This window comes from Vicia villosa, unplaced genomic scaffold (genome assembly GCF_029867415.1).
Source record: "Vicia villosa cultivar HV-30 ecotype Madison, WI unplaced genomic scaffold, Vvil1.0 ctg.000133F_1_1, whole genome shotgun sequence".
Lineage (NCBI taxonomy): Eukaryota > Viridiplantae > Streptophyta > Magnoliopsida > Fabales > Fabaceae > Vicia > Vicia villosa.
Genome location: NW_026705027.1, coordinates 712,303 through 856,481, shown reverse-complemented (window position 1 = coordinate 856,481; position 144,179 = coordinate 712,303). Strand labels below are relative to the sequence as shown.

General features: G+C 36.0%; 2 long non-coding RNA genes and 2 pseudogenes across 2 annotated transcripts; 2 read left to right on the top strand and 2 right to left on the bottom strand.

Moving 5' to 3' along the window:
• Positions 1 to 23,157: 23,157 nt before the first annotated feature.
• LOC131624508 (uncharacterized) lies at positions 23,158 to 84,914 on the bottom strand. The gene is made up of 3 exons (XR_009290612.1): positions 84,858 to 84,914; positions 84,111 to 84,166; positions 23,158 to 23,464 (listed from the first exon to the last, which is right to left on the bottom strand). It is a non-coding gene; the product is annotated as an uncharacterized LOC131624508 (long non-coding RNA).
• A 5,301-nt stretch (positions 84,915 to 90,215) lies between these two features.
• Positions 90,216 to 91,880, top strand: LOC131624507 (mitogen-activated protein kinase kinase kinase 18-like; annotated as a pseudogene).
• A 26,681-nt stretch (positions 91,881 to 118,561) lies between these two features.
• LOC131624506 (uncharacterized) lies at positions 118,562 to 119,944 on the top strand. The gene is made up of 3 exons (XR_009290611.1): positions 118,562 to 118,779; positions 118,876 to 119,136; positions 119,343 to 119,944. It is a non-coding gene; the product is annotated as an uncharacterized LOC131624506 (long non-coding RNA).
• A 16,978-nt stretch (positions 119,945 to 136,922) lies between these two features.
• On the bottom strand, positions 136,923 to 139,402 carry LOC131624505 (uncharacterized; annotated as a pseudogene).
• Between the last annotated feature and the right edge of the window lie 4,777 nt (positions 139,403 to 144,179).

Sequence of the window (144,179 nt, the reverse complement as noted above, 5' to 3'; positions counted from 1 at the left end):
AAAATGAAATAATAAATAAAAAAAAAAACTTTTTCAAAAAAAATCTGCATACACTCCTGCATTCATAAATTTTCTGAAATAGATATAAATCACATGTGCAGATTTACTATTGATAAACCCATTGAATGCAATAACCCTATGCCCTCTCCCAACTTTGAGTTTCCTGTGTTCGAAGCCGAAGAAGAGGAAGAAGAGGAGATCCCGGACGAGATCTCTCGATTACTTAAGCACGAGGAAAGAGCCATTCTGCCTCACAAAGAGCCTTTAGAAAAGATCAACTTGGGTTCTGAAGAAGACAAAAAAGAAGTGACCATTGGATCGCTGCTTGATACTGATATCAAGAGTAAATTGACAGACCTTCTCAAAGAATATGTTGACGTGTTTGCCTGGTCTTACCAAGACATGCCTGGGTTGGATACCAATATTGTTCAGCATTACTTGCCATTGAAGCCAGAATGTCCGCCAGTTAAGCAGAAATTGCGAAGGACTCACCCTGATATGGCTAACAAGATCAAAACAGAAGTTCAAAAGCAACTCGACGCAGGTTTTCTTGTCACTTCTGAGTATCCTCAATGGTTGGCTAACATAGAGCCAGTTCCGAAGAAAGATGGAAAGGTCAGAATGTGTGTTGACTACCGTGACTTGAACAAGGCCAGTCCAAAAGATGACTTTCCATTACCACATATCGACATGTTGGTTGATAACACCGCTAAGTTCAACGTCTTTTCCTTCATGGACGGGTTCTCCGGTTATAATCAGATCAAGATGGCTCCCGAAGACATGGAGAAGACATCTTTCATCACCCCATGGGGTACCTTTTGCTACAAAGTGATGCCGTTTGGATTAAAGAATGCAGGCACAACTTACCAAAGGGCAATGACTACTCTCTTTCATGACATGATGCATAAAGAAATTGAAGTTTATGTGGACGACATGATAGCCAAGTCCAGCACAGAAAAAGAACATATCGAATACCTTTTGAAGTTGTTTCAACGACTAAGGAAATATCAGCTTCGCTTGAATCCTAACAAATGTACTTTTGGGGTTAGATCTGGAAAACTCTTGGGTTTCATTGTCAGCCAAAGAGGTATTGAAGTAGATCCCGACAAAGTCAGAGCTATTCAAGAGATGCCTGCACCAAAGACTGAAAAGCAAGTAAGAGGATTTCTCGGACGATTAAACTATATCTCCAGATTCATCTCTCAAATGACTGCTACTTGTGGGCCAATTTTCAAGCTTCTCCGCAAAGATCAAGGGGTTGTATGGACTGAAGATTGCCAGAAAGCGTTCGACAGTATCAAGGAATACCTGTTAGAACCACCAATATTGATTCCTCCAGTTGAAGGAAGACCGCTAATCATGTACCTTACCGTGTTGGAAGAATCCATGGGTTGTATGCTTGGACAACAAGATGAAACCGGTAAGAAGGAGCATGCCATCTATTACCTGAGTAAGAAATTCACAGACTGTGAGTCTCGTTACTCCATGCTCGAAAAAACATGTTGTGCTTTGGCTTGGGCTTCAAAACGTCTCCGCCAATACATGATCAACAATACTACTTGGTTAATCTCCAAAATGGATCCGATCAAGTATGTCTTTGAAAAGCCTGCATTAACAGGAAGGATTGCCCGATGGCAGATGCTGTTATCCGAATATGACATTGAATACCGTGCTCAAAAAGCCGTCAAAGGAAGCATTCTCGCCGATCATTTGGCGCATCAACCAATTAATGAATATCAATCTCTCAAGTTTGACTTTCCTGATGAAGATGTCTTGTACTTAAAGATGAAAGATTGTGACGAACCGTTACCAGAAGAAGGTCCTGAGCCTGGATCAAGATGGGGCCTAATTTTTGATGGAGCAGTAAACGCTTTTGGCAATGGAATTGGGGCAATCATCATCACTCCCAAGGGTACTCATATCCCGTTCTCCGCCAGATTGCTATTTGATTGTACCAACAACATCGCAGAATATGAAGCTTGTATCATGGGTCTCGAAGAAGCCATTGACTTAAGGATCAAGATCCTCGACATATATGGAGATTCAGCCCTCGTGATCAACCAAATCAAAGACAAGTGGGAAACTTACCACCCTGGCTTGATTCCTTACAGAGATTATGCAAGACGCCTGTTGACTTTCTTCAACAACTCGAGATCAGAATCGAATGGCAGACGCTTTGGCTACTCTATCTTCCATGTTCAAAGTCAATCATTGGAACGATATGCCTACAGTCAGAATTACGCGCCTTGAAAGGCCCGCCTATGTGTTTGCAACTGAAGCAGTCATCGATGATAAACCGTGGTTCCACGACATCAAGCGCTTCCTTCAAACTCAAGAGTACCCGCTTGGGGCATCAAACAAAGATAAGAAAACTCTAAGGAGACTTTCTGGCAGTTTCTTCCTGAACGGAGATGTGCTATACAAAAGAAACTTCGACATGGTTTTGCTCAGATGCGTGGACAGACACGAAGCAGACATGTTAATGCATGAAGTGCATGAAGGATCCTTTGGAACTCATTCAAACGGGCATGCAATGTCCAAGAAAATGTTAAGAGCAGGATACTATTGGTTGACAATGGAATCTGACTGTTATAAACACGTGAAGAGATGTCACAAGTGCCAGATCTACGCAGATAAGATCCATGTGCCACCGACTCTACTCAACGTTCTCTCATCTCCATGGCCTTTTTCCATGTGGGGTATCGACATGATTGGAATGATCGAACCGAAAGCTTCAAACGGTCATCGTTTCATCCTGGTAGCCATTGATTACTTCACCAAATGGGTCGAAGCAGCATCTTACGCCAATGTTACAAGACAAGTGGTTGTGAGGTTTATCAAGAATAACATCATTTGCCGATATGGTGTTCCCAGCAAGATCATTACTGACAATGGTTCAAACTTGAACAACAAAATGATGAAAGAACTGTGTGAGGAATTCAAGATTGAGCATCATAACTCTTCTCCTTACAGACCAAAAATGAACGGCGCCGTTGAAGCTGCTAACAAGAACATTAAGAAGATCATCCAGAAAATGGTCGTCACTTACAAAGACTGGCATGAAATGCTGCCATTTGCTTTACATGGGTACCGTACTTCAGTGCGTACTTCAACAGGGGCAACTCCCTTTTCTCTAGTATACGGCATGGAAGCTGTGCTCCCCGTAGAAGTTGAAATCCCATCAATGAGAGTCCTCATGGAGACTAAGTTATCAGAGGCTGAATGGTGTCAAAGCAGATACGATCAGTTGAACTTAATCGAAGAGAAACGTATGACTGCTCTATGCCATGGACAGTTATACCAAGCAAGGATGAAACAAGCCTTCAACAAAAAGGTTCGACCTCGTGAATTTCAAGAAGGCGACCTCGTGCTTAAAAAGATCTTGTCTTTTCAAACAGATTCTAGGGGCAAATGGTCTCCTAATTACGAAGGCCCGTATGTTGTCAAAAGAACATTTTCTGGCGGCGCCATGATTCTTACAACCATGGATGGTGACGAACTCCCATATCCTGTGAATGCTGATGCAATCAAGAAATACTTTGTCTAAAAAAATACAAAAGAACAGCTCGGTAAGTCGAAAACCCGCAAAGGGCGACTTAGGCAAAAATGAGCGTCTCGGTGGACTGAAAACCCGAAAGGGCGGTCCAGGCAAAAATTAGAGACAATAAACAGAAAAATTCATCCTGGTAGATTGAAAACCTGAAAAGGCAATCTAAGCAAAAATTAAGGATTAATGACAAAGTAACTGCATCAGTCCATACTTCGTCACCTGAAAAGTCTGTACTTCATCGAAGAATCTACGAACAAACCATCGCCAATCTGAAGCGACAAGCATAGTTGGAACTCAAAGTTGTTAAGGGAATAGTGGTTATTGCTTTCAATATAGCCTTTTCCGCATAATTACCATTTCCAACTTTTGTAAATACTCCATGGAATCACGCCTTTAGCTGATTTCCATCCTATTAAATAAATTTGAGCCTTGTGCCCTTTTGTTTGCAATCTTTGATTTCTTTCAGCTTGCAAAATGACGCTTTAATTGTGTTATTCACTTTTGAAACAAAAAAGAAAAAAATAAGTTTTAAATGAATTTAATTCACTTTTCTTTTTCAAAATAAAAGCGAAATTTTCCTTTGAGTTGTGAACAACGGAAGGAACATCAGCAGTCGTCTCCATAGGATGAACAAAAGGATTCTCCCTGAAAAATTGTTGAGACAACGGTATTCTTGTCCCAGAAAAGAATTCTTGAAGCAATTATCCCTCGAGGTAAAGAAGCTCTTCTATCCCCATTGAAGAAGGTCTTTTATCCCCGGTAACGAAGATTTTCTATCTCCAGTGAAAAGGTTCATCCATCTCAATAAGGAAAAATGCTTATCTTCCCCAGAGAAGCTAAAAGCACGCAACACCATTCATCACCTGTGTTATCTACACCGTGTTGAAGAACATTTGCCAAGTATCTGGTTGTATTGCGACGTCGGTCCCTCTCCAGTATACTTCTTTGTCTGTCAGTATTGTTAGCATGCATGCGACATTCATGACATTCATCATTCATACATATTTGCATCATTTATGCATTCTTGCATTTTTCAATAATTGCTTCGAAATCACTTGTTCAGGATATATCTATCCCAAATAAATAAATAAAAAAAAAAGAAAAAAAAAAAAAAGAAACGGGTATGGGCGTGTCATCTCTCCAATAGGTTGTCACCCATAAGCAGAAATAAAATTTTCTTTCTCCAGTTCCCCACTGAGATCATTCCTCGTGGAAGAAGGTTTCTTTAGTTTTTCCTCTCAAAACAAAGGAGAAAATTCCCATTCGAGTTCATTCCACATGGGTACAAAGTCTTGTTTGACTGTCTCTTTCCAATTCATTCTTGGTTAGAACCTTGTCTTTACCAAAGATTCAAATTCCGATTCCTCAAACAGAGTCGTGAAAAAACAGACCATAAACAATAGCCTCATCATCTGAGCAGTTTATGTTTCTTTCAAAAGATTTTTCCTCTTAAGGAAATCAATCATGAAGACCATTTGACAATCAGGGCCTTATTACAGTTCATAAGGCTGAATAACCAGTAATTTCCCTAGCAAAGTCTCCAGAATCATTTTATCACTCGGCTGATAATTGATCATGTCTTCAAAACCACTATCACGAGGCTGGTAGTCGGTAACTTTTTGTTCTGGTTATATTATTAAACATGTCTATCACAAGGCTGATAGTCGGTAATATTAACCGAACCTTTGAAACTCTTTTTACCTTGTCAAGTCTATCACAACGCTGGTAGTCGGTAACACAGTTTCATACCTTTCACCTTCGCATTATTAAACAAGTCTATCCCCATGCTGATAGTCGATAATGTCGATAGGTAAGCTTTTCTTACAAAGCTATCATTCCCCGGTGAAGCATACACTTGTTTTCCCGATAAAACGGATTCTCTTCCTAAAACGGATTGAGGTATCCTTCCCGATCTCTTCTCCCCAGTGGAGTCATTTTTTGATATCCCTCGGTAAAGATATCCTTGCATCATTCGCAATTTTGGTATCTTAGGTCCAAAATTCGCGTCTTCTGATAATTAAGTCTCTTCCACCCTATCAAAATAAAGATTTTCAATCTTCATGTCTCAGGTTGAAGAAACTTAAATAGGGGCATCTGTCATACCCCAATTTTTGACCTAAGATACCACCTCATATCATTTGCATATGCATCATTTGCATCTCTAACAAATTGCATAGTTTGTGTTTGCTACTTGTGACTCAGCAGGGTTTAATCTGGAAATCACTCATCAGTACAAGTAACAAATCAATTAGGGTTTTGTTCTCCCTTCATCTCAAATGAATCATCTTCATCAACAATCAACATTTGGTCCTCAGAGATTCATTTCAACAAGCTCAACAGCTTTGAATCGACTGAATTAGGGTTTTTGACTGAAGACAGCACACTCCTGACTTTTGCTCAGAATTTGACCTAATGGCTTGGGACATGATATCAAGACCTCAAGTGCATTATTTTGACCTAATCCATTGACTCAGAACATCTCCTACACAAAGATTGATCAGACAAATCCTCAGATCAGGGTTTTTGAACTATCAGGGACTGAAATCAGGGACCACATTTGGGAAACCCTAAAAATCCCCAGGAAGTCAATCAAAGGTTTCAATTATCCTCAAATAATCCCTATGACAATATCCAATGGAAATTGCATCTCAATTCAAGACCTACAATCATCAATTTCATCTGGTCGACAATTAGGGTTTTTGACCTAATTCACTGAACAACTGACTTTTTAATCAGGACATGGTGCCACAACTCAAAACTATGATTCAATATCCTCTAATGCCTCAATATGATCCATTCATACCATTCATATGGTGAGGATAGCCTGTTTCATTTGAAATCTCCAGAAATGCGATTCGTCTGAAAAAGTTAACTGTACAAGAACACCATTGACTTTTAGGGAATTTTGGTCAACCATGACTTTTGAAGTTTTGAATCATCAATATATGATATATGAAGTCATTTGATCAAGAAAAATCAAGAAAATCAATCAAGAATCAAAAAGTCAAAAGTTTGACTTTCCATACTTAGAAAAATTTCTAAGTGTTTTTCATGGTTTTTTCCAAACTTTGAAAAGGAATTTCTCAAATTTCACCTACAAACTGAAAAAAAACTTCCAACATGAAAGTTGTAGATTTTGATCCAATAAACAACTTTGACACATATAAATTTTTTCCATAAGATCAACCATTTAAGAGATATGGAGCTTCAAAGTTGGTACTTTTGGAAAACTTCACTTAAAACTTCATTTTCTTCAAAGTTCATGGAACTTTTTCACCCATTTCCTTAAGAGACTTGAGGAAACTTTCAACTAGGCTTTTGAAGTGTGTAATATGAGCTTTCCAAAATGTCAAAGAGCATGAAAAAATATGGAGTGTAGGTATGGTTTTGAATTATGCATTTAGTGATCATTTTCACTTGAATTTTCACCATTTTTCACTAAGTTTCAAGACTACATGACCTATAATCCAAGCAATGATGCAAAGAGGCAATAATTGAAGAGATATTTTCTGATATGAGATCAGAATGGAAGAGGATAAGAAGCTTGGGATTTAACCATGGTTTAGTAACTTTTAACCATGTGCATTAAATGTAAAGATTCCATTTTATCTTCAAATGCCAAATCACCAATTCTTGATCAACTTGCAAAGCTTTGTATTCAGAAACCTTGGCCTATAAATAGAGGTCCAAACTTCATTACAAATGACACCAAAACCTCACAATTATAGGTTTTCTCTCTTCTTTCTTGAATTACAAGTCATGTGTTTCAAAGTGAGGTAGAAAACTCAACCTCCATCTCTTGCAAGTTCTGACCAAAGTGATGCTTCCCACAAACCACAAACATCATACGGGATGTGTTTGATCCATCCATACACCCCAAATCACCCTAAATCTCAGAATCACTCTTCAACCACCATATTTGCATAAAATGAGCCTTAACATATCAATTCTCATACCAGGCCATATCTGTCCAAGTTAATCATCTAAACACACTCCATATACTTCACATGAACTGTTCCAACCATCATACATGATCTGAAACATCAAAATCAACTAGCTTGATCCTCACTTGAGCTAAACTGCAGTTCGGATACCACAAGGTGATCAAGAGGTTTCCAGTTCATTCCAGGCATTCAAACACATCACATAAGGTCCATTGAAGCTATCCAGATCATCACAAAGCATCTGTAACACCTCCAGGCACGATTTCAATTTCCAGTTTGGCCGTTTTTGAGGTTTTCTTTAAATCTTCCCAAAAATATCATGGGCCTCCATGTAGGTATAAGTCCCAAGCCCCTTTGTAAATACCTGTTTACATAACTTTGAATAAACTCAAAGGGCCTCTCCCCGAGTATGAGTCCCGAGCCCCCGTGTATACAAATGGAGCATGCTTACAGGTATATTTCCTTCATAAACTCCATTATACACACACACTTTGCCATATATAACTGTTCATATAACTGTTCATATTTGTTCATGTACTTGTGCATATTTGTTTGTACTTGTCCATATTTGTGATTGTTATATATATGCTTTTTCAACTTAGTACAAACACTAGGTTCCCCATAGCCTCCTATTGGGCTTCGTGCAAAGAATCTCCCTAGTTTAGGTTAGGACATAGAGTATGGTTTCCCGGTGAAATCGCTCTAAGAGCTCAAACCAACTATACCACGCCTCCCCTTGGGCTTTGTACAAACGAGCGACCCTCCCATAGCCTCCTCTTGGGCTTACAATGCAAGGACCCTGGATTGTCCCTCCCATAGCCTCCTCTTGGGCTTACAATGCAAGGACCCTCGGATAGCCTCCTCTTGGGCTTCGTACAAGGACCCACGGGCTTCTTATAAGCATCCCCCAATATCCAAAACAAATACCCTAGGAGATTAGACATTTTTCATCTCTATGCTAGGAGTATCTCTTCTATATCATCACAAACAATCAATCAATCAAACTTTTTGCCACAAGGCTGGCTAATCAATCAAACTTCTTTTTGCCACAAGTCTGGCTAATCAAATCAAACTGTTTTACCACCGTACTGGATGATTAATCAAAGTTTTTGTCACAAGGCTGACTTCATTGAAACTTTTGCCACGAGGCTGGCTGATTAATCAAAACTTTTTGTCACAAGGCTGACTTCATTGAAAGTTTTTGCCACAAGGCTGGTTAAACAAACAAAAATCAAACAGATGTATGTGATGATATAGATTAGATACATCTAGCATTTAGACGACATTTGTCTATTTTCCTTTGCTTCCACTAGCATAAGTGGGAACTACGATTGCTCTGACTTTCTCAACATCCCTTTGAGAATACGTAGGCACAAGGTCGATCCTTGGCGAGCAAAACAAAACACAAAAAAACATTCAAACCTTAGCACCCGTAGACCCCGAGCTACAGATGCTCTGATTCCCTCTAAGGGATATGTATGCAGAGGATCGCGATGATCTTTGCGAGCATAATCAAACAAACACCTTAGGTCCCACCTATTTCACAATAGAACCTCTCAACAACATGGAATGAAAAACAAAGCAAAGAAACCTATAGAGTACTATAGATACGTTGGGTGCTAATACCTTCCCTTCGTATAACCAACCCTCTTACCCAAGATCTCTCCCCCCACTTTTAGGTTATTGCAGCTTTTTTCCTTTTCCTCCTTTGGAAATAATAAAAAGTTTGGTCGGTACAAAAGAAAAATCATTTTTTATGAGCACTCGAGCCCAAAGACGGCATCAGGTGTCTCATCCCACAAAAAAGAGGAACAAAACGGTTTTTCGCCCGCGACACACAGCTTAGTTATTGCGCTTCTTACTTTTTCTGGCAGAATAGAACGTATACCTATTGGTAAAAAATGTTCCATTATAACATGACAATCATGCGTCTTCAAACTCTTTAACTTGAGGTCTTTCATGGACACAAGTCTTCTAATATCTGAAGAGTAGCCTTCTGGAACTTTAACTTCACTGAGGAACTTACACAATGTTTTCTTCTCCTTTCTAGATAGAGTGTAAACAGCAGGTGGCAGATATGTTCGTCTTCCTTTCGTCACGGGTCTCAATTCAGTTCTCATCCCCATGTTTGCCATGTCATTCCTTATGTTAACGCCATCCTTAGACTTTCCTGGTATATTGAGTAACGTACCTATAACACTGTCAAATACATTTTTTTCAATATGCATAACATCCAGGAAATGTCTTACGTACAACGACTTCCAATATGGAAGTTCAAAAAAAATGGACTTCTTCTTCCACCCACCCTTGACAAGTGAATGTGCAAAAGGCTTGCCAAACTGAGTGCTCACATCTTTCACCTTTTCAAAAATTTGATCACCTGACAAAAAAGGCGGGGCTGTACCATGTTCGGCCTTTCCGTTGAATGCTTTTCTCCACCCACGGTAGTGATGATTAGAATTTAAGAATCTACGATGACCGAGAAAGCCATTCTTCTGACAAAGATCCAATCGTGTCGTATCGGTTTCATCTTCACAAACGGGACACGCCTTTTGACCTTTATTGCTGTACCCGGATAGATTTTCGTATGCTGGAAAATCATTAATTGTTCCAAACAACATCGCCCTCAAGTTGAAACTTTCCTTCCTATACCCATCGTAAACCTCCACACCGTTGTCCCACAAAAACTTTAAATCTTCGATTAACGGTGCCAAGTATACGTCTATGTCATTCCCTGGTTGTTTAGGCCCAGAAATTAGCATTGATAACATCATGTACTTACGCTTCATACATAGCCACGGAGGTAGGTTATAGATCATAAGAATCACAGGCCATGTGCTATGCGAGATACTTTGAATACCATGCGGGTTCATTCCATCAGTAGACAATGACAACCGAAGGTTTCTTGCTTCTTTTGCAAATTCAGGATAATCAGTATCAACTTTCATCCATTGTGGTGAGTCTGCCGGATGTCGCAACTTTCCATCAATAATTCTTTCATCTGCATGCCAAGTCAAGTGTCTTGAATCGGTCTCACTACGATACATGCGTCTAAATCTCGGAATTATAGGAAAATACCATAAGACTTTAGCAGGAGACAACTTTTTCTTATATCGAGGGGCACCACATTTAGGACACTCATTCAACGCTGCATACTCGTTTCGAAACAAAACGCAATCGTTTGGACATGCATGTATCTTATCATAGCTCATGCCAATAGAGGACAACATCTTTTTGGCTTCATACGTTCGATTGGGAAGAACATTATCCTCTGGTAGCATATCTTTCATAAGGGCTAATAACTCTGTGAAACTTTTATCCGACCATCCATTGTCCGCCTTTAAGTTGTACAACTTTAACACCGCAGACAATCTTGTGAATTTTGAACAACCATCATACAACGGTTTCTCTGCATCGCTTACCAACCTCTCAAACATTTTGGGACAATCCGCAAGATCTTCTTCAAGCGCTTCTGCAATCTCTTCGACTCGATCGCAATCGTATGTGTCTGTGCAATCGTCGTTTGAAGCATACTTCCTATTACAACTCGACCCAGCATTCCCGTTACTTTTCTCACCATGCATTGTCCAACATGTATAACTTCTATCAATTCCAAACCGTAGTAAATGGGATCCCAACTTTTTCCCGTCAACCTTATCCCCATAACAGCAACCCAAGCAAGGACACGGCATTCGAAGCGGGTCTTCGGAGTGCGCAACCGCAAACTCAACGAATTTCCATACCCCTTTCTCGTACTCTTTCGACAATCGGTTTGATCTCATCCATGTCTTATCCATGACTTAATTAAGCTAAACAAAAACGGTCAAACTTTCACTCTTCACAAGTAACCCCTATGGCGAATTCAATTCACAAAGTTAGTAAGTACATCACTTAACGATTAACGAAATTGATATCATGTCGGAATAATGAGTATTACTTAATATAATCTAAAAGTTACAAAGTTAGTAAGTTCATCACTTCAAAATCAGAGAATATTCCACATGTCGGAATAATGAGTATTACACTCATGTCTTAATTAATTAAGCTAAACAAAAACAACTAATTATTTAGGAACAGAACGGTATAATGCGTTTCTGTCAATAAAACGCAATGAATCAGAAGCAATAAAACGCAACATATTACGGAATGAATCAGAAGCAATAAAACTCAACATATTAATTTGGCGAGAGAGAACAATATATTACCTGTATAGTAGTAAGCAACTTGTAGACCCACACAATGTAAGATTCTTGAATGAGATCAAACTTTCACTCTTCACAAGTAACCCCTATCAATACAAAAAGAATAAGTCACAAATCTATAACATTGACAACACTAGAAATTGTGTCAATGGAAAGCAATTAATTACCTGTATAGTAGAAAGCAACTTCTTGAATGAGATCAAACTTTCACTCTTCACAAGTAACCCCTATCTAGCAAAGATATTCCTAAAAAATATAAAATAAAAAACTTAATTGAAGAATATAAAAATTAGGTCATAATCCATAGCTTAAAAAAATCAGCATTGTATCATTATGTCAAATTCATTCAAATTCAAGTAAACTCACAAACAAACACAATTTTCAAACCAAAAATGAAACAAGATGCAAGAAGTCACATTGTACCATGAGAAATTGGGTTCAAAACAAGTTCTAAATCCCTAAACCAACATCCCGGACAGCCATGATATACGTATAAATTGGCTCTCAAAATTCACTTCAAACAAGTTCAAGATGAAATAATGTAAAATTTGAAAGAGAATAATGTGAATGTTTCCCATCTCATTTCATTTCAGAAATAAATATAGATATTTCCTTCTTATCTCTTAAAGTCAATTTAATATATGAGCATGTTTTAATATAGTTCAATCCATTTCAAAACTTGTAGAATTCCATAAACCAAGTTGCAATAAAGTAGAGACATCAATATGAACTCATACATTAAATCCAAAACCAAACTAAGACACCTTTTTCAATTTACAAAATAGCAAGAGGAAGAGTTGAAATGTTTGTATTACATTCAAACATGCTCATAGTGCACAACGATCATGTTTTAGAATAAAGATAGCATTTTCATTCTCAATCCCACAAATAAGTAAATATATAAATATACTTCACGAAATAGTATGCCAAAGTTTTCATGTAATCAAAATAACAGTAGAACTTCAAAACTTATACTTTTATATAAAACCTCACGAAACATTGTTCCAATAAGTCAACAAAACCTGAAGCATAACAACCTAACTTAAGTATACTTAAGTATAGTTAAGAGCACAAACCTAAACTAAGGAGAAAGAAGAGTGGTGATATATTGGGAACAAGGTTAAGCAATTTTCTTTTAGAGATTCAGATTCTGCAGATACAAAGAGACAATAAAACAAGATTATAAAAATTGTCTCACCAAATCACCATCTCAAGTAAGAAAATATCATAAAAGTAAGAAAATATTCAATGAAAATTAAACACTCTAAAGACATTTAATCAAACATGTAATATGCTTCATTCTCAAATTGCAGTGCAACCCTTAGTTGAAACCCTTAAAACTAAACCCATAAATCATATTACCTTGCACAGTCAGACGGAGGAGAGAACGACGGTGGTGGCTGGCGACGGAGGGACGAACGTGGTGGCTGGCGACGGAGGGACGAACGGTGGTGGCTGGCGACGGAGGGACGAACGGTGGTGGCTGTGGCTGGCGACGACGGAGGGTTTTTCGGTTGCAGAGAAAGTGAGAAACAGTAATAAAAAGAAAACGAAAGAGAGAAAGTGAGAAAGTGAAAGCGTGTTTTTGTTTTTAATTTTTACTAATAAAGGCTACTAAAGCGCTTCTGAAAAGCGCTCTCATAGCCTGGTCTATACCAGCGCTTTTTAGCAAAAAGCGCTCTCATTAAACCCCCCTATAGCAGCGCTTTGAAAAGCGCTCTCATACCCCCCCCCCCTTACCAAAGCGCTTTTCAAAAGCGCTCTCATACCCCCCCTTACCAAAGCGCTTTTCAAAAGCGCTCTCATACACCCCCCTACCACAGCGCTTTTCAGAAGCGCTCTCATACCCCCCCCCCCCTTTAAGAGCGCTTTTTTAGCGTGTTTTTTTATTTTGTTTTTAGTGCAACCTATAAGAGCGCTTTTTACTAGAAGCGCTTTAGTAGGGGTGCTGTTAAAAATTAAATTTGGCGTAGTGATTATAGTATGTAATATTTGTACTGTCAGTATTAAATGTCGTACTATTTGTCATATTGTTGCTTAATTATCCAGATAATATTTTGTGTGTTTTCTGCCAGTTAAATATTTATTTTTCTGTGCATTAAATGATTTTCAGGGTTATTATCGGTAATTTTGCTCGCATACAGTACATATTATTTATTTATTACGTCTGTGTTTTTCTAACAAGTCATGTAAATAAATTTTCATCATTAACACAAAACCAAACCAAAAAACAAAAACAACAAAAATATTAACTTTGACTGTTGAATTTTCACTTTAACTGCTACATGCCTGAACAGTCAGTTGACAGTCAAACCGCTGACAGTGCAATTCTACGTGTTTTGTACCATCAATCAAATCAAACTTTTGCATTTCAAAATTCCAAGATTTTTTTCCTAGAAGTCTTCTGAATATCACATGATTAGCAGAGACTTAGCACTGCACAAAAATCAGGTACGCTTAACTGTCTCCTACACAAACAGTCCCTAACTAGGATTTCAAATGGATTTCATGGACCTCCATATATCTCAAAGTACCATCATACAAATTTTCAAACTTCAATTCGCTCAGACGCACAGTCAGCAGCTCAAACAGTCAACAGACGACCCGTTTGACCAAAAAGTCAACAGACAATCAAAAATGAAATTTTTTGTCAAATTCCATACTTTGTCAAAGGATTCATCATTTGATCATTGGTTGATCATAATTCATCAAGGAAAGATCAAAAATCAACAAAACCCTAAGTTTCAAAATTAGGGTTTTCTCCTAAAAAGCCAACTGAAGTTTGACGGGTCATAACTCTCTCATCCTTCATCCAAAAAATTCAAACCAAAGCTCATGTTGAAGGAAATTCAATTATATTTCAAATGCAATTGGTCCCATGGTCAATAGATTCACCATTTGAAAAATATGGACAAAGACATTACAGGTCATTTTCAAAGTCAACAAAAAGTCACTTTTTTCAAAAGGACACACAAGGAGCATGGAAAATCATTTTGATATGAGACCAAAGACATTGGTTAGAGGACTCTTTGAGGTTTCCAAAAAGTGCAAGAACTCCTTCATATGATAAAAATTGAGGGATTTACACCTTGTTGAAGTTGGCTAAATTTTGGGAAAATGCATGAAATCAACATTGATCAAAAATGTTTTTCTTCCAAATGAAACCCAATTTCCATGGTCCAAACATGTTTCCCATGATGTAATGGGCCTCCCACGACCAACCTAATGCCCATAACTATTTCATTTTTGGTTTAATTTTATCACATTTGAAATTAAATTGAAAAAGAAATGGTAAAGGATAATGATGTAGCTTTAATCTTAAGCTAAAGCCTCCACAATTGACTCAATTCTGCAGCAAGATGCAAGTACAATAGGCTAGGGCAAGAGGTGTGGAAAAATCAAGCTATGGTTGCTTGAAATCAAATCTACATGTATTAAAGAAGTCAAAAATTCAACAACAACAATCAATGCTTCCTAGCTTAGTTCTTAAGCACTTCTATGTCTATAAATGAAGGAGCATACTTCAGTAATGAAAGAGACACGAATTGAGAGCCATTCATATGCTTGTAACATACTTGTATCAACTTGAATTTTTCAAAGAAATTTAAAATTCGAATTTTAATTTCTAGCTTGTTTCAATACAAACTGAATACTCAAACATATTCCCTAACCCTCACTAAACATAACCAGATCAATTGCAAGCCTTGAAACTCACTGAATCGAGCTACACAGGTCACGATTTGTCCAAACAAAAATCAATTCGTATTTGATCATACACGCATGCTTAGCAAGATGTAGACATATATTTGAGTTTAGTTTGATGTGTTGATCATTTCTGGAAGTTTAATTGAGTTTTGGATGCTTGTATACGAGGTTACCATTTTTTAGGGTTCTTAGATCCTATTTAGGGATTTTCGTTACAAGCAAAATTAGAAGAAACTAAGGCCATATTCGAATTCAGGGGAGAAAACCCAGTCAAAAGAGCATATCGCGAAAAATTTATATTGTGGTTTACCCCTATTCGCTATTTTGCAGATTTAGGGTTCATCAATTACACCGCTTTTTGCATAAAACCGCTGTTAAAAGTGGTGTCTGGAGGTTGAAGACAAAGACGTGTCCTCACCCCATTGGCTTGCACGCGCGCTTTTTTAAAATTCAAATTCTTCTAATTCAGTGTGTTGCAGGTGTCTTGTGTGTCATGCGCCTTCAGGCTTCCCACCACCTGATCAATCTGACAGCTCATCCAACGTTCCAAAACACGCAGCTACACCATGTTCCCTCATAAATCACCACACCAGATCATTAATATTTATATTTTCTATTTTATTTAATTTTCTTTGCAAAATTATTTTAAAATAGTTTTAAAAATCCAAAAAATACACAAAAAATATTTTTAGGTTTCTAAAATAATATATTATTTTTTGATATAAAAATATTTTATTTTTCTTCATAACTTAAATATTTTGCATAATTAATTAGTATATATGTTATATATTTGCTTTTTAATTATTTCAACCAATCAAAAAAAATCAAAAAAATTGTTCTTTATATTAAATTAGGTTATATATATTATAGACTAATTTTGTACATATGTAGAATAATTTTCTCTTTAAGTTTTAATTATTTGTGTAATTATTTATATAATTATATGATTATTTAACTTAATAATTTCAAAATCAATTTCAAAAATTCCAAAAAAAATTAGTTTTGTTTTAAAATTAATTAATAAGCATTGTGAACATATTTTAAACTTAATTTTTAGGTTTAAATTTTATTTCCATCTTTTTCTCATTTTAATTAAATTAATCATGCATTAATTCTAATTAAAATCAATCATCAAAAAATCCAAAACGACAAGATGTTTTCAAAATGACAAGATGTTTTGAAAGTTGAACCATAAATGATTATGACGTTAGTCAGTTGTCTTGGAACTCTCAGAAGTGAGTAAAACGAAATCTCATTATAACAAGAAACGCCTATTTCTCTTGTTTTTCGAAACAGGCATTTATTGGGGGCAATTTGTTGGCTGGGGATTTCGTTTGGAAAGAATATCCTTTGAAGTGTTACAAATCGAAGGAAGATGGTTGTTGATGACCATCTCTGAGTTTAAAAATGGCTACTGATGGCCATGTTTCGAGGATGTTGGTTTGAGTTGGAGTAAAGATGGTTAGACTTGGAGCTAATTCGAAGAGGAATATCTTTAAAAGACTTAAACGTTTTTGCGAAATACGTAAAGTACTGAGGCTGAGCGTGTCTTCGCGACATTCTTGATTCTGGTTGCGTTGCCACGTGTCGAAAGAAGATTCAGGCGGGCTGATTTGAATTTCGAAGTAGTTTGTGTAACCGCACAAAGACAGATGGCATCCCAGGGTTTTCTTGTGGGCAACGTGGCGTTAGGTTAGTATAGGACCGTTAGGGTCGAAATTAATATAAATAAGGGTCTTAATGTTAGGATTCCGTGTGTTCATTTTGTACAAATCACTCACAAATCACTCAAGTATCAAGTGTTTAGAGAACGAGTTCGCTGAGAAATGTACGTATGACACCAACGTCAATTTAAATACATTTGTATTTTCCTTTATTCAAGTATCTTTTCATTATTATTGCTTTCGTTTACTTCCTGTTATTTATCTTCTTGCATTTCTTTCATTGTGTTCAAACTTTCCTTTCGAAACACTTTACATTCCTCCATTTTACATTATTGCATGTTATATTCCTGTACTTTACTTTTCTGCAATTTACATGCTTTTATTTATGTTTCTTCGAAAGTTATATTAACTTGTATAACCAGTATTGTTTCAAGTGAACATTCATAAGATCGAATCACAAAACAAGTTTTCTCGAAGTCAGAACAGGCAAACATGAATCAAATCTTTTCAAAAGACATTTGTTTGACTATGTCCTAGGATCAATCTAGTCGATCCTGCGAGTAACCAAAATATATTTTATAGTTTGGAGGACTAGCGGTTGTTTACCGGAAATCACCGTAAACAGCATGGCATAAGTTTCCATATACCAAAAACATGCATTTTCACTCCTTATGTTGAGGTAACCGGTTACCAACATTCATGTAACCGGTTACTGAAACTATGAAAAGTATTCTCACTGGTTTTTGTATGGGTAACCGATTACCCTTGTTTTAGTAATCGGATACTGAGTTAAAAATTTCAAAAATTGTGAACGTTGGGAGTGGGTAACCGATTACCCTTCTTTTGGTAACCGATTACCTACTGAACCAGTGCCTTGTTTCACTTTGCTTCATGTTCAAACGTGAATATCTTTTCAAACCTTAAACATTGCATTGTTTGATCATTTTATACTCTTTCTAAAGGGTGTAAATACCTATATAAATACCATAAACTTCATATTTAAATCTCACATCTTTCATTATAATTTACAACCCTTTTTGTCATACATTTTCATACAAGTGTTTCATACTTGAACTTTCATTGAAATACTTTCTACACATTGTTCCATACCAATTCAGAAAAGTTTCTCATTCATACATAAATACTTGAGCACTATTATATCATTGTAAATTGTCTTGCTTGAAAGATAAGATCAATCCTAGTGATTGATATATGTTCATCAACATTACTATTCAAATATATCTGGTTATTATTGACTTGCTATCCAGGATTGTTGGAAGCAAGGGTTGTTGATTAGTGAGAGGATTGTTCTCATAATCAAGTTAGTAAATCCAAGAGGATTGTTCCTTGTGGTTGAAATCTTGTTGTCCAGGATTGTTGAAAACAAGTTAGGCGCTTTGAGAGGATTGTTCTCATAAGTGATCTAAGTGAAAAATCCAAGAGGATTGTTCTTGGTCCAAGAGGATTGTTCTAGGTGTTTAGTGTGTCTTCTGTAAGTCATAAACAATAGTAAAATCTCTTTCATGTTGAAAGGGGACGGGAGTACTCTCGGATTGTGAGGGGAACCAGTATACATCATTGTGTTCTTTACTTTTCCGCATTTACTGCTTTCACAAATCATAACCAGAAAAGAAAGTAACACATTTCTAAACTCTTGTACCAAACCAGAAAAATAAGAACAACAAGTATTCAAAAACCGGATAAGTCTTCAAAGTCCTAATTCACCCCCCCCCCCCCCTCTTAGGCGTACTCTTGATCTTACAGGCACAAATCGGTTACTATGCCTCAAATGTTTGTGTCCGACCCAAGATATTTGATCGATTCACGCACACGAGCTACATCGTCATCGAATATACAATAACATTACCAACAAACATACACCCCTATAACAAACCCAACACACTTCCACTACTAGAAAATTCGCTTTTAGTGATCGAATTAGAGACCGAAAAAGCTTAAAAATCGGTCACTAAAACGTTTAGAGACCGATTTAGTGACCATTACTTTTCGGTAGAAAAAGTGCTAGTTGCTAAGCTTTTGCGACGAATTTAGTGACTGAAATTTAGAGACCGAATTCAGTGACCGATTTTAGAGACCGATTTTAGTGTTCTTTTTCATAAAATAAAATTAAAAGTTGTGAAACCTAAGAATCGTACTTGTGACCTCCGTGTATTTTAATAACAACTTGCCACTACACCACTTAACAACTACTGTTATATTTTATATTTAAAAATTTATACATATAGTTTTTTATAAGTATATTATATGTTAAAACAATAAAAATATGAAAATTTTAGTAAAAATTTAAATTTGAAAGAGAATTAAAATCTTTAAAAAGTTTGAAAGGAAATAGTAAAATAATAAAGAGGATTAAAAATAGAAAAAGAAAACAAAAAATATTAGTGACCGAAATTTCAGTCTCTAATTTATATATAAAAATTAAATTGTATAAAAAAATATTTTTTGTGACCGATTTAGTGACCACATAAAATTGGCTCATGAATATTAAATTTTGGTGGCTAATTTGGTCACTATAGTGACCAAAATTTCGGTCACAAAATATTGGTCTCTAAATCGGTGGCTAATTTATTTTAGTGACCAATTTAGTGACCTCTTCAATTTTTCTCATGAATATCAAATTTTGGTGGCTAATTCGGTCACTACAGTGACCAAAATTTTTCGGTCACTAAATTAGTCACTAAAAACAATTTTTTTAGTAGTGTTCACCACTCAGCCAACACAACGACGACATCAATCCACAAGCACCCAACCACATAACCATGACCAATACCAAGACAAAAAAAGTCACATGCTCAAACTCAATATGAAGAATATATACCATACAACCAACAACCCCATAAGGGTCCATCTACTACTCACCTTAGCCCCGACCTAGGCGAACATGCAAAATATTCTCCAACCAACCAAACATACACCAACACACATATGGCTACCAAATTCCACAAGACGAGCCCATACCCCCTACCAACACGATCAAACTTCGAGAACATGGGTAACCGACTTTTTGAAAGCGGGTCTTCTAGATGCTGACTTGAAGGTTTTAATGGACTCAGATTGCATTGACTTCGCAGGGTCCCCGACCCACCCACAACAAGAAATTCATATAGGGCGGGTTACTAGGCGAGGACGGGAATGAGTAAATTAGGTCTCGCTGTAATTTATATTCCCAATATTTAATCGTTTACCTAAATTAATATTATTAATTTTTTAGTTTTATTTTTAAATATTTTTTCTTATTAAAAAAAAGGCTTAATTGCAATTTTGGTCCCCCTATTATTATTATTTTTGAGTTTTTGTCACTCTATTTTAAAATCCTGAATTTTAGTCCCTTTATTTTAGATTTTGGAGGATTTTGATCCACTTGCAAATTCAAAGACAATTTTTAATGAAATGGAACTCACATGGATGACATGTTCAGCATAAATCTTAAATAAAATTAGATTTTTTTAACATTTCACCGTTGAACTAGCACTGACACATCATCAATATGAGCGTCAGTTCATTTAAAATTGTCTTCGAATTTGCAGGGGGACCAAAATCCTCAAAAAACTAAAATATAGGGACTAAAATTCAGAATTTTAAAATAGGGGGACAAAAACTCAAAAATAATAATAATAGGGGGACCAAAATTGTAATTAAATATTTTTTTCTTATTTAAAAAAAGACTTAATTACAATTTTGGTCCCTCTATTTTTAATTTTTTTAAATTTCAATCCTCTTATTTTAAATCCGTTTTAGTGGTCCCCATTTGAATTTTTGTCGAAATTTTGGTTCCCGTTCTATTTAAGTTACCTTTTTCTTTCACATGACAACTAAATTGAGATGACATTACAAATGTTATGTGGAATTATTGAAATTCCACTTCATTTATAATAATATTTAATATTTCAATAATAATAATAATATAAATTTTTTTATTAAAAAATAAATTTAAATCAAATTATTATAAATTTTAAAAGAATACATTATAAATTTTGTGAGTGGATTATTAAAATTATATATCTAAGATGCATGTTACTAAAATAGACCTTCAATAAAATTATATTTAAAATATAAAATGTTTATAACGAGCATTTGAATCTCTGAGTATAGGAACAACAATAAAATAGAACTTCAATAAAATTATATATAAAACATAAAATGTTTATAACGAGCATTTGAACCCGTGAGCAATGTTTTAAAAATCGGACCGGTCATCAAACCGGTGAGGGTACTGGGTCACTGGTTCATCGGTCGAACCACTGGGTCACTGGTCGAACCACATGATCAAACTGGATAAAACCGTATTAAAATTGTCATTTTAATAAAACTATATAGGTATAAAACCGGTCGTAGCTGATCCATTAACAGCATAATCTATAAATAAGGCTCTTAAAAATCACAAATTCAGAAGTTGTGCATTAGGGGCTGAAAATACTAATAATCCATATAGTTTAAGGCTCTTAAAAAGCACAATTATAGTTTGCTCAGCACTTAAAAATCACAAATTTAGTTCAAATTTAAACATAAGTATTACACATAACAAAGTAGTACAAATTACAAAGTTTAATTGCAACATAAATTAATCGAGTACTTTAGAACTAAAACACTCAAATATCTATTAAATTTAGTTCCATGGAGGTAAAATTATCTCAATGTTGGGATCTCCTTCAATATCAAAACCATCTCCGACAAAATCAATCGCATTTGCAACATCTTCCCCATCAATGATATCATTACTTTGGTTGTTTTCTTCGGAGTTAAGTGGTGCATCTCCCTCGACATCAACCTCGTCCAAATTTAATTCATCTATAACAACACCAATTTAAAGAGTTTAGAAATTGACATATTTTAAGAAATTAAAATAACATAATTGTAATCACAAAAATTAATACCATACCAATATCATTTGAAATAGGTTGGATTGTCATACTAGCAAGATCTTTGCGTAGTGCTTCCACCTCCTCAATGGTCAAGAATGGTGGCGAATCCTCCAACACTCAATTAGAATGATCACCAAGTGTTTCAAAATTAATAGGATCATAATTTTGTTTCTTCTTGGTTCTACAAATCATTAACGACAATGTCAAACATAGAACCAAATAAATTTAACAAATCTAACAATAATATATATTCTTAACAAACCATGAAATATCACATATTCTTAAATATAGAACAATAAAATATTCTTAATAAACCAAACAAAATCATATATTCTTAACTATAGAACCAATATTCTTATGTCATCAAGACAAAAACAAAATAGTCTTATTTATAAACCAAACAAAATAAACAATAGCATATTTCTTAACTATAAAACCATATCATATACTCTTAACCATAGAACCAATATTCATGTCATCAAGTATCAAAACAACAACATATAAAGCATAATAAGTGTAATACCTATTTTGTAGCTGTAAATTGTAACGAACATAAACGAGATCGTTAAGCTTTTGATGCTCCAACCTATTTCTCTTTTTTGAATGAATGTGTTCAAACACACTCCAATTTCGTTCACAACCAGATGCACTACAAGTTTGACTCAAACTCCGAATAGCCAGCTTTTGCAAATTCGGCGCTTCGATTCCATAAGTGTCCCACCGTTGATCTAGAATAATGCATGTGAAAAAAATTAGAAAACATTTTAAAATACATATTGACATTGTACTAAAATGCTTAAAGTTTATCATAAGAGTACAACCTGTATCCTTCCAAATAAAACGAAATTACTCTATCTGTATCTTCATGTCATCAACCCACTTATTTAACAAATAACCACGAAGAGCATGCATGGTAGGAACTTTATATCCAGCACCCATACAACAGAGAGCATCAACTACAGGTTGAAAATACGGTGAATTTGCAGCATTGAAAGGAATAGATGCATCAATAAACCACTTAGAAATAGCAAGATCACACTTTTCTATCACTTCTTTACTTTGCATCACACTTTTTAAAGTAGGCTGAGCTCCTAGAGTTGTTCTTGGTAAAAAATAAGTACCAATACGAGCGTCATTTTTTTTAGATGCACCAATTTGCTACTCACCTCCCTCCGCAGTAAATGACTCACTTTCAGCCACATTTGAAGCTTTTCTTTTCTTGCTCCGCTCATTGAAATGTTGTTTCATCTGGAAACGAATTTCAGCAGACACTTTCTTACGAATTTCAACATTTCCTACTATTCCAGCCAAGTGTTGATTTACCCTATAAATTCCACCTCCACCAAAAGATTTGTGACAGTGCATACAAACAAGAGATTTTCCATCAGGACTTCTAGTACAATGTGCCCAAGCTATATCAGTCTTTCCTCTAACATTATTTTGAACTAAACTTTGAGCTGAAGATGCTTCTTGTGATGGTGGTTGTGATGATAGTGTTTCAGAAGATGCCATATTCCTGTAAACACTAATTGATATATGCTAAAAATATTTGTAGTGTTTCTGTACAAAGCTAAATTTACATATATACTTGTACATAAAAAAACCAGGAAGTTGCACACACATATTCTTTAAACACGAAGTGGAAGAGTAAATATTTGTAGTGGGTGTGACTATCTGAGAGATAATAATGTAAGAAGATTTTTGTAGTAGCAACGCACAACTTAGCATTCACTTATGTCATACCCCAAAATTTTCCCATCATATTTTATACTTAAGCTCACTTGAAAATCTAAGGCTCACGCTCCTAATCAAAGACTTCCTGAACTAGGGTTTTGCATTCCTTTAAGAAAATTGATGAATCAAAGTCTACAATGGGTTTCATATGACTTATGATGTTTTAAACTATCTTTATGACAAAGTTCAAGCCTCAATTCCAAAGATTTCTCAGTCAATTGCTCAGATAAACAACAGTCGACTAGTTTGACCTAAAAGTCAACTGTGGTCAAAGTACAGTCAACATTCCTGATTTCTGGTCAACATCCTCATTTTGAAGTATAATTCATCATTTGATCAAGGATTGATCATTATTCATCAAGGAAAGTTCAGAAATCAACAAAACTCAGTTTCTAAATTAGGGTTTTTCGACCTAAAAGTCAACTGAACTTTGACCAGCAATAACTTTCACATGGAATATCAGAAATTTTCCACTAAAAGCTCATTTTGAAGGAAATTGAATTCTCTACAACTTTGTCTATCACATACCAAGGCTAAAAATGCTTCATTTGAGAGATATGGATCAAAAGATTATAGGTCATTTTGAAAGTCAACCAAAAGCAAATTTGAACCAAAGCCCATATCATCAAGATAAAATCTCCAAATGGAAAAGAGGTTCCAAAGTGGCTTATAGATGACATCTTGAGCTTTCCATAAAGTCCCAGAACTCTTCCATATCTTAAAAATTGAGAGAGATATGCCTTGTCAAAGTTGGACAAATTTGGTTGAAAAATATGAAACAAATATGGTTCAAAATGAGTTTTCTTGCAAATGGGCCCAAACTTTTGTGATGCAATCTTGTTTCCCAAGTCATCTAGAAGCTCCAAGTCCAATTCCACGAATTTTTGACAATTATTTGATTTTTATTGAATTTTTATTCATTAAAAAATATGATTTAAATCAAATAACCAATGAAATATGAAAAGTTTGATTTGGTTATATTTTTTAATCAAATTCAATTACATAATGGACCATATATTTGATTGAATTCCGTGCTCATCAAGGATGGAATAATAAGATCAAGATTTGGCCAATTTTAGAAGAAATAAAATCAAATTTTTTCAATATTTTCAAAACATCAATCTAATGGTTTCTTTCCAAAATAATTACCCTAATATTTTCACTTATATATAGGGAACTCATTCAGCAAGAGAGGACACGAAAATTGGGAGAAAAAGCTAGGGTTTTGAAGTTCAAGAATCTCAAAGAATAGTGCAATCTTGGTGAAGCTTATCCAAACAATTTCAAGACTTTTCAACCATCCAGTTTCGTTCTCAAGGTATCATAGTGTAAGAAAGAATCCCTAACCAAGTCTCATACTGTTTATATTGCATGTTCCATGTTCATAATGTTTATCATATGAATTTTTCGTTCTTGATCTTTTGCCATGTTTCAGTGTGATTTAATGCCTCTAACGTGTTTATGATGATGCTTAGAACGAAAGAGAACCTTTGGTTCGAAGGTTGCGCGCGTGAAACAACTCGTGCCATTGTTAGGGTTTCCAAAAACTAAGTTTCGGTTCCAATCATATAGGCCGTTTCAATGCCAAAAGAGAGTACCATTGTGTTTGTAATAGCTTGTAGATACGATCTGGGCGGTTTGTTTTCTCTTTTGTGGTTGTTTTTGCAGGTTTAATGATGGTCGAGGATTAGCTACGAAACGGTTTGCAGAAATCGTAGCAGAACCGTAGCAAAACCGTAGCAAACTTTTGCAGGTTTTTGAAAAGGTAGAAGATGAAGTCGTGGCGGCGCTTCAATGGTCCGTTTGAATTTATGGTTGGCGCGTGTTCCCGGTGTGTGACGCTTACCTCCGTACGATGCACACTCACACCATCTGCCGTCAAATCGTTTAAGCAGCTGATCTAACGCTTCTGGGACTGCAGGAGTACCGTGGACCTTCCTGAGCCTACCTCACTGAATCATACGCTAAGTTTTTTAATTCTTTTTTCTATTTTCTTTTAATTTGGTTTAATAATTTTCTTTTTTTATTTTTATTTTTTACAAGGCTTTAAAATTAAAATTATTTTTACTTAATTATAACCTTTTTCTAAAAAATAAAATTTGTTTAATTAATTTTTTTTATAATTAATAAAATTGATTTTTAATAACTTAATAAATTAGGGTTTTTAGATAGAATTTAAGGCTTGATTTTTTAGGTTTAATTATTTGATAATTATTTTTTATTTTTATCAATATTTAATTTAATTAAATAATTTGTTTAATTTGAATTTTTTAAATTAGTTTGAAATTAATTCTTTATTTATTTTAATTAGGTTAGGTAAAAAATAAGTTTTAAAACTCTGATTTTACTTTTGTTTTTAAATTCTCTTCTTCTCATCCCCCTACTTCTCGACTTCCCGATTTTATTATTTAATTATTATTATGTAATTGTTTCGAGGTTGTAATAGTAATTAGGATTTTTTATTTCCGTATTTTATTATTCTTCGTAGTTTTATTATGTAACTGCTAAGGTTTGTAATAGTTAATTAGGATTTTATTTTTCGCATATTTTTATGTAACTGCCCCAAAGCCATGTAATAGTTGTAGGTTTATTTTCTGCTTTTATTTTCCGTATTCCCCGGTTTTTTTGGCTATGTAATCTCCCTCCCCGAAGCCTTGTAATAGCGTAGGATTTAATTTCCGCACTTTAAATTTCAATATGATATTAACTGCTATGGTTAGTAATTCTAGGGAGTGCAACCTTGAATTGAACGTAGAACCACTAATTATAAGATAAATATTAGAATTGAATCACATGATTGTGCCACACACACACCTTTAGGGTAACCCTCCTTATGCTGCTTGTTGCCTTTTAATTGCGATTCTAAAATAGTCAAGTCCCTCGATTCCGAGGATACCTAAAGCAAGTGCTGCCTTAATTCATTGAAATCATCATAAAATTTGGTCCCTCGATGTTGCCTCGGAAATAAGATGATTGTCCCATTGCTAAGGTATCCTCGCCTGTTGCCTAAATGACTATTTTATCCTTCCCTAAAGACTACCTACCCTCTATATGGTAGGGACAGTTTTATGGCGAACGATACTTTCTCGATGAACCTTTACATCCAATGAAAGGACTTCCTACCCTCCTATGGTATGGATAGCCCTGAAAAACTATAAGAACAATTTTTCTAACTTAGGATAGGTGCTCCTAATTGCTTACTCTTTTCAAATTCAAAAATCTTTTTCCCACACTTTTCAAATACTTTCAAAAACAAGGCTACGCTTATTTTACAAGCTAAAGTCCTTCACACTTTCAAACATTTCAAAGTAAGCTAAGCAATTAAGAGCCCATGGATAACCATGGATACAAAGGGTGCTTACACCTCCCCTTTGTATAACTTACCCCTTGTGATACCCCAAATTTGTCCTACCCTTATTTATCTGGTTTACAATCCATAAGCATACATCCATCTAGGTCATGTCATTACATACATTCATGTCATTGGTACTTGATCAGAAAGAAGGGTTTAAAACCCAATGCGGGGTGCTATTCTCATACTCAAGACCCCTCGAAATTAGGGTTCCCCTCAGTTCAGAGTATTGGTGAGGATGTGCAAGCTTGGGAATTTGTCTGATCGCTTTAATCAGGGCTTCTTTGACCAAAGTCAACCAGTTGACTTTCTGGTCAAAATTAAATCAGGGATTGGTTATATGAGTAAGTAACTTTCACACTGATCTGGGAGAATTATTCATCTGACTGGATTTGGTTAGGAGAAGATTTAATCAAGAATTCCACCAATAGTCAGGAAAATCAGAGAGTTGACTTTTGGGTCAAAATCAGAAGAATTGTCCAAATATTGACCCCTGGTGGAAAAATAGTCAAGAAAAGTCAAAGGAATAATAAAATCAGGGAGAATTGGTCAAAGTTACCAAAAATAGAAAAATATCAAAAATGGAGGTTTTCATACTTAGAAAAATATTTGGCTCTTAGAAACATGATGAACAGTCCACTTCAGCCCTGATTTACACGTGTCAAAAGGCCTTATTTGAGAAAATTCCCAACATCAAAAATGTTCAGATCATGGCATTCTACAATTTTGTAGTTGAACACTTTTCCATTTGAAGCCTGGATCAAGAGATATTAAGGTTTGAAGTGGAAGATTTCCATTTGAGTCAAGTCATAAAGCTGGGCAAATTTTTGGGCACGCGTAAGCATTATGTCAAACACACGACGTGCCATATTGGGATCAGTTTATTGAGCTCTACAGGTGTCCCATAAACTCAAACTTTATATGATTCTACTCCCCCCCATTCCCTTTACGCAATGAAACAAAGATTGAGTCTATTGAGCGAGTAATGAAACAATTATGAGTCTTCTAAGTCATGCCCTCGCAAAGCTTATATCACACATCCAGTCCAGCCAGGATTCCAGGTCACGCGCGTCATTATAACAAGCATGTGGCGTGCCAAATCCAGGTCTAACTTTAGAGAGCTTAAAGCATCTTCCAAGGTCAATACCAATGTGAGTTTGCTCTAATCCACGCCCTCTTTCTAAAGATAAAATAATTGCGTCGTTTGAATGACTGGATACGGAGTTGAGGAAGCCCAAAGTCGGTTGTTCGCAAAGGTTCGAGTGAGCAAGTCGTGTCCGGCCCAGGTCTTTACGAGTTTGCAGTTGCGCACATCCATGTTCTAAAAGCAATTTTGAACGAGTTCAAGGCTTTATTTTTCAATCATCTCAACATCAATATTGTTTCATCCCATTCTCTCTTTACAATGACGCTGATTTTGGATCATTTGGAAACCTATGGCTAGAGATTCATGCATGCAAAGTGGTCATGTTGACAAGGCTAAAGGAATAGAATATTGCTGCAACACATATGATCATGAGCAACATCTGTAGCTTACTCCAATGAACCCAGGCAAGAACTGCACGTGAAAAGCTCATGAGAGACTTACCATATACATCTAAACTTGCCCATTAAGTTTTGAGAAGTGATACACTGCACTACTCCATACAACACACTTCCATGCAACCTCACTCACCATATAAATACCAAAAACTCTTCATAGCTCAGGGGCCACGCTTCATTTTTCTCAGTTTCACAAAACACACACTTCATTTTCTCCTTTCTTCACTTTCTCAAAAAACTCTCTCGGTTCTCTCTCATCACTCTTCTCTCCACCTTCAACAAGTTTGTTACAAATCTGTAACTAACTTCTTCCACCTTCACCACCACCATAACCGAATCCTCCACACTTCACCACCATAGCCAAACCTTCGTATCCGATATCCACACCACCAACAAGAAGCATGAATCGATTCCATCAAGATTAGGCACCCCAAACTCCATGATCTTCATCCCTGCTGTTGATGATTCGAGCAAGATACAAGCACTCCTCTAATGATTGCCACCTCCGAGCACGCTTCTCAGAGGTTGAAGCATAGCACCGGAGCTCCTCACAGTTACTATCTCCAAGATCCAGAGACGAAGGTTAAGCGTTGTTGAAGGCTATCGATTCGAGACCATAGCAGGTAAGTCCTTAAACTCCTCTCAGCATATTAGACGCTATGAAGCTGATCATGTGCATCTTAAACATTGCAATTTCTGATCCTTGATTAGATGCTAAGATGTTTGTGCTTGTTGATTTAAAGTACCATTTCCGAGATCTATGCTTGTGTCTAAGCGTCGCCATGGCTTTTACATACATTTTGGTGAATTTTGTGGAGGTTAGGGATTGTTTGTTGTTTTCGGTTAACATGTTAGAGTGAGATTTAGTGGAAATTAATGGTATATTCGAACTCACTGCAAAAACCGAGTGGAAAGGTGTAGCCTTTTCCATTTTATGGGCAAAGTGTTGGTCTCCGGCGTGGTGAAGCCGCCGGAGAAGATAATCGGCGAAGTAGTGGTCCGGCGAGGGTTCTATTTCTCTTTCTCCATGCTGAGCTTACGTGGCACGTTCTAAGTGGCCCATGCTCCCATTTATTTTGATATTTTGTTTTATTATAATGATTGAAAAGTGCGGTGTTTAAATTTGATTGGCTGACCATATAGTTTTGTCTTTTTATGACTTAAAAAAGAATCTGACCCATTGATATTGTTTTGGTCACGTTACATTTTAAATACCATATGCCAAAAAAATAATAATACATCACATGCTGAGTTATAAGAACAAATGAAATAAAAGCTGAATAAGTGTTGTTTTACTCCTATTTGGGCCACGGATCAATTGGTATTTGGGCCTATTTCTCTTTTACTGATCTAACACCCCAATTACTTGTGCTATCACATGTCTGTTTATATGGGCCTGACGCTTATGCTTTTCCCACCCCACGAATCAAGCCCGGTTTTAGCTTAACACTAGTTTTAGTTCATTAGAAAACTGCTGTTGCACCCCCCTCAGTCTAGATTAGAGTTTCACTTTAATTTTTGTTTTGCTTTTATTTTTAGCTCATAATTCCAATTTTAAATCAAATAAAGAATGCATAAAATCAATGTTAGATCTTAGTTCACTTCACAATAGTTTTTTACTTTTAGTTGATAAAAACATGATAAAACCTTTAATATTTTGTTAGATTTTTAGGTGATCATTGACATTAGAAAACTCATAAAAATAGTAGTTTTTTTTTTTTAGGTTAACTTTGACATTTAATTTCCTTCATAAAAAGGTCATAAAAGATAGTAGTTTCTTTAGTTTAATTTTGTATTAATGCTTGAATTGTTTTTGTGCTAGTTCCATGTTATTTTTGTATGATGCTTGTGATTTTATTGCTTGTATTTTTGGCCTTATTTTAGGCCTATTTTGTTAGTACCATTTTAGATTCCTTTTGTACATAAATAGGAATTAGAACAACTTAGATTAGAATTTAGAAATACTTCCCCGTTGCACTCTTTTTCTTTTTCAACTCTTTAAAATACTTAATAAAAGGAAGATGCGAATCACAATAAGAAAGTGATAGAGAAATTAGTGGGATTCATTCCCTAATCTGTTTCTCAATCGCTTAGTGGCATAGAAACGAGTGGGATTCATTCCCTAATCTGTTTCTCGATCACTACTTAATGGGAGAGAAATGAGTGGGATTCATTCCCTAACCTGTTTCTCAAACATTAATTAATGGGAGAGAAATGAGTGGGATTCATTCCCTAATCTGTTTCTCGAACATTACATAATGGGATGGAAGTGAGTGGGATTCATTCCCTAATCTACTTCTCGGTCATTATACATTCTTATGTGATTCAAATCGCAAACAAATTCCCCCTAAAAAATACACAACCAAAAACACTTAAAACACCTAATAATGGTTCAAATTAAAACAAAGTAGAGAAAGTGGGGAGTGGCCCGGTATTGGGAACTATTCATCACTCATCTACGCTAAAAGACACAAACTAATCTCTCTTTTTCTTCTTTCTAAGGGCATTGTTATTTCCGCTCGAACACATCGTAGGTTGTCCCCTTATGCAAGAGCGCGAACGTTAACTCCGCCCAACTAAAAAACACAAAAACAAAAAGAAACATGTGAGCCGAGCTACGGTAACTCTGATTCCTGAAAAGGATATGTAGGCAGCGGGGTAGGGCCCGTGCGAGTATAATTCTTTCTTTTCCCTACATTTTGCATTCATTCACAGGTAGACATAGACATAGTATACACCCTTTAGATAGAAACGAACATAGGTGGATACCATCGAGTACGATGGGCGTGAGGAGTGCTAATACCTTCGCCTCGCGTAACCGACTCCCGTACCTAGATTCTCTGGTCGCAAGACCCTGTTCCTTCCTTTGTTAGGTTTCCTGATATTCCTTTCCCTTATGGGATAAATATATTAGCTGGCGACTCTGCTGGGGATGTTAGACCTATTGCGGGTCTGTACTTAGCGAGTCGATCCTAGCATTTGTTTGTTTCGTTCATTGGGTGTTTCTTTGTTTGATTATATGTTTGCATCATTTGTGTATATATGCTTGCATATCATGTCTATTTTCCGCGTGCATATCATGTTTATTTTCCGCATGCATCTGGACTATATTATGGGTCCCCGTGGGGACCACATATTTTCTCTGTTTGCAGGTTGGGTGGGATGTTCTATGAGGTAAAAGGCCCAATACCCAGGCCAGAGCTGACACATAAGATACCTAGGATAGAGTGGATAGTCATGACGCCAACAGAATGTCAGGTTCTGTTGATTGTGATCATGAGACCCACGACCAGTTGAGACTCGAATGGGATACCATTGTTGGCATGTATTTGCAACGATGATGGTGTTTCAGGAGAGTTGTTAACGCTGGAGACCTTTTGACCTACCCTAACCTAGATTCACCTGTGAGTGGGGAGGGATATACATGACAGGTACCGTTGGTGACTATTTTGTTCTGTTGGTGACTATTGTTCCTATGGATGTGTGGTACCTATGCCGGACCTTTGATCTCGTGACATCTGACCTATATCAGTTATTCAGAGGATTGTACAGTGGTTACTAAGATTATATGGACCTTGATCCCATGTTGTTGCATTGCATAACATCATTGCTTTATCCACTTCATTTATGGGGGATCCTAAAGTCTATTTCAAAAAAAAAAAAGAAAAAGGAAATACAGAAAAAAAAAAATACTCCATATAAAACAAACCTTGATTCCAAAATGAGATGAAAAAGGAAAATGGAAGTGTGTGAAAATACTTTAGGATCTCTCATAAATGAAACATGCATTCATACTATAATGCATTTCATAGTTCCTTCAGAGACTTATGGGACCATTTCTATCAAGATTTCAAGATTAGCAACAAAGTTGACTTCTCACCGCTACGTGCTCAAAAGTTAACAATGGAACAACTCCGTGAGGTTTTGACTGTGATAAGAACAGAAATGGGGACTGACATGAATCAGTGTATGGAGGTTATTCAAGCCTTTTCTCTTTGATAAGAAGAATTGGGACAAGTTCCTCAGAGGTCAAATGAAAATGTTAATCTCACCCATGAGAAGGTCTTATGCATCAGAATGTTTGAAATATTGTTGAGATTCCTATTCTTGGTAAGGAGAATTCACATCATTGAAGTCTTCAAGTTTCCGAGTATTGAAACTGACAAAAGGATTCACTTCTTGGAGAAAAGTTTGAAAGTCATAGAAAGTCGTGACTCCATGGACTTATACTTTGATTGGTTTGTTCCTAGTGCCTGATATCGAGAACTACAAGGCTCATTTACTCTCACTCCGAATGGTTTGAATATTGAAGCTAAATTGGTAATCATCTCCCGTGCATGTGTGGAAGTTGCTTGGGGCTCCCGATCGAGGGATAAGCAAGACCTGGTCTATCTTGAGCATTGCGCCATTTGCATTGCTCGAATCCCTTAAAGCATTACAAACTCCTAGGTGACTTCGTCAGAATCTTCTTCCGTGTGGTAATCAAGAGTGTTCTACCTAATGCTTCTCATTCTAAAGGTTCTACTTCATATCTCGGTTGCCTCTTCTCAGAATTTCCTTCTCAGTGGCCTTCGCTTGTTAACAGAGACAAGAAGAATATGAGAAACAAATTGATGTGATTTTATTGCCTTGTGCCCAATTACTTCCTCGTTTGTTGGAATGTCAGTTGGTTAAGATTCATGTATTGGGTCTTCTTCACCACCTATAGCTTTCTTGAGTTTGACGACCATGCAAGGTTCCTCCGTGTTTGATGATGAATACTACTCCAACATCTATGCTTGGGGCTCCCGCACGAGGGATAAGCAAGACGTACTCTTATCTTGAGCATTGCATCACTCGCATTGCTCGAATCCCTAAAGTAAGGCAAAAGTTTACAACTCTTGTGCAACTTCATTGGAATTTTCTTCTGGGAAGTAATGATAATGCCAAGTGACTATCATGCTGGAGCACAAAGCCATTCAACTGAGGATTATATGTCATTGAGAGACAAGGTGCAAACATGGATGATTCATATAACGAGGTTCACGCACAAATTGAAGCCTCTAGAGGGTATCAAAATTGCAAAAAGTATTCAAGAGCAATAAGTCCATACGGAGTCAAGTCTCCTCAACAATGGCAGCCATTCAGTTCTTTATTGCATTCTCATTTGTAACATTTCATTGTTTGTTTAAGCATTACTAGCATGTAAAAACTTGTTAATTTCTGAATGAAAATCATAATACACTGTTTATGTTTGTCTTGAAGAAATCCATTCGTTTTCACTCATAAAATGATTTGCTGGCATACGATACCAACTTTACCAATCCCTTGTTCAGGCAAAAAGCTGAGGGAGAATGATGAAAAATAAAAATGCAAAATCTCTAATCGTGTGTTTTTGAATAAAACCCTACTGAGGATGTACAGGCATTATTTCAAATCCCCAAACACCAGAGATATAAGGGAGATAGACCCTCGTCAACCCCTTTGAGCCTTGAAGTAGGAGTTCTTTTCTAAATCATTAAAACCCTTATTTTGACCTTGGGGCAGGGTAGTGTTCATTTAACTTGATCGAGTGTTCAAAACTCACCAAAAGGGTATGCATCTGAGGATACAACAATGGTCATCCTTCAAAAGGTTGAGGAATGTCAAAACCACAATGATTATCCTTATTCCATCAAGAGATCAAGAGATGACGATACAACAATGGTAATCCTTCATCAAACCAAAGGAGCAAGGCAGTCGTAATCACCTTCAACGAATCAAAGATAATGCAAGGTCACACGGATTGTTCAAAAAAAAAATAGCAAAAAATGGCAAAAAAAAAATAATAAGGAAAAAAGGATGAAAAAGAATGGCAAAAGAAGTATGAGAAAAAAGATGATGAAATTGCCAAGCAAGAACAAGTCGTGTAATAATGGATCAGAAGAATAAAAGGTGAGCGACCGCCATGTCCAAAAAAAACTCATTGATTCCTCAACCATTCCAAATTCCTTGCGAGGGATGAACACTCATGTCGAGTTAATTGAACCTAGGAATGGAGAACATCAAGAAGGGGGTGGGTACCAAATAATTTTGAGCCTTAAAATCCTTTGCTTTCTGAAAACCGTGAACCCGACCAAGTTACAACCCTTAAAAGTCCTAATTGAAGTAGGGCTTACTTTGAAAGCGCACTCCGATGAGATAGCGTTTAACTGACTCCCAATGAAGCGAAACTCATATCCATGTTGGTATCGTATGCTTGCTTTATCTTCCATATGCAAAAATCGAGGTCGCAACCTCATTTCATAAAAAGTTTTAAAACTTCAAGACTAACATAGGTTTTGCATTAGAATTATCATTCTTATAATTAACATTCTTTTGCATACAAAACATGTGCTTAACATCAAGGAAGTTACCATGATGAGAATCAGTGAGTAACTTGATCATGTCAAAGTACATGAGACATGAGAACTCTGAGGAGTAAAAGCTAATCATTTCAAATGTTGACCATTAAGGGGAAGGTTCTCTAAAAACTCCGTTGGGCATGAATAGTTAATGCATTCTTTAATTACCCTGAGAGGAAGAGTTTGAAGACTCCGTTGAGCGTGGTAAAGTTGTTTCCATGTTTGTTTGACTTCAAAACAAAGAAAGCTTGAGGATTCTAGTAAGATGTACCTAATCAGGGGCAATTGAATCGAGGTTTGACCTCTCAAATTCAGCATATCTGGGGCAATCATGTCGATAAATCTCTTCAAGCCTTGATCAATCTGGGGCATTCACGTCGAGGAATCTCTCCTAAGCTCAACCAATCTGGGGCAGTTACGTCGAGATTCGACAAATCTCTCCAAGGATCCTTTAGAGAAAACTCCTTCGTGGGTCATGAAAACTTGGGGCACAATCTTTTGAGTTATATTGTCTCTCCCTGATCATTGGATTTTTCTTGGAAACTTATTCTCTCCCCAAGCATAGGAGTTTATTTCTCCTGAGAGTTTGTTCCATTCCTCAAGCATAGGAGTTTATTTTTCCTAGGAGTTGTTCTACTTCCCTAATCAAGGCTCATTACTTGGGTCTCCCATCCCCGACATGGTGAATCGAGGGAATCTCCTCAAGCTGAAAATCCTCCAAACAATGGTACATGGTGAGAAGTCAGAAATTATTCTACACTCTACAAGCCAACAACCAGAAGGGGCATCTTGCAAGTCAAAGTCCTATATCTATTGGCATCTGTACATAATTCTTAACACTAAGGGGATTCTCCCTGGTGTCTACCTCACTAATGCCTTTATGTGGCACTCTGCATATAGTGTTCACTACATTTACATTGCATCTACCAAAAGTGCGTAGCATTTCCATGAATATGGAGCATTACGCCATTGAAAATTCAAACATGCATACAAAGCATAAGCCAGATAATACAAATCAACACTCAATCAAGACAACGATACTTCCCCACATAAAAGGTTGTCCTTACAAACTCCGATTGATATATGCTACTACATTACAAATCTCCTCAAGCCACGGTGCCGATACCTGGTATCCTCAATCCCCAAAAGAAGTCTTATCTTCTCTCTCTAGTATGGATCGGACCCAATGTCTTTCTTCGTCAGAATCGTTGTCTCCGAGGTTATTTCCCGCATGCTGCGTGCAGATTAGAGCGTGAATGAGGGTGGGCATTCAACCCATCTCATTTTTCAACCGTTTGAATAACCATACTTGGTGTGTGGCAATTCGAACGATTGCCGCTCTTGAAGAGTTACACCCCGCCTTTTGGCCTGAGGGATTAATGTAATTCTTATGCTTCGTAAGCACCGATATCCCCGTAATCCCCAGTGGTTATTGTCGTCTTATTATCGAGTCTAGTCGTCACTAGTCTCTGTGGTTATTTTCCCTCATGCGAACAAAATTTTCAGGTCCAACCCCTGTGTTGTGAATCCTTTGCCTTCCATCACGGAAAATCATTTCAAAACCGGTTCCCAATCCCCAGTAAGTCCATCTACCAAGCTTCTCAAACACTCGTCTGTGTCTTTCCTTCGGTACTCGTCTGTATCTTCTTTCGATACTCGTCTGTATTGATTCAACGCTCGTCTGTGTTGTTCCTTTGATACCCGTCTATATCTTCCTTCGATACTCTTATGTTTTATTCCTTTGGTACTCGTCTGTATCTTCTTTTGATACTCGTCTGTATTGATCCAAACGCTCGTCTGTGTTATTCCTTTTGATGCTCGTCTGTATCTCCCTTTAATACTCGTTTGTATTTGTCCAAACACTCGTATGTTTTATTCCTTTGGTACTCGTCTGTATCTTCTTTCGATACTCGTTCGTATTGATCCAAACGCTCGTCTGTGTTATTCTTTGATGCTCGTCTGCATCTTATTTCGATGCTCGTCTGTATTGATTCAAACACTCGTCTGTGGCATTCCTTTGGTACTCGTCTGTATCTTCTTTCGATACTTGTCCGTATTGATCCAAACACTCGTCTGTGTTATTCTTTGATGCTCGTCTGTATCTTATTTCGATGCTCGTCTATATTGATTTAAACACTCGTCTGTGTCATTCCTTTGGTACTCGTCTGTATCTTCTTTCGATACTCGTCCGTATTGATCCAAACGCTCGTCTGTGTTATTCCTTTTGATGCTCGTTTGTATCTCCCTTTAATACTCGTCTGTATTTGTTTAAACACTCGTCTGTGTTATTCTTTCGATACTCGTATGTATTGATTCAAGCGCTCGTCTGTGCTATTCTTTTAATACTGGTCTGTTTCTTTCGATACTCGTCTGTATTGGTCCAAACACTCGTCTGTGTTTCTCTTTTGATACGCGTCTGTATCTCTGTTAAAACATTCGTCTATGTTGCCTTATCTTTCTGTCAAATCTATTTCTTCCTTCGAGAACCTTGTATTGGCACCTAGGCTACGTTACAAGCTATCACCATTCAAATCCAATTATTCACTGTATATTCCTCCACCAAAAACAAAAATTCTCTTTCCCCAGCAGATATCAGAAAAAAAATAAAAATAACACTTACACCATCTTCTCTTTAGGACAAATTTCAGGTCTTGATATAAAATCTTCTTCTACCTCGAATGTTCGAAAGGCTAGCACCAATCTCACCTTCAGGTTTAAGACGATTAAATAGGGGCAGCTGTCATACCCCAAATTTGTCCTACCCTTATTTATTTGGTTTACAATCCATAAGCATACATCCATCTAGGTCATGTCATTACATTCATTCATGTCATTGGTACTTGATCAGAAAGAAGGGTTTAAAACCCAATGCGGGGTGCTATTCTCATACTCAAGACCCCTCGAAATTAGGGTTCCCCTCAGTTCAGAGTATTGGTGAGGATATGCAAGCTTGGGAATTTGTCTGATCGCTTTAATCAGGGCTTCTTTGACCAAAGTCAACCAGTTGACTTTCTGGTCAAAATTAAATCAGGGATTGGTTATATGAGTAAGTAACTTTTGAAGGATAGAAAAACACTTAGAAAGGGGGGGTTTGAATAAGTGTAGCTATAAAAACTTGACAGATAAAAATAAATTGCACAGTTATTTTTATCCTGGTTCGTTGTTAACTAAACTACTCCAGTCCACCCCCGCAGAGATGATTTACCTCAACTGAGGATTTAATCCACTAATCGCACGGATTACAATGGTTTTCCACTTAGTCCGCAACTAAGTCTTCCAGAGTCTTCTGATCACACACTGATCACTCCAGGAACAACTGCTTAGATACCCTCTAAGACTTTTCTAGAGTCTACTGATCAACACGATCACTCTAGTTACAACTGCTTAGTTCACTCCTAAGACTTCCTAGAGTATTCTGATCAACACGATCACTCTAGTTACTTACAACTTAATGTAATCAATCTAAGAGTATTACAAATGCTTCTTACAAGCGATAATCACAACTGTGATATTTCTCTTAATCGTTTAAGCTTAATCTCACTAATATATTACAAAAGCAATGTAGTGAGCTTTGATGAAGATGAAGATTCTGAGCTTTTGAATTGAACAGAGTTTCAGCAAGTTAATTTGAATTATATTGTTCAGGATCGTTAACCTTGCTTCTCATCAGAACTTCATATTTATAGGCGTTGGAGAAGATGACCGTTGAATGCATTTAATGCTTTGCGTGTTCCGTACAGCATCGCATTTAATGTTATACGCTTTTGTCAACTACCTCGAGCCTTGTTCACGCTGTGTCTACTGACGTAGCCTTTAATAGCTTTTAACGTTCCTTTTGTCAGTCAGCGTAGCTTGCCACTTGTACTTCCTTCTGATCTGATGTTTGTGAATACAACGTTTGAATATCATCAGAGTCAAACAGCTTGGTGCATAGCATCTTCTGATCTTCTGACCTTGAAGTGCTTCTGAGCGTGATACCATCTTCTGAGCTTCAGTGCTTCTGATCTCATGTTCTTCTGATGCTTCCATAGACCCATGTTCTGATTCTGCTTCGACCATCTTCTGATGTCTTGCCAGACCATGTTCTGATGTTGCATACTGAACCCTTTGAGACAAAGCTTCTGAGCGCTGAATTATGCGTACTCTTTATATATATATTTCCTGAAAGGGAAATTGCATTGGATTAGAGTACCATATTATCTTAAGCAAAATTCATATTATTGTTATCATCAAAACTAAGATAATTGATCAGAACAAATCTTGTTCTAACAATCTCCCCCTTTTTGATGATGACAAAAACATATATAAATGATATGAATTTGCGATCAGAAAGAATAGAAGGCAAAAGACAAATTACACAGCTATAGCATAAGCATATGAATATGTCTCCCCCTGAGATTAACAATCTCCCCCTGAGATAAATAATCTCCCCCTGAAATAAATACTCGAAGAACTTTAATAAAAGACTTCCCTGATTATTTCGGTAGAGACGATCATATAAGCTTCTTTGTCTTCAGAGAATTCATAGCTTCTGACTTCTGCTTCCATAGGACAGCTTCAGAACTAGAATTTCCTTAGATCCCTAGAACACTCACAGCTTCTGATTCCTGCTTCCATCTAGGACAGCTTCAGAACTTGAATTTCTTTGATCTTCTGAACATTCACAGCTTCTGATTTCTGCTTCCATTCAGGACAGCTTCAGAACTTGAATTTCTTTGATCTTCTGAACATTCACAGCTTCTGATTTCTGCTTCCATTCAGGACAGCTTCAGAACTTGAGTTTTCTGGATCTTTAGAACATTCGCAGCTTCTGATTTCTGCTTCCCTCGGATAGCTTCAGAGCTTTGAATTTCTACCAACATCACTTCATGCTAGATTTGTATCAGAACATTGTTGAATGTACCAGAGCATCATCTGAGCATCTCTACATCCTGAAATGTTACAGAACAAAAACTAAACGACAAAAGTCAGCATGAACGAGTTAGAACATAAGATGTATGTTTGAACACATTATATGTATCAGAGCCATATAGGCTGAAATAATGTATCAGAGCAAATAATGTATCAGAGCCATAACATTATATGTATCAGAGCAAATAGAATTTTGTCAGAATAAATAGACAAATATAGATCAAATTCTATTATCAGTGCTTCTGATTCATTCTTCTTTCTTGCTTCGAAGATTCTCTTCAGTATACCTGCAAAACACTTAAACCATATAGAACTTGCAGTTCTTGTTAGTGAATGTGTGGGAGCTTTACCCAGCAACTGATAGATTTAATCAAATCATTTATCATTTATTTTTCTCCCCCTTTTTGTCATAACATCAAAAAGAATATTTCAAAAGATTTAGATGCATAAAACGACAAATAAAAACACTGGAATGTAAAAGCAAGGAAACTTTTCATTGATAATCAAAAGATGTTACAAAAGGTTCCTATGTTTAACAAGATGAGAAACATTCCTAGCAAATACAAAGAAGAATTTCCAAAGAGGAAATCACTACAAAAATTAAAAACAAAACCCTAGCAAGACACACTCCGTGTCAACCCATCAAGAATCCCTGAGGACTTCTTGTCTTCCAGACTGGAACCTCCACTGTAGGAGAGATCCAAGTGACCAAAGAGGAAGAGAGGGACAGTTCACAGACAGAGAGCTAATGTTGCAAACGGGGCTTTCCCTTAACATAGAAGTTAAGAATATCATTCTTAACCTCCTCCCATAACTCAAGAAAGTCTTCTGTCTTTGGGTGAAAGTTGATAACAACATCAAAGAAGAGGTCTGACTTGAGAGGTATTAGGAGAGCCATCCCGAGATATACAGAGATCTGTCGCCTTTGAGTCATAGATCTTCAACAGGCTTAGGGTGAACGCTAGGTTTGAGCTAGGATTTTTTTTTAAAAAATTGTTTGAGCAAGAGACGAAAAAAAAAGGAGAGAGAGAAAAAACTTGATGAGGAATGCAAAGAGATAGAGAGAAGAGAAGAGTTTGAAGAGTATTTAAAAAGAAATAAAATGAAGCGAATGAAGACTAGCATTTAATGTTACGTGACGTGAGGAGAGATAATAAAGACAAATGAGGTGACTAGCACAGTTACCTATGGTCGGCGCCCCTTCAACTGCACGCACGTTTATCCATGAATAGTAACGACAGGTTTACCATCCCGAGATAAAAACGTAACAGCTGTTTTGCTTTAAAAGAGGTTCTGAATCAACTTAGACAATGAAACGTTAGTAATAACCGAATCATAATTTCTAAAAGATTTCAATCAGAACTTCTGATATATAAAAAATAATCCATTTTCATTTCAGAAGTTACTCATACATAAGAACTTCTCATCTTCTCATTCTGGGCATAAATCCATACTGATGTTCTTCAGAATGAACTTAAACCTATCTTCAGCCAGGGGTTTTGTAAAGATATCAGCCCATTGATGGTCTGTATCAACAAAGTCCCTTATGAAATGATGTTTAATCTCAATATGTTTAGCTTTTGAATGAAGAATAGGATTCTTAGATAAACATATAGCAGAAGTATTATCACAGAATATAGGAATGTTACTCTCAAATATCTGATAATCTTCTAACTGACTCTTCATCCAGAGCATCTGTGAACTACAACCAGCAGCAGCGACATATTCTGCTTCTGTTGTTGATAGAGCAATAGTTGCTTGCTTCTTGCTGTACCAGGAGATCAAATGACTTCCAAGAAATTGGCAACTTCCTGAAGTACTTTTTCTTTCAATTCTGTCTCCAGCATAGTCAGCATCGCAGAATCCTACTAAGTTGTATTCTTTAGATTTTCTGTAAACTAAGCCAACATTAGTAGTACCTTTCAGATACCTTAGAATTCTCTTAACAGCAGTTAAATGAGATTCTCTAGGATCTGATTGGAATCTAGCACACAAACAAACACTGAACAGAATGTCAGGTCTAGAAGCAGTCAGATATAGAAGAGATCCAATCATACCTCTGTATAACTTCTGATCTACCTTCTTACTTACCTCATCCTTACCTAGGATGCATGTTGGATGCATAGGAGTTTTGGCTTCTTTGCAGTCTAGAAGATTAAACTTCTTCAGAAGTTCCTTCACATACTTGGTTTGGTGAACATACGTTCCTTCTGATGTTTGATTTATTTGTATTCCGAGGAAATACTTGAGTTCTCCCATCATGCTCATTTCAAACTCAGCCTGCATAGACTCAGCAAACTCCTTTCCAAGTGTAGCATTAGATGTTCCAAAAATAATATCATCTACATATATTTGACAAATTAAAATATCCCTTTTAAAGGTTTTACAAAAGAGAGTAGTGTCCACTTTTCTTCTAGTGAAACCATTATTCAGAAGGAAAGAACTTAAGCGTTCATACCAAGCTCTGGGAGCCTGTTTCAATCCATACAATGATTTCTTAAGTTTAAAAACATGATTAGGAGACATAGAGTCTTCAAAACCAGGAGGTTGATGGACATAAACTTCTTCATCTATATAACCATTTAAGAAGGCACTCTTAACATCCATCTGATAAAGAGTGATGTTATGTTGAGTGGCAAAAGAAATTAATAGACGAATAGATTCTAACCTGGCCACTGGTGCAAAGGTTTCTGTGTAGTCAATCCCTTCTTGCTGACTATAACCCTGAGCCACCAGTCTGGCTTTGTTCCTTACCACTTCACCTTTCTCACTGAGCTTGTTTCTGAAGACCCATTTTGTACCAATTATATTGAATCCATCTGGTCTAGGAACAAGATCCCAAACATCATTCCTTGTAAACTGATTCAGTTCTTCTTGCATAGCAATTATCCAGTCTGGATCTTCTAGAGCATGATCAACAGAAGTTGGCTCGATCAAAGATACAAGACCTAATTGACAATCTGCATTGTTCTTAAGGAATGCTCTTGTTCTAATTGGATCATCCTTCTTTCCAAGAATGACATCTTCTGAGTGACCAGAGATGAGTCTGGATGATCTTCTGACAGATGGTTCTTCAGAAATGCTTAGATCCTCCAGAGAAGCTGATACTTGATCTTCTGGTTCTTTGCTTCTGAGGAGCTCTGCTTCTGATGCGTTGCTTCTTGGCTCAACAACTTCTGATATATCAATATCACAATCTGCAAAATTATCAAACTGCTTTGGTTTTTCAGAACCAAGCTTATCATCAAACCTGATATTGATTGATTCTTCTACAATCAATGTTTCAGTATTGTATACTCTGTAGCCTTTTGAGCGTTCAGAATATCCAAGAAGGAAACATTTCTGTGCTTTGGAATCAAACTTACCAAGATGATCTTTAGTGTTCAGAATAAAACATACACATCCAAAAGGATGGAAATATGAAATGTTGGGCTTTCTATTCTTCCACAATTCATAGGGAGTCTTATTTAGAATAGGTCTGATAGAGATTCTATTCTGAATATAGCATGCAGTGTTTATTGCTTCTGCCCAGAAATGCTTAGCCATATTGGTTTCATTGATCATGGTTCTGGCCATTTCTTGCAGAGTCCTATTCTTTCGTTCTACAACCCCATTTTGCTGTGGAGTTCTAGGACAAGAGAAATCATGGGCAATACCATTTTCTTTGAAGAACTCTTCAAAGGATCTGTTCTCAAATTCACCACCATGATCACTTCTAACCTTTATGATTTTACACTCTTTTTCAGATTGAATCTGAATGCAGAAATCAAAGAACACTGAATGAGTCTCATCCTTGTGTTTCAAGAATTTTACCCATGTCCAGCGGCTATAATCATCTACGATGACTAATCCATATTTCTTCCCTCTGACAGATGCTGTTTTGACTGGGCCAAACAGATCAATGTGCAAGAGTTCTAATGGCCTTGAGGTAGAAACAACATTCTTGGACTTGAATGCAGGTTTGGAGAACTTGCCCTTCTGACATGCTTCACAAAGAGCATCTGATTTGAATTTCAGATTAGGGAGTCCTCTGACCAGATTCAGTTTGTTAATCTGAGAAATCTTTCTCAAACTAGCATGACCTAATCTTCTGTGCGAGACCCACTGCTCTTCAGAAACAGACATAAGACAAGTCACCTTCTGACTCATAAGATCTTGCAGATCTGTCTTATAAATGTTGTTCTTCCTCTTGCCTGTAAATAGGATTGAGCCATCCTTCTGATTTACAGCCTTGCAAGACTCTTGATTAAAGATTATATCATAACCATTGTCACTCAATTGACTGATAGATAAGAGGTTATGTGTTAATCCTTCCACAAGAAGTACATTAGAAATGGAAGGAGAGTTACCAGACTTTATAGTTCCAGAGCCAATTATCTTGCCCTTCTGATCTCCTCCAAACTTGACTTCTCCTCCAGACTTAAGCACCAGGTCTTGGAACATAGACCTTCTTCCTGTCATGTGTCGCGAGCATCCAGAGTCCAGGTACCATGACATGTTGTGCTTTGTCCTTTTTGCAGTCAAGGATATCTGCAATAGGAATAATCTTATCCTTAGGTACCCACATTTTCTTGGGTCCTTTCTTGTTAGATTTTCTCAAGTTCTGATTGAACTTGGGTTTCACATTGTAAGCAATAAGAGGAACAGCATGATAATTTTTAATGTGAGTTTCATGATATTTCCTAGGTTGTGTCACATGCCTTTTGGTGTGTGTTATGTGAAAACTTTGAGCATGTGAAGTGTGCCTAATATCATGGGAGTGGCCATACTTGAACTGATCATACAATGGCTTGTATGTGATTTTCATTTCATCAACAGGTTCAAGTTTGTATGGGGTTTCACCCTCAAAACCAATGCCTACTCTTTTGTTTCCAGACACAGCATATATCATAGAAGCTAGCTGACTTCTGCCAATACTTCTAGATAAGAACTTCCTGAAACTTAAATCATATTCTTTCAGAATATGGTTTAGACTAGGAGTGGATTTTTCTGAATCAGAAGGGGATCCAACATTATTGGATAATTTTAAAAGTTTTTCTTTTAATTCAGAATTCTCCAACTCAAGCTTCTTTGTTTCAAAATCAAATTGCTTTTTCAGCTTTTTGTATTTGAGACTAATCTGAGACTTGAGTTCCAGAAGTTCAGTTAGACCGGAAACTAACTCATCTCTAGTAAGTTCAGAAAATACCTCTTCAGAATCTGATTCTGATGTAGATTCTGATCCGTCATCTTCTGTCGCCATCAGCGCACAGTTGGCCTGCTCATCTTCAGAGTCTGAATCATCTTCTGACTCATCCCAGGTTGCCATAAGACTTTTCTTCTTATGAAACTTCTTCTTGGGATTTTCCTTCTGAAGATTTGGACATTCATTCTTGTAGTGTCCAGGCTCATTGCATTCATAGCACATGACTTTCTTCTTGTCAAATCTTCTGTCATCAGAAGATTCTCCACGTTCAAATTTCTTTGAACTTCTGAAGCCTCTGAACTTCCTTTGCTTGGTCTTCCAGAGTTGATTTAGCCTTCTGGAGATTAAAGACAGTTCATCTTCTTCTTCAGATTCTGATTCTTCAGGATCTTCTTCTCTGGCCTGAAAAGCGTTAGTGCATTTCTTGATATTAGATTTTAATGCAATAGACTTACCTTTCTTTTGAGGCTCATTTGCGTCCAGCTCTATTTCATGACTTCTCAAGGCACTGATAAGCTCTTCCAGAGAAACTTCATTCAGATTCTTTGCAATCTTGAATGCAGTCACCATAGGACCCCATCTTCTGGGTAAGCTTCTGATGATCTTCTTTACGTGATCAGCCTTGGTGTATCCCTTGTCAAGAACTCTCAATCCAGCAGTAAGAGTTTGAAATCTTGAAAACATCTTTTCAATGTCTTCATCATCCTCCATCTTGAAGGCTTCATACTTCTGGATTAAAGCTAGAGCTTTAGTCTCCTTGACTTGAGCATTTCCTTCATGAGTCATTTTCAAGGACTCATATATGTCATAGGCCGTTTCCCTGTTAGATATCTTCTCATACTCAGCATGAGAGATAGCATTCAGCAAAACAGTTCTGCATTTATGATGATTCCTGAAAAGCTTCTTCTGATCATCATTCATTTCTTGCCTTGACAGCTTTACGCCACTGGCATTTACTGGATGTTTGTAACCATCCATCAGAAGATCCCATAGATCACCATCTAGACCCAGAAAGTAACTTTCCAGTTTATCTTTCCAGTATTCAAAGTTTTCACCATCAAATACCGGAGGTCTAGTATAACCATTGTTACCGTTGTATTGCTCAGCAGAGCCAGATGTAGATGCAGGTGTAGGTGTAGACTTTTCACTTTCATCAACCATCTTTTACTGAAGCGTTTTTCTCTTCCTGAATCTTTTCTAAACACGGTTAAGTGCTTGCACCTTAGAACCGGCGCTCTGATGCCAATTGAAGGATAGAAAAACACTTAGAAAGGGGGGGTTTGAATAAGTGTAGCTATAAAAACTTGACAGATAAAAATAAATTGCACAGTTATTTTTATCCTGGTTCGTTGTTAACTAAACTACTCCAGTCCACCCCCGCAGAGATGATTTACCTCAACTGAGGATTTAATCCACTAATCGCACGGATTACAATGGTTTTCCACTTAGTCCGCAACTAAGTCTTCCAGAGTCTTCTGATCACACACTGATCACTCCAGGAACAACTGCTTAGATACCCTCTAAGACTTTTCTAGAGTCTACTGATCAACACGATCACTCTAGTTACAACTGCTTAGTTCACTCCTAAGACTTCCTAGAGTATTCTGATCAACACGATCACTCTAGTTACTTACAACTTAATGTAATCAATCTAAGAGTATTACAAATGCTTCTTACAAGCGATAATCACAACTGTGATATTTCTCTTAATCGTTTAAGCTTAATCTCACTAATATATTACAAAAGCAATGTAGTGAGCTTTGATGAAGATGAAGATTCTGAGCTTTTGATTTGAACAGAGTTTCAGCAAGTTAATTTGAATTATATTGTTCAGGATCGTTAACCTTGCTTCTCATCAGAACTTCATATTTATAGGCGTTGGAGAAGATGACCGTTGAATGCATTTAATGCTTTGCGTGTTCCGTACAGCATCGCATTTAATGTTATACGCTTTTGTCAACTACCTCGAGCCTTGTTCACGCTGTGTCTACTGACGTAGCCTTTAATAGCTTTTAACGTTCCTTTTGTCAGTCAGCGTAGCTTGCCACTTGTACTTCCTTATGATCTGATGTTTGTGAATACAACGTTTGAATATCATCAGAGTCAAACAGCTTGGTGCATAGCATCTTCTGATCTTCTGACCTTGAAGTGCTTCTGAGCGTGATACCATCTTCTGAGCTTCAGTGCTTCTGATCTCATGTTCTTCTGATGCTTCCATAGACCCATGTTCTGATTCTGCTTCGACCATCTTCTGATGTCTTGCCAGACCATGTTCTGATGTTGCATACTGAACCCTTTGAGACAAAGCTTCTGAGCGCTGAATTATGCGTACTCTTTATATATATATTTCCTGAAAGGGAAATTGCATTGGATTAGAGTACCATATTATCTTAAGCAAAATTCATATTATTGTTATCATCAAAACTAAGATAATTGATCAGAACAAATCTTGTTCTAACAACTTTCACGCTGATCAGGGAGAATTATTCATCTGACTGGATTTGGTTAGGAGAAGATTTAATCAAGAATTCCACCAATAGTCAGGAAAATCATAGAGTTGACTTTTCGGTCAAAATCAGAAGAATTGTCCAAATATTGACCCCTGGTGGAAAAATAGTCGAGAAACGTCAAAGGAATAATAAAATCAGGGAGAATTGGTCAAAGTTACCAAAAATAGAAAAATATAAAAAATGGAGGTTTTCATACTTAGAAAAATATTTGGCTCTTAGAAACATGATGAACAGTCCACTTCAGCCCTGATTTACACATGTCAAAAGGCCTTATTTGAGAAAATTCCCAACATCAAAAATGTTCAGATCATGGCATTCTACAATTTTGTAGTTGAACACTTTTTCATTTGAAGCCTGGATCAAGAGTTATTAAGGTTTGAAGTGGAAGATTTCCATTTGAGTCAAGTCATAAAGCTGGGCAAATTTCTGGGCACGCGTAAGCATTATGTCAAACACATGACGTGCCATATTGGGATCAGTTTATTGAGCTCTACAGGTGTCCTATAAACTCAAACTTTATATGATTCTACTCTCCCCCATTCCCTTTACACAATGAAACAAAGAATGAGTCTATTGAGCGAGTAATGAAACAATTATGAGTCTTCAAAGTCATGCCCTCGCAAAGCTTATATCACGCATCCAGTCCAGCCAGGATTCCAGGTCACGCGCGTCATTATAACAAGCATGTGGCGTGCCAAATCCAGGTCTAACTTTAGAGAGCTCAAAGCATCTTCCAAGGTCAATACCAATGTGAGCTTTCTCTAATCCACGCCGTCTTTCTAAAGATAAAATAATTGCGTCGTTTGAATGACTGGATACGGAGTTGAGGAAGCCCAAAGTCGGTTATTCGCAAAGGTTCGAGTGAGCAAGTCGTGTCCGGCCCAGGTCTTTACGAGTTTGCAGTTGCGCACATCCATGTTCTAAAAGCAATTTTGAACGAGTTCAAGGCTTTATTTTTCAATCATCTCAACATCAATATTGTTTCATCCCATTCTCTCTTTACAATGACGCTGATTTTGGATCATTTGGAAACCTATGGCTAGAGATTCATGCATGCAAAGTGGTCATGTTGACAAGGCTAAGGGAATAGAATATTGCTCCAACACATATGATCATGAGCAACATCTGTAGCTTACTCCAATGAACCCAATGCCGACTCTTTTGTTTCCAGACACAGCATATATCATAGAAGCTAGCTGACTTCTGCCAATACTTCTAGATAAGAACTTCCTGAAACTTAAATCATATTCTTTCAGAATATGGTTTAGACTAGGAGTGGATTTTTCTGAATCAGAAGGAGATCCAACATTATTGGATAATTTTAAAAGTTTTTCTTTTAATTCAGAATTCTCCAACTCAAGCTTCTTTGTTTCAAATTCAAATAGCTTTTTCAGCTCTTTGTATTTGAGACTAATCTGAGACTTGAATTCCAGAAGTTCAGTTAGACCGGAAACTAACTCATCTCTAGTAAGTTCAGAAAATACCTCTTCAGAATCTGATTCTGATGTAGATTCTGATCCGTCATCTTCTGTCGCCATCAGCGCACAGTTAGCCTGCTCATCTTCAGAGTCTGAATCATCTTCTGACTCATCCCAGGTTGCCATAAGACCTTTCTTCTTATGAAACTTCTTCTTGGGATTTTCCTTCTGAAGTTTTGGACATTCATTCTTGAAGTGTCCAGGCTCATTGCATTCATAGCACATGACCTTCTTCTTGTCAAATCTTCTGTCATCAGAAGATTCTCCACGTTCAAATTTCTTTGAACTTCTGACGCCTCTGAACTTCCTTTGCATGTTCTTCCAGAGTTGATTTAGCCTTCTGGAGATCAAGGACAGTTCATCTTCTTCTTCAGATTCTGATTCTTCAGGATCTTCTTCTCTAGCCTGAAAAGCGTTAGTGCATTTCTTGATATTGGATTTTAATGCAATAGACTTACCTTTCTTTTGAGGCTCGTTTGCGTCCAGCTCTATTTCATGACTCCTCAAGGCACTGATGAGCTCTTCCAGAGAAACTTCATTCAGATTCTTTGCAATCTTGAATGCAGTCACCATAGGACCCCATCTTCTGGGTAAGCTTCTGATGATCTTCTTTACGTGATCAGCCTTGGTGTATCCCTTGTCAAGAACTCTCAATCCAGCAGTAAGAGTTTGAAATCTTGAAAACATCTTTTCAATGTCTTCATCATCCTCCATCTTGAAGGCTTCATACTTCTGGATTAAAGCGAGAGCTTTAGTCTCCTTGACTTGAGCATTTCCTTCATGAGTCATTTTCAAGGACTCATATATGTCATAGGCCGTTTCCCTGTTAGATATCTTCTCATACTCAGCATGAGAGATAGCATTCAGCAAAACAGTTCTGCATTTATGATGATTCCTGAAAAGCTTCTTATGATCATCATTCATTTCTTGCCTTGTCAGCTTTACGCCACTGGCATTTACTGGATGTTTGTAACCATCCATCAGAAGATCCCATAGATCACCATCTAGACCAAGAAAGTAACTTTCCAGTTTATCTTTCCAGTATTCAAAGTTTTCACCATCAAATACCGGCGGTCTAGTATAACCATTGTTACCGTTGTGTTGCTCAGCAGAGCCAGATGTAGATGCAGGTGTAGACTTTGCAGATTCATCAGCCATCTTTTACTGAAGCGTTTTTCTCTTCCTGAATCTTTTCTAAACACGGTTAAGTGCTTGCACCTTAGAACCGGCGCTCTGATGCCAATTGAAGGATAGAAAAACACTTAGAAAGGGGGGGGTTTGAATAAGTGTAGCTTTAAAAAACTTGATAGATAAAAATAAATTGCACAGTTATTTTTATCCTGGTTCGTTGTTAACTAAACTACTCCAGTCCACCCCCGCAGAGATGATTTACCTCAACTGAGGATTTAATCCACTAATCGCACGGATTACAATGGTTCTCCACTTAGTCAGCAACTAAGTCTTCCAGAGTCTTCTGATCACACACTGATCACTCCAGGAACAACTGCTTAGATACCCTCTAAGACTTTTCTAGAGTATTCTGATCCACACGATCACTCTAGTTACAACCTGCTTAGATAACCTCTAAGACTTCCTAGAGTATTCTGATCCACACGATCACTCTAGTTCCTTACAACTTAATGTAATCAATTCTAAGAGTATTACAATTGCTTCTTAAAAGCTATAATCACAAACTGTGATATTTCTCTTAACGTTTAAGCTTAATCTCACTAATATATTACAACAGCAATGTAGTGAGCTTTGATGAAGATGAAGATTCTGAGCTTTGAATAGAACAGAGTTTCAGCAAGTTAATAGGCGTTGTTTTTGTTCAGAATCGTTAACCTTGCTTCTCATCAGAACTTCATATTTATAGGCGTTGGAGAAGATGACCGTTTAGTGCATTTAATGCTTTGCGTGTTCCGTACAGCATCGCATTTAATGTTATACGCTTTTGTCAACTACCTCGAGCCTTGTTCACGCTGTGTCTACTGACGTTGCCTATAATAGCTTTTAACATTCCTTTTGTCAGTCAGCGTAGCTTGCCACTTGTACTTCCTTCTGATCTGATGTTTGTGAATACAACGTTTGAATATCATCAGAGTCAAACAGCTTGGTGCAAAGCATCTTCTGATCTTCTGACCTTGAAGTGCTTCTGAGCGTGATACCATCAGAACTTCAGTGCTTCTGATCTCATGTTCTTCTGATGCTTCCATAGACCCATGTTCTGATTCTGCTTCGACCATCTTCTGATGTCTTGCCAGACCATGTTCTGATGTTGCATGCTGAACCCTTTGAGACAAAGCTTCTGAGCGCTGAATTATGCGTACTCTTTATATATTTCCTGAAAAGGAAATTGCATTGGATTAGAGTACCATATTATCTTAAGCAAAATTCATATTATTGTTATCATCAAAACTAAGATAATTGATCAGAACAAATCTTGTTCTAACAATCTCCCCCTTTTTGATGATGACAAAAACATATATAAATGATATGAATTTGCGATCAGAAAGAGCAGACGGCAAAAGACAAATTACACAGCTATAGCATAAGCATATGAATATGTCTCCCCCTGAGATTAACAATCTCCCCCTGAGATAAATAATCTCCCCCTGAAATAAATACTCGAAGAACTTTAATAAAAGACTTCCCTGATTATTTCGGTAGAGACGATCACATAAGCTTCTGTCTTTAGAGAATTCATAGCTTCTGACTTCTGCTTCCATTTGGACAGCTTCAGAACTAGAATTACTTTAGATCCTTAGAACACTCACAGCTTCTGATTCCTGCTTCCATCTAGGACAGCTTCAGAACTTGAATATCTTTGATCTTCAGAACATTCACAGCTTCTGATTTCTGCTTCCATTTAGGACAGCTTCAGAACTTGAATTTCTTTGATCTTCAGAACATTCACAGCTTCTGATTTCTGCTTCCATTTAGGACAGCTTCAGAACTTGAGTTTTCTGGATCTTTAGAACATTCACAGCTTCTGATTTCTGCTTCCCTCGGATAGCTTCAGAGCTTTGAATTTCTACCATCATCACTTCATGCTAGATTTGTATCAGAACATTGTTGAATGTACCAGAGCATCATCAGAGCATCTCTACATCCTGAAATGTTACAGAACAAAAACTAAACGACAAAAGTCAGCATGAACGAGTCAGAACATAAAATGTATATTCGAACACATGATATGTATCAAAGCCATATAGGCTGAAATAATGTATCAGAGCAAATAGAATTTTGTCAAAGCAAATAGACAAATATGGATCAAATTCTATTATCAGTGCTTCTGATTCATTCTTCTTTCTTGCTTCTGATTTCTGAAGCTTGACAGCACTCGGCTTGCTTCAGTTTCCATGAGCTTATTCTTTTTACAGAATAACACTTCTTATGGTTTTGCTTCTTGTGTTTGCTTTGAAGATTTTCTTCACTTCTTTATACCTGCAAAACACTTAAACCATATAGAACTTGCAGTTCTTGTTAGTAAAAGCAACTGATTAAATCAAATCATTTATCACATATTTCTCCCCCTTTTTGTCATATCATCAAAAAACAAAAAAGATTCAGAGACAAACAAAACGAAACACACGGAGGAAGAAGATGATTTCATTGAAGTTCAAACAGCAGGTACAGAAGTACATGAAGATAAGTAAGATCAGATGCACAAAAAAAAACAGATGCAACGAAAAGAAAGAAACAACACAGACTCAATCTAAGATGGCCCTAGCCTTGACAAGATCTTGGCCAGCATCTCTTGAACCTCATTGTTGTGTCCATCTTGCCTCACCATGAAAGCTCTATACTCAGCATTGAGTGAGCTTTGCTCATCCTGTCTCTTCTGAATTTCTTCTAGAGTCCTTGCAAGACGAGAAGATTCATCAGAAGAAGCTTCAACGCTTTCAACCACAAGAATAGCAACTTGATCTATAGCTTCCATGGATAGATCATTTGCAGGGATGTCCTCAACAGGATCTGATTCAGCAACATGATCTTCAGCATCTGCTTCTTGCATGGAAGCATCTCCATATTCTGCAGCAGGAATTTCCGAGTCTCCATTCTCAAGTGCCTGAAGAATGGCAGCTAGATTCCTGGGAGCAGAAGGACCTTCAACTTCTGGTGGGTCAACAACTTCTGGAATGACCAAGCTTGGGTCTTTCTCAGAAGGGTTTTCCCTCAGATAGTCAAAGAGAGTCTTGAAGTCTCCGAGCAGAACAGGATAATCAGGAATAAAGATAACGATATCCCTGCATGGATTTGCTTCCATTTCAGTAGCCAGTCTTAATTGTTCCATCTCATCCACAAAGGGCTTCTCTTCCAACAGATGTCTTCCTTTGAGCCTAGCAAACCAGAAGTCTTCATAATTCCTCAGAATTCCACGAGGCCGTGGGGCAGCAGCTACACAGGCTTCCTGAAGTTCTAAAAACAGAGCATCTGATTCTCTGCGAAAGATCCTCCAGAAGTTCCGCATAGCAACATCATTCAATCCAGAACTTTCAGCAATTCTGAGAGTATCAAAGGTACTTCTGAGATTCCTCTTTATGTTTTCAAAAACTACACCAATAGGATATACAAGGCGGAATTTTATTTGGGTTTTTGAAAAGGCAGGGTTGGAAGTGAAGTACGGATGAGGTTCTCTATCCAACCTATAAGAAGATTCTGCTTCAGTATCAGAATCTAACACTACCACTTCAGCTTCAGGACGAGGCTTGGGAGTGTAGTTGCAATCACGGAGCAGCTGCTCATGTGATGCAGAGGTTGGAAGAGGAGAATCACAAAGATTGTTTTGAGAGGTGGAGGGAGTATGTTCAAGGGTGGCATTGAGAGAAGGTTGAGATGGAAAGAGAGTTTGAAGGGGTGGTATATCCAGAACAGGATTTATGGTAGGTGGAGAGGAAGGAATGGTTATAGGAGAAGATGGAGGTGTAAGAACATGGACAAAGACAGGTGATTCTGATGTGGCTTTTTCTGGTTCAGGTGTAGGGACAACCTCTATTGGTGCAACTTCTGAACGAACAGCAGGAACAGAATCAGGTTCAAAAATGCATATACCTTTGGAACCTCTCAGAAAAGCTTTGGCCACATCCTCAGTCTTCTTCTGCTTCTTACTCTTCGGCTCTTCAATAATCTTTGCTTTGCCGCTAGCGATTTCTTTCCTTCTGACATATGCCAGAACTTCTGGTTGATTCTCAGCCTCTTGAGAGACATTTTCTTCATCAGACTCTTGAAGAATCATCTTCCTTTTTCTTGGTTTCTTCTTCTCAACAGCTTCTTTCCCTTTCTTCTCAAACTCATCAGAGATAGACTTAGCAACCTTTGCAATGACCTCTTTAGAAACATCTTGTTTCTTAGAGACAGCAGAAGGATAATCATGTTTTCTTTTAGTCCTTTCTTCCTTCTTCTTATTTATTTTCATTGGAGCACCCTTCTCTTGATTTTTGAGATATTTATTTTCTTCTTGTGATAACAGATACCTAGTTTTGACTACAGGTACCTCACAGTTGAAGAAGGTTTCAAACTCAGCAAGAACAGGTGCTCTTCTGATTCTTGTATCAGTAAGAGGTTGAGGAGTCTTACTGATAGTCTTAATTACTTTCATCTTCTTCAAAGTGAATGCATTCAGACAAGCCCCAGATGTGACAGCAAGGTCTTTCACAATACCTTCAGATTCCAAGCTTTCAACAATCTTTGAATGCACCAAAAGATTTGAAATAATCCTTCCAAAAGGAATGATTGTTCCACCTTTTTCTCTGAAAGCGTTTCTGGAATCCTTTACTGCTTTCCACAAGTGGTTGAAGATGATGTAGATCGCATCAACCTTCTTCCCAGTGGCAATGCAATAAAGAATATACTTTTGCTCATTACTGATGAAATCCGAAGCATGTGTTGCTTTCCTATGGTAGAAACACCCAAGAATGATCTTTGTCCAGATTTTGTAGATATCTCTCAAATCCTTGACGTGTTTTGTTTTCTTGACATTTGGATAGAGAGTGGATAGAACATCTTCCCAAACTGCCCTTTTATCAATCTCAAAAGCCCCTTCAGGGTTTTTCAGATCAAACATCACTCTTAGGATGTTTTTCAGTAATAACAACAAACTTTCCATGGACGAAAGAAAGTATTGATTTTGGAGCAACCACAGCATGTGCCCAGAATTCCTTGACAAGATCCGGATAAACTGGGCCAACGAACTCAGCGAACAACGAGGTCCATCCTTGAAAGATGATGTCTTCTTTAAGATGAAATCCATGTTCTTCAAGGTTGTCAAAATCAACAATGAGTTCACATATAACTTCTAATTTGTCCTTGGGAATAGAGCATGCAACAACAGGAGTAAGTTGCAAAAATTCTTCTTGGAGATGGTGAGGAACAGATGTACCAACATTTTGGGATGAGAAGGCAGCCATGGATGCAGAATGAACAAAAACGAACAGGAGAAGAGAACTGGGTTTTTGATTAGGGTTTTAGAAAACGGCTAAGAACTTTTCAAACGAGAGAATGCAAGAAGAAAGAGAGACAAGGGAGCGAAAAAGATGTATGATATGATTTGCAAAGAATATAAGGAGACGAATATAAAATAGAAAATGAAAAAGAATAAATAAACAAAATGAATAGTTTCATAATCAAAAGAAATCATTTTCATTAAATGACGAGTGACGTGAGGAGAGAGATCGTGGTAAAAGAAATGATTTAAAAACAGTTACCTAGGTCGGCGTCTCTTCAACTGCACGCTTCGTACTGACCGTAGAGACACGTGTTCATCATCAGATAATGGATGACAGGAGTGAAATATTCAATAGGCTTTACGCCTTCTGATTCCGATCACTGCTTCTGAATTGATCAGGTTTCTCTTCTGGAGACACTCCTTCTGAAGTGTGCTGATATAATTCTGAATGATCTTCTGATCCATTACTTCTGATATACACAGCTTCTGGAGATTCACTTCTTTGTTCTGCAGCTTCTGATAAGACAAAACTGTATCTGCAGAAATTCTTAAGCTGCTTTGTTTCATCAGAAACAAGTTTATCATCAAACCAGATATTTATTGATTCGTCCACAATCAATGTTTCAATATTGTATATTCTGTAGCATTTAGAGCATTCAGAATAATCAAGAGCGAAATATCATTGCTTAGAAACAAACAAAACAGATGGTTCCAAGACTAATAAACTTTCTTTTCTGATCTCCTACGAACATAGTTTCTTCAACAGATTTAAGTACCAGAACTTGGAAGACAGTCCTTCTTCCCTTCAAGTGTTGAGACCAACTTGAGTCCAGGTGACATGTCATGTTGACTTTTATCTTCTTTGTCGCCAAGAGAACCTGCAAAAGAAATAGTCTTTTTCTTTGGTACCCACATCTTCTTGGGTCCTTTCTTGTTAGATTTTCTCAAGTTCTGATTGAACTTGGGTTTAACATTGTAAGCAATAGGAGGAACAGCATGATAATTTTTAATGTGAGTTTCATGATATTTCCTAGGTTGTGTCACATGCTTTTTGGTGTGTGTTATGTGAAAACTTTGAGCATGTGAAGTGTGCCTAATATCATGGGAGTGGCCATACTTGAACTGATCATACAATGGCTTGTATGTAAATTTCATTTCATCAACAGGTTCAAATTTGTATGGGGTTTCACCCTCAAAACCAATGCCGACTCTTTTGTTTCCAGACACAGCATATATCATAGAAGCTAGCTGACTTCTGCCAATACTTCTAGATAAGAACTTCCTGAAACTTAAATCATATTCTTTCAGAATATGGTTTAGACTAGGAGTGGATTTTTCTGAATCAGAAGGAGATCCAACATTATTGGATAATTTTAAAAGTTTTTCTTTTAATTCAGAATTCTCCAACTCAAGCTTCTTTGTTTCAAATTCAAATAGCTTTTTCAGCTCTTTGTATTTGAGACTAATCTGAGACTTGAATTCCAGAAGTTCAGTTAGACCGGAAACTAACTCATCTCTAGTAAGTTCAGAAAATACCTCTTCAGAATCTGATTCTGATGTAGATTCTGATCCGTCATCTTCTGTCGCCATCAGCGCACAGTTAGCCTGCTCATCTTCAGAGTCTGAATCATCTTCTGACTCATCCCAGGTTGCCATAAGACCTTTCTTCTTATGAAACTTCTTCTTGGGATTTTCCTTCTGAAGTTTTGGACATTCATTCTTGAAGTGTCCAGGCTCATTGCATTCATAGCACATGACCTTCTTCTTGTCAAATCTTCTGTCATCAGAAGATTCTCCACGTTCAAATTTCTTTGAACTTCTGACGCCTCTGAACTTCCTTTGCTTGTTCTTCCAGAGTTGATTTAGCCTTCTGGAGATCAAGGACAGTTCATCTTCTTCTTCAGATTCTGATTCTTCAGGATCTTCTTCTCTAGCCTGAAAAGCGTTAGTGCATTTCTTGATATTGGATTTTAATGCAATAGACTTACCTTTCTTTTGAGGCTCGTTTGCGTCCAGCTCTATTTCATGACTCCTCAAGGCACTGATGAGCTCTTCCAGAGAAACTTCATTCAGATTCTTTGCAATCTTGAATGCAGTCACCATAGGACCCCATCTTCTGGGTAAGCTTCTGATGATCTTCTTTACGTGATCAGCCTTGGTGTATCCCTTGTCAAGAACTCTCAATCCAGCAGTAAGAGTTTGAAATCTTGAAAACATCTTTTCAATGTCTTCATCATCCTCCATCTTGAAGGCTTCATACTTCTGGATTAAAGCGAGAGCTTTAGTCTCCTTGACTTGAGCATTTCCTTCATGAGTCATTTTCAAGGACTCATATATGTCATAGGCCGTTTCCCTGTTAGATATCTTCTCATACTCAGCATGAGAGATAGCATTCAGCAAAACAGTTCTGCATTTATGATGATTCCTGAAAAGCTTCTTCTGATCATCATTCATTTCTTGCCTTGTCAGCTTTACGCCACTGGCATTTACTGGATGTTTGTAACCATCCATCAGAAGATCCCATAGATCACCATCTAGACCAAGAAAGTAACTTTCCAGTTTATCTTTCCAGTATTCAAAGTTTTCACCATCAAATACCGGCGGTCTAGTATAACCATTGTTACCGTTGTGTTGCTCAGCAGAGCCAGATGTAGATGCAGGTGTAGACTTTGCAGATTCATCAGCCATCTTTTACTGAAGCGTTTTTCTCTTCCTGAATCTTTTCTAAACACGGTTAAGTGCTTGCACCTTAGAACCGGCGCTCTGATGCCAATTGAAGGATAGAAAAACACTTAGAAAGGGGGGGGGTTTGAATAAGTGTAGCTTTAAAAAACTTGACAGATAAAAATAAATTGCACAGTTATTTTTATCCTGGTTCGTTGTTAACTAAACTACTCTAGTCCACCCCCGCAGAGATGATTTACCTCAACTGAGGATTTAATCCACTAATCGCACGGATTACAATGGTTCTCCACTTAGTCAGCAACTAAGTCTTCCAGAGTCTTCTGATCACACACTGATCACTCCAGGAACAACTGCTTAGATACCCTCTAAGACTTTTCTAGAGTATTCTGATCCACACGATCACTCTAGTTACAACCTGCTTAGATAACCTCTAAGACTTCCTAGAGTATTCTGATCCACACGATCACTCTAGTTCCTTACAACTTAATGTAATCAATTCTAAGAGTATTACAATTGCTTCTTAAAAGCTATAATCACAAACTGTGATATTTCTCTTAACGTTTAAGCTTAATCTCACTAATATATTACAACAGCAATGTAGTGAGCTTTGATGAAGATGAAGATTCTGAGCTTTGAATAGAACAGAGTTTCAGCAAGTTAATAGGCGTTGTTTTTGTTCAGAATCGTTAACCTTGCTTCTCATCAGAACTTCATATTTATAGGCGTTGGAGAAGATGACCGTTGAGTGCATTTAATGCTTTGCGTGTTCCGTACAGCATCGCATTTAATGTTATACGCTTTTGTCAACTACCTCGAGCCTTGTTCACGCTGTGTCTACTGACGTTGCCTATAATAGCTTTTAACGTTCCTTTTGTCAGTCAGCGTAGCTTGCCACTTGTACTTCCTTCTGATCTGATGTTTGTGAATACAACGTTTGAATATCATCAGAGTCAAACAGCTTGGTGCAAAGCATCTTCTGATCTTCTGACCTTGAAGTGCTTCTGAGCGTGATACCATCAGAACTTCAGTGCTTCTGATCTCATGTTCTTCTGATGCTTCCATAGACCCATGTTCTGATTCTGCTTCGACCATCTTCTGATGTCTTGCCAGACCATGTTCTGATGTTGCATGCTGAACCCTTTTAGACAAAGCTTCTGAGCGCTGAATTATGCGTACTCTTTATATATTTCCTGAAAAGGAAATTGCATTGGATTAGAGTACCATATTATCTTAAGCAAAATTCATATTATTGTTATCATCAAAACTAAGATAATTGATCAGAACAAATCTTGTTCTAACAGTTGAAGCATAGCACCGGAGCTCCTCACTGTTACTATCTCCAAGATCCAGAGACGAAGGTTAAGCGTTGTTGAAGGCTATCGATTCGAGACCATAGCAGGTAAGTCCTTAAACTCCTCTTAGCATATTAGACGCTATGAAGCTGATCGTGTGCATCTTAAACATTGCGATTTCTGATCCTTGATTAGATGCTAAGATGTTTGTGCTTGTTGATTTAAAGTACCATTTCCGAGATCTATGCTTGTGTCTAAGCGTCGCCATGGCTTTTACATACATTTTGGTGAATTTTGTAGAGGTTAGGGATTGTTTGTTGTTTTCGGTTAACATGTTAGAGTGAGTTTTAGTGGAAACTAATGGTATATTCGAACTCAGTGCAAAAACCGATTGTTTGTTGATATTTTGTTTTATTATAATGATTGAAAAGTGCGGTTTTTAAATTTGATTGGCTGACCATATAGTTTTGTCTTTTTATGACTTAAAAAAGAATCTGACCCATTGATATTGTTTTGGTCACGTTACATTTTAAATACCATATGCCAAAAAAATAATAATACATCACATGCTGAGTTATAAGAACAAATGAAATAAAAGCTGAATAAGTGTTGTTTTACTCCTATTTGGGCCACGGATCAATTGGTATCTGGGCCTATTTCTCTTTTACTGATCTAACACCCCAATTACTTGTGCTATCACATGTCTGTTTATCTGGGCCTGACGCTTATGCTTTTCCCACCCCACGAATCAGGCTCGGTTTTAGCTTAGCACTAGTTTTAGTTCATTAGAAAACTGTTGTTGCACCCCCCTCAGTGTAGATTAGAGTTTCACTTTAATTTTTGTTTTGCTTTTATTTTTAGCTCATAATTCCAATTTTAAATCAAATAAAGAATGCATAAAATCAATGTTAGATCTTAGTTCACTTCACAATAGTTTTTTACTTTTAGTTGATAAAAACATGATAAAACCTTTAATATTTTGTTAGATTTTTAGGTGATCATTGACATTAGAAAACTCATAAAAATAGTAGTTTTTTTTTTGAGGTTAACTTTGACATTTAATTTCCTTCATAAAAAGGTCATAAAAGATAGTAGTTTCTTTAGTTTAATTTTGTATTAATGCTTGAATTGTTTTTGTGCTAGTTCCATGTTATTTTTGTATGATGCTTGTGATTTTATTGCTTGTATTTTTGGCCTTATTTTTGGCCTATTTTGTTAGTACCATTTTAGATTCCTTTTGTACATAAATAGGAATTAGAACAACTTAGATTAGAATTTAGAAATAGTTCCCCGTTGCACTCTTTTTCTTTTTCAACTCTTTAAAATACTTAATAAAAGGAAGATGCGAATCACAATAAGAAAGTGATAGAGAAATGAGTGGGATTCATTCCCTAATCTATTTCTCAATCGCTTAGTGGCATAGAAACGAGTGGGATTCATTCCCTAATCTGTTTCTCGATCACTACTTAATGGGAGAGAAATGAGTGGGATTCATTCCCTAACTTGTTTCTCAAACATTAATTAATGGGAGAGAAATGAGTGGGATTCATTCCCTAATCTGTTTCTCGAACATTACATAATGGGATGGAAGTGAGTGGGATTCATTCCCTAATCTGCTTCCCGATCATTATACATTCTTATGTGATTCAAATCGCAAACAAATTCCCCCTAAAAAATACACAACCAAAAACACTTAAAACACCTAATAATGGTTCAAATTAAAACAAAGTAGAGAAAGTGGGGAGTGGCCCGGTATTGGGAACTGTTCATCACTCATCTTCGCTAAAAGACACAAACTAATCTCTCTTTTTCTTCTTTCTAAGGGCATTGTTATTTCCGCTCGAACGCATTATAGGTTGTCCCCTTATGCAAGAGCGCGAACGTTAACTTCGCCCAACTAAAAAACACAAAAACAAAAAGAAACATGTGAGCCGAGCTACGGTAACTCTGATTCCTGAAAAGGATACGTAGGCAGCGGGGTAGGGTCCGTGCGAGTATAATTCTTTCTTTTCCCTACATTTTGCATTCATTCACAGGTAGACATAGACATAGTATACACCCTTTAGATAGAAACAAACATAGGTGGATACCATCGAGTACGATGGGCGTGAGGGGTGCTAATACCTTCCCCTCGCGTAACCGACTCCCGTACCTAGATTCTCTGGTCGCAAGACCCTGTTCCTTCCTTTGTTAGGTTTCCTGATATTCCTTTCCCTTATGGGATAAATATATTAGTGGCGACTCTGTTCATTTTTCGCGAGCGTGCGACACCCTCCGAACTCAATCTCATTCAAAAAGGTTTTTTTCTGTTCTTTTAGCCTTTCTATAAATTGGATAAAATAAAAATCGGTGGCGACTCTTGCTATCCGCAACATTTCAAAAAGACAGTTCTCCCACTGTATTACAGAACTGGCGATTCTGCTGGGGACGCTTTCGAATAAAAGAGGTGATCGGAAAAATAGCAAGTGTACTATTTTCACCGGTGTAGTTATAATGGGTTTTACCCCAAGTATCGATCACGAGGATTGCGTAGGAAATACAAGTTATTATACAAAGTCAATTAAACAAAAGATCATAGGGGTGTTGTTTTAAAAGATCAATGCAATAAGCTAAAATGATGAAAATAATAAAAATAAGCTGAAATCAAAGTTGAACTTTTTATATATAAATTTAGGGCAATGCCAATGTAGGTGTATGATTTGCCTTACAATGACTCTGTAAGAAGATCTCTTTAACAAGTTCATATGCTGCAACTATTTGTTCTTAAGGGTGTTTTCCTAAGTCCTTAGTGAAAACCTTTTAGTTTGCAATCCTATTGCCTAAGTCCTTAGAAACAAAGGGTTGAAAACCAAAGATGTAAATAATCAAGAATGTTCAAATAACCTTACGGTATCCCTAGTCCTAGGTGATAACTATAAGATCTAATTGTTTAAAAACCTTAACAACCGTAGTCCTACAGATTGTTAAGCATAGATCAATCCTTGTTTTGCCGACAAAGAAAGCATAAAAAAATTAAACAATCAAATTGCAAAAATATGAATACTTGATTAAAGAAATACGAAGATCATAGTCATTACAATTCAATTCAGGGACACCCCCTGGCATTGGGGGGTTTAGCCTCTCATAATATTCAAGAAACCAAAATTAAAAAGTTTAGACATTACAAAGATTAGGAGAACTCTGATCTTCAATGGTGTCCACTGTTGAATCTCTTCGTCTTCCAAAACCTTGATGAAGCTATCTCTCTCTTCTCTGGAATTCTATCGTACGATCCAAAAAAGTCCCTTCTCCTTGTCTCTCAAATCACTTTTTATCTCTCTAGGTTTTCAGATTCCAGCCAGAATACCAAAAATGCCCTCGGGACTTAAAATTTGTAAAAAACGTAAAAATCAGAAATTCTGTCCGCACAGCTGACACGGGCAGACCGTGTCAGCTTCTGGTCTTGGGAGGAAAGTTCTTCAGGAGGCCTGACACAGCCGTGTCATGTGACACGGTCAGACCGTGTCCGCCTCTGCCTCCTTGCTCATTTTTGTTCCTTGCTTCCCTTTTTCGCACCTCTTGGACATGCGATCCTTCATCAATCCGAAGCTAACCTGAAACCATTACCAAACGAGATCAAAAGCACCTAATTGACAATGAAAATGGCACAAAAACAGAATTGCAAACAAATAAACTACAACTAGATAAATTAAAGAAAACATTTGAAAGCAAACACAAAGTGTTACCAAACATGACGATCGTGTGTCGAATTCATGATGAAATTAAGTGTAAAATAGTGACCGATCAAGGGGTTACCTTAAAGTTTAGGATTCACTTTAAATGTTTTCAATTGTTTGTATTGTTTGCTTTATATTTATGGGACTGTTTGGGTTTACTTGTGTGAAAGATCCTACACCCGAATCTAGTGTACCTTAGGTATGTGGCAATAGACCAAGGAGACTGTACGGCTCGTCCCGATATGGTTGATATGGTGGCCACCGTTAGTGTGACACTTTGGTTGGTTCTGATGGCCCTTGAACATGATCGAGGAGACATTAGGCTACCATGTAGTGTCATGAAGCACTAATTTGCCCTTAGAACCCTAGTTGAACTTGACTTTGGCCTATTAAGAATTAGCGAGATGGCCGGCTTTGGACCTTGACTGAAGCTGGTTGATACTCGAAGCTACACTCATTGAGATCAATCTTTCAAGATGTTTTCGGTCAGCCACCTGAGCGCTGACTGAGATAATGCTTTCGAGAACGATCGTCGAGATGAGCACCATAGAACCCGATCTTTATCTAGGACAGGTTGAACCAACTAAACTTTAATGGGGAGGTACTCACCTATGGACTACATGCTTGCCTTCAAACCTAAGGCTCTTGTGTGACTTGTTTGTGTTTGTTATCTATCTGACATCATAACATCATGACATCATAACATAGAATCTTTACTAACCGTTTCAAGGACCGGGGAATTTATCTTTGTTCTGTGTTGTAGGTTATGGCTCCCATTACTCGGAAGTTCATCAAAATCAACTTTGTGGGCGTACCTCCCGAGCTTAAGGAATTAGTATCAAAGGTCCTCGGAAATTCTCGATTCGCTGAAAGACATGGTTGCCTACTCAGATTGGTCTCCTCAGATTTTGAAGAAGATATGATGAGGGTCTTATTCCAGTTCTTCGATCCTATGCATCATTGCTTCACTTTTCCCGACTATCAGTTGGTGCCTACCCTGGAGGAATTCTCTACTTTGCTTACCCATCCGAGATCAGATGCCCTTCACAGGTTTGGAGGACGTTCCAAAACCTGAAGTCATGGCAAGCGCGCTACATATAGAAAAATCAGAAGTTATGTCTAATTGGGAAACAAAGAGTGGAGTCAAAGGTTTTCTCGCTAAGTTCCTATTGAAGAAGGCTCGATCATTCCTAAAGGCCATGAGTTATCAAGCTTTTGAAGACGTGTTAGCTTTATTGATCTATGGGTTGGTACTATTCCCTAATCCTGACCAGTTCATAGATGTGCATGCTATCAAGATATTTCTAGCTCGCAACCCGGTACCTACCTTGCTCGGAGATATCTTACATTTGCTTCACACTCGTACCAGCAAGAAGCGAGGAACTCTCATGTGCTGCATACTGTAGCAACCTGCCCTAAAAATTAAAGATTAGAGTCGCCACCTATTCTACCAAGGCGAATAGGAATCCTCGCGCAGTTAAGAGATCAGGGTAAGATACTATATTCAGGTCGAGGGAAGGTGTTAGGCACCCTCAACCCTTTCCTAAGGTTTGCATTATAAAGCTAAGGTTTATGGTTAACATAAAGAAAGGTGACAGACAGTTAATAGGGTTAAGGCAAATATTATCAAAATTAAAGGTTTATGATTTAAGGAAATAAATAGGGGGAAAATGAGATTTATGGGGGAGGGGACTCGCCTTGTTGCCAAGTGCCTACGTACCTCCTTATGGAGGATCAGAGTCTACGTAGTTCGGGGAAGGGTTGTACGCCTTAGGATTAGAATTTGATCTGACACGGTTGAAAGTTTGCTTCAAGGCTTTTGAAATAGCCTATGATAAGTTAGGAATTTGAAAAGGTTTGTTTTGGAAGTGTTTTAGGATTAGGGCGTACAACCCTGATTTTTAATTTGTACTATTAACTGCAATAATCGATTGATTCAATTATCATAGTTAACAGATTAATAGCTGGATCGTTACCAATTTTAATCAATTAATTTAATTATTACTAATAACGAATAATAGTATTTTTTAATAATTTTTATGAATTAATTTGCATCATTACCCCTTGTAATCGATTGATTCGATTAAAAAGAATAATGAATTAGAATGAGAAAAATAGAAGAGTTAATCATCGCAACTAATAAAATAGTTGAAACCATTTAACCAAATAGAAATTAATTACATTTTAATTAAATAACATTTTAATTAAAATCATTATTGACCATAGCGATTAATCGATTTAATTGGAACGAACAACAAATTATGATTTTTAATATTAATATCATATACAAATTTTATTTATAAAAAATAATTATTATTATTATATTAATAGATATATTAAAAAGATTAATTAAAACAGATATATTAATTAAAATTATTTTTTAGTTTATTAGGATTAGGATTTAATATGGCTGGGTAGAGGGTTTATATTATAGGCATCACTCCTGGGCTGTTGGATTAGGCTGAGTGGTGATTTAATGGCCAGATTTGGAGGATGTATGGTGAGGCCTATGGATGTGTGCGCGTGGGATCAGGAGTTTGGAAATTCAGAAAAAATATATGTGGGAGTGAGGGATCGAACCCACACCCCTAGACTCAAACCATGCCTTTGCCAACTCAACTGTACTTAACGTGTGTTAACAAAACGCACGCATCAAGATATATAAAAAAACAAGAACAACACTTAAAGACGCGCGCGAAGATTCAAAAGAACCAGTAATATGACGACACATCATCGTCGTCCCCAAAGAGTCTGCAAAAAGACTGTAAAATCCCCTACGGATTTGCTACGAATTCTTTCGTAGCCGGTGTACCTGGAAAATAGCGAACAGGGCATATATGTATATAAATCTTTCGCACCACCCCCAATCTCTTCGTTTTAGTCACGCGAACCTAACCATGCCTATAATTTAACCTAATTTTATCCTAACAGAAAAACCCCAAATTAAACCCTAAAAACTCAACTCGGACGTTAATGGCAAAGTGAGTTTTAACCACACAAAACTTAGGCTAACGATCCAGAAACGTCCACAGCAATCATATGAATCATAATACACAAGAAATTTAACATGAGGATGCACGGATTATGTCAATCGATACAAAGTTCAAAGTCACATACCTTGACTAATTGGAGGATGTTCTGGGGGTGTTGATGTAGAGTATCAATCCAGTCACCTTCAGGAACCTTCACAGAAGCTTTTGCACTCTTTTAATCTTGTTGAAACCCTCTCAATTGCCAAAATCGCATCTGAGTTTCTTGAAGATTTTCTTGTTCTTGCGCTTATGCCTCTGCTCAGAATTGTCAACCCCTATTCGTGTGGCCTCTCCTCTCTACTTATAGAGGACTCATTTAGTTTAAAAACAATCTTCCAAAATCCCTTTGAATCCAATCTTGAGATTTTGAGAAAATTGATTTTATTTACTTTCTATTTTCATCTAATTTTGCGTCAACTCTTTCCAATCAATTCTCCACGAAAATTATATGATAATCTGATATAAATGCTGATTGGAATTGGTTATTATGTGACCTTTTTCCAAATATTTGATTTCCTTTGATTTATACAATTTTAAATCATTATTTAAATGAATAAAAACCATATAAAAATCAAATAAAATATAAAATTCGTGGCAAATCACTTTGGATAACCCAAATGACTTGTGGACCAATTTTAAGTCATAAAAGTATAGGCCCATCTGCAAAAAATTCAATCTACACCTCTTGTATTTCACATTTGGTCCTCCAAAATCAACCAACTTTGACCAAGCATATCTCACTCACTTTTTAAGCTATGAAGGAGTTCTAGTACTTTTTGGAAACCTCAAGATGTCCTCTATAAGCCACTTTGGAACATATTTTTCATTTGGAGCTTTTATCTTGACCATATCCTCTTTGACAAAAAACTGCTTTTGAAGGATGCTTGAAAAGAACCTGTAATCTTTTGCATTATATCTCCCAAATGAAGCATTTCTAGCCTTGGCTTGTGAGAGACAAAGTTGTAGAGAATCCAATTTCCTTCCAAATAGGCTTTGAGTTGGGAATTTTTGATGTTCCATGTGAAAGTTATGGTCAGTCAAAGTTGAGTTGACTTTCTCCTAGAGAAACCCTAATTTGAACCTTTTTGTATTTGTTCATCTCTGAGTTTCTACTGATAAATCATGATCAACCTTTGATCAAATGATGGATATAGACCTTTATACTTGATGTTTGACCAAAGATCAAAGGTTTGGACCATGCTTTGATTGTAGTTGACTTTTAGGTTTGGATCAGTTGACTTTGGATCTTGGAATTGCTTGAGCTGGTAGCCTTTGGAGTTGGGTCTTGATCTTTGCCATAGAACTATCTTATATTATCATGGAACATAGAGACTTGATTGAGAACCTTGCCTTATTGATTTCCTCAAGAGAACCTCAAACCCTAGCCTCAGGAGACTCTTGACTTATGGAATGTTGTTTGGATGGAACCCTAATTGTAGATGGGATGAAGAAGGAAAATTTTGGGGTATGACACATACCTTTACTTTCCAGGTGGTTTATTTCGCACCTTCCCCGATCGGTATTGAGGAATGAACAAAGGATGCAATGGTCACAAAGGATGATGTAACTCTCTCATTCGGATATTCATTGGTGCACTCAATCTAACAAGGATTTCACTATCAATGACTGTTGTGGTGAATTCCCTAATGTGCCACTCCTTGGCATTAGGGGAGGTATTACTTACAATCCATCTTTATCTCTACGTCAGTTTGGGTATGCTCGAAGAGATGGTCCTCATGATATGATTATAAAGGGTTATGTGTTTGATTACGAAGACGATCCTCAGAATTATCGATAAAGGTTCATACGTGTTAGAACAAGATTTGTTCTGATCAATATTCTTAGTTTTGATGATAACAATGTATATGAATTTTGTATGAGATAACGTGGTACTCTAATCCTATGCAATTTCCATTTCAGGAATCACATAAAGAGTATGCACAAAATCAGTGCAAGAAGCACTGACTCAGAAGGCTCAGCATGCAACATCAGAACATGGTCTGGCAAGACATCAGAAGATGGTCAAGCAGAATCAGAACATGGTCTATGGAAGCATCAGAAGAACTTGAGATCAGAAGCAGAAGCACTGAAGTCCTCATGGTATCACGCTAAGAAGCTCTTCAAGGTCAGAAGACAAGAATATGCTCTGCACCAAGCTGTTTTGCTCTGATGATATTCAAACGTTGTTTACACAAACATCAGATCAGAAGCAAGTACAAGATGGCAGGCTACGCTGACTGACAAAAGGAACGTTAGAAGCTATTAAAGGCAACGTCAGTAGACACAGCGAAAGCAAGGCTCGAGGTAGTTGACAAAAGAGTGAAACATTAAATGCAATGTTGTACGAATCACGCAAAGCATTAAATGCTCCCAACGGTCATCTTCTCAAACGCCTATAAATAGAAGTTCTGAAGAGAAGCTGAATACAACACTTTTCGCAAACTTACAGAAACGCTGTCAAATTCAAAAAGCTCTCAAACTTCATCTTCAACCTCACTACATTTCTGTTTGTAATATCTTAGTGAGATTAAGCTTATACTTAAGAGAAAAATCACAGTTGTGATAATAGCTTATTAAGAAGCATTGTAACTCTTATAAGAATTTGTTTACATTAATTTGTAAGAACTAGAGTGATCAGGTTGTGATCAGTATACTCTAGAAAGTCTTAGAGGGTATCTAAGCAGTTTGTTCCTAGAGTGATCAGGTTGTGATCAGAATACTCTAGAAGACTTAGAGGTTATCTAAGTGGAAAACCATTGTAATCTTGTGTGATTAGTAGATTAAATCCTCAGGTGAGGTAAATCACTCTAAGGGGGTGGACTGGAGTAGTTTAGTTATCAATGAACCAGGATAAAAATCATTGTGAAAATTGTTTTTATCTTACAAGTTTTAAAGCTACACTTATTCAAACCCCCCCCCCCCCTTTCTAAGTGTTTTTCTATCCTTCAATTGGTATCAGAGCGCCGGTTCTAAGGTGCAAGCACTTAACCGTGTTTAGAAAAGATTCTGGAAGAGAAAAACGCTTAAGTCAAGATGGCTGTTGAAGATCCAACAAATACATCTACATTTGGCTCTGCTGAGCAACATAATGGAAATGGTAACAATGGATATACTAGACCACCAATATTTGATGGTGAAAGCTTTGAATATTGGAAAGATAAACTTGAAAGTTACTTTCTTGGTCTAGATGGTGACTTATGGGATCTTCTGATGGATGGTTACAAACATCCAGTGAAAGCTAGTGGTGTAAATCTTACAAGACAAGAGATGAATGATGATCAAAAGAAGCAATTCAAAAATCATCACAGGTGTAGGACTGTTTTGCTGAATGCTATCTCTCATGCTGAATATGAGAAGATATCTAACAGGGAAACTGCCTATGACATATATGAATCATTGAAAATGACTCATGAGGGAAATGCCCAAGTCAAGGAGACTAAAGCTCTTGCCTTGATCCAGAAATATGAAGCCTTCAAGATGGAGGATGATGAAAATATTGAGAAGATGTTCTCAAGATTTCAAATGCTAACTGCTGGATTAAGAGTTCTTGACAAGGGAAACTTGCCAAGAAGATGGGGTCCTATGGTGACTGCTTTCAAAATTGCCAAGAATCTGAATGAAGTCTCTCTTGAAGAATTGATCAGTGCTCTAAGGAGTCATGAAATTGAGCTGGATGCTAATGAACCTCAGAAGAAATGTAAGTATATTGCATTAAAATCTAATTATAAAAAATGCACTAACGCTTTTCATGCTGAACAAGAAGATTCTGATGAATCAGAATCAGAAGAAGAAGATGAACTGTCCATGATCTCCAGAAGGGTAAACCAACTCTGGAAGAGAAAGCAAAGGAAGTTCAAAAACTTCAGAAGTTCAAAGAAGCCTGAAAGAGGAGAATCTTCTGGAGGCAGAAGATCTGACAAGAAGAAGGTCATTTGTGAAGAGTGCAATGAGCCTGGACACTTCAAGAATGAATGTCCAAAACTTCAGAAGGAGAATCCCAAGAAAAGGTTTCATAAGAAGAAAGGTCTTATGGCAACATGGGATGATTCAGAATCAGAATCAGAATCAGACTCTGAAAGCGAGCAGGCAAACCTTGCACTGATGGCCACAGTGGATGATGGATCAGAATCTACATCAGAATCAGATTCTAAAGAGGTATTTTCTGAACTATCTAGAGTACAGTTAGTTTCCAGTTTAACTGAACTTCTGGAACTCAAGGCTCATCTTAGTATCAAATACAAAAAGCTGAAAAAGCTACTTGATTCTGAAACTAAGAAGCTGGAAGTGGAAAATTCTGAACTGAAGGAAAAATTTTTAAAATTATCCAAAGATACTGGATCTCCTTCTGAATCAGAAAAATCCAATCCTAGTCTCAATCATATTCTGAAAGAATATGACTCGAGCTTCAGAAAGTTTTTATCTAGAAGTATTGGCAGAAGTCATCTTGCTTCTATGATATATGGAATTTCTGGAAACAAAAGGATTGGCATTGGCTATGAGGGTGATACCCCACACAAATTTGAACCTGTTGATGATATGAAAATCACATACAAGCCATTGTATGATCAGTTCAAATATGGCCACTCACATGATATTAGGCTCACTTCACATGCCAAAAGCTTTCACGTTACACACACCAAGAAGCATGTGACACAACCTAGAAAATACCATGCTGCCAAACCTAAAGAATATCATGTTGTTCCTCCTGTTGTTTATTATGCTAAACCCAAGTTCAATTAGAACTTGAGGAAAACTAACAAGAAAGGACCCAAGAAGTTGTGGGTACCTAAGGAGAAGATAATTTCTGTTGCAGATATCCTTAGCAACAAAGAAGACAAAGCACAAAATGTCATGGTACCTGGACTCTGGGTGCTCGCGACACATGACGGGAAGAAGGTCTATGTTCTAAGACCTGGTGCTTAAGTCTGGAGGAGAAGTCAAGTTTGGAGGAGATCAGAAGGGCAAGATAATTGGCTCTGGAACCATAAGTTTTGGTAACTCTCCTTCCATAACTAATGTACTTCTTGTAGAAGGATTAGCGCATAACCTATTGTCCATAAGTCAATTAAGTGACAATGGTTATGACATAATCTTCAATCAAAAGTCTTGCAAGGCTGTAAGTCAGAAGGATGGCTCAATCCTATTTACAGGCAAGAGAAAGAACAACATTTATAAGATTGATCTTTCTGATCTTGAGAAGCAGAAGGTGACTTGCCTTATGTCTGTTTCTGAAGAGCAATGGGTCTGGCACAGAAGATTAGGACATGCTAGTTTGAGAAATATTTCTCAAATTAACAAACTAAATCTGGTCAGACGAGTCCCAAATCTGAAATACAAATCAGATGCTCTTTGTGAAGCATGTCAGAAGGGCAAGTTCTTCAAACCTGCATTCAAATCTAAGAATGTTGTCTCTTCCTCTAGGCCGTTAGAACTTCTGCACATTGATCTGTTTGGACCAGTCAAAACAGCATCTGTCAGAGGGAAGAAATATGGATTAGTCATCGTAGATGATTATAGCCGCTGGACATGGGTAAAGTTCTTAAAACACAAGGATGAGTCTCATTCAGTGTTCTTTGAATTCTGCACTCAGATTCAATCTGAGAAGGAGTGCAAAATCATAAAGGTCAGAAGTGATCATGGTGGTGAATTTGAGAACAGATTCTTTGAGGAGTTCTTCAAAGAAAATGGTATTGCCCATGATTTCTCTTGCCCTAGAACTCCACAGCAAAATGGAGTTGTAGAGCGAAAGAATAGGACTCTACAAGAAATGGCCAGAACCATGATCAATGAAACCAATATGGCTAAGCACTTCTGGGCAGAAGCAATAAATACTGCATGTTATATTCAGAATAGAATCTCTATAAGACCTATTCTAAATAAGACTCCTTATGAATTGTGGAAGAACAGAAAGACCAACATTTCATATTTTCATCCTTTTGGATGTGTATGTTTCACTCTGAATACTAAAGATCATCTTGGTAAGTTTGATTCTAAGGCACAAAAACGTTTCCTTCTTGGATATTCTGAACGCTCTAAAGGCTACAGAGTATATAATACTGAAACATTGGTTGTAGAAGAATCAATCAATATCAGATTTGATGATAAGCTTGGTCTTGAAAAGCCAAAGCAGTTTGAGAATTTTGCAGATATAGATATTGATATATCAGAAGCTGAAGAACCAAGAAGCAAAGTTTCAGAAGCTGAAAATCTCAGAAGCAAAGAATCAGAAGATCAAGTTGCTGCATCTTTAGAGAATCTCAGAATTTCTGAAGAGCCAACAATTAGAAGATCTTCTAGACTCACCTCAGCTCACTCAGAAGATGTGATTCTTGGAAAGAAAGATGATCCTATCAGAACAAGAGCATTTCTTAAGAACAATGCAGAATGTTAATTAGGTCTTGTTTCTTTGATCGAGCCAACTTCTGTTGATCAAGCTCTATAAGATCCAGACTGGATAATTGCCATGCAAGAAGAACTAAATCAGTTTACAAGGAATGATGTATGGGATCTTGTTCCTAGACCAAGAGGATTCAACATCATTGGTACAAAGTGGGTTTTCAGAAACAAGCTTAGTGAGAAGGGAGAAGTGGTAAGAAACAAAGCAAGACTGGTGGCTCAGGGTTATAGTCAGCAAGAAGGTATTGACTATACAGAAACCTTTGCACCAGTGGCCAGGTTAGAGTCTATTCGCTTATTAATTTCTTTTGCCACTCAACATAACATCACTCTGTATCAGATGGATGTTAAGAGTGCCTTCTTAAATGGCTATATAGATGAGGAAGTCTATGTCCACCAACCTCCTGGTTTTGAAGGCTCCAAGTCTCCAGAACATGTTTTCAAACTAAAGAAATCATTGTATGGGTTGAAGCAAGCTCCTAGAGCTTGGTATGAAAGATTAAGTTCTTTCCTTCTGAACAATGGTTTCACTAGAGGACAAGTGGATACGACTCTCTTCTGTAAAACATCTAAGAAGGACATTTTAATTTGTCAAATTTATGTTGATGATATTATTTTTGGAACATCTAATGCTACACTTGGAAAGGAGTTTGCTAAGTCTATGCAGGCTGAATTTGAAATGAGTATGATGGGTGAACTCAAGTATTTTCTTGGGATTCAAATCAACCAAACTTCTGATGGAACATATGTTCATCAAACGAAGTATGTGAAAGAACTTCTGAAGAAGTTTAATCTTTCTGAAAGCAAAGAAGCCAAAACTCCTATGTATCCAACGTGTGTCCTAGGTAAGGATGAGGTAAGTCAAAAGGTTGATATTATCTACATAATCTTCAACCACATGTGGACTGCTGTGAGGGATTCCAGAAATGCCTTCAGAACAAAGAAGGGTAACATCATTCCTTTTGGAAGAATTATTACCAATCTCCTGGTTCATTACAAGATTGTTGAAGACTTGGAAGCTCAAGGGATCATCAAAGATCTTGTTGTTGATACTGGAAGTTGTTTGAATGCTCTCACTTTGAGAAAGATGAATGTTATTGAAGCTATCAGACAAACCTCTCAACCTCTTCCTGGAGCAAGAACCAGAAGAGATCCTGTTCTTGCTGACTTTGAATCCTTCTTCAGAAGTGAACTGCCAGGAGTTAGGACTAAATATCTTAACTCTCTCAAAGAAGAAAAAGACAAAAATGCTCCTGCAAAAGGTGGTCGCAAGAGAGCTTCTACTTCCAGGACTGCTGCTTCGAAAGAGGTTTCTGAAGCTGCACCAGAAGCTGTTGTCAAGAGGGAAAGAAGGACAAAGCGGAAATTTGATCATCCTTCTATTAACCAGGAAAAGGAAGTCCAAGGTGTAGCTGTTGCTACTGCTGTTGTTGTTGAGAAAGTTTTCGAAGAAGAAGTTGTTTCTGAAGAGGCTCAGGAAGTTTCAGTTGAAAATGAAAATAGTGAAAAAGAGACTGCTGAGAAGAAGAAAAAGAAGAAGAAAAAGATGAAAAATAAGAATGTGGAAGATGGGAAGAATGTTGAAAAGAAGAAGAAGAGAAAAAGAAAATTGATCATTGAAGCCTCGGAGGAAGAAGAAGAAGAAGTTCAAGAAGCTGTGAATCAGCAAGCAGAAGCTGTGAATCAGCAAGAAGAAATTTATCAAGAACCTGCAACTCAAGAAGTTGAAGGTCAAAAAGCTGCTGATAATGAGAAGGAAAGACTGGAATCTGCCAGAAGAAGAGAAATTTCTCTTGGGAAAGCAAAGATTGTAGAAGAGAAGAAGAGCAAGAAGCAGAGAAATCTTGAGGCTGTGTTTGAAGCGATTCAGAATGTGTCTAAAGGTATACATCTTTCTGAACCTGTTTCTGTTCCTGCTTTACGTTCAGAAGTTGCACCAATAAATATTGCTCAAACCCCTGAACTAGAAATTCAACCAGAAATAGCCCCATCAGAATCACCTATACCCATCCATGTTCTCACACCTCCTTCTTCTCCTCTAACCAATGTTCTTACCCCTCCTCTTTCACCTACCTCAAACGTCCTCATTCCTCCTTCTCCACCCAAAACAAATATTACTTCTGACCACTCTCTTGAAACCCTTGTTCTTGATATCCAACCCCTTCAAACTCTCCTTCCACCTCACACAAATATATCCACTTCTCAACCTCCACCTCATGCAAACTCTGAACCCATTCCTTCTACCTCCCAAAATAATCCGTCTGTATCTGACCTTCCAGATTCTGCATCACATGAGCAATTGCTTCGTGACTGCAACTACACACCCAAGCCTCGTCCTGAACCTGAGCTGGTAGTGTTAGAATCTGAGAATGAAGCAGAATCATCTCTCTATCTCGATAGAGAACCTCAACCCTATTCTGTCCCAAAACCAGATTCTGCTATAACCAAAATAAAATCTCGCCGAACATATCCTATTGGTGTAATCTATGAAATGGTAAAGAGGAATGTCAGAAGAGTCTTTGATACTCTCAGAATAGCTCATCATGCTGGATTAAATGATGTTGCTATGCGAAAATTTTGGAGATTCTTCAGAATAAAAGCAGATGCTTGTTTTCAACAACTTCAGGAAATTTGTGTAGAACTTGCTCCACGACCTTGTGGAATTCTGAGGCCCTATGAAGACTTTTGGTTCAGTCGTCTTGGGGGGAGATACTGTTTAGAAGATAAGGAATTCATTGATGACCTTGTAGAAGTCAATCCTTGCAGGGACATTGTTGTTTGGATAACTAAGTATCCAGTTCTGACTGGAGACTTCAAGTGGCTGTTTGACTTTCTGAGGGAGAATCCTTCTGAGAAGTCCCCCAATATGGTCATTCTAGAAGTTGTTTATCCTCCAGAAGTTGAAGGTCCTACTCCACCAAGGAATCTTGCTGCCATTCTTCAAGCTCTTGAAAATGGAGATTCTGATCTCCCTGCTCCTGAGTATGAAGAAGATGCTTCAAGGGAAGAAGCTGATGCTGAAGATCATCCTTCTGGGAATATTCCTGTTGAGGAAAATCATGATGATGATCTGACAATGGATTCTGCTGTTGAGATTGTTGTCCCTCTGAACAAAAGTTATGAAGCTTCTTCTGGTGAACCCTCTCTTCTGGTGAAGACTCTAGAGGTTATTCATAAGAATCAAGTTGATTTGGCTTCTCGCATGGACAAGCAAGATGATATCAATGATGAGTTTCGCTCATTCATGGTGAAGCAGGCTGAGAGCAATGCTGGGATTCACGACATGCTGGCCAAGATTATGTCTAAGCTAGGCCCGTCGTAGTATTTTGTGTCTTAGTTGTTTCCTTTTGATAATATTCCAGTTCTTCTATCCTATGCATCATTGCTTCACTTTTCCCGACTATCAGTTGGTGCCTACCCTGGAGGAATTCTCTGATTTACTTTGCTTACCCATCCGAGATCAGATGCCCTTCACAAGTTTGGAGGACGTTCCAAAACCTGAAGTCATGGCAAGCGCGCTACATATAGAAAAATCAGAAGTTATGTCTAATTGGGAAACAAAGAGTGGAATCAATGGTTTTCTCGCCAAGTTCCTATTGAAGAAGGCTCGATCATTCCTAAAGGCCATGAGTTATCAAGCTTTTGAAGACGTGTTAGCTTTATTGATCTATGGGTTGTAAGCTTTTGACAAGATCAAGAAGTACCTTCAAGAACCTCCGATTATGATACCACCCGTTGAAGGAAGACCTCTAATTATGTACTTAACAGTGTTGGAGAATTCAATGGGGTGTGTACTGGTGCAACATGACGAGTCTGGTCAAAAAGAGCATGCAATATACTACCTTAGCAAAAAGTTTACCGACTGTGAAACAAGATACTCACTGCTCGAGAAAACTTGCTGCGCTTTGGCATGGGCTGCTCGCCGACTGAGACAGTATATGTTGAACCATACCACTTTATTGATCTCTAAAATAGATCCTATCAAGTATGTGTTTGAGAAACCCGCTCTCTCTGGACAAATAGCAAGATGGCAAATGATACTAACAGAATATGACATTCAATACACAACACAAAAAGCAATCAAAGGAAGTGTGGTAGTAGACCACTTAGCTCAGCAAGCTGTAGACGACTATCAATCTATGAGTTTTGAATTTCCAGATGAGGATGTTATGCTTGTTACTGATTGTGAACAACCTGGTCCAGATGAAGGACATGAACCAGGATCCCGATGGACCATGGTTTTTGACGGAGCTTCGAATGCACTCGGTAACGGTATTGGCGCTGTGGTTATCTCTCCAGCAGGTGGACACACTCCATTTACAGCAAGATTGTGTTTCGATTGCACCAACAATATGGCTGAGTATGAAGCATGTATCTTAGGTCTCAGAGCTGCTACTGACTTAAGAATCAAGTTCTTGGAAGTATATGGGGATTCTGCCCTAGTGATTAGTCAGATCAAAGGAGAATGGGACACGAAGCATCCTAATCTCATGCCTTACAAGGATTTGGTGTTATCTTTGATTCCTTACTTCGAAGAGATTACTTTTGAACACATTCCCCGAGAAGAGAATCAATTGGAAGATGCATTAGCTACTATGTCATCCATGTTCAAGGTCAGATGGGACAATGAGGCTCTTATAGTTATTATTGAAAGGCATGATGAACCGGCATACTGTTACGAGATAGCTACTGAAGAGGTTGAAGAAAAACCATGGTTTTACGAAGTAAAAAGATATTTCGAAGCTCAGGAATACCCCGAAGGGGCATCTATTAATGACAAGAAGTTCTTAAGAAGGTTTGCTTCCAAGTTCTTTATGAACAACAAAACCCTATACAAACGCAATCATGATTCAACACTGCTTCGTTGTGTGAACAAGAAGGAAGCAGAAGAGATTATGGAGGACACGCATGATGGTATCTTTGTAACTCATTCTAGTGGACACACTATGGCTAAAAAGATTCTGAGAGCGGGTTACTATTGGTCCACTATAGAAACTGACTGCCATCAGCATTCCAGAACTTGTCACATGTGCCAGATCTATGCTGACAAAGTACACGTACCTCCAGTTCCACTAAATGTTCTGACTGCTCCTTGGCCTTTTGCCATGTGGGGCATTGATATGATCGGGGAAATCAAACCTACTGATTCTAATGGACATCGTTTCATCCTTGTGGCCATTGATTACTTCACCAAATGGGTAGAAGCTGCTTCATTTGCTTCTGTAACCAAGAATGTGGTGGCCCGATTCATTAAGCATAACCTCATCTGTCGGTATGGCATTCCTGAAAGGATTATCACAGACAATGGTACCAACCTGAACAACGAGATGATTACTGAACTCTGCACGCAGTTCAAGATCAAGCACCACAATTCTTCTCCTTATAGACCAAAGATGAATGGCGCGGTAGAATTCGCCAACAAGAACATAAAGAAGATAGTACAGAAGATGACAATGACTTACAAGGATTGACATGAGATGTTACCATTTTCTTTTCATGGTTACCGCACTTCGGCACGTACTTCAACAAGGGCAACCCCGTTTTCACTAGTCTATGGCATGAAAGCAGTATTACCGATTGAAGTTCACATTCCATCTCTAAGGATTATGAAGGATGCAGAGTTAGATGAAGATGAATGGATCCAGACTCGACTAGACCAGATAAACATAATTGATGAGAAGAGGCTTGCGGCTGTTTGTCATGGGCAATTGTATCAGAAGCGTATGATCAAGGCATTCAACAAAAGAGTCAAGCAACAAGCATACCAAACTGGTGACTTGGTAATAAAGCGAATCATTCAACCACAAGGTGATCCTAGGGGCAAGTGGACTCCCACGTATGAGGGACCATTTGTAATCAAGAAGATATTCTCGGGAGGAGCTATGATACTCACTACTATGGACGGCGAAGACTTTCCACACCCTGTGAACGCAGACATAGTCAAAAAATACTACGCATAAATAAGACCCGCTAGGTCGACGTACCTAGGAAAAAGTAAGGGCATCCCGGCGAACCAAAAGGGTTCGGGCAAAAGTTAGGGATATATATGTAAAAAGAATGTACACCCGGCAAGTTGAAAACCCAAAAGGGCGACTTGTGCAAAAAAGGGTATCCTGGTAGGCTGAAAACCTGAAAAGGAGGCCTAGGCAAAAGTTAAGGATTGAAGCGTACGACTATGTCACGTTCAGATCACTCATCATTCAGCTTTAGTACCAATATCAAGTTCAAAAGGCACCGACCAATTCAATCACCTTCCTCCAACAAGCAAGGGATGAGATGCTTGAAGACATAATGGAAATAGCAGAATTGAAACTCAATAGGATCATTTTCACAGAGCTATCTTTCTTTCAGTTTTTACATTGTATATTTTCAAAAAAACACACAACGTTGTTCTCTTGTCATTTTTGCCCATTCACGGCTCTTTCTTAATACAAGTTATTTTCTTTTCTACTCTCCTAAGTACTTCTTTCTTTCTCGAATACGCAAACGTCCAATGATAATCTTGAATGAACATATGCATATGAACATGATTAACATTTATCTTTTCCCTTTGCAAAATATCTGTATATTTGTAAAAGACAGGAAAGGCAATTAGACAATGTCTCAGTAATCCAGAAGTTCTCCCTCAGAGTCAATAATCTGGAGGGATCCCCACAGAGTAATCATTAAAATTTCTCTTCCCAATAGAGATTCAATTCCCCAACTAAGTTTACATCTTCGACACTGCCGGTTCGCCGATACTTCTCTTTTCTCCAAACAGGGTTACTCATCTCCCTTATCCCCAGTCGGGATACATCAAGATCAATCATTCGAATTACTTTCATCCCAAAACAGAAATCATAAATCCCCAGTTGTATATCTTCAAAACAAGATGAGGCATCAGGGTCCCGATCAAGATACTTCATATAACATAAATCATGTTCATACATCATATACATATCCATACATTGCATATAGTGTCTCATGATAAACTCATACACAACATAGAGGTTTCTCATTTATTTTGAGAAACTCATCACATAATACATGCATCATGACATTGCATAAAGATTAACTTTAGTTTTTCAGGACACAGGTACAAGAAGATAAACAATATCTTCAACACTCAAAGATCTAAATTCATCAAACGGTGGAGACGATCATCCTAAGATCTAAATTGGTCACCCCACAAGGTGCCGAGACGATCATTCCAAGATCTAAATTCATCAATACAAACGGTGGAGACGATCATTCCAAGATCTAAATTCATCAATACAAATGGTAGAGACGATCATTCCAAGATCTAAATTCGTCAATACAAACGGTGGAGACGATCATTCTAAGATCTAAATTCATCAATGCAAACGGTGGAGACGATCATTCCAAGATCTAAATCAGTGGCTATACAAGGTACTGAGACGATCGACATTCCGAGGTCTAAATCAGTGGCTATACAAGGTGCCGAGACGATCGACATTACAAGATCTAAATTAGTTACCTTATAAGGTGCTAAGACGATCAACATTCTGAGATCTAAATTGGTTACTCCACAAGGTACTGAGACGACCGACAATCCAAGATCTAAATCTATCCTCTTAACGGTAGAAACGATCACTTTCTTAAGATCTAAATCAGTTACTATACACGGTACTGAGACGATCAACGACCCAAGATCTAAATCTATCCTCACAACGGTGGAGACGATCACTTTCTCAAGATCTAAATTGGTTACCCCACAAGGTACTGAGAGAATCGACATCCAAATAAATCTAACAAGTTAGGTGGCATCTTTAATCCCACTTCATATTTTCTGCTGATGGCATCCCTAAGCCCATCCCTGACACAAGTTCGAACATCAGCAAGCGCAAATTTCTGGGTATTCTAGTGTTCAATCATCTTCCACCTTCAAATATCGATTGGCATACAAACCACTCTACATCTTCAGGTTTAAGAAGATTGAACAGGGGCAGCTGTCATACCCCAAAATTTTCCCATCATATTTTATACTTATGCTCACTTGAAAATCTAAGGCTCTCGCTCTTAATCAAAGACTTCCTGAACTAGGATTTTGCATTCCTTTAAGAAAATTGATGAATCAAAGTCTCCAATGGGTTTCATATTACTTATTATGTTTTAAAATATCATTATGACAAAGTTCAAGCCTCAATTCCAAAGATTGCTCAGTCAATTGCTCAGATAAACAACAGTCGACTAGTTTGACCTAAAAGTCAACTGTGGTCAAAGTACAGTCAAAATTCTTGATTTTTGGTCAACATCCTCATTTTAAAGTATCATTCATCATTTGATAAAGGATTGATCATGATTCATCAAGGAAAGTTCAGAAATCAACAAAACTCAAAGTTTCTAAATTACGGTTTTTCGACCTAAAAGTCAACTGAACTTTGACCAGCCATAACTTTCACATGGAGTAATAGAAATATTCCACCCAAAGCTCATTTTGAAGGAAATTGAATTCTCTACAACTTTGTCTCTCACATGCCAAGGCTAAAAATGCTTCATTTGAGAGATATGGATAAAAAGATTATAGGTCATTTTGAAAGTCAACCAAAAGCAGTTTTGTGTCAAAGCCCATATCATCAAGATAAAATCTCCAAATGGAAAAAAGGTTTCAAAGTGGCTTGTAGAGGACATATTGAGCTTTCCAGAAAGTTCTAGAACTCTTCCATATCTTAAAAATTGAGAGAGATATGCCTTATCAAAGTTGGACAAATTTGGTTGAAAAATATGAAACAAATATGGCTCAAAATGAGTTTTCTTACAAATATGGTCCAATCTTGTTTCCCAACTCATCTAGAAGCTCCAAGTCCAATTCCACGAATTTTTGACAATTATTTGATTTTTATTGAATTTTTATTTATTAAAAATATGATTTAAATCAAATAATCAATGAAATATGAAAAGATTTGATTTAGTTATATTTTTTAATCAAATTCAATTACATAATAGACCATATATTTGATTGAATTTCGTGCTCATCAAGGATGGAATAATAAGATCAAGATTTGGCCAATTTTAGAAGAAATAAAATCAAATTTTTTTCAATATTTTCAAAACATCAATCAAATGGTTTCTTTTCAAAATAATTACCCTAATATTTTCACTTATATATAGGGAACTCATTCAACAAGAGAGGACACGAAAATTGGGAGAAAAAGCTAGGGTTTTGAAGTTCAAGAATCTCAAAGAATAGTGCAATCTTGGTGAAGCTTCTCCAAACAATTTCAAGACTTTTCAACCATCCAGTTTCGTTCCCAAGGTATCATAGTGTAAGAAAGAATCCCTAACCAAGTCTCATATTGTTTATATTGCATGTTCCATGTTCATAATGTTTATCATATGAAATTTTCGTTCTTGATCTTTTGCCATGTTTCAGTGTGATTTAATGCCTCTAACGTGTTTCTGATGATGCTTAGAACGAAATAGAACCTTTGGTTCGAAGGTTGCGTGTGTGAAACGACTCGTGCCATTGTTAGGGTTTCCAAGAACTAAGTTTCGGTTCCAATCATATAGGCCGTTTCAATGCCAAAAGAGAGTACCATTGTGTTTGTAATAGCTTGTAGATACGATCTGGGCGGTTTGTTTTCTCTTTTGTGGTTGTTTTTGCAAGTTTAATGATGGTCGAGGATTAGCTACGAAACGGTTTGCAGAAATCGTAGCAGAATCGTAGCAAAACCGTAACAAACTTTTGCAGGTTTTTGAAAAGGTAGAAGATGAAGTCGTGTCGGCGTTTCATTGGTCCGTTTAAATTTATGGTTGGCGCATGTTCCCGGTGTGTGACGCTTACCTCCGTACGATGCATCCTCGCACCATCTGTCGTCAGATCGTTTAAGCAGCTGATCTAACGCTTCTAGGACTGCAGGAGTACTGTGGACCTTCCTGAGCCTACCTCACTGAATCATACGCTAAGTTTTTTAATTCTTTTTTTATTTTCTTTTAATTTGGTTTAACAATTTTCTTTTTAATTTTCTTTTTTTACTAAAATTAAAATTATTTTTACTTAATTATAACCTTTTTCTAAAAAATAAAATTTGTTTTAATTAATTTTTTTATATAATTAATAAAATTGAGTTTTAATAACTTAATAAATTAGGGTTTTTAGGTAGAATTTAAGATTTGATTTTTTAGGTTTAATAATTTGATAATTATTTTTTATTTTTATCAATATTTAATTTAATTAAATATTTTTTTAATTTGAATTTTTTTAATTAGTTTGAAATTAATTCTTTATTATTTTAATTAGGTTAGGTAAAAAAATAAGTTTTAAAACTCTGATTTTACTTTTGTTTTTAAATTCTCTTCTTCTCATCCCCCTACTTCTCGACTTCCCGATTTTATTATTTAATTATAATTATGTAATTGTTTCGAGGTTGTGATAGTAATTAGGATTTTTTATTTTCGTATTTTATTATTCTTCGTAGTTTTATTATGTAACTGCTAAGGTTTGTAATAGTTAATTAGGATTTTATTTTTCGCATATTTTTATGTAACTGCCCCAAAGCCATGTAATAGTTGTAGGTTTATTTTCTGCTTTTAGGTTCCACATTCCCCGGTTTTTTAGGCTATGTAATCCCCCTCCCCGAAGCCTTGTAACAGCATAGGATTTAATTTCCGCACTTTAAATTTCAGTATGATATTAACTGCTATGGTTAGTAATTCTAGGGAGTGCAACCTTGAATTGAACGTAGAACCACTAATTATAAGATAAATATTCGAATTGAATCACATGATTGTGCCACACACACACCTTTAGGGTAACCCTCATTATGCTGCCTACTGCCTTTTAATTGCGATTCTAAAATAGTCAAGTCCCTCGATTCCGAGGATACCTAAAGCAAGTGCTGCCTTAATTCATTGAAATCATCATAAAATTTTGTCCCTCGATGCTGCCTCGGAAATAAGATGATTGTCCCATTGCTAAGGTATCCTCGCCTGTTGCCTAAATGACTAATCTATCCTTCCCTAAAGACTATCTACCCTTTATATGGTATGGACAGTTTTATGGCAAATGATACTTTCTCGATGACCCTTTACATCCAATGAAAGGACTTCCTACCCTCCTGGTTGCTTACTCTTTTCAAATTCAAAATTTTTTCCCACTCTTTTCAAATACTTTAAAAAACAAGGCTACGCTTATTTTACAAGCTAAAGTCCTTCACACTTTCAAACATTTCAAAGTGAGCTAAGCAATTAAGAGCCCATGGATAACCATGGATACAAAGGGTGCTTACACCTTCCCTTTGTATAACTTACCCCCCGAACTCAATCTCTTTCAAAAAGGTTTTTTTCTGTTCTTTTAGCCTTTCTATAAATTGGATAAAATAAAAGTCGGTGGCGACTCTTGCTATCCGCAACATTTCAAAAAGACAGTTCTCCCACCGTATTACAACTTCAAAAAGAACCAAGACACCAAAAGAGAAATCTCGTTTCCAAGTAAAAAATTTATCATAAACTTCAGTCTACCAATGCAGACTACGACATACTATAGAGAAAAGGATAGTGCACATAAACTACATACTAACCTGGTGATGAAGGATATCAGTCTTGTCCACCAGAAGCTCTATCTTTTCTCCTCTTTCTAGAACCTACATAAATTATAAACATGTGATTGATTGACGGTTTATATATTAAAGGCATAAGATTTGTGATTCAGACCATGAGATTTGAGAATATTTAGCATGCCTCTGATTTGAATCAAATGATGAATTAAAACTGACTTTGGATCAAAAACACATACATTAATCAATATGATCATGTGTCATCAATAAATATCACACAACTGTTTTTTCTTCTCTTTTTATCTTTTAACAATTGTTATCTTTTAACAAGCGTGTCCCTTAAAGAAAATTCTTGCAGGTAAATAAATCATCCAAGAATCAGACTGAGTCATTCCCAATTGACTTCACTGACTCATTTTATGATATGAAATTCTTGCAGGTAAGCAAATCATATAAACAATTATTTATATTATATGAAAATGAAAACAGTAAATAAAACTACTACAAACACACAAATGTAAAAGAATAAAATTTCAAATGAAAACACATCAATACATAAACCATAGGGATATATTTTCACATCATGAACAAACAAAAACTTTAAGTGAAAGTGTGTTGATAATAATACAAATCAATATTAATTTCACCAATAAATCACCAAGAACAACAACAACAACAAAATCAATAATATTAATTTCAACAATTTCAATTTTAATTTGAATTAACCCTAATTTTTTAACACATATCAAAATCAACAATGAAAAAACATACGGTGGTGCGGCAAGATTGAAGATGGAGGCACGGTGGCGGGGAAGAAAACGGCCGCCGCAGGAGATTTTAACAAACGGCGATGGTTGTTGTTGTTCTTCGTATTTTCTATTTTGCTTCTTTCTAGAGATTGAAAATAGGATGGGGTATGCGTGTGGCTGCTGAAATGAAAGCATGAAATTTTTTTTTTTTTAAATTTAAAAAACTCAAAACGACGTCGTTTTGAGTAAAAGAAAACTAAAAAAAAATTGAACCACCGGTTCACACAAATCACTGGTTTTCCCGGTTCATACCGGTTCGCACCGGTTTCCTCTGTTTAAACGACACGGGCGATCCGCCAAGCGAATCCAGCTGGTTCCCGGTCCGGTCCGTTTTTTACAACACTGCCCGTGAGTACAGGAACAAAAATAGAGAATTTTACCATTTAAGCCGTTAACTCATTGTTTTGATATTTGTTCCTAATTTTATCAATTACAATGATTTGTATATTCAACCCTTAGGTACATAATTCACTACATTTTGTTGGAACAAATAAAAAAAATACAAAAAACAGCTCATGGTGACTAAATTTATTAGCTTAATTTCAAGGGTCTAACTAAAGGTAACCACATAATCATGCTGGAAAAATAAACAACCACAAATGACACAATTGTTATCAAAGAATAAGGATTCATTATTGGTTAAAAACTAGACACGCACATTCAACTTTGTCCATTGCATTGGTTTCATTCTTGAAAATATTTATATAACAGTAAGTACCCTAAGAATTCTCCTAAGTTTCTATGATTCTATAATTTAAACAAATCTTAAATGCACTTTTGGTTCTCGTAAGTTAGTAAGTTTTTGAACCCCTAATTTTGTACAAACGCACAGATTAACATCATAACATCAGATTCCTTCACAAAACCTACACAACAACTTTCAATGGTTCATCAAACATCATATATTCACCAACTCATCAAAACTTCAACGATCCAAACATCCAAACACTCACGCAGCAGTTTCTCTATAACAGAATCAGACAAGAATCAAGAAGAAGAAACGCAAATAGAAGAAGAAATCGGAGGAGAAGAAAACGGAATCGAAATCACGGAAGCAAGAAAGAAGAATTCTTTGGTTTTGCCTTCACTTTTTGTAACGCCCGAGTTAATTATTTAATTAAATTATATAAGGAATTATTTATTTGATCTAGTCGAAATTGGATTTGTCGGTATGATTTTAAGAGGCTAATTGGAAAGATATGTCGATCGGAGCTATTAAGTTTAAAGTCGGATTTTAGTCGGTTAATCGGAGAATTAATAAAGTTGATTTTGTTGAAGAAATAATATTAGTAATAATATTATTATTTAATTTGGTTTAGTTGTGGTATGGTATATATAGCAATGTGGAGGTGTGCGATTAGTAGGCCCATTAAGAAATAATAGTAGCTATATTATTATTATTATTTAATTTATTGGATTAAAAAGGAGAATATATGAAATAAGGTTTTGGCTTTAGGGAGAATAGATCAAGAAACGAAGTTACCGACAAAGAGAAACGATGATTTGGCAGAGGAAGAATTAATCGTTGGTTGCGGGGAGAGAGCAAAGGCTTGCATTCGATCGGATATTAGAGGCGATCTCCAATTCAAGGTAAGGGTGGAGTTCGAATCTTATAACCGGGATAAGGATAATTAGTACGTGGGATTGGGATTTACATAAATTTTCTGTTGTTGTTCTGTGTTAATATTGTGATCGATTCTACGAATTAATTGGTCTCTGTTGATGATGTTGATGATTTTACTGTGTTGGAATTGTTCTATGTTGCGTTGTCTTTGTTATTATGTAATGTAGAGTGAATTTTATTGTTGTCTGGGTTTACTCTAATGGAACCGTAAGCAAACTAGTAGTACCAATTTATACAAGAAGTTAGAAGGTGGAGAAAGATGAGGATATGAAAACGGGGGCCACCAAAAAGTGGTGGGACCCCCTTGGTAAGTGAACACGGACGTCTCCTATGGGTGCAAGTTTAGAGGCGGGGGCCTCCAAGACAAGAGAAGGGTGTCTCCCTTGGAAGTTGGGAGTGGGACGGGCGCCTCCATGACCCTTAGGAAGGAGACAGGCGCCTCCTTGGGGGAGGTGGGTCCCATGCAATTTTCTTATGTCGATGTTTTATAGTTTTAGTGGACAATAACTTTATGGCATTATATTTTTAGTATAAACAAATATTGAGCATATATATATATATATATATATATATATATATATATATATATATATATATATATATATATATATATATATATGCAGGTGTGAGTATATACGTTTAAGTATTGTAATAAGGTAATCAGTAAGAGATAAAATGTTAATTTATATCAGGATAACATATTTAATTAGGCAACAACATGTAGTATAATTGAGAAGAAATAATTGATGTAACATATATATATATATATAGGAGTTGAAATTGAGCACAATCAATAAAAAATAATCGGTCGATTGTATCAGGGAAACGATATATATTAGTAACAATATTGGTGCCACCTAAGGTGAATAATTTAGTAGCAATCTTGGTAATGAATATTTAGAGGCAGAAGAATACTATTTGACCGTACAGTAGCAAAGGAAAATTCTAGTATCATGAAATATGCGTCTTGGTTGAAAAAAAATAATAAGCTAGCAGGAATATAAATCCAGATTAATTAAATCGTAGCATGAATCATTTGGCAGTAGGTAGTATTAGACAGAAAAATGTACTGAATAGGTTGTATTCGTAGATTAAGCGATATTTTAGTTCCTCGAAATCGAATGAAAATTGACGGAGTCGTTCATATATATTTTTAGGTAATTGTGGTTGGTTGTTTTTGTTGAAAATCATGTTGAATACTTGAATTGCAGGTACCGTTGAGAATACGTTGGTTTTGTCCCAAATTTGGACAGGTTTGGTTGTAGGCTTAAATAGCCAAATTTGAAAGTTGTTTAAGTTGCGGTTTAAGTTGTTGTTTCTGTTGTTGTTGTTGTTGTTGTTCTGATTGTATTGTGATATTGTTGATTGGATGTCGTTCATATTGTCTCATAACATTGCATTGATTAAGTTGGCCTTGATGGCATTGATTAAGTTGGACTTGATGGCAACCTGTTCAAGTTGTTGAAATGCCTCAATAACCTGGCATCTGTTTAAGTTGAGAGTTCTACTCCAAATGGTACCACATGCATACGCATAGTCTGAGTTGCAATTGAATCGCATTTTTATGTCGTTATGTTGTGAACTGAAGTTGTGTATTGTGTTGTTCTAAAGTAGTAATTGTATAATCCTTTGATCTAATATATTACTTATCATGCATTGGTTTATATGATTCGATATCTCACCCTTTATTTGTTCGCCGTTGCCTTTATATTGGTAATGTGCAGGTAGCGAGGAGTAAAGACTTAGTAGCTTATTGGTGTCGTCGCTCTGATACGTAGCACTCGGGGGGATTGAACGCTCATTTGATTTTATGTTGTTTCCGGTTGAACTAAAGTTGTTATTTTGAAAAGTTGTTGTTTGATTTAGTTGTTTAAAAGATGATATGGTTCTTTTGAAGTATTAACGTTGTGAATCCGCTGCAGTTATTTTATTGAAGTTTAATTAATTGAAGACTAAATAATTATTTAAAATTCTTCAATTTATGATGTGCTATGTATCCGTTATAATTGAGTTTTTTGTTGCAGTTGTTTTTCAAGTTGAAATGTAATACCTCAAGTTACGTTGAAATTTTTATACTCTGATTTTAATATAATTGTTGGGTAGATTTGGGGTGTTACACTTTCGGTTTTCAACAAATCTGGGGGATCCTCGCTCACGAAAGTTTTAGATTCGCTTAGATGTAAGAAGTTTGAGGGGGATTTAGTGATTGCAGGAGAAGAAAGAGGTTGAGATCGGAAGATGAGAGTGAGAGACTGGGAAGGATGGATGAGACCGGGAATGATGGATGAACATGAAGGGTAAACCAGGGTGGCGGATAGGATTGGGGGAGGTGAAGATGAAGAGAGAGACAAGGAGAGAGAGAGGTGAAGATAAAGAGAAAACGAATGATTGAAGTGAGAAAGAGAAAACGAAAGAGAGAGTAATACTGATGAATGAGTTTTTTGGTTAGAGGGAAAAACCAAAGGATATTAGGAGAGATCCAATAGGAATATTGGAAGGGGAGTGTCATTTGTAGGAATGGAGACATTTGATTGGTAGGAATAAATTTTTGATTTAGCAAATTACAAAAAAGGGCTTTTGTAATGGTAATTAATATTTGCATTAAGGGTAATTTAGGGAGTTTGGTAGTATGTTTTATTGATAGCTAGGTAGTTGATTAATCTACTAAAATGTTTATATAGAATAATTTAATTTAATTAAAAAAAATTATATATAATAATAATTTAAATAATGTATTCTTTAAATAAAAATAAAAATTTAGAATGAATTAATTTAATTTAATTTTTATTTTTTTAATAAATATAATTATTTATATTATTATTATTAAAATATTAAATATTATAAATGAGGTTGAATTTCATTAGTGTCACGTAATATTTGCCACATAATCAATTTAGTTCCATATTATAGAAACTGTGACTTAAATGTAGTGGGGAACAAAAATTCCGAAAAAATTGAAATAGATGGACCACTAAAACCAGATTTTAAAATAGAGGACGAAAATTTGAAAATATTAAAAATAGAAAGACCAAAATTATAATATTTGCACATAAATGCTATCTGAAATGACTTTTCAGGGAATGCATGCATCTAGACGCCATTTCAATTAGCGCATACATACAAAACAAAATGTTTGCGCCAAATGATCTGCCTTGCACACTTTAGTCATTTCTAAAACCTGATTGTTTATGTAATTTATTTATAAAATATAATTATTAATGTATTTTAATTTTAATACTTGATTATTGGTTAAAAAATCAATATTTTGTGTAATTTCACATACATCTTTGACCCATTTCCTAAAATGTCTTTGCTAGTGCTAGAACTAAAAGTAGTCTAAAATACAGACCCAAAAATAGATACTCCTAAATAGCCTAGAAAATCACCTGCACCACTTGACTTGTACTATTCATTCTTCAACTTAATATTTCACACACGACTTGTAATTTGTCAAAGATACTAACCTTTTTTTTATAAGCTCAAAGATACTAACCTATTCACACTATAATTATCCAATTCAACTCCCTACCAAAATTACTAACTTCAAATCAAAATATATAATACCAAAGTCCAACCGTTTTGGTGGTTCAACACTTTAACCCACCCAATTCATTTTGACCCATCCATCCACCTCTAAATATCAATTTACTAACTATGCCATCTCATCTACCTCATCAAAACTCCAACACCTTTTCGTCTTTATTTCACTATCTAAACTCAATATTCGAGTTTGATTGTATTTCATACACACTCTTAAATTTCAATTATAATAAGAACCATTCCCACGTGTTAGCTACCAATTCTATTGCCGACGGAAAATCTAAACCACCCAAATTTGAACACATCATTCCCTATAAGACTCTTGTTGAAAACATTGACAACTTTTAAGAGAGAGAGAGAGAGAGAAGAATAGATAGAGAGTGAACGCCAACCAAATTAAGTAGCCAACCCAATCAAAAGGACACTTTTCATAAAACCATCATTCAAAGCCACAATAATATCCCCACCAAAAAAATTACACATATAAAAAGGCCACAACACAATAACAAACTCAAACTCAACATTCCACAACAAACTTTTTTTCCTCCTTACAAACATGAAGTGGAAGAGAGGACATGTTATAGGCCATGGCTCAACCGCCACCGTCTCTCTTGCCACCACCGCTAACGGAGACGTCTTTGCAGTGAAGTCGTCGGAGCTATCGTGTTCCGAGCCTCTAAAGAGAGAGGAGAGAATTCTATCTTCTATATCTTATCCCAATTCTTATGTGGTTGCTTACAAAGGTTGTGATGTGATATTTCTATGGAGAACAACAACACGATCATGTACAATCTTTTCATGGAGTACATGCCATTCGGTTCGGTTAGTCAGCACGGTGGTCTACTCGAAGAGCAGACCATTGTATGCTATACAAGGCAAATTGTTAAAGGGTTAGAGCATTTACATTCAAAAGGATTGGTGCATTGTGACATCAAGGGTGCCAATATCTTGATTGGAGAACAAGGAGCCAAAATTGGAGACTTTGGATGTACTAAGCGTGTAAATGAAGCGGACGCGCCAATCCGCGGCACCCCGATTTTCATGGCGCCGGAGGTGGCGCGCGGCGAAGAACAAGAATGTCCTAGTGATATCTGGTCACTTGGTTGCACTATAATTGAAATGTTCACCGGTTCTTCGCCGTGGCCTAATGCAAATGATCCTATTTCAGCACTTTTTCATATAGCATATTCCAATGAAGTTCCATTGATTCCATGTTTATTATCTGATCAAGCAAAGGACTTTTTAGGGAAATGTTTAAGGAAGAATCCAAAAGAGAGGTTTACAGCTAGTCAACTTTTGAAGCATCCATATCTTGAAGAGTTGAGTTCTAGTGCTAAGCAAGTTGTGGAACCTAATTCATATTCACCAACAAGTATTCTCGAACAAGGCTTTTGGAGTTCAATGGAAGAATCAGAGAGCCTTAAGTTTGGCAATTTGATTCACACAAAAAGTCTTGAGACTTTGGTTGATGATAGAATCAGAAGGTTAACAGTTGAGCCTTGTTTGGCAAGGTGGCATGATAATAATGATGATGTTGATGAAAATTGGATCACAATTAGAGAGAATGAAGTTGATAGTTTTTGCAATTGTGGGTCAGAATTAGGTTCAACAAGTGATGAGTTGATTTTGAAAAGGTTGGTAGAAAGTAATGTGAAAGATGGAATTAGTGGGCATGATTTTAGGGATGGTAGTTTTGTAGGTAGTAATTTTAATTTTCATGTAGGTATTGTAAAGATGCTACTTCCATCAACATTAGATGGTTTATAATTCAAGTTTTGATTATTCAAAATTACATTTTTCACCTCTTTCATTATTGTTATAATGAGCTTACACATCAAGTATTCATGAGTCATGCAAATTTTGATGCAAATTTTGTACATTTTAATTAAAAATAACACTTGATGTCATGTATCAACAAACTAATAATATGTTTCAATCATTTTGAATTCGGAACTAAAAGTGTAAAAATAGAAAAAAGTTAAAGCATAATTAATTTTATGTGTATTTTCAAAATCATGTTTTTCCAGTAAAAATCGGATATCTTCTGCGTAAAACTGCAGAGACTAATATCTCGAATCTTAATAATTATAATGGACGACAAAATTCTTTCTCAAAAGTATTTAACAATGTTGCGTAATCAAGGTTGAATTCAAATCTAAAACCTCTTGTTAGGCAATTTCAAAAGCATAAAAATCTAAACCACTCAGCTAAATATTTCAATCGCCCTGCCGAAAATTGTTAATGATCCACCATAACCCTCCTTAGTATATCCACCTAAAATAATGCTAGCAAAGCAACCCTTGAGTACATGATAGGGTATATGCTAAGAGTCTTAAAGAACCAATAAAAGTTTTCTAGTCAAAAAGGTAAATTGAAACAAGAAGAAAACAAGGGAAACAGAACAAAGTGGGCATGGTTGGTCCCAAACCCTCTCAACCTCTCTCTCCTATTATGAGTTAGTTGATTCCAATGGACTTGAAGCATAAGGAACCAAGTGGCCATCCTTAGTAGCAATGTCTCACACACTATCCTTTTGTTAGTGATTTTGCTTTGTCTTTTATGGTAGGTTTATATGAGTAGATCTCACAATTCCACATGTTTGTTAGAACTTAAATTATCAACTCATTAAATTCAACTTTTCTTTTGTACCAAATAACAGGCCCCGGTTAAAGCATATGGAATATGCAGCAGATATTACGTTTGGTGGGTTTTTGTGGCAATGCAATAATTGGAATAAAACGAATAGAAGAGGACAAGTTGAAAGACATTAGAATCCAAGTGTTTTGGTCAACCCCCACTATGGATGATAAAAATATTTGGAGGTTAGAAATAAGTCAACCCCAAATACAAATCAAAATTTCTATATATCTAGTTGAGAAACTTTAGAATCTCTTTGTTTTAGAAAATATCTTGTTTATTATCAAAATCAATGTGGATGACTATTACCTTTGCAAATAGGGTAGGCTTAGCAATCTAATGGTAGCTTTGTCAAAAGTTTATGTATTTTTTTTTTTGTTATAAACAAAAGTTTATGTATTGTTAATGGTAGTTGTGTATTGTCATAGGCCTCTCAATTCATTTCCATATAACGTGTAATATCTAGTATTTCTCATTCTTTAGTTATTAGGACATGCAATTATTTATGAGCTTAATTTTTATGGATGGAAAGTGTTGTAGGTGTAATTAACAACGACTGACATATTCAAAATTATAAAATAAGTAGAAGGGCAATAGGGGAATTTCACAAGATTAATGAGGGTTATAATAGTATTTGTAACACCCCATATTTTCTAATTTTAATTTAATCGGAATTTAAATTATTATTTAGAATTATTCGGTATTTTGTGGAAAGAATTATGAGATAGGCTATCGGGTCAAGTGTGGTGTTAGTAAAGAGGGGGTGCTATGTTATTAGGCCTTTTACTAAATTAAAATCTATTTTCATAAAAATAAGGAATTGAGGGAAAAAGGAAAATAGATGTGAAAGAGGAGCAGAAGAGTAGAAGAGCTGATACGTGAAAGAGGAACAGAAGAGAAAAAGGGCTAATCAAGATCTTTTGCTAAGGTAAGGGGGGACTCTTCCGGTTAACATCTTTTATCGTATTATAGATAATAGGACTGATTTAGATGCATTGTTTGTGTCAATTGGTTATATGTTAGATTGGAGTTTGAGGATGATTTTGAGGGGAATTGTATGATTTGATGAATTGCATGATTATATGATTGTTATGATGATTAAATGATCCTCTTTGTGTGTTATATTTGTGTTATAACATGTATGTGGCTGATATTGTGGTATTTGAGGTTCATGACATAATTTGATTGGGTTGGAGCCGCGAACTGCTTGGCAGAAAGCTTAAGAAGATTTGGTTCGCTCAGTTCGTGTTTGCGCCGCGTGCTGTTAGTGACAGTTGTTTTTGGAAAAGTTTAAAGATGCATAACTTTTGAACCGTTGGCCTGTTTTAAGTGTCGTTTCGAGCAGGATGAAGCTTATGAAGTATTCTTTATGTTAGGATGATGAAATGAGCAGTAGCTCGAAATTATTTTTAAATCACGATTTTGCTTGTTTTGATGAATGTTGTGTTGTGGACATATATGATGAGATGTAACGATACAAGCTATGTTTAAAACATGATTCATATGATGATTTCTTTGTTGGTATGATGAAGCTTATGAGATAGTTTTGTGATGATGTGAGTATGATGTGAATATCTTGTCTGTTGGATGAATGGCGTATTGTTGACATATATGATGAAATGTGACAATATAAAATGTTGTTTTGAAAAACATTATTATGTGATGATTGATTTGTTTTGGAATGATGTGGATACATGTATGTTCTTTCTTATTGATGATGATTGATGCGGATACATGTATGTTCTTTAATGATGATGATGATTGAATTGTAATTGAATGATGCTAATATATATGAACATACTTGATGATGATGATGATGATGATGATGATGATGTTGATGATGATGACGATGATGGTATAAGTATGTTATATATGTTGAATTCATTCATAATCATTTTTTGATGGCTGAATCCTGATGATGAGGGGATTCAGTGAAGGGCATAATTCCCATTGTGCGGAATTTGTGTTAGCAGGGCCGTATCTTGATGATGTTGGATCAGTCGGTGGGTTAATCCCATTGATGATGTTGGTACCACATGCATAGTGTCAGTTCATTGCATATGCATGATTGTTATGATTTGTTTGGATGAATTATGGTGTTGTCTTTTGGTAATGTATTCTGTTGGTTGTTGTGTGGTGACGAGTACTTCCTAGCAATCTGAATATAATGAAATTGGATGAATAATGTGACTATGACGTGTTATTGTTTATGATTCGATAACATTTGTTAATTGTGAATGAGACTCACCCTTACTGTTGATATTTTCAGATTGAGGATAGCGGCTTTCGACTTGGTGAGGATTAGCTCATAAGTTAGTGTGTTAGTATAGCGTCAGTGTCATGCTCTGATATTGTAACACTGGGGAACGCTAGTTTAGAGTCTATGATGATACTCTATTATGTTGTTATTGTATTAATTTGTGGGATATTGCATAGATGATGTTATGCTTATCCGTATGATGAATATTCCGCTGTGTAGAAACATGATTTATTAAATTGATGATTGTTCATTAGTGAAGCATGACAAGTGAGTTATAATAAATTATTTTATTGAATCGTGGCACCCTTGTTTTCATGTTTACTCTGAAATTTTTATATAATTGCCGCGGGGTTTAGAAGGGTGTTACATTATTAACGCGCCAAAGTATTTAAGGCATGGAATGAGAGAAATTCGGAATTTTGTGGTCTTTTTCTCTTTCCACACTTGGAGTGGAGATTATGAAACTTAGATGCTAGTTTCCTTTACTTGCGCAAGATTCCATCCCTACTACCACTAATGATTTTAGAAAAAAAACTCAAATTTGAGGAACAATCATAAGATGGGATGCAACAAAATTGAAGGAAACTAGGAAGAGAAAAATGTAGAAGGACTTGGAGATCAACACCAACTTGGACAGGAAAAGGTGATCAATTCATAGAGCAAGCAAGAGCTTTCATCCTTAACCAAGGTGGACTTTCTTTAAGTTTTATTCTTAGTTAGGTTTATTTAGAGTTAATTGAATAAAATTGCATTAGAATGAAAATCAAACAGCTTAGGAGTTGAAATTGTCAACTTAAAAGGAATTATGCATGAGGCAACTAAAGTGGGAAAGCGCCTGAATGAAACTTGGTCGCCCAAGAGGTCCTGAGTAAAGCAAGTCACCTAAAGTGTAAGAAACAAGGTGGCTGCCCAAAGAACGAGTTGGGCTTGATCCAAAACCAACAACTTGACTTATGTCATACACATGGTTTTTGAGGCACCTTAGGAGAAACAACCAAGGAATTTGGGTACAAGGGGAAATCATTCCTCCCTTGATTGAGAGATGACACGATCTCCCCCGTTCCATATTTTCTAGGAGGAACGGAAAAATTGTCTCATGGCTTTCTAGCTTATACCCAATTGATCTTATATAAATGCCTTAATTCCAAAATGGAGAAGGGGATCATAAATTTTCACCTAACACCCATTGAGAGAAAATTTCTCACGCCCTTAGTGTGAGTAGGATTTTCTCAACTTCCACTTACCCCAAGCACAGCAAAATTTGTTAAGGGTAATGTGGGTATCCTTATTGCACTCAAGCAAGCACTTAGATCATTCATCATTCACAGAAATCACACAGTTAGAACCTTTTGATCTTACGCGAGCAGATTCTCACCTTTTATTGTACATTTAGAAAATGATATGGAAGGGCATCGTAACACCCACTAGAGTAGCCACACCCGTTCACACTATAGTAAGTGGATTTGTTAGAGGTAAAGAATCCATCTGCTCTCATAGAAGATATGCTTGACTTGTTCTGTCGTAGGATGATACATCTGCCAACCCCATTTCAAGTTCATAAAAGAAGTCAAAATTGAAAAATCATTTTCTACAGAAAGGATGCCACTTGTATACACGTTCATGTCAATGACCCCATGGTTGTCACGGTGCAGTGTGACAATTGAGATAGAAAGCGAGAATTGATTGATCAAGGAAGCCCAATAGATGTCTTATTATGGGATGCATTTAAAATGCTCGGATTGGACCTAAATAATATCAAGGTGTTCCATGGCTCAGTAATTGGGCTCTCAATCGAGCACATGCATTTAAAAGGCCACATAACCCTCAAGAAAATATTCCACATGAATGCAAATGCAAAGATGATCAAGGTCAAATTTATCTTGGTATACACTCAATCTTGATACAACATCATCATTCGGAGGCCTTCCCTTAATCTTTTGGGAGCCGCCTTGATGACCTTGTAACTAATTATGAAGTATACACACCGCCTTACTAATAAGTAACATTGATTTATTCACGTAGTCCCATTTAAATATATGTCGGGTATTGATGCTAGGGTGGTTTGTCACCATCTCGCCATAAATTTCATTGAGAAGTCAATGGCTCAGAGAAAATGCAATGTTGGTGAAGAATATAGGGTGACGTTCAATGAGGAACTAGAGAAGTTGAAAAATTTGGGTTTCATAATCAAGTTTAAATACCACACTTGGCTAGCTAATGTGGTCATGGATCGAAATACATCAAATAAATGGTAGATGTGCATCGATTATACTAATATGAACGTATCATGCCCCCGAGATTCATAGTTATTGCCCAAAATAGACCGAATATGCGATATGACCTCTAGTTACAAGACTCTAAGATTCATGGATGCGTAATCAGGTTATAAACATATAAGGTATAGCCATCAGCGGGAGGAAGAGCTCCATCATTGGCTTTACACAAAATCGAATGAGCCTCCAAAGTCAGAGGGGTTACCAGAATGTAATGGTCCTTCAGACATTTCCAACTAACCATATAAATGTTGGACATCTTGATCTATTAATGGAATGAAATGATTCCTAGACTATAGAAGGGATCCTTTGAAGTTTGTGACACAAAATAAATTAGAGAAAAACTTGATGGACTGTACAGTTTCCCGATACTTACAATAGTATTGGAACATCTCAACAAAATCCCAACCAAACAGACAAAGCTGGGAAAGGGCGATGCCTAGGTGATTCAACAAATTTTCTTTAAACAAAGTGAAGGGGAATCTAAATATCAAACAAGTAAAGAGGCATTCGTAGAAGGGATCAGAACATATGTCGTAATGACTGCAAATCCTTTTTCCTTCATCAATATTAAAGACTACCCAATCAGAAACATAGCCCACCTCTATCTTGGTTTCTTCCACCTTTTCCACTCAGTTAAACATGGAAACGATTCCCACAAGTTCAAAACCAACCAAGTTGTAAAGTGTAGAGTCAGATGGCTGCACCAAATATGCGTGTCCTTGTTTCACCATGTCGTCTTAGTTGTTTCAAAAAAGATAACATTAGTCAGAAATGGGATTCTTATCCCTAAAGATGAGGTGTTCCCTAATCTCTTTAGCGGTATGATTTCGACTACGAGCCACTCTACTCATTTTATGAAACAATGGTCGCTTCCATTTTATTTCGAACTCGGATGGAGGAAGATAAGTGGTAAATTAAGTTTATATAATTTAGAGTATGTGATTTATCCTCCTTATTCCCATCACGAATAATAAGAGAGCCACTCCCACTCTCGGTGAAACTTCCCCCAGTCCTAGAATTGTCACTTAGAACTATTAGATTTGGGATGTGGCCATTGACTTTCAAAGGTTCATCATGAAAAAAAGTCATGGTTCTCGTAAATGGCCGATATGGAAGAGTCACCCCCACCATATCCTTTCATGTTTATTGGTGTACGCCCTAGGTTATGCGGGAAATAGAATAAAAAGGATAAAATGGTAAGGTAAGAAGTGGTACTTAGGAATAAAGATGAAGTAAAAGAGACTAGTTGAAGTAGAAAAAGGTTGATAATGAGATAACCCTAGCGAAAGTAAAGACAACTGGAAACAAAGATAACGAGAATAGGAATGAAGAAGAGAAGAAGGCGCTAAGATGGCAGGGGCAAAATGTAGATGGGAATGAAAGTTGTATGAGAGTAAAAGTAACCATTATATAAGAAAAGAGAGTTGAGAGCTAACTTTATAGAATGTAAGGGTGGAAAATTAATAGTTAACGGTTCATATGGCACCTTGGAAACACAAGTATACTCATATGCACTCGAATGTCCTATTCAGACACGCCACACCCTAGCCTACCCACATAGAGCCACATTTAGGATATTTCTTTGAACGTCTCAATTAGACAAGAAATTAATGAAATTTTTCTCATGTTTTTTCCATTCCTCAACACAAGGTCATGAGCAAGGTGCATCCGACCCAACTTTCAAAATACTTCCCATACATCCCGGCGTAACAATCTTGAGAGAAACTGTTATGCGTCAGCCCTAAACCCAAAATTTTGGAAAGGCTCAATTCTACTGATCTTATAAATACTATAATTAACATAGAAATACGTACGCTTAATTCGACCTATCCTATAATTCCGTCATCATAATCATCATCTGAATAAGTAGCGTTGTAGCTTTTTCCTTAGTTTTTCAGAAAATTGGGACATTTAACTTGGATACGTCTAAATCTACCACAATGAATTAGATTTTTTTTAGATCCGTTTCGATAGCTAGAGTTTTGTTGTGATTGTTATATGTTGTACTTATTTTTGTTGGTATATTAGTCGATTAATTAATTCAATTAATCACTATAATATGCTGATTGAATGAAGTTTTGTTCTGTAGTTACTGTGAGTGAAGTAGATGCATTGTATGAACTCTATTTGAAGTTAAGCAATTCAATTATTCAAGATGGTCTTATTCACAAGGTGAGTTTAGTGTTTTAGTTTAAGATTAAATATCCTTAATTAATTAAACTGCTTAATAAGGACTTTTGGTGCATTTTTACTTTCAAGAAGAATTTCAGCTAGCACTGTTTGCTGACAGGGTAATTAGTATATATAACTGATTCATATGCTTTATATGGTATAAACTTGTTTGGTTTCTTGTGCTTTTTCACAATTGATAATTTCTCTTAATATAGATTTTTGACTTATTTGATGTATTGGATTTTACTTTCAGCCTCGCATTAACATTTGCTTTAGGCTACACATTTGCTGGGCCGGTGCTGGAGCGTAGAAGGATAGGGAATTAAATGGGGAATTTGTATCAAGAACTTCTGATTTAATATGGAGAATGAACATCAGAAACTCTGGTGATTATGATGTTAGTGGGCTCACCGACAACAACAATTCTCAACAAATAGAACAGGTGCAGCTGACTCATACTCATTGTATCTAATTTTAGCTCAAGAGAGAACTACTACTTCTCTCTGTTGGTATTGGAATATACAGGTTGCTGAGTCCATTGGTTCCAAGTGATGGCCAAATTGTTGATTCCATTGGTTCTGACATGTTTTCCAGTTGCTTTCTATTTCTCTTAAGATGTTGTCATTAGTGAGGAATTAATTTAACACAATCATATTCCTGGTTTATATATTCTGAGACTTTTGGCTGTGAAATTTTGAGATACTTTACAAGTATGTTTCTTAATTATTTGAATGAATGTATGTCTATTTTAATTGTTTTATACTCTTGATATGATATCTAAATAGGTAAACATAACTCAAATGTTTGAAATTGTTTAACTGGAGCACTTTCCCTACATGGTATTACCTGCAAATTGCAACTTTCTTTTTCTTACAATCAAATTTGTTTTTGACGTTAATGTTTAATTTGCTTGTAATTAATATTAGATTCTAATCATCAATATTATTGTTAATTATATATATATATATATAATGACATATTTAGGTAATGATACAGAAATAAACCGTGGCAAGATAAATGGTTTAGAATACATAACATATAACTACGGTTATAAATTTGTGGTCATAACCAAACTGTGGCTATATCTTGAACCAAAACTGTATGTTAAACGTTAAATTGAAACCGTGGCTTTACCATATGGCCACAGTTCTGTAATCATGGCAAATATAAACCGCGCCCTTAATCAAACTACCTAAACCGTGGCCTATAAAAGCCACGGTTGTCAAAAAAACGTGGTATATACCAAAAAACCGTGGACTATACTTTAGGCCACGGACGCATATTCTACAGTTGGATTTTTGTGGCCAAACCGTGGCCTCAGCGTTCCGCCACAGTTATTTTGCATATAGCCTCGGTTTCTTGGGCGTGGCAGGAGACCTTTTTTTTGTAGTGTTATTTGTTGTTCAGTTTATTGAAGTAATTGATTTGAGACATATATGAGTTTATATTGCATTTTTATTGATAATTTCGACTGCGATGTTATCCTAAACGAAGGTGAATATGCGATGACAGGTCAGGTGTTAACTATTTTAGTTTTAAAATCTTATGTCTTACACATGAGCAGATGTTTGTTTGCGTAAGTGTGACACCTCATGTATTTAAGTGTTTATTTAACAATTTAGTCCTTAAATTATGCGGGGAAAATTAGAGTGTTACATAACTAGGTCTTTTAACATATATTTCCGACCATTTGCAGAAGTACAGCAAAAACATTTTAAGCTCCTAGCATCTTTTTTTGAGATTCTTAATCATAAATCAACTTTTAGAATTTTTAAATGTACCTAATAGTTTTACAACTACAAAAAGATAAAATAAAGGTTTTTTCTTTACCCACCTTCCTATGGGGTCACCCCCAGTGAAAACCCCATTTTACCCCGCTTCGGAAATGCATTTCCGAAATATTTTCTTTTTCTAAATTTTTCCAGACTTCGAAAGTGCATTTCCGAAAAAAATCTCAAAAATTGGGATTTTGACTAATTCGGAGATGCATCTCCGAAACAACAAAAAAATTCTAAAAAAATCCCAAAAATTAATTTTAGGATATTAATTAATTCACATATCATAAATTTGATATAACTTATGAGTAATGAATAATAATAATTATATATTTTGATATAATTTATGAGTTATGAATAATAGTTATTATATATTTCTATCCTGATTCATATTTTAAAATTTAAAATAATTTTAATTAGAAAATTAAAATAATTTCACTTACAAAATAAGTTATAATTTTTTATTTATATATTTATAATAATTGTTATATATTTATAAAAAAAAATTAAAAAAATGAGTGTCTTAATTATTCACCATTACATGACAAAAATTGTAATCGCATTGATAGTAAATTGGGAAGTCTCTTAAATGATAGTAAATGCAGAACGAGTTGTAATCAACCTGATTTGAAATTTCGAAGTGCCTTTTCTTCCTACTTAAAAGCCTGCTCTCTCACCCATTTTTCCTCCATATGTTGCAGCTCCGGTTGTTCGTCCACCTGTTGCAGCGCCGTTTGTTCCATCTGTTGCAGCGCCGGTTGTTACTCCATTTGTTGTTGCGCCGGTTGCTTCCTTGAGTTCGGCTCCGATTTCCATCGAGAGCCTGACTGCCGAAGTTAAACAGAAGGCTACTCTAGAGTCGGCTCCGTCGTCTCAGAAGGCGATTAGGTTCCCTAACCGACCTGGTTACGGTCAATTGGGAAGGAAAATTCAAGTTCGTGCTAATCATTTTCAGTTGCGAGTGGCTGATAAGGATCTACACCACTATGATGTAAGTATAGTTTGCTCATAAGTTTTTTGAACTTTAAGTGTATAATTTTTGTTGTTGTTTATTATGTTGGTAAGTTACAATGTGGTATGGATTTCTAGAGGATCGGGACTTTCTAACCTGTTGCAGCGTCTCCTCCATCGTCTTTCTAACCTCATTCTTTTATCATCAGGATCGGGACTTTTCAAATTCCCACTCATATGAGAGTCAATCAGGTTAAACTTGACTAAAGCACGCTTCATATATATGAATGTACTAGTACTCATTAACTGTACTCATACAGTATCCTACAAGATATTTTACAACATGTTTAAATGATAACAACTGTGTTAACAAAAAGGCAACAATTTCTACACCTCTTGGTAAAAACATTGGATGAGTAATCAAAACAAACCCTAAATTAGGTGTATTTTCCCATTAGGATTTCATGATCATGAGAGTAATGTGAGGGTTTCATGATCATTAGAGTAATGTGAATGGAATGTAAGAACAAAAAAACAGTAAAAGTAAAGAAAGTGTAATTACCGGGAATATGAAAAGGAGGAGGTAGGTGAACAAGGGTTGGGTTTGGTTCAGCGATGTTGAGTTCAAAGATCAGGGGCCGACGTTATCAAAATGTTGACTCATCCTCACCTACCCGTGTTTAACAATATGTAACTTTAATCTTATAATGTGATCGATGTAATCTTCATCCGATTAAATAAAGCGAATCGTTCTTGTTTGTTATTTTCCTTCTGTCCAGACCTTATTTCGGAAGTGCATTTCCGAATTCCTCCAAGGGGGTGAATTCGGAGATACACTTCCGAATACACCAATTTTTTGAAAAACAACTTTATTTCGGAGATGCATCTCTGAAATCAATATTTTTCATTAAAATATTCACCTTTTCGGAGATGCATTTCCGAAAACACCTTTTTTTTTTCAATAAAAGTACGTTTTCGAAAATGAACTTCTGAAACAAGGGGTATTTTTGTAAATTCACCAGAGATGGCCAAGAAGGTTAGGAGGTGGGTAAAGAAATTTCCCTAAAATGTCCTTTGTAAGACACAAAGATACACATACTTAACAGATCTAAAATAAAATGTGATTGTTATAAGGTCTATGGTGGAAAAAGCAATCACAATCAAATGCGTTAATTAGAGAATAGAGGACAAATTGCGGAGAATTTGGGTGGCTAAGAATTTCCGTCGGCAATGGAATTGGTAATCAACCGTAACACGTGGGAGTAATGGTTTTATTATTATTGAAGTTTTAAGAGTGTAGCTGAGATGGCCATCTAGAGTTAGATTCATTGTTTTGTATGATAGTTAGTTAATGTTTGAAAAATTAATATTTAGAGGTGGATGATGGATTGGGTGGGTTGAAGTGTTGAACCACCAAAACGGTTGGACTTTTGGAATTATATATTTTGATTTGAAGTTAAAGTAGTAATTTTGGTAGAGAGATGAATTATTGTATAATTTTAGAGTGTGAATGTGTTAGTATCTTTGACAAATTACAAGTCGTGTGTGAAATATTATGGTGGAATAGTACAAGTCAAATAGTCAACTGGTGCAGGTGGTTTGTTTAAGGTAGTAAAAATGGAAAGAAAAATTCATTGTTTGGTATTTCTCACCGTGAGAGACTTCAAATTTTTTTTTTTTTTGGTTTCAAATGATTTTCTGCCATTGGATTAAATTGGGGTACCGTTGGATTGCTTCAGATTGCATAGCAGTAAAATACACTCTCACACACAATAACACTCCTTGTATTATTTAACTATTTGCTTTTTAATTTGTACTTTAGACTGACAGCTTTTTTGAAATGATTGGATTTATTAAAAGCATAAAAACTATATTATATTTTCAAACGTATTACTATATTTCCATTAGAGTAGAATTTTTATAATAATGCATTTGGCAGCTTTGTTATATAAACAATTTTCAAGCATAAAGGATTTATTATATATTAGAATAAATTTTACGTTTAATTATTTAAAAAAATGGTTTAATTAATTTGTTTGCATTACAATAAATTTTCATATTAATTAATTTGATAGCTTTGTTGTATAAACAAATTTTTTATTTATATAAATAATTTTTTAATTAAATTACATAAATACATGTTTCACAATTTTCACAATTAATTAATTTGTTTATGTTATAATGTATTTTAATTCGATAATTTACAAAAAAAAAAAATTATATCAATTAAAAGAAAATATTAAATTTAAATAGAAATTTAAATCATTATTGATAAAAAAACTATTATTTTAAATTATGTGTGAACCATGTCAGACAATCAATTGACGATGTCCGACTATTTGTGATCCACTTCTGGATACACTGATGATAGTCAACTATGTGTGAACCATGTCATGGAGTCAACACATGATTGTCAACTATGTGTTAACCATGTTACAGATGAACTGATGATGATGAACTATGTGTGAACCATGTCAGGTAGTCAACTGACGATGGTCAACAATGTGTGAAGCATGTTACAGATGAACCGATGATGGTCAGCTATGTGTTAACCATGTAAGGGAGTCAACTGATGATGGTTAAATATGTGTGAACCATGTTACAGATGAACTGATGATGGTCAACTATGTTTTACCATGTCAGGGTATCAACTGATGATGGTCAACAATGTGTGAAGCATGTTACCGATGAATTGATGATGGTAAACTATGTGTGAACCATGTCAGAGAGTCAGCTGATGATGGTTAACTATGTGTGAAGCATGTTACAGATGAACTGATAATGGTAAACTATGTGTGAACCATGTCAATGAGTTAACTGATGATGGTCAACTATGAGTTAACCATGTTACAAATGAGCTGGTGATGGTCAATTATGTCTGAACCATGTCAGGGAGTCAACTGATGATGGTCAACTATGTGTGATCCATATTACAGATGACCTAATGATGGTAAACTATGTGTGAACTATGTCAAGGAGTCAGCCGGTGATGGTCAACTATGTGTGAATCATGTTACAGATGAACAGATGATGGTAAACTATGTGTGAACCATTTCAAGGAGTTGACTAATGATGATTTACTATGTGTGAAGCATATTACAGACGAATTGATGATGGTAAACTATGTGTGAATCATGTCAGGGAGTCAACTGATGATGGTCAACTGCGTGTGAACCATGTTACAGATGAACTAATGATGGTAAACTATGTGTGAACCATGTCAGGGAGTCAACTGATGATGGTCAACCATGTTACAGATGAACTGATCAGGGTAAATTATGTGTTAACCACGTTGAGGAGTCGACTGATGATGGTCAACTATGTGTTAACCATCTCAGGGAATCAACTGATGATGGTCAACTATGTGTGAACCATGTTACAGATGAATTGATGATGGTAAACTATGTGAGAACCATGTCAGGGAGTCAACAGATGATGGTCAACTATGTGTGATCCATGTTACAGATGAACTAATGATGGTAAACTATGTTTGAACCATGTCAGAGAGTCAATTGATGATGTCAAGCTATGTGTGAACCATGTCAGGGATTCAACCGATGATGTCAAGCTATGTGTGAACCATGTCAGGGATTCAACCGATGATGTTATACTATGTATGAACCATGTCAGGGATTCAACTGATGACGTCCAACTATGTGTGAACCATGTCAGGGATTCAACTGATGATGTCGAACTATGTGTGAAACATGTCAGAGAGTCAACTGATGATGTCGAACTATGTGTCTACCATGTCAGGGATTCAACTGATGATGTCGAACTATGTGTCTACCATGTCAGGGATTAAACTGATGATGTCGAACTATGTGTCTACCATGTCAGGGATTCAACTGATGATGTCAAACTATGTGTGAACCATGTAAGGGATTCAACTGATGATGTCAAACTATGTGTCTACCATGTCAGGGATTCAGCTGATGATGTCGAACTATGTGTGATCCATGTCAGGGATTCTACTGATGATGTCGAACTATGTGTCTACCATGTCAGGGATTCAACTGATGATCTCTAACTATGTGTGAACCATGTCAGGGATTTAAATCATGATGTCCAACTATGTGTGAACCATGTCAGGGATTCAACTGAAGATGTCCAACTATGTGTTAAACATGTCAGAGATTCAACTGATGATGGTAAACTATGTGTGAACCATGTTAGGGATTCAACTGATGATGTCGAACTATGTGTGAAACATGTCAGGGATTCAACTGATGATCTCTAACTATGTGTGAACCATGTCAGAGATTCAACTGATGATGGTAAACTATGTGCGAACCATGTCAGAGATTCAACTGATGATGGTAAACTATGTGCGAACCATGTCAGGGATTCAACTGATGATGTCAAACTTTGTGTGAACCATGTCAGGGATTCAACCGATGATGTCAAACTATGTGTGAACCATGCTAGGGACTCAATTGATGATGTCAAGCTATGTGTGAACCATGTCAGGGATTCAATCGATGATGTTATACTATGTGTGAACCATGTCAGGGATTCAACTGATGACGTCCAACTATGTGTGAACCATGTCAGGGATTCAACTGATGATGTCGAACTATGTGTGAACCATGTCAGGGATTCAACTGATGACGTCCAACCATGTGTGAACCATGTTAGGGAGTCAACTGATGATGGTCAACTGTGTGCGAACCATGTTACAGATGAACTAATGATGGTAAACTATGTGTGAACCATGTTAGAGATTCAACTGATAATGGTCAACTATGTGTTAACCATGTTTAAGATGAACTGGTGATGGTCAACTATGTGTTAACCATGTCAGAGATTCAACTGTTGATGATAAACTATGTGTGAAGCGTGTTACAGATGAGCTGATGATGTCTGATTATGTGTTAACCTTGTCAGGGATTCAACTGATGATGGTAAACTATATGTGAAGCGTGTTACAGATGAACTGCTGATGTCCGAATAAGTGTTAACCATGTCAGGGATTCAACTTATGATGGTAATTTATGTGTGAAGCGTGTTACAAATGAACTGATGATGTTCGACTGTGTGTTAACCACGTCAGGGTGTCCACTGATTATGGTAATTTATGTGTGAAGCGTGTTACAAATGAACTGATGATGTCCGACTATGTGTTAACCATGTTAGGGATTCAACTGATGATGTCGAACTATGTGTGAACCATGTTAGGGAGTCAACTGATGACGTCCGTCTATGTGTTAACCATGTCAGGGAGTCAACTGATGATGGTCAACTTTGTGTTAACTATGTCAGAGAGTCAACTGATGATGGTAAACTATGTGTGAAGTGTAACACCCCAAATTTTACCCAAAAATATCATGCGAGAAATCAGAGTATTTTAAAAACTATCAACAATGCATTTGGGATATCACATTTACTTCCTATAAACAACTCATAAACAGATACATAGCACTTTAATCTCAGAGAAGCACAAAACAACTTATAACAGCTCTTAGACAAACCAACTTCATAGTAATATGCAGCGGAATCATAACATTCGAATTTATAAACAAATCATCTTATTTAATCGGAAACAACTTCAAACATCATAGTACTTCTCATTATCCAATTTGGAACTCAACAACTAAAACATGAACAACATAGAAACAACAATATATACAACCCCCGAGTGCTACGTATCAGAGCGACACACCAACCAGACACGGTGAATCTACAAACTTCCACAGCTATACTTGAGTACCTGCCCATTTCCCATGGTAGGGGAAACATCAGCAGAAGGGGTGAGATATCAAACATTATAAAGGAAAGTATGATAATACATATAGCAAAGATAAAATCATACACAATTCACCACTTCTCAATATAAGCAATTTGCATCACAACAATAATGTTAACTATCAACTATAACAATGTATTCAAGTTTACAAGTATGTCATTCAAGCACATAATAACATATACTTCATAATCACAACGTAAATTAATACAACTATCAACAATGGCAAAACATGGTTCATATATTCCACATATATACATATATCATTAATACATATATATATTTGCATTCTCATCATATACGTTTCATTTACATATATCACCAAAATCATGTATCAAACATCACCAAATTTAATTATCACATCTCATGCACACATAACAATCACCTAATCACATAATTACATATATTCAAACATCACATAACTCCAATGTGACTCAATGCAAGACATGTGACTCTATGCATGTGGTACCCAATATGGACCCAAAGTTCCACCACTTCCGATTCATATAGAATCTAGCCACGCTTCAGATCCGGACAAGACCAAAGCCACCAAATGTAAACATATAGTTTACCGCTTTCCGATTCACTCTAGAATCCAAGCCACGCTTGTGTTTCAAAGCAATTCCACCTATGTTTCAAGGCACACTATGATATGATTGTATGTACAATCTCACAAATATATGCAATTAAGATCATCTCTACCATCTTAACTTTCCACATATCACAATAATTCAACTCTATGAATTATCCACCAATTGTACACAACATTCACAACACACACACACATCATTCACATATGAGAGGCCAATTAATCAATTACGATTCACACAATCCAATTAACACTAGTAATCATACTATCTCATGTTAATTCTCATTTTTGCCAATTATACATGAACACACATTTTCAACATCAAGCAATTAGTCATTAGAATTAATGCTAACCAACTAACCATAAAGAATCAATATCAAAACAACATCATTGGCATGACAATATATATTTCTCAACATACATATTCAAGCCAAAACACAATTACAAACAATTTCTCAAAATACCATAATTTACCAATAAACCGAATAATTGGTCCAAGTTCAAGTATATTCCAATCACATAGACTTATTGGAATCAATTCAACTAATAATTTAACTATCCAATTAATAATTAAACTATATTAATTTCAATTCAACTATTATATTTCTATTCCATTATTTTCCAATTCTATTACAAAACCCATTATTTCACTATCAATGGTTTACTCACAACAAATATAACAATCTAATACACATAGATTATCAATTGCACACAACTTATCACATTTATATCATCACATTCCAACAATCATCAAATACCCAAAATTGCAACATAGAAGAACATGGATATCAAAGTATAGAATTAAACCCACTATAACATACTATCATACAACCCTTTAGCATGAAAGAACCCCACCCTTACCTTGGCAAATATGAAATCTTTCACCATAGCTCTAAGCTTTTCTCCAAAATAAATCCTTCAAACATAATTTGGAGACACACCTAAAAACCAGTTCGGAAATCAGCTTATCAGACGAACTTAAAATCCTCACAATCAAAATCGCTCCGGTCAGAACTTACCTCTATGAGTCAGGAACGTTGTGTCAAAACCACGCGACGATCCAACGGTTGGATTGAGAGATACATCCGTTTTGCTAAGGTGACTCAATGCTGAAACTTGCTGCGAAAATGAGGTTTCTTCTAGCTTTTCTCTTCCACCATTGTTCTCTTCCCTTTTGCCTCTTTTCTCTTCTTCCTATCTTTTCCCCCAAATGAAAATAGTAACCTCTAAAACCCTAACCTTCTTTTACTATCTCACTTATGTCAATTGGGCTTAACCCACCAATCCATCCATTATGTTTCTATCACTTAGGCTCATTTAGTTATATCTCTCTAATAACTCAATTAAGTCAAACAACACAAACACTCACATAATTAAATACTTAAATAATTATTATATCACATAATAACTAAATAAATAAGTTATTATTAAAAACACCAAACAATATAATTACTAATATAATTAATAAAAATATTAATAAAAATCGGGATGTTACAACTCTCCCCCACTTAGAATATTTTCGTCCTCGAAAATACCATCGACACAACCATCTCATCTCCAAAACTACACTTACTCTCCCCAGAATCACACGAACACAAAGGCGTTTCACACCTTCAACCATACAAAGCTTCAAAATACAAGCTCTCAAAAGATCCTCAAGTTACTGAATCGTCTTCTCCGTTTGACCATCAGCTTGCGGATGATAAACAAAACTCAAACACAACTTAATAATCAAAGTACTCTACAAAACTTTCCAAAATCTAGAAGTAAACTTCGGATCTCTATCAGAAACCACACTCGATGGAATACCATGCCAACTCACAATCTTTTCAAAATACAACTTTGCAAGTCTCTCCATCGGATAATCCCTGCTTATCGGAATAGAGTGAGCAAAATTCGTCAATCCATCTACAATGACCCAAATTGCCTCACAATTAATCGATTTCCTAGAAAAACCCAAAACAAATCCATAGAAATGCTATCCCACTTCCACTCAGGAATGGACAACGGTTGCATCAAACCAGACGGTTTCTGATGTTCAATCTTTGACTTCTGACAAGTCAAACACGAATACACAAATTCCGCAATATCCTTCTTCATACCTCACCACAAAAATAACTTTCTCAAGTCTTGATACATCTTAGTAGCACCAGGATAATTACTCAACCACTTTGATGCCCTTCATCCCAAAAATTCTCTTTTTCAAATCCGAAACATCTGGAATACAAATTCAATCACGACATCTCATGACACCGTTCTCGTCAATCCGAAAATTATCACCTTATCCTCAATCAATCAATTTCATCTTGTCAACCAATTTCAAATCCGATTTTCTGACCTTCTCTAATCTCATCAAGAATACCACAAGTAAGCTTCAACATACCAAACTCAAATCTCGAAATTATTCCAACAATTCCAATTCTTGAATCATCAACATAGACATATGCAATTATTTCCTACTCCATACATTGGCTACAACGTTCGCTTTTCCTGGATGATAATTCAAAGCAAAATCCTAGTCCTTCAAGAATTCCAACCACCTTATCTGTCTCATATTCAACTCTTTCTGATCAAGCAAATACTTCAAACTCTTGTAGTCACTATACACATCGAATCTCGATCCAAATAAGTATTGCCTTCAAAGTTTTAAAACAAAAACAACGGCGGCCAACTCAAAATCTTGCGTCAGATAATTTCTCTCATGAATCTTAAGTTGCTTTGGAGCATAAGCTACAACTTGTCCTTTTTGTTTCAACATAAAGCCTTGCAAAACCTTCCTTCTTCTTAACCAACAAAAACATATGCACCTCTAGACGACACACTCGAACGAATCAACCTCTCCTCAAACAAATCTTCAAGTTGACTCTTCAACTCTTTCAACATCATAAGCAGACATCCTATATGGAGTCCTCGATACAAGACTAGTTCCAGGAACTAAATCGATCGAAAACTCAACTTTTCTTTCTGACGGTAAATCACTTACATCTTCAGGAAACACTTATGCAAATGCGCCAACTATCGATAATCCCCCAATCGTTATTTCCTCATGAACATCCAAAGTTGAAAACAACCTAAACAACATCGCACCATCTTGCACAGACTTATTCACTTCCAATATTATCAAGCTGGTAAGACAAGTCTATCTCATTCCAATATGATTCCGTCTACTATCAACAAGAGATTAAGGGTGATCAGTTCCTCAATTTGTCAATAGATAGCCGACAACCATAATGGTAGCGTAAAACATCGTTACTTAACTGCAATAGAATCCTTTACGTCACCAAAAGTACCATACTTCATTAACTCCCAAAATCATCTGAACATGCTAACACACACCTTGTGATAACATTAGAACATAATTCCTTTACACCACTATCAACACTTTTTATTCTTGGAATCATACTCGTCCCTTCGCATTTCTAACTCCGACTTGAACGTTCCAACAACTTCGACAACTTTTCCAATCTCTTGCCAAGGATCCCTTGACAAGGTCTACCGTAATTCGTCGCTTAATAATTATTCTTACGTCAACATCCTACGCAACGGTTACTTAAACTGATAACTTCACAGTCCACCAATAATGCTGAATATGACAACTTCCTAAATTCCATCTTTTAACAATTGTCCTTATTCCAAGACGTTCCGACTTGTTAAACAACCAAAATCTTAAATCCATGTTACCTTCGAATTCGGAAACCAACAAACTTCTACATTGCTTGCTCTGTCTCCTTAAGAAATATATTGCACCAATAACTTACAACTGAAACATATCCAAGAAGCACAGCTTCTTCCCTACTTCGCTCAAACTAACCCTGCAACAAAACGAACAAGTACCAACAGTGTTTCACACACATGTCACGTACTAAGGAATAAAACACTAACATCATTCAACTGTCACACAACTCAACTGACTCGACAACTTGGCCGGACGGACCAACCTGCTCTGATACCACTAATGTAACACCCCAAATTTTACCCAAAAATATCATGCGAGAAATCAGAGTATTTTAAAAACTATCAACAATGCATTTGGGATATCACATTTACTTCCTATAAACAACTCATAAACAGATACATAGCACTTTAATCTCAGAGAAACACAAAACAACTTATAACAGCTCTTAGACAAACCAACTTCATAGTAATATGCAGCGGAATCATAACATTCGAATTTATAAACAAATCATCTTATTTAATCGGAAACAACTTCAAACATCATAGTACTTCTCATTATCCAATTTGGAACTCAACAACTAAAACATGAACAACATAGAAACAACAATATATACAACCCCCGAGTGCTACGTATCAGAGCGACACACCAACCAGACACGGTGAATCTACAAACTTCCACAGCTATACTTGAGTACCTGCCCATTTCCCATGGTAGGGGAAACATCAGCAGAAGGGGTGAGATATCAAACATTATAAAAGAAAGTATGATAATACATATAGCAAAGATAAAATCATACACAATTCACCACTTCTCAATATAAGCAATTTGCATCACAACAATAATGTTAACTATCAACTATAACAATGTATTCAAGTTTACAAGTATGTCATTCAAGCACATAATAACATATACTTCATAATCACAACGTAAATTAATACAACTATCAACAATGGCAAAACATGGTTCATATATTCCACATATATACATATATCATTAATACATATATATATTTGCATTCTCATCATATACGTTTCATTTACATATATCACCAAAATCATGTATCAAACATCACCAAATTTAATTATCACATCTCATGCACACATAACAATCACCTAATCACATAATTACATATATTCAAACATCACATAACTCCAATGTGACTCAATGCAAGACATGTGACTCTATGCATGTGGTACCCAATATGGACCCAAAGTTCCACCGCTTCCGATTCATATAGAATCTAGCCACGCTTCAGATCCGGACAAGACCAAAGCCACCAAATGTAAACATATAGTTTACCGCTTTCCGATTCACTCTAGAATCCAAGCCACGCTTGTGTTTCAAAGCAATTCCACCTATGTTTCAAGGCACACTATGATATGAATGTATGTACAATCTCACAAATATATGCAATTAAGATCATCTCTACCATCTTAACTTTCCACATATCACAATAATTCAACTCTATGAATTATCCACCAATTGTACACAACATTCACAACACACACACATCATTCACATATGAGAGGCCAATTAATCAATTACGATTCACACAATCCAATTAACACTAGTAATCATACTATCTCATGTTAATTCTCATTTTTGCCAATTATACATGAACACACATTTTCAACATCAAGCAATTAGTCATTAGAATTAATGCTAACCAACTAACCATAAAGAATCAATATCAAAACAACATCATTGGCATGACAATATATATTTCTCAACATACATATTCAAGCCAAAACACAATTACAAACAATTTCTCAAAATACCATAATTTACCGATAAACCGAATAATTGGTCCAAGTTCAAGTATATTCCAATCACATAGACTTATTGGAATCAATTCAACTAATAATTTAACTATCCAATTAATAATTAAACTATATTAATTTCAATTCAACTATTATATTTCTATTCCATTATTTTCCAATTCTATTACAAAACCCATTATTTCACTATCAATGGTTTACTCACAACAAATATAACAATCTAATACACATAGATTATCAATTGCACACAACTTATCACATTTATATCATCACATTCCAACAATCATCAAATACCCAAAATTGCAACATAGAAGAACATGGATATCAAAGTATAGAATTAAACCCACTATAACATACTATCATACAACCCTTTAGCATGAAAGAACCCCACCCTTACCTTGGCAAATATGAAATCTTTCACCATAGCTATAAGCTTTTCTCCAAAATAAATCCTTCAAACATAATTTGGAGACACACCTAAAAACCAGTTCGGAAATCAGCTTATCAGACGAACTTAAAATCCTCACAATCAAAATCGCTCCGGTCAGAACTTACCTCTATGAGTCAGGAACGTTGTGTCAAAACCACGCGACGATCCAACGGTTGGATTGAGAGATACATCCGTTTTGCTAAGGTGACTCAATGCTGAAACTTGCTACGAAAATGAGGTTTCTTCTAGCTTTTCTCTTCCACCATTGTTCTCTTCCCTTTTGCCTCTTTTCTCTTCTTCCTATCTTTTCCCCCAAATGAAAATAGTAACCTCTAAAACCCTAACCTTCTCTTACTATCTCACTTATGTCAATTGGGCTTAACCCACCAATCCATCCATTATGTTTCTATCACTTAGGCTCATTTAGTTATATCTCTCTAATAACTCAATTAAGTCAAACAACACAAACACTCACATAATTAAATACTTAAATAATTATTATATCACATAATAACTAAATAAATAAGTTATTATTAAAAACACCAAACAATATAATTACTAATATAATTAATAAAAATATTAATAAAAATCGGGATGTTACATGAAGCGTGTTACAAATGAACTAATGACGGTAAACTATGTGTTAACCATGTCAGGGATTTAATTGATGATGGTTAAATATGTGTGAAGCGTGTTACAGATGAACTGATGATGGTAAACTATGTGTGAACCATGTCAGGGAGTCAACTGATGATGTCGAACTATATGTGAACCATGTCAGGGGTTCAACTGATGATGTCGAACTATGTGTCTACCATGTCAGGGATTCAACTGATGATGTCGAACTATGTGTGATCCATGTCAGGGATTCAACTGATGATGTCGAACTATGTGTGATCCATGTCAGGGATTCAACTGATGATGTCGAACTATGTGTGATCCATGTCAGGGATTCAACTGATGATGTCGAACTATGTGTGATCCATGTCAGGGATTCAACTGATGATGTCGAACTATGTGTGAACCATGTCAGGGATTCAACTGATGATGTCGAACTATGTGTGAAACATGTCAGAGAGTCAACTGATGATGTCGAACTATGTGTCTACCATGTCAGGGATTCAACTGATGATGTCGAACTATGTGTCTACCATGTCAAGGATTCAACTGATGATGTCAAACTATGTGTCTACCATGTTAGGGATTTAACTGATGATGTCGAACTATGTGTGATCCATGTCAGGGATTCAACTGATGATGTCGAACTATGTGTGGAACATGTCAAGGATTCGACTGGTGATGGTAAACCATGTGTCAGCCATGTCAAGGATTCAACTGATGATGGTAAACCATGTGTTAACCATGTCAGGGATTCAACTGATGATGGTACACTATGTGTGGAACATGTCAGATATTCAACTGATGATGTCACACTATGTGTGAACCATGTCAGGGATTCAACTGATGATGTCCAACTATGTGTGAACCATGTCAGGGATTCAACTGATGATGTCGAACTATGTGTGGAACATGTCAGGGATTCGACTGATGATGGTAAACCATGTGTCAACCATGTCAGGGATTCAACTGATGATGTCGAACTATGTGTTAACCATGTCAAGGATTCAACTGATGATGGTAAACTATGTGTGAACCATGTCAGGGATTCAAAGGGCGATGGTAAACTATGTGTGAACCATGTCAGGGATTCAACTGATGATGTCGAACTATGTGTGGAACATGTCAGGGATTCGACTGGTGATGGTAAACCATGTGTCAACCATGTCAAGGATTCAACTGATGATGGTAAACCATGTTTTAACCATGTTAGGGATTCAACTGATGATGGTACACTATGTGTGGAACATGTCAGGTATTCAACTGATGATGTCGCACTATGTGTGAACCATGTCAGGGATTCTAATGATGATATCCAACTATGTGTGAACTATGTCAGGGATTCAACTGATGATGTCGAACTATGTGTGGAACATGTCAGGGATTCGACTGATAATGGTAAACCATGTGTCAACCATGTCAGGGACTCAACTGATGATGTCAAACTATGTGTTAACCATGTCAGGGATTCAACTGATGATGGTAAACTATGTGTGAACCATGTCAGGGATTCAAAGGGCGATGGTTAACTATGTGTGAACCATGTCAGGGATTCAACTGATGATGTCGAACTATGTGTGGAACATGTCAGGGATTCGACTGGTATTGGTAAACCATGTGTCAACCATGTCAAGGATTTAACTAATGATGGTAAACCATGTGTTAACCATGTCAGGGATTCAACTGATGATGGTACACTATGTGTGGAACATGTCAGGTATTCAAGTGATGATGTCACACTATGTGTGAACCATGTCAGGGATTCAACTGATGATGTCCAACTATGTGTGAACCATGTCAGGGATTCAACTGATGATGTCGAACTATGTGTGGAACATGTCAGGGATTCGACTGATGATGGTCAACTTTGTGTTAACTATGTCAGAGAGTCAACTGATGATGGTAAACTATGTGTGAAGCGTGTTACAAATGAACTAATGACGGTAAACTATGTGTTAACCATGTCAGGGATTTATTTGATGATGGTTAAATATGTGTGAAGCGTGTTACAGATGAACTGATGATGGTAAACTATGTGTGAACCATGTCAGGGAGTCAACTGATGATGTCGAACTATATGTGAACCATGTCAGGGGTTTAACTGATGATGTCGAACTATGTGTCTACCATGTCAGGGATTCAACTGATGATGTCGAACTATGTGTGATCCATGTCAGGGATTCAACCGATGATGTCGAACTATGTGTGATCCATGTCAGGGATTCAACTGATGATGTCGAACTATGTGTGATCCATGTCAGGGATTCAACTGATGATGTCGAACTATGTGTGAACCATGTGAGGGATTCAACTGATGATGTCGAACTATGTGTGAAACATGTCAGAGAGTCAACTGATGATGTCGAACTATGTGTCTACCATGTCAGGGATTCAACTGATGATGTCGAACTATGTGTCTACCATGTCAGGGATTCAACTGATGATGTCAAACTATGTGTCTACCATGTTAGGGATTCAACTGATGATGTCGAACTATGTGTGATCCATGTCAGGGATTCAACTGATGATGTCGAACTATGTGTGAAACATGTCAGGGATTCTACTGATGATGGTCAATTAGGAGTGAATCATGTTATAGATGAACTAATTATGGTCAACTATGTGTGAACCATATCAGAGAGTAAATAGATTATGGTCAACAATGTGTGAACCAAGCCACAGATGAACTGGTGATGGTCAATTATGTATTAACCATGTTAGGGAGTAACTGATGATGGTCAATTATGTGTTAACCATGTTACAGATGAAAAGATGATGGTCAACTATATGTTAACCTTGTTACAGATGAACTGTTAATGGTCAATTATGTGTTAACCATATCAGGGAGTCAACTGATGATGATCAACTATGTGTTAACCTTGTTAGAGATGAACTGATGATGGTCAACTATGTGTTAACTATGTTAGGGAGTCAACTAATGATAGTTAACTATGTGTGAACCATGTTATAGATGAACTGATGATGGTCAACTATGTGTTAACCATGTCAGGGAGTCAACTGATGATGGCCAACTATGTCAGGGATGCATTGAAGACAGTCTACTATGTGTGAACCATGGAAGATAATAATTGATGATGGTCGACGATGTGTAAACCATGAAAGATAATCAACTGATGAATCCACAGACTCTGATCCGCTGACTTTGAGTCATTGTTGAACATCCTTTCTAATATTGTAGCTTAAAATTTAATTAAAAATATTATTAAAAATATTTTTTAAATTAAATAATAAATATGTACGAAAATTTAATTTTTATTAAAATTATTTTTCATATGTATGTTTTATATGTTTCATATTTATTTTGATATGTATGTTTCTCTCTCTCTCTCTCTCTCTCTCTCTCTCTCTCTCTCTCTCTCACACACACACACATATATATATATATTAAAATAAATTTCCCATTTATTTTCCTTTTCCTCTCCTATGCTGAAAGTTTCCCACTTTTTTTCTTTGGATTCCCTCCCATATTTTAAAACTTTCCCTCTTTTATTTTCCTTTCCCTCTTATATTAAAAAGATAATTTCAGAACTTTCTGTACCACTGAACGTCCACTTTCTCTCTAATTTGACTCTCCACATTCTCTCTTGTGTTATATTTTATCTCTCTCAAAGCTCCCTCTCCCTCAAAGAAATATTTCTCCGAACAATTTCACCTATTAGTGTCTACAATCACCTTAGTTGTTCAGCAATTGAAGAAAGATTCAAATCCAAAGATTTATAATGAAGATATCTTCTAGATTCACAAGTTCGTTGATCGTTTTTACATGTCGCAAATTGGAATCCGAATGCCTATAGGTTGGTTTCAAAAACACTCTGCTTATCTTCTACAAGGCTAAACCGATTTATACACTCTTACCATATAATGCGTGTGTTACTTTTCGTTGAATTCAGGGAAGCAGGTGGAATTGCACAATCTGAATCTGAATCCTCATGTTGTAGGTTATATAGACACAATAATGTCTCCAGCGGGGGGTAGCGAGAAATGCTAGAGACGATGCACACGCTATATGATGTCGTGATAATGGAAGTCCCTCGATTTACATATTTACGGCGATTCTGATTTAACCTTTCCTTGAGTTAGATACATTTTACTTCAATGAATTCATCCGGTCGATTTTTTAAAATATTAATAATGGTATGTTTCTGCAATAGGTATGTTCCGGCTCACTTGCATCTTATGGTCACTACTTCATCATTATCCAGTAAATTAAATTTGCAAATTGATCATAGAGTCACCTTGCTGTGTTCTCCATGTTTAAGTCATAGAATTCCATAAATTTCAGATATTTTATATTTTACACTGATTTTTTCCTCAATGCTAACATGTGATGCTAAGAGTTTGTTTTCTATTATGACAGCCTCTGGGAACATTCGTCAGCTTACTATTTACAAGGAGATTGATCTTTATATTGCAAGATGCATTTGGCAACACAGTTAAAGATGGTACATGACCAATGTTTCTGATTTCTTCTTAGTATCTCCTTTGCATTTTCTCTTTCCAATTCTATTGGATGCCTCGGTACCAAAGATCAGATGAGTAGAATGCCCATTTATTTATGCCGTGTGATCACCGGTGCACAGAATGGAAAATACAATTGCTAATCTGATTGTAATATTTTTTTTAATGTCGTGAAAGTAATTATTGTAATATTTTATGAGCCTAAATTAATAGCCTTCTTTGAAAATTTCCATATGCCAAGATATGTAGTATTAAATGTCTTCCAACTTCGAGTTTCTTCATTCAATTAGACCTTTCTGGAATTTCTGTTTCGTGTATAAATCCACTGTGTCTCGTCATTAACATGGCTTTTTTTACAAGTAGTGAGTATTGGTTGGGGATATATAGCTTTAGGACAATTCATTGCCATTTTCTTTGTAATTTATACCCAGTTATTGTATGCTCACAGATACTAAAGTGCTTATCTTTTATTTATGTTAAGGTGGAGACATGAGGCAAATAGTGGTAAAAATGGCAAGAAGTCCAAATTAGCTTATAGCAGTAGCTCTTTGTAACTTAAAAAATATTGTATGATAACAACTATTATCTCTTTATAATTTATTTTTAAGTCTTATAATGTTTCTTATAACTATTCATGTAATTTATAGTTTATAATTTTTTTTATTTTACCACTATTATTTTTATTAAAAATTAAATGTTTATTTATGTCATTTTATTAAGTTATTTTAACAATTACTTTTACTAAACATTATAAATTTATTAGTCATCCTAAATTACTTTTACTTTTGCTTAACTCAATGGAAAACAATTTACTACCACAGTGAACCAATCTAGTTTTGACCATCATCCCTTCCATCACCTTATTCACATCTCAAGTTTTATGTTCCTTAATGTTCCTTAATTCTAATCTCACATTTCTAAATTATGCAACATGCATTATGTGAGGGGAAACCAACAACTAATCAATAAAATTTGGATTTAGATCCTTTGCAGTGGCTGGACAGTTCAGCTCGCATCTTGGCCGTTAAAATACTCTTCACTGCATGTGGTAATACAATCAAATAGTTGATGATAGTGCTGATTGAGCAGCATGACACAAACAGAGGACCTGTATCCATGAAATTTCCAGTCTCAGCCTGCAGAAACCAGTTTGATCAGCTTCTCTACTTGATTAGGAAAGAAGGCGATGAATAAATACGAACCTGAAAATTTCAGAAAATAAAGAATCATCAATACAAGCATCAATAAATTGTTACAAAAGTTAAAGAAACACTTACAAATAAGAACAGTTCCTAACAGCTGGAATTTTCCCTTGATCGATTCAAACGTCCCTGCAGAATGGACACATTTTAATTCTTATCATTAAAGATAACATAAAACTAAAAATAAAATAGAATCAATGCTTATCTAAACTTAGTTTCACAGTTTGAACTCCAGATAATATGCATGCTATATGTTGGTAACCAGCTTCCTCTAACTTATTTGCTGCTGCAGCATACCTTTGACAAAGAAGAAAAAATTTCAATCTACAAATCTTCTATTAGGTATAATAAATCTCAAGGCAAGTACAATACAAATTCAAATTATGCAAATTCATGAGTTTTTTCATGAACGAAAGTGATGATGTTAGAATTATCTGACGAAAATGCCTTGAGCCTTTGAGAACTAAGGTCACAGAAACATCACTGTACAAAATCACCATAAATCAAGAGCTATACAAAAAACAACAATAACTGAAAAAAACTTGTTCGTCAAAGTGACCGTTGAAAGTCCAAGTTCTACAAACAGTTAGTCTCATTTTAGCACCGTTTTTTATTCCCATCAACATCACCACCATCCATCTTCGAATCAAGCTTCGAGATGAAAAAACCCTGAATGAGAAGGGAAGAAATCAGAAGCTAAAAACCCTAAATAAGAAGTAAAAAACTAAAATGTAAAATGAGGAATTGAGGATGAAACGAAAGGAATGAAGAACTGGAGAAGATGAGGCAAGCTGAAAAGGAAATCTTGAGAAATTGGGGAAGATGAGACTGAGAAAACGTGAACTAGGAAAGAAATGTGGAGAAATAAATATTAGGTGTGAATAAATGAATATTAGGTGTGAGTGGTTTATTGGGTGTGAAGAGATCTATCATGATAATTGTGTATCTAATATCCAATGGCTATAATTGATTTAAAAAAAAAGAAAAAAAGAAAAAATGGTCTCTCACGGTGAGAGACCTATCCACCTTGTGCACCTTAGACGGCGCCTTTGAAATTACACAATACTTCATTAAAAAATTACAGTGTGTATAAGACACGCTCACACGCTTTGCATGTAGGGGTGATCGTATCCGAACCAATCCAAAAGCAAAACCGCAAATCGAACCAATCCAAACCGAAACCGCAAAAAACCGCGTTTGGTTTGGATGATTTTGGATGGTTTTTGGATTGAACCGCACGGTTTGGTTTGGTTTGCGGTTTTTATTTCACGAAACCGAACGGAACCGAACCAAACCGCATATTTAACTTAAGTTTTAAATTTTTATAATTAATTTATTATCTTTCCAAATTCAATTGCACACATCCACATCTAACGTTTTGAATTTTAATAGTTAATTTATTAACTTAAGTTTTGACATAATCCACTTAGTTTTTGTGTTTTATATATATATATATATATATATATATATATATATATATATATATATATATATATATATATATATATATATATATATATATATATATATATATATATATATATATATATATATATTCTCTACTGTCTAACATATGTATTTCATTTATAATGTATTTTTAGTTCTCTACTGTTCTTGTAATATAATTTCTTTCGTATGGTATAATATCATATATTATATTGACATTGAATTACTTTCCTTTTTTCCTTTTATTTCAGTACATTTTTATTTTATAGTGTAAACCGCAGTCAACCGAACCGATCCTAACCGCATTAGTTTGGTTTGGTTTGGTTTGGATGATTTTTAAAAAATCAACCGAACCAAACCAAACCGCATGCATTTCTATCTCGCGGTTAGGATGGCTTTTATGCTCAAAACCGAACCAAACCGCACCGCGAACACCCCTATTTGCATGAGTTAATGCTTTTTTATCCGAGAGGAGAGAGGAAGAAAAAATTGTATGTTTACACCCGTGTTGGATTTTTTTTTTTGAAGTTTTGAGATGATTAGAGTGACATCACTCATAGTCACACTTCACTCAACTATGATTTTATCATAAGTTTGTAGTTAATTTAGGAAATTTCTTAAACCACCTCCCTACTTTCTTGGTCACCTCTGCCGAAATTCTCAAAATGTCCCCTGTTTCGAAAATGCATTTTCGAAATCACTTATTTTATGAGAAAAAAATGTGGTTTCGGAAATGTACTTCCGAAAACACGAAAAAAAATGTATTTTCGGAGATGCACTTCCGAAAACACCCTTTTTTTTTGGAAGAGGGGTGTCTTCGGAGATGCATATCCGAAATATTCCAATTTTTGGTCTTGGAAAGTTTCAGATATACACTTCCGAAAAAATTCAGTAATTATTAAAAAATTAAAATCAAGCTGAATCAATACAACCCGAGAGGGTTGGCCTAGTGGGAGGATGCTTGGGTCTCAAGGGTTTGCTCCCACTGAGGTCCTGAGTTCGAAGGTGCCTAGGACCAACTTTCGGAGGCTACATGGGGCAGTAATGCTCTCGGGTGGATTAGTCGGTACGGAAGGAAGGAGAGCACTCTATTAAAAAAAAGTGAATCAATACAATTAATAGGGTATAAAATCAAGATGAATCAATACAATAAGGTGAATCAATAAAATCAAGGTGAATCAAAATTTACTAAACAATTTTAAAACTAAAAATTATTTTACTTATATAAATTAAAAAGATTCTAATTTCAATAAGTAAATTTTGAATCATATAAAATTTATTCATAAAATTAAGACAAAATCTTTTTTACATTTTTTTAAACTAAATGAAAAATTATATTTTTATCATGATTAATTATGAAAAATGATTTTTTTATCATAATTCATTATGAAAAATGATTTTTTATCATTATTATTATTATTATTATTATTATTATTATTATTATTACTTGATCTCTTTCAATATTATTATCAATCGTAGAACCAAGAATTGAAATTATTCATAACTACATTTTAATAATTGGAATTATTTTAAATTTTTTGTAATTGAAATTATTTTAATTTTTTTAATTAAAATTATTTTAAATTTTAAAATATGAATCAAAATAGAAATATATAATTATTATTATTCATAACTCCTAAATTATAGCAAAATATATAATTATTATTATTCATAACTCATAAATTATATTATATCAAATTTATGATATGTGAATTAATTAATATCCCAAAATTTTTAATTTTGGGAGGTTTTTTCAGAGATGCGTCTCCGAATTAATCAAAATCCCAATTTTTTAGATTTTTCCGGAGATACATCTCTGAAGTCTGAAAAAATCTATAAAAAAAAGTGTTTTCGGAAGTGCATCTCCGAAAACACCAAATGGGTGTTTTCGGAGATGCACTTCCGAGTCTAGGAAAATTTTAAAAAAAAAATACTTCGGAGATGCATCTCCGAAACAGGGGTAAGTTAGGGTTTTCGCTCGGGGTAACCCCAGAGAGAGATGGACAAAGAAATTTTCTTAATTTATTGCGATCCTTTATAATATTTTAATGAAATAAGTTGGTCCTTTACTTTTTTTTAGCTACAATTTAGTCATTTATTTTCCTAACGTATACACTGTTATTCTTTTTATAAATTTTTGTTTAAAAATAAATAAATGGTACTAAATTAGGTGAGGTGGCACTAACGTTGATAACATGAAATTGTTTTCATTTATCTTTATGTAATTATCCAAAATCACAATCTTCTTGGTGAATCAGCGATACAAATCCCTAGTTTCTTATCATCGTCTCCTATCGAGTTCATCTTCCCCCTTCTCTATCAATGGCCTCATATGGTACAAATGGGTCAAATCCACGTAGTCAGAACTGGGAATCATTCATTTCGAGTGCAACTCATGGCGAAATTGCACCAAGATGTCCTTGGAAAGTCAAAGTAGTGATAATAATAGTTAGGAAGAAAGGGTGAAACTTTGAGAAGCTCTTTTGGGGCTGCAGATACTTTGTGGTACGGCTATTGCGCTTTTCTTCTATGTCTTTTATGAAGGTGCTAACTGTTATATGTTAACAGAGTGAAGGTGCTAATTGTGGCTGCAATTACTTTGAGTTGTATGAAAACGAGCATAATGATATGATGCAACCAGGAATACAGAAGTCTCAATCTTCAAGATGTTCAAATTATGAAGAGAAAGATGTAGAAATCAACACACTTAGAAAGGTCATTCACAAGATCCATGGAGATGATAAGAAAATCCATGGAGATGACAACTACATTAAGGAGTTCATGAAGAACATATTGAAGATGCTAGTCTTTGTCATTATGTTTTTAGTTATGATTTTTGTATTGTTGATGAGTATTTTGATCTATAAGTGGTGATTGTGTATTTTTATGCAATATTGACTTTATTCAACGTTGATGTTTAGTTTGTGTCCAATTTCATGTTGAATTAAACACTTGTCCTGCTAGACCTTATGATCCGCTATCGCGCACAGATCAAAATGAGTAATTTTAAAAATCGTAGTTTAGCGACAATGACTCGAGTACCGTATCACGAGGATTCATGTATAAAATTTCCAACCGATTGGAACAATGGGGAGCTTTGTTTTCAGTTTTGATTAAAATAAGCGATTGAAATAAGTGATTATAAAAAGTGATTATGAAATTAAGCTAAAAAGTTAATCTGTTGATTCGGTTCCTACCTATCATCAATTAATGTGATTCCAATCTCCTAAGCGGAATTTCTATTCCTATTCTATTACAAATTTATTAACAAGCGCAATTGGTATTGTGTGATGTAGAATCCTCTTATCTGAATTAAGCAAACGGAATTAAGCTCTCGTGAATTAAGCAAACATGAATTAATCAAACACTATAACAAATTCAGCAAACGCTGACGTGATTACAATCAAGGATCATACAAACATCAAATTAAATCAACATACTCTATGAAATTTTGATTGAGCAAGCAATAATCATAAAATAAAATTAAAAGGCAAAAAAACTAAATTGAAATTATTGTAACCTCAAGGTGTCGGAACCTGAATTCAGCAAATCAACAAATGAAGTTACTTCTCCATGGATTTCCGTACCAAGCTTCCGAAATATTTTGTGATAAGTAAAAATAGACCAAGATGAACAATAGCGCGCACCTGTAATAGGTACAAGGAAAACTAGGATTTTCCCCATCTAGTTCTAACTAGGTCAAAAACATAAAAATCGGCCAAAAATTGGCCCAAAACTATTTATTTCGTAAAGTCTGAAACTTCAACGAATTATATGAGACTCCTACATTCCGAATTAACTTTTGGCTTCTATAGGAATGTTGTAGCTCTTTCTCTTATCTTTCCCACACAAATTAGAACGCACAAAATGGCATCTCATAGCTCTAGTTATGATCTGCATAGTAAACATGTATAACCGCTAAAGCTAAAAACAACATACGAAAATAAATTAAAGGCAAACATAAACTTAAATCTAAAAACATGATAAAATAGTAAAATAAACAAAAAAAAAACTAAGGAAATGCCTACGTACAATTTTAGAAGAATGTGCATCAAAATGCACTGATCACCTTAAAATTATGCTAGACCTTAAAATGAAATGTGAACAACTCAAGGACATATTTTGCTAGACCTTAAATTATGCAGTCAGGACATAATTTCACACTAAAGAAGACTTGAAGAATATGTTTGTTACACGAAAAGGGTCAGCAAGGACTTGTGTGTTATAATTTTATAGATCATAAAATTAAATGTGAGCAACTCAATTAACTTTCAAAACAATGGACCTGTAAAAACAATGTGTACAAAAAAGGCCGATTAACCAAAACAATAATAAGGCCTTAATATCATTCATAGTACATAGTAGCCATCTAAAATACATAGTATTCATCCAAAATACTTAATCATCATCCAAAATACATAATTCTAATTCAACAACATAACATCTTAAGTACAAAAACACCATCCAAAATACATAATCCAAAATACAAACAACAACCTAATTGTGTTTTCTATTAACGGACAGCTTAGGTATGGTTCTTCTTGGTGGCTGAAATGCTGCATTTGGTCCCTGAAATCTTGTAGTGCCTCTTCTTGGTGATACCCTTGTTTGGAGTCTAGGGGTTGGTTGTGTTTTACCTTGTGTAACTTGGGCTCTTCTTAGTGACAGCCTTAGTTGAAGTCTAGTTTGAAGTCTTGAGATTTCAATTTGTCTATCCAGAACCTTTTTAATTATTGGAAGTAAAGAACCAACAAAACATCAATCATGGATCTATTTTTTGCCCATTTATCAATAAGGTACCCTCTTATATCCTCTAGCATTATTACAATTGAATTTTTTTTCTTGGTCCAATTATAACGCTGTTAAATGTTTCAGACATACTATTTACCATTACATCACACTTATTACTATAATTGAACATAGACTTTCTCCAATATCTAGGAGGAATCTTCATTATGTATTTGTAGGCCTCTTTATTAAACTCCCTCATTTCCTTCTTTCCCTTTCCCATGCTTGAGGATATGTTGCATTGGCTTCCCTTCACATTATTTCCTTCAACTGCTTGTCAAGAAATCTCTTTCTAAAGTTCTTATACAAGTGTCTTACACATAATCTATGGTTAACTCCGGGTAATAGCTCTTCCACTTTAACAGTTCTATAACACCAAAGTTATTCACCAGCTCATTTAATGTACTAGCAAAATCATACCATGTTTCAAGTACCCCATGATACCTCACTACCTTAACAACACCCAGAATTTCAAAATAACTCCATCTGTCACCGTGAAACTTCTAATTTAACACTTCTCCTCCTACATATGTACCCCTATCATCAAATTGTCCCCGGTGATGAAAGTTCACATAAAAACATCCATTTTGGGGAGAGATGTACACTGTAGAAATCAGTATAGCTATGAGGGAATTGCTACTCAATCAAGCAACATTAAATGTTCAACACAATGCAACAATACTCCGAAAATCCTAAAATTTAGAAGACTGACAATCTAAACATATACCCTAAAAACCTACCAATGTTGACAATGTTAACTCATACACTACAACATTTTATTCTATGACAACACCTAATTTTAAGGTGGTAAAACTACCGTTCTCGTAGAGAGTAATAGACAACAAAATTTATATTTTATTAGGGTAGTGTATATATTTCTTACAAATTTGATGTTAACGGTTAAAAACCGTTCTAGTAGATCACAAAAAAGTGGTATATATCAATAACGGGTTGAAACCCTTCTAATATATTTTTTTTGATATTTAATAAAATATTTATTATAAGAAAATTGTCATCTGGGTGAATTGAACAGAGGAATTTTCTAATTCTCATTAAGCATTGTTCCCTTTCCAAAAATTAGTGAGCGCTAAATCCAAACTGCAGCCGTTCCCTTTCCAAAATTTGTTGAGCGCTAAAATTCTAAATCTTCCCTCCCAACGAATTCACTTGACTCTTCTTCAACCAAAACAATCAGAACAAACCCTAACCCTTTCGTTCTTCAAGAAAATCAATCTGGACCTAACCCTTTCTTCTCATCACACATGATTCTCTCCTACGTATCTGATTTGTTAGTATCAATTGGATCTCTTGTGTAAGCTTCATTGCCTTGGTCACTCGAGAACGAAGGTTAACAAAAAACATAACAATCACTCGCGAACGAGGTCTCACCACTTCTTAGTTCAATCAGTTTATCTTTCATTATCTAGGTAATCTTTAATTTGTACCCCTTTCTCATCTCTCTTGTCCTGTACGTGGCAAGCAATGCAATCGAACTGGGGAACTTGTTTTCTGCATTTTTATCACTAATAGAATGATTGGTGGAATCACTTCATAAATTGAAACTAATGTTAGTTTGAATTTTTTATTTTTTTAGGGTTTACGTTTTTTAGTTATTGGTGTACTCAAGGGTTGTAGAAATTTCAAGGGTTGGCATACTCAAATGCAGTAACTGGTGAGTTCCCTAACTTTTGAGTGTTGAGGTGATGAGTAACTATAATTGACATGATAATAAATTACTAGTAACTTTTCATAAGAGTTAGAGACCATGATTCATAGTATTTTTATGTCAATAGAGATGAGTTTGTATTTAATCACTTGTTTCTACATGCTAGTTTCTTTGTGCTTGTTCTTTATGTTCGTGCAATTAGAGAATAGTTTGTATTAATGTTAGAGAAATCAAGGTGATAAGGTGATGAACATGATAGCTTAAGCTAGTGTGTTGAACAAGTCTATGTTTGTAGGGATTTTATTTATCTATATTATTCCTTTTAACTTTTCTGTTGAAGATAAACTTTTGTTATATAAAAAAAGTAAATGATGGTTGATATTACTTATCACGTTTATAAAAAAAACTAATTTTATATTTAAAAATATATATTTTCAGTTTTTGCAACGGTTAAAAAGTGTTGCTGTAATTATAAATTGTTGTTGTTGTAATATAAGAAGAAATTGAAATTAGGGTCTATCAGAACGGCTCATCATGGACTACGGTAGAAAACCGTTGCTAAAGCAAGTAAAATGGTTGTTCCCTAAAATGAACCAATTGCAACAGTTATAATTTGCAAATGGGGTGCAGTCATTATTGTTTGGCAACGTTCTTTAAAGAATATTAAACAACGGTTATGGTTAAGACATTGTCGTTGGATAAACAACTGTTGCAAAAGGATAAGGGAACGCCTCAGATTGGCACGGTCCCAAAACCGTTCTAATAGGCAACGACAATAGATTATTTGGATTTTACAACGGTTTTCGGTCGTTTCCGCATGATAAAAATGTTGTAGTGATACCCTAAAATGAGAACCACAATCCCTAAAATGTGAACCACAAAATTAGGGAAAACGACACATACCTCAATCGTTCAGATGCTTTTCTTTTGCGTTCCTCTCCTTCTAATCCTTCTTCTCCCTTCTTTGTTCCTACCTGTGTAGTTATCCTCCTTCATCACGTCTGAGTTCGTTCTTATTTAGGTCTTTGTCACTCCTTCCATTTCCCACTCTGGTAATTAAGGATTTCATGTTTCAACTTCCTTTAAAAAGTATATAATTGTCATTTTGTTTAAATACATAAAGGAAATGTTAAAAAAAATTCCATGTCATCAACGTTACAGCCATCTCATAAATGTTAATGCCAAATATGCATTTTTAGGACGGATTTTTAAAAAAGTGTAACGGTGTATACGTTAGGTAACTTAAAGTACTGACTTGTAGCACAATAATCTTAAACAACCAACCAGGAAGGGTGTAACAAATGAGGTTGCATCATACATCAATGCGGTAACAGGAGAAACATCCTTTGATATGGAAGAGGAATCAGGAAGATTTTATGATCTTCATGGAAACTCTAAAGAGATTGATGAAGGTGGCGGACTAAGAATAGAGGAGAACAAGGTTGGAGAATATGAATTCTCTAAAATCATACTATGTGAATGTGAAAAAAAAGGATTGTTGATCCATGGAAGAGAGGAGTTATTATGGAAATGCTTGGTAGAAAGATCATATATAAAACCCTTGAAAATAGGCTTCAACAATTATGGGCTAGAAAGAATTCTTGAACATCGTGGATTTAGGTCAAGAATATTTTCTAGTAACATTTACAAGTGCATAAGAACAATATGTAGAACTAATGGAGGGATCGTGGCTCATTTATGATTATTATCTTTCTGTTAAAGAGTGGAGCGAAACTTTATATCTGTTGGGATCTCTGGGTTAAAGAGTGGAGTGCAACTTTATACCATTAAACAAGTAGCAATTTGGGTTAGGATCTCTGCGTTGCCCATTAACTACTAAGATGCAAGAGTGTTGCCCTTCAAAGGAGATCGTATCAGTGCGACATAAAAGGTTGATAAGAATACTCTGATGCAGGAAATAGGAAAAATATGAGTGGTTATGTATTCAACTGGATTTGACAAAACTCTTGTTAACAATGTTCTCCATCAAAGGTAGACAATACAAAGTTGAATATGAAGGCCTACATCCTCTATGCATAAACTATGGAAGATTCGGTCATTATAAAGAAGGATGTACGGAGAAGATGGCTGCAAATGATGAAGCGATTAGAGTCGACCATGAAGGTCAAGGAGGACAGAATATGATGGAGAGGTTTGAAGATTCCAATGCAACAAGCCCTTAGATAGTAGTCCAAAAACCTAGAAGAAATCGCAGACTGAAGGAAGGAGATGAAAGGAGGCTAGAGAAAATGGCGGTTGTAAGTGCTCTAGATGGAGCTCAGTGGGATTTAATGACATTAATGGCAAGGATAAAAGAAAGAGTTACAGATTAATTAGCCTTAATGATGAAATTCTATACTAGGAATTAGAATTAATGGTGAAACTGAAAAGGAAATTTTGAGTCTAAGGATTTTTATCATGGGAACGAAAAAAGCAACAAATGGTCAACCAATCATCGAGACAATTATTAGCTGCAGACAAGATGGAAACTGCGAAACCATGTTTTGCAGGTGATATGTTTTAAACAAGGACACCAACTTTTGATGATGACAACCAATATCTTATGATAAGTCAAGCATGAACATTTAAGTGAATAAAGATGCAAATCTTATCATTAGGGTTTAATGAACTAGAATACCTGATGATGGTAATCAAATCGAATGTAACCTAAAGCCTCATCTCAAGCTACTCAAGCAAGTTTCCATAAAAGAGGAAGCATTTGGAAAATTATTGAAGTACTATGGTACCTCCTAATGTAATAGTGAGTGAACATATTTGTAAAGAATAAGGGCTTTATCGTAAAAGCATATGGCTAAATCACAGTCACACTAAAAAAAATTCAAAATTTTTTACCAGAGAAAATACCTTCAAAAACATCTTGAAGTTGTGGCACATGAATTAGGAGCAGTCTGTTAGCTGGAAGTTCCGACGCCAATCTTTATTTACTATGATAATTTAAAAGGACAATATCTTTGAAGATATTGTGAGATTTTGATAGGAAGAGCTTGCAAAGAAATGCTAGTCGAAGTCATCCTTGTGTAGGAGGAAGTTTTTGGATGAGGCTTAGAAATATTTTCTAAGTTTAAATCATGAATCAATAGAGGCAATACTGAGGTTCCTCTCGACGAAGTTAATTTAAATAAGAGATAATTGTTTTTCATCCTTATCCAGTTTCAAAGAAGAGACGCGTGTAATATGGAGATAATTAGAAGACATGTTGAGCGAAACACATCGATTTCTAGGGAAGAGACCGTTGATAGCAGTTATTTTTTACTTAGTATATATAGGGGCCTTAATATTAGGATTTATGTGTGTTCAATTCTGTAAAAATGCTCAATATCACTCAAAGTACCAACGTTTACCGTGAAAAGAGTTTTCTGAGAATGTACGTATGATTCACCAAGGTTTATTCAATTGCCAATTTATATTTACCAAATTTCTTTTAATTTCTTTTACATTTAAGTCGAAATCTTTTTATTTTCCTACTTTTACTTCGTACAATGTTACCATTACTTTTAAATTAACCATAACATTTGAGAAAATGAACATTCAAAAGACATAGATCATCAAACTAAACACATCGTTCTAAGATCAATCTAGTCGATCTTGTAAGTAACCAAATATCTTTGTTTTGGAAGACTAGCGCTTATTTACCAAATTCCACGGTAAACACAGTCAAAATAGTTATAGGCGGAATTTTAACTTATCTTATCGGATTGGAGCATTTGTCTAATTGATTAGATTAGCTCAAAATTGAGTAACAAACGATTAGGACATCTCCTTTATAATGTTCAATTCCTAGATATCTTTTCCTTCCTTTTATAAACTAACAAACGATTATATTTCAAACTTCTAATCGATTGTGAATATGTGTCAATCGATTAGATTGCTTTAAAATGCATTCATTGAAAATACCTTATTGACCAACCTGTAGCCTTTAAATAGAGGTCGCTTTTCTCATATCATTTCATCCAGAATCTTATTTTGACACTTTCAACTCTCACTATCTATCTCTCTCTCTCTCTCTCTCTCTCTAAGCTTTTCTTTAACTCATTAATATTTTAGCCTAAGTGTTATTGTGAGAAAAGTCCTTTTGTGAGTGACGATAAATTTGTAATTCTAGAAAGGATAAAGTTGTAAATTCATCAATAGAATCTTTTGTATATACCTTGGTTGAATATTATCCTATTAGGGATTTATTTGATTTAGAAGGTAAACTCATTAAAAGCTTTGGCTTAGGTTTGTATTATATAGTTCTATTTAGGTTAGAGATTAACCCGTTATAAAATCTCATAGGTTCAAGCTCAACCTGTTATTAAAAGCTAGGTAGGTTTTGGGTCAACCCGGTATTGAAACCAAGATAGATTGAAGCTCAGCCCAGTGTTAAAAGCTTCATAGGTTGAAGCTCAGCCCGTTATTAAAAGCTTCATAGGTTTTTGATCATCCCGGTGTAAAAATCTCACTCATTATTGGTTATCGCGTGCAAAACCAAGGTTTAAGAAGCTTGAAGACTAACAACTCCAAGATTCTTGTTAGTGGAAAGAAGACTAACTGCTTCAATTCACCATTAGGAAGAAAGATTGGCCACATCACTCCTAATCTTATCTTGAAGAAAAGATGCAAACGCTCACATCCATCGTCTTGTATCATTTATTTGGAGATCAACCATCATTTTCTTGTATAAGGGGGTTTGTGAGTTTTTCCTACTAAAAAAGCTCTCAATTATTATTGAAAACTCTCAAGATCAATTCTTAGGGAGAGGAGTAGGTCCTTTTATTTTGACCAAATCTCTTTAATTCTTGGTGATCCTCTTTTCCCTAACTCCTTTAATTTCTGCAATTTATTTTTGGCTTTTTATTTTCCGATGCTAACGTTTTAAAAAATGTTTTTAAACTTTGGTTTTATTTTTCAAAATTTTTCGAAATCATTTTTTTCATGAACCACTCAATTCACCCAGCCCCTATTGTGTGTGAAGTCTCAAGTCCAACAAGTCTCATTAGAGTCTAACTAATGTTTAAGGGCTAATCATCTTATGAGAAAGATAACTTTCGACAAGAGATCTTTTCTAAGCACACCACCACTTTTTGATGATAGCAGTTTTAACATTTTGTAAGCTAAATTTAAAATTTTTCTTCAAAGGTTAAATCAAGAATTGTGGGAAACAATTGTCAATGGTTCGTTTATCCCTATTTATTAAGTAAATAATGAAGTAATAGATAAACCCAATGTTTTAAAACCATGATTGACCCTGTAACACCCGTATATTTTAATTTTTAATTTAAATGGAAATTTAATTTATAATTAGAATTATTGGTGGTTTGTGGGATTTAATTGGAAGAAAGATGGTTTATAGTGTTGGGCCAAGTGTGGTATTAGTAAAGAGGGGGTGCTATGTTAGTAAAGCCCTTTACTAATTAAAATGTTATTTTTCATAAAAATAAGGAAAATTGGGAGAAAGGAAAAAAGGAACGTGAAAAGCAGAACAGAGGAGATGAGGGATTGGAAAGCTGGTACGTGAAGAGGAGCAATGGAGGGAGAGACCAATCAAGAATCTTTGGCTAAGGTAAGGGGGGACTCTCCGGTTATCATCTATTATCATATTCTTGGATAATAATATTGATTAGGGATGTTGTTGAGTCAATTGGATTATATGTCGGGTTTAGGGAGGTTATGAATTGATGAAAATTGCATGGATTATTGATTGATTATGTGTTGTTTTGATGTGTGATGATGAATAATGATGCAATTGATGATTAACTGCCTGTATATGACGTTTAGAGTCAGTTTTGGACTCAGATTGAGTCAGATCGCAGGATGTGACGCAGACCCGAAAATCTGTGAAATCGCCAGTTCGCGCCGCGTCCCTGTGTTGGCGCCGCGAAGGCGTAATTGTTTTCTCGTATCGCGCCGCGTGCATAGGTTGGCGCCGCGGACGCGTTTGTGTGGTTCAGGTCGCGCCGCGAACCTTGGTTGCGCCGCGTGCTGTAGCGTTAGTTGTTTTCTTAGAAGAGTTGAATGATGTGTAACTTTCGAACCGTAGGTCTGTTTTTAGTGCCGTTTCGAGCACGATGAATCTTATGAGGTAACCTACGTGTTTAAATGATGGAATGAGGTGTGAATCCAATTATTTTTAAATATTATTTTATTTCTTGGTGAATGATGTATTGTACATATATGTGATGAGATATGTTAATTACATGCTACGTTGAAATATTAATCATGTGACGATTTGTTTAATTGGATGATATATTGTTGACATATATGATGAAATGTGACAATAGAAGATGTTGTTTTGAAAAACATTATGATGTGATGATTTGTTGAGAGTTGTATGATGATGACTGATTTGTTTTGGAATGATGTGGATACATGTGTGTTCTTATTATTGATGATGATGATTGATGTGGACACATGTATGTTCTTTAATGATGATGATGATAATGATTGATTGTATTTGAATGATGCTAATGTATATAAACATACTTTGATGATGATGATGATGAAATGGGTATTTGATGATGTTACTCATTAGACTTGACGATGGTATAAGTATGTTGTATATGTTGCATTCATTCATATTCATTGATGATACTGTATCCATAAGGGTGTGTTGGATCAGTAAAGGGCATGATTCCCATTGTGTGGAATCTGTGCTAGCAGGGCCGTATCTGGATGATGTTGGATCGGTCATGGATTATTTCCATTGGATGATGTTGGTACCACATGCATAGTGTCAGTTCATACATATGCATACTTTTATAACATGATTGGAAGTATTTCAGTGTTATAAATATTGATGACGTGTTGGTTGTGTGTTTTGTTGAATTAATGTTGAGTATGATTGTCTGTTTGAAAGATGTGTTTTGTTGACGTTTGGGTAAATGATGGATGTTCCTGATAATCTGAATATGATGAAATTGGGTGAATAACATAACTATGATGTGTTGTTATTTGAGATGCAATAACATTTGTTAACTGTGATGAAACTCACCCTTACTGTTGACATTTTCAGATTGAGGATAGCTGCTTTCGACTTGGTGAGGATTAGCTCATAAGTCAGTGTATTAGTGTAGCGTCAGGTGTCATGCTCTGATATTGTAACACTGGGGGAACGCTAGTTTAGAGTTTTATGATGATACTCTATCGTGCTGTTATTGTATTGAATTCTGTGGGATATTGCATAGATGATGTTATGCTTATCCGTATGATGAATTTTCTGCTGTGTTAACATGAGATGTTTATGTATTATGATGAATTGTCCCTTAGTGAAAGCATGACAATGAATTTATGATAAATTTGTTATAATTGGAATTGTGGCACCCTTGTTTTCATGTTTTACTCTGAATTATTTTATTAATTTCCGCGGGGTTTAGAAGGGTGTTACAATAGTGGTATCAGAGCAGGTCGGTCCGTCCGGCCAATTGTTGAGTCAGTTGAGTTGCGCGACAGTTGTATATTGTCGGCATTTTATTCCTTGGTACGCGACATGTGAGTGAATCACTGTCGGTACTTGGTTGTTTGTTGTAGGTGTTGGATTGAAACAAGTGGGGGAGAAGCTTTGCTTCTCGGTTATGTTTCAGTTGTAAGAAGATTGATTCAGTAGGCTGTTGTTGGCAACAGTGCGAGCGTTGTTGGAGTTTGTTGTTTCCCGAATTGAAGGTGACTTGGAATTAAGACTCCACTAGGAATTGAGTTGGAACATCTTGAAGGAAGATGATTAGAGGTAATTGACAGTTATTGTAAGAGAAGGAAATTGGAAAGTTGCGATGTGTCAGCTCTACTGGTGTACTGCGAAGATGTCAGTTGAGTAGCCTTACGTTGCGGAAGAGATTCAGCTGCAAGTTTGCAAAGAGGATTGATGTCGAAATGTTCCAGAAATCGCACTTCGGCGATAGGATGTGTTGCTCAAGTCATAAGAATGTTTGGAAGTGAAGAGATACGACAAGGGGCTGTTTGGAATGTGATAGAGTTGAAGAGAATGAGTTTTGGAGAGAGATTTTCGTAAGCAAAACGCAGGAAAATTGCTGAATAGCCGCGGAACTTCGAAAATTCATAACTGGGGTTCTGGACATCCGAATTGAGTTCCGTTTGAAGCGTCGGAAATCTAACGAGATGAACTTTGTTATAAAAATAGTTGCAGAAGCTGTAACATAGTTAATTGTGACAAGATGACGTTGGAAAGAGGTGAAGTTGCGGTTACTCTTGTTCTTATAACTAGACTTGTTTATTGGTACTGCACGGGATGTCAGCAGTGCCGGAGCCAAAAATTTTATATAGCCTGGGCAAAAAATTTAACTGAACGTTACATGTGACAATATATAAATAATCATAAAGTGTGCTACATAAGAGAGATGAAACCTCACCTGCGAATAGTGTGCTAAATAAAATTAACAGGTAAATGCCCTCTCCGAGACTTCTTTGCGGTGAATGTTCGAATAATATCAACATCTTTAAGTAACTTGAATATCTCCCGCTCGGTGTAACATATCATCAAGTCATTGAACCATACGTTGTTGATCTTGTTGCGCAAATTAGACTTGATAATCTTCATTGCTGAAAAAGCTCTTTCAACGGATGCTGTCGACACCGGCAATATCAAAGCCAACTCAATGAGCTTGTAAACCAATGGAAATACCAAATATTTCTCAGTTTGAACCATCTTCATAGCCAAACTTTGAACATCTTCACAAGAAGTAAAAGAAGCATGCCTTTTTACTTGATGTACATAAGTCTCAAGTTGCTCCCTTATTGTTCCACGGTCATCATCAGAAAAGTCTGCATGATAAATATTAGCAAGACGAGCAAGCTTATCAACATCAAACTTGGAAAAAGAGTTCTTAGGGTCAAGTCATGAGAAACAATCCAACACAACGTTACTTCCTTCACAAAACCGGTGATCCATCTCCACACATATTTTGTCAATAGCAACATAAAAAATCTCTGCACGGTAATGGTGAAGATTAGTGACAGTCCTCCCTTCTTTTCTTGAACGTCCCCGAACCGGTATTTCTTCATCCATATTTGGCACCGGAATACTTTGAGCAAAACAAAATTCTTGGATATCACTAAATAAATCATTCCAACCACTCTCTCTCAATATAGCCAATCGAGCTTTAACATCATCAACTAATTCCATAGCAAGCACAATATTAAGATCTTTTGTTTGCAAGATTTTTGAAAGTTCATTAGTGATACCAAACAACTTTAACATAAGCTTCAAAATGAAAGCAAATTTAAAGCTCTCCACTTTTTCTATCAAACCCGCCGCTTGAGATGGTCCACTTCCATCTTCATCAACAATACTAAGCACATCTAACACGGAGGACCACATCTGATACAAACGAATCAAGGTAGTATAATGTGAACCCCATCTAGTATCTCCGGGTCTAGCGAGACTAGATGATTTGTGCAAGCCCTTTCCTTGAGAGATCTCACCACTCTCAAGTTTATTCAAAATATCTTGGTGTTGTGCCTCCTTCAAAGCATCCTTTCTCTTGCAAGATGCACTTGTTGTGGTTACAATCAAGGAGATGTACTCAAAGAAATCATGAATAGATGAGCAACTACTAGCAACAGACACAACCACCAATTGCAAACGGTGAGCATAACAATGGACATAGAAAGCATAAGGGTTTTCATCTAGAATCTTTCTTTGTAAACCATTAAACTCACCTCTCATATTTGAAGCCCCATCATATCCTTGCCCTTGTATCCTTGAAATAGATAACGTATGACGATCGAGAATACCATAAAGAGCATCCTTTAGTGCCTCAGATGTAGTATATTTGACATGATGTAGAGCAATAAATTGTTCCACAACTTTCCCTTTGTCGTTCAAGAACCTAGAAAAATAAGTAAAAATTTAAATGTATCCGTCTATGTTTGAATGTAATTTACAAGTTTAAGTTAATAATTGTAGTAGTTTCAATAACAAACTCATTGTACTAACCTCAACATCACCGCCATTTGTTCTTTGACAGATATATCACGTGACTCATCAATAAGCACAGAGAATTGTCTATCACCAAGCTCTTCCATAATCACCTTGGTAACTTCATGTGCACAACACGTTGCAAGCTCCTTTTGAATGTCACCGGAAGTCATAGTGCAATTTTTTGGACCACGATCAAAAGCATCTCTTACTTTTTCATCATTAGATTTTACCCAATCCACCATCTCTCTAAAATTTCCCTTGTTTAGAAAAGTAGAGCTTTCATCATGGCCACGAAAAGCAATGCCTTGTGCTAAGAGATATCTAGTACAATCTAAAGAACAAGTTAAACGGATCTTATACAATTCTTCTGATTCCCTAGTTGCTCTAGCAAAGATACTTGTCACACTTTGTCTTTGATTATTATAATCATCATAGTGCTTCACACATGAGTTGTGCTTACTATCATGATTACCAATATGATCTTTAAAGCCTTTAGATGCATGCTTCCAATCTTTAAATCCGTCTTTGTTGAAGACTTCATAACCAAAGTGTTCGGCCCTCCCGGGCGGCTTAAAGAGAAAGCAATAGAAACAATAAGTTGCATCCTTCGACTCATTGTATTCAATCCATGTATAATTCTTATACCATGCTTTACAAAATGCTCTTGAATATTTCCCAAATTGAGTACGAGGAAATCTTGCTAAATCAGGTTGCGTTGGACCCTTCAATATATATGCCCTCCTCACTTGGTCTTGAATATCCGAAGCATACTCATGAATTTGTTTCCTACATCCTGGATCACGCACAATCTCATTTGGATTAAACTCGTTGGCCACATTAGGGGGTGTTTCTTCTACTTCGACTTCCGGTTGCTTAACATTCACTTTCTCAATACTTGTTCTAGGAACCAAAAACTTCCTCATCTCTGAAATTTAATGATTTAGTGAAACGAATTTTTAATTAAACAATTTATAACACGCAAATTGACAAGACCAAATAATTAAATAAAATAAACAATTCATAACCACAAAATTAAAAGAGAATTTTATTATTATGAATGACCTATTAAATTAACCAAAATCTTTGATACTATATTAGAACCCCAAAAAAATAGAGTAGAGTTTCTGTTAAAATAAAAACTACAATATAAATATTAGAAGAAAAATTGAACTATCATTCATTCTAAATTAAACTATGTAAAATTGACCTATATTGGACTATGTAAAAATAACAAAATATTGAACTATGTTTTTTGTTTTGTTTGAAAAAGACAAAATTTTATTAAAAAGAATACTCTAAGCACATTAGCACAAGACAGTGGCAAGAGATTTCCAAAACCAAAATCAACATAAAGATATAGTAGCAACATGTAAATTGAATTGAAGTGCTATTGTTACATATAATATAATACTAATATCTAATAAAATAAGAAGACAAATTAAGAGAAAGAGAAGCATATTACCTTGCTGCTAGCTGGAACGTAGAGATAGGAATGGCCGAATTGGAACAGTTGAACAGACAACAGCATGTGCGGTTCAGAGATAACAAAAAGGGTTTTTGCTGTACTTTTAGTTTTGTTTTTTATTTATTTCTGTTTTAAGTCATAAATATTTAATTGGGTTGGGCCTTTCTGGACCATTGGGTATTCATCTATTTTAATTTTTACACTCATACTTTTACTAATTTTGCCCCTAGTTTCATTTAAAAATCGGCTATTAAATTTAGGGGAATACAAAGAAAATAGGGGTTGAGCCCGGGCGCATGCCCGGGCTTGCTGGGCTATATAACCGCCCCTGGATGTCAGTGTCAGTGTTGAATGGATTGAAAGAATAATTAGAAGGTTTGTCGAGGAGTAATTTTAAGAATTGAATTTACCAATTGAGAAGTTTTGGATATATCGTATAGAGTGTCGCTGCATGATGTCTGTAGCAACCTGCCCTAAAAATTAAGGTTTTAGAGAGTCGCCACCTATTCTGAAGGGCGAATAGGAAACCCTACGTAGATACGAGATTCGGGGTAAGATACTATATTCAGGTCGAGGGAAGGTGTTAGGCACCCTCAACCCTTTCCTAAAGGCTAACATTTCAAAGATGCAGGTTTGTGGCAAAATATAAAGAAAAGTGACAAACAGAATAGGGTTAATAATTTTAATCATTGATATGATTAGGGTTTGAAGGAAGGGGACTCGCCTTGTTGCCAAGTGCCTACGTATCTCCTTAGGGAGAATCAGAGTCAACGTAGTTCGGGGCACAGGATTGTACGGCTTAGAATTGATTATAGAGATTGTGTGAAGTTGTTTTGAAATTGTTTTGAGGCTCTTCGAATTGCCTATCGCAGTTTGAATTTGATTTGAAAGGGCATTTTGAGTTGCCCAGGATAAAAATCCTGTAGTATCGTGGTTTAGTGTATTTTAGATGTTTCGGGCGTACAACCCTGATTTGGCACAATTAACCGCAATGATCAATAGGTTTGATCACCATAGTTAAAAGATTGGGGTTTTGCATCATTACCAATTCAAATCGATTGATTCGATTATCACTAATAATGAATTAATATGTTTTATTATTGATTTATTAATTTATCGTTACCCCTCATAACCGATAGTTTCGATTACAAATAATAACGAATTGATAAGGGGAAATATGCTAATCATCATAACCAATAAGATGGTTAAAACCATTTAGCAAAATAATGTGTATTTCAATTTATAGGATTTGAGATTATTAACCATCGTGACCAATAAATTTAGTCGAAACGAATAATAAATTGAATCCTAGTATTTTGGCCACCGGCCAATGGTATTGGGCAAACCCTAATAGTCGTAATTTTAATAGGGTTTTTTTATTGTTATTTTTAATGGTTAAAACCAATTAAATAAATTAATCGAGATACTCGAATACTCGGGAAAAATATTATAAACCTAACCCTAATCCTAATTTATTTTTCCTAATCTAATTTTATCCTAATCCTAATTTAAAATAAATTAAATCATGCATATTATATATAATTAAACAATTAAATAGATAAAATAAAACAATAAAAGAAAACCTGGGTGTGATCCCGTGTAGCAGCTCCTTGGGGGTTCATGATGGGCATCATTCTTTCTGGGCGTTAGATCTAGCACTTTGGAGATCCAAAGATGGATATTTGAAGGTGTACCAAGGGCCAGGTGCGGAGCGCAAGCGTTGGATCATGAGACAACCATAACACACAATTGTTAGAAAAAATATGTCACAGGTGGGGTTCGAACCCCCGTCTCTATGGTTACAAGAGTGATTCTCCACCAACCGCGCTGCATGTCTATGCTGATTAAATATAGACGCTACGCTATTTAAATGAAAACACAAGTATTAAAAAAACAAACTCAGCACGCTGTCCTTCCTCTTCTTCGTGCAATGTTGCTGGAAAAAATTTACAGAGCCTTATAGCCACGGTTTTCCACCGTTGCCATAGATGTTCATCCCCACAACCTGAAAATTAACACCGACAAACACAAATAAATGGTACAGATCGATTATACGCGGCCTTACGAGTTGCTTGGATTCATCAATTTGCCTTGAAATCATCCTGAATTAAGAATCCTAATTTCCCAATTCGTGAAACCTAGCCATGGTGATTCTTGAAACCTGCACTAAAACTCAAATTAAACGGCACAGGGAGGTTCTAAACAAGATTATAAACACAAACAATTATTCAAATTCGATTTATGATGTGTGTAGACTTGAATTCGAATTGAAATTTTCTAAGGTGAAAACGTGAACGTGAGGACCTGTTTGAGTGTTTTCAGACCAATGGCAATCATTCAGTTACGTCCAGGAAGCCTCCATGAATCGATTATGATACTTGGCTCGACTTGAATCAGCCTGATTCACGACTCTGACTATTTGTATAAGGTGTTCTTTCGCCAAAAATTCTCCTCTGAATACATTCATCTATTTTTCTTGTGCCCCTCAAATATGTACAGATGTCTCGTATATAAACTGTGTGAATATCTACACAGGGTACCGATTGGTTTGATGGAAAAGGTTTTCCTATTTTCTTCGGCCCCCCTTGTAAATAGGATTATGCACCTCTTTTATATTGCACCAATTAGGTTTTTCTTTTTATTCCTAATGGGCCCATTGTCCAATTGATCTTTTTTTTTCTTTTAGCCCAAATAAATTACTACCCCATTAATCCATGGTATATTATAACAATAATAGTTAAAAATAATTATAATAATCTTAACAATAATATTATTAAAACCACTACTAATTAATAATAGTTAGTTATAATAATAAAATGATTAAACTAATTATAAATAATAAACCATGTGAATAATTTGTGAGAAAGGACTAAAAAAAAACCTCAAGAAGACGGAATAGATGAGCTAGATGATTGAGCTCAAGCACTTTCTGATTTTAACCCCCATTTTGACTCAGGATATCTTATAAGAACGCAGGTTTGACAATAGGAATGTCAAACCCCATGATTCTTAATTTTGATCCTTGATGAATTAAAAGACATGAGTTGACCGGGCAAATTTTGGGGTATGACAGCTGCCCCTGTTCAATCTTCTTAAACCTGAAGAGTCAAATAAGCACGTCTGCCTATCGTGATCTGAAGGTAGAAGATGATTGGACACTGAAATGCCCTGAAATTTGCCTTTGTCGGGAAAGAATTCCGTGGGAGATGGGCTTAAAGATGCCACCCAAGGTGAATACCATTCTTCTAAGTGTGAAGCACACGCCTTTTGGAAGGGACCAGATGATTGATTTTTTGTAGCGTAGCCTAAAGAGGCAACCTGAATTTTATGCGATGGTATGATGCATGCGATGCATGATGCAGTGAGCTTCTCAAAAAAATGAGAGCGATGTATGTATATGCATTATGTATGAATGAGATATGTTAGTTGGATGATGCATGACTATTAGTTATGTTAGTCGAAGTATGTTAGTAATTCTGAAAAGAAAGATAGCACCTTTGATTGTTTGTTGATGATGTTTTGGAAGATATCACTGCCGAGGGACTAACGTGATAAACCCAATTGAAGAACGGTTTAAAAATCTTGTGTGTCTGAAAAAGCTCCTAGAAAGGATGGAATACGCTTTAAAGAAGACTGCCTGAAAAGGCTCCTAAAAAGGACTGCACCAACAGGGTTATTTGCGAGGGTTATCGCAAAATTTACCTGCACCAACAGGGTTATTTGCGAGGGTTATCGCAAAATTTACCTGCACCAACAGGGTTATTTGCGAGGGTTATCGCAAAATTTACCTGCACCAATAGGGTTATTTGCGAGGGTTATCGCAAAATTTACCTGCACCAACAGGGTTATTTGCGAGGGTTATCGCAAAATTTACCTGTACCAACAGGGTTATTTGCGAGGGTTATCGCAAAATTTACCTGTGCCAACAGGGTTATTTGCAAGGGTTATCGCAAAATTTACCTGCACCAATAGGGTTATTTGCGAGGGTTATCGCAAAATTTACCTGCACCAACAGGGTTATCGCAAAATTTACCTGTACCAACAGGGTTATTTGCGAGGGTCATCGCAAAATTTACCTGTACCAATAGGGTTATTTGCGAGGGTTATCGCAAAATTTACCTGCACCAACAGGGTTATTTGCCCTGGTTCGGATAAATTTTACCTGCACCAAAGGAATTACCTGCCATGGTTCTGACAAGCGTACCTGCATAAAAGTAATCGTTTGCTATAGTTCT